Source organism: Caretta caretta, chromosome 2 (assembly GCF_965140235.1).
Source record: "Caretta caretta isolate rCarCar2 chromosome 2, rCarCar1.hap1, whole genome shotgun sequence".
In the NCBI taxonomy this organism is placed as follows: Eukaryota; Metazoa; Chordata; order Testudines; family Cheloniidae; genus Caretta; species Caretta caretta.
Window position 1 is genome coordinate 193,324,972 of NC_134207.1, and position 144,179 is coordinate 193,469,150.

General features: G+C 43.6%; 1 protein-coding gene, 1 long non-coding RNA gene and 1 pseudogene across 7 annotated transcripts; 1 reads left to right on the forward strand and 2 right to left on the reverse strand.

The window, feature by feature from the left end:
• Nucleotides 1–34,882: 34,882 nt before the first annotated feature.
• Nucleotides 34,883–41,937, reverse strand: LOC125631670 (uncharacterized). The gene is made up of 3 exons (XR_007355007.2): nt 37,871–41,937; nt 36,580–36,788; nt 34,883–35,523 (listed from the first exon to the last, which is right to left on the reverse strand). It is a non-coding gene; the product is annotated as an uncharacterized LOC125631670 (long non-coding RNA).
• Nucleotides 41,938–42,338: 401 nt separating this feature from the next.
• Nucleotides 42,339–84,012, reverse strand: POMGNT2 (protein O-linked mannose N-acetylglucosaminyltransferase 2 (beta 1,4-)). 6 transcript variants are annotated; one of them, XM_048838703.2, is made up of 4 exons: nt 83,706–84,012; nt 73,738–73,821; nt 48,303–48,574; nt 42,339–44,629 (listed from the first exon to the last, which is right to left on the reverse strand). In XM_048838703.2, the coding sequence occupies exon 4, from the start codon at nt 44,535–44,537 to the stop codon at nt 42,801–42,803; it is 1,737 nt and encodes a 578-aa protein (XP_048694660.2). In that variant the 5' UTR covers nt 44,538–44,629; nt 48,303–48,574; nt 73,738–73,821; nt 83,706–84,012; the 3' UTR covers nt 42,339–42,800. The 6 variants fall into 6 exon arrangements, with proteins under 6 accessions (XP_048694660.2, XP_048694661.2, XP_048694664.2 ...); XM_048838704.2 differs by lacking the exon at nt 73,738–73,821; XM_048838707.2 differs by lacking the exon at nt 48,303–48,574.
• On the forward strand, nt 78,293–78,465 carry LOC125633144 (U1 spliceosomal RNA; annotated as a pseudogene).
• Nucleotides 84,013–144,179: the final 60,167 nt, after the last annotated feature.

The following is a 144,179-nucleotide window of genomic DNA, read 5'->3' on the forward strand; positions in this document are numbered from 1 at the left end:
CTACAAAGAAAGGAAGCAATTATTATACAGACAGAAGAACCACAAAGCTAGACTGACACTTAGCAGCCATAATGGAAAATGAAATTTCACACACATGGCAGAAGGTGTTTAAAATGTGCTACAAAAATTATGCGGAGGTTCAGAAATTGAAGCTCCAAATCGGCTCACCGTCAGGTACAGATGCGAAGACATTAAGAAAGACACCAGACATGGCACATTGAAAACATATAGTATGCATCTGTCTTGAATATTTCATTGTGTGTCTTGTCTAGCAGAGTGCTCACCGAGAGATTAAAATCTTACCTCCCGTGCTCCACAGCCAGCTTTAACATGGCTCAGCCTTCTTCATCGCACCAGTATAGGATTAAATAGTTATCCTTGTGCGCCTGAAGGTAATCTCCCCCTGCTCAAAGAAAGCGAGTGGCTTCCATTGAGCGGCAAGAGCTTCTGACATTAAGCTGATATTTGGAAATCAAGAATATCTTTTCAAATGACTTGGGAACGTGCTTCTCAACCTATCAGTTCCCAGAGGTGTGGGACCCAAAATGATGAGAGAGAGAGAGGCAGAAGAGAGAGAGACATGGGGCGATTTCTCTGATATGTATCATGTTTTCTATAACCTCAGTTTTAAGATTTAGCATTTCAATATGTCAACAAATCACACAAGCAGTGAGAAGCGAGGCCACACTGGGTTTGTTTGGGTTGGAGGTAAATTTAGGTCTAAGGTGAGTAACATGTCTGCTGGCAAAGTACTGTTTAGAAGTTTATTTGGAATTCTTTAGGACAGGGCAAGGAAAGGGCTCAGGCATGAAGCAGCTCTGTTGTTAGGAGCCTGTCGTACCTTAAATACAAATGGGACAAAAGCCACAAGCATTCTGGAATTATCATCAGCCCGGCCTAATGTTGATGTGGTTCGATGCGGTCAGAAAGTGTTTAGTGCAGATAAGGACGGGGATGTAAGAAACTGACATATTACCATTAATGCATCGAAAGCCAGTTCTGAAGTCCCTTGAAGTCAAGTCCTAAAGGTCTATTGTATGGAAAGATACACCAGCTACAGAATGATTTCCTCACTATCAGAGCCGGCGCTAGGCATAAGCTTAGGGCCCTGAGCCCCCTCTTTGCTTTTTATGTGTTGGGGGGGCGGTTTCAAACAAATATTCCTGCTTAGGGCCCCCAATGGGCTAGCACCACCTCTGACGTTAAGCTGATATTTGGAAATCAACATACCAGTGTGTGATGGAACTGGGACCCTCACTGTTGAAACCGCAATGCAGTAACTCCACCTTTATACCAAGGAGTTGAAGTCTGTGAGTCAAAAGTTAAACAAACACCTGCACCAGTTTTTCTGCCAACAACTCTGCTATTCATTCCAAGGGGGAATGTCTTCAGTTAATTAAATACAATCCTATGTTGAATTGAATTGTGACTTTAAAAGGCAACAGGAGGTTAAAGATTTCAGCAGAATTAAGGTTCTCAGCTCTTTAGCTCACCCTGCTGACAGCAGCACATAGATAAAAGTACAGATTAATTTGTATGACATATAACACTAAGCTCTGAGCCTAAACCTCCTAATACACAGGTAAACCTGAGTGAGTTAAAGACAGGGAAGAGCTGATCCCGCAGTCCTTACTTAGGCAAGACTCCTGTTCAAGTGGACGGGAGTTTTGTTTGACTCAGCATGACATTCAGGCGAGGTCTACACCACTCATTTTTGCTGATGTAGCTATGTTGGTCAGGGGTGTGATGAGGTGTGATTTGTGACAGGTACAGCTGTGCTAGCAAACCCCTGGGGTAGATGCAGTTCTATCAGTAAATCTGCGCTGTCACCAGGACAGCTTGTTTCGCTCGGGTGGTGTAGGGTATGCAGAAAAGGTGTACTGGCAAAAACAGAGCTTTGCCAGTAGAAGCTGCATCCACACTAGCAGCGTTCTGCTGGTATTTACCAGGAAAGCCTGACCAGTATAGACCTGGCCTCAAAGGCTGAACTGCCATTTCACTCTAGATGACCCCCTTGGGATAAAACTGAGATACATCGGCAGGGCAGCATGAGAGAGCATGTACTTCCACTTCGTGTGCAGTATCTGTTCTAGGGATACACTCTGGAGACTCTGGGACTGACCAGCCACATCTCCTCCATGTAGGTTTTAAGCTTTTTGGGGCAGGGACCATCTTTTGTTATGTGTTTGTATCACGCCTAGCACAATGGGATCTCTAGGCGCTACTGTGACGCAACTAATAATTATTATTGCTTATTAGCTCTTAGTATCATAAAGAGTCACTGAAGCTGTTCTTTAGTAGGTTTCAACTCTCAAATTGGCATTGGCAGCCTCTATAAAAACGTTTGTAAGTCAGACAAGCATAACAGTTTATCGTCTGTGAAACATTTAAAAAAAAGAAATGAGCCCAGGCAGATTCTTTCAATGCATTTCCCCCTCCACCTCCCCACACTAGCAGTAGCATGACACTGAGACAGGACTTTTGAATACCATTTACAGTAGGTAGCACTAAAATTCTTATGAGCCAATAGACTTGAGAACAACCCCCAGCCCTCTGATCTGCCAGCATGGGAACCACAAGCTACAGAGAGAGCGAAACAAAGGCTCAAAGACTTCACGAAAAGTTTGCTCATTTACTGTTGCAAAATAATGAAAGCTGGAATGTAAAAGGTGCTGTTCAGGTGTAACCATAATGAGAGCTAGCATCTGAGGCCTTACATCTAGCATGCTACCTGGAGGTGACAGTGTCTTTTAAATTAAATTAGCAGAAAAACATACAGATTCACACTTCCAGAAGCTGTGACCCCACTCCTGCTCTGACGGAGGGCTCCGGAGATCCTCCTAAAATATACTCAGATTGAGTGAATCTGACGCAACTAGGAGACCTTTGCAACATGGACAATAACCCTGTATTAACAAAGCTCTCTTTCTCTCCCATGTATTTTATTGGGCCATTCCCCTCTTTGTGTAGCTGATCAGCCCTTTCTCAAGTTATGCTCTCCCACCAGCATAGAATGGCTACACAGGAAACCTTCCAGCAGGGCAGCTGTACCGCTGTGCCATGGTAAGGTCCATAGCCTACACATAACCTCACTTCTGCTCTGCTCTCTGCAGAGGGCTCTGACACCCACGTCCCCTTACTGCACTCACAAGTAGCCTCCTATCACACTTGCACTGGCGTGCAACGGCCTGGTACTCCCTGCTGTGCACCACCCACAGACTTGCAGGACAAGGTCCAAACCTGGAGCGAGCTGACCCGATTTAGACCAATGAAGCAGCACTGCGCCCTGTGAATGGCACAAACCCCCGCTTGGCATCAGCTAATGATTATTAATCACATAATTAATTATTAACATCCAACTCAGCAGCATCCGTGGAGAGCTGTGGTTTTCACCTTCCCTCCCACCCAGCTCGCCTGAGTGCTAAGTACCCACGTGCATGCATCGCACAGCTAAAAGTCCCCCCATAAACAAAGCTAAGCAGCAAGCTCTATATCTCTTTGTGCACGGTAATTGCCCAAGGCGCCTCAAAGCTGACAAGGCTCAGTGGGGCTTGCTCAGCCTGTGGGTTGCACTAACACATTGTCTCCTTCAGCCGGCCTGGGGTGTTAATAATGTGCTCTCTGACAGCACTGGTAGTCTCACAGCCTCACTGTGTCAGCATATGCACTGCAATGGACCTCCCAGAAGTCATTAGGCCTGTAGTTGCCCTGGGAGAAAGGGAAATGTAGCACCACGATGGCCTACTGCTAATATCACAGGGCAGGCTGACAGGTGACAGCTGGGAAGAAAGTGATCCTGCTGCCATTTCAGTAGGGGGGTTTATTACATCGGGGGCAAATCAGGACAAAGTGCTCAGGTCGGCCAGAGAGAACAGAGCCGGAATAAAGAAGAGGGAGGAGATACGGTATTTCTTAGTGCTCATCTCTTCTCCCCTTTTCTATATTCAATAGTGGAAGAGCGCTGCTCGTCACTGTGCACGATCTGTATTCCATGCATACCTCTTCCCGACGAGACAGCGAGCCTTAGCAGCCAAGCCATCAGAGTGTTATTAAGATGACGCTATTCACAGTGCAGGAGATGTTTATGAAGAATCATAATGCACACAGGAGTCTGGCAAGCCTTTTTAACAGAGCCATGTTGACCACAGATCCATCTCATCAGGCTATCCAACAAGGATAATATTTCCCTCTCTACTTTTTTTAGCCTGTGACCAAACAATCTCTCTCTCTCTCTCTCTGTGTGTAATGAATTCTGAACCTGCATGTTATTCATCACAGGGAACAATGTTTTATCCAACCTGGCTATGCCCAATATCTCCATTCTGAATTATTACCCTAATGCAATTATTACCCCCTATTAATTGGCACCGAGGCATTGTCCACTCCACCATCCAGAAAAATGGTTACAAGGGGGTATGTAGTTTTCGAAAGGTTAACCTTTCACTGTTTGCTGCATGCACTTTTCCCCCCACCTCTTATCCTGGCAAAATTCCAATTTAGATCATTACAATCTATTTAGCTAAAAAATCTCCTGCCGTTTCAGCTGAATAGTATTTTTCTTTACTTCCTGACCTTAACTCTTACACAGTGGCACTGCGAGCTGCTAAACTCCCACGCCAGAGATGGCTGCCTTTCAGTGTGAGAGGAAGCGATTCAGATGGACAGGAGCTGCGCCAGAATGAGGACTGCACATACATTGTAAAGTACTTTGGGATCCCTCTGGATGAAAGGGGCTGTCATCACTTGCCAATGACATAACATCCAGCATTCTGAGCAGTGCTTATTCTGCCTGCCTCTGCCTCTTCTCCCCCTCTTTTCTCTTATTGCTAATCTGCTCTCACAAAGAGAGTCCATTTTATTTTGGACACGCGGTTGCGTCAGTTTCATCTGCAACACCTTGTGCCTGATATCTGTGGACAGCCATACCTATAAAAGCTGTTTCCCCGGCGCACACACACACACTATACTGGGTGTACTTTAAACACACACGCTCTTCAAGATATGGGAAGAACCAGGAAGCTTGCAAAAAAAGATTTGCTCAGATCTGGAAACGTGAAACTCCCCGATACTAATGAATCTAAAGGACTGGATGTAACCTGCATGCCCTGTACTAAACAGGACACTATTCCCAACATACCTGGACACACTTTCTCTCCCTCCCTTCTTCCCCCCTAAGTAATGTCAGTACTTCCATGATCCTGGGGGGGGGGGGGGGGAATCTACCAGCTCCCCAAGTGAAGGTCTGCAAAAATGTGAAAATCCTATTTATTTTCTGTTTACACACAGGACTACTGGTCTTTTTATGACCATGGCTTGATCAGTTTTCCTCTGCCTGCATTTTTGTAAGCAGGCTAGTGCCTGAAACTTACAAGACATGTCCTCTGGAATGGTGCTCTAAGCACAAAGGGACATACCAATGTTTAGCGTATTTGGCACATAAATACCTTGCAATGCCAGCTACAACACTGCCAATCAAATGCCTGTTCTCTCCTTCAGGTGACATTGTAAATAAGAAGTGGGCAGCATTATCACCCATAAATGTAAACAAACTTGTTTGTCTTAGTGAGTGGCTGAACAAGAAGTAGGACTGAGTGGATTTGCAGGCTCTAAAGTTTTACATTGTTTTATTCTGGAGTGCAGTTATGTAAAAAAAAAGTCTATATTTGTAAGTTGCACTTTTAAGATAAAGAGATTGCATTACAGTATGTGTATGAGGTGAATTGAAAAACATTTATCTTTTTTACATTTTAAATATTTGTAATAAATAAAATGAGCACTGTACACTTTGCTGTAATTAAAATTAATATATTTTAAAATATAGAAAACATCCACAATATTTAAATAAATGGTATTCTATTATTAACTGCGATTAAAACTAAAAATATAATCACGATTAAAAAAATAATCGTTTGACATCCCTAATGAAAACGTATCCTGCAGGGAGATATTCAGAGAGTCAGGGCTCAGATTGTTAGTCCATTTGTTCAGGTCTTAATCCACAGTGATGGTGCCAGGGCCCGCTTGGTGAATTGAGCCTGCTGACCATTTGGATAACAGGAGGGTTGCTGCAGTTCCAAGCTTCCTTTTTCTTATTTTGCACAAACTACTTTTCTGGAAAAACATGTAACTATGTGTATTAGATCCTTTGATACAGTCTTTCTCATTTGAAACTTTCTTCAAAAGAATGTTGATGGCTGAATTATAAACTCAAAATGAAAACAGTAGAATTCCAAATTCCCATCCTGCTTTTTGGAGAAGTTCTTTTCTTTTAATATTTTTGGCCAAATTTTACTAGAGTGGGAGTTTTCATTGCATTGTTAGAGGATTAATATAATGGATGCAATGGCACAGCTTTTACTTAAAGTGTCACTATGTTTATGCAGGTGTTGAATTGCAATCGACAACTCTGGCTGAATCTCAAAGATCTCAGATTAAAAGGAATGGCCCAAGTCCTAGGGCATTTACGTACATAATCAGATCATGATTTTCTCTTCCTGACCTGCCATAAAACTAGTTACTGGCTCCTCTGTTTTAATTAACTATTAGTCAACCTAAGTATAAAAGCTGAAGGGGACATATTTCTGGCAGATAGCGACTCCATTAACCTGCTCTTCTCTACATGCATGTAACGCTCATTGATATTGATGGGATATTCACTCACATAGTGAAGACTCTTGCAGCTGGGATACTATATACAGATCTGATAAGAGAAACTTGGTTTAGAAATGGGGACAGTCCTCCATAATTCTGGCCAGCCACATAGACTCATGACAAAAAACAACTTCTCTTTGCACACACAGATCTGGAACTCTGATATTTTGCAACAGACAGGAACTGTAGGGTAGTGTCATCACAAACCAAGAATTCCAAATGTGTATTCTGTCCCCTCATTATCCATGGCTGGGGCATTATCCATGGGGCATACTAATTCTCCCCTGGTGCTGCTGAGACAAAAAAACACAAAAACTGACCTGGAGGAATGTCAGAATGCCAAGGAGGTTTGTTCATAGAACAAGCTCTAGAAAAGAACCTGGTGTTTTTGCTCTACTGACTCTAGGAATTGTAACCCCCAACTGGAAGTCTTTATGAACTAATTTGAACATCATATCCCAGCATGCTTTTCCCAGCTCATGGCTATGCCATAGCAGTGCTGGTATCAGAACTCTGGGCATGAAATGAAAAAGCTAACACTAGTTATTCAGGAAGTCTTAGCCTATAAGAATACCAGCAAGTGAACTAATCCTATCTGACTCTGAAATGATGGAGGAAAATAGGACAGATGCATGTACATAGTGTACTGCATAGTCCTTTGCAACCAGGAATCACTACGGAAAGAGAACCTCTAATCTAACATAAGTAAACTTCAACATGAGCTAAATGATGGATTTTTCTAAAAGAAATCTATTAGCACCAGTGGAGAGATGAGTTGCTATTTTTATTATAGTTACAGCTGCTATTGCTGGAGCCATTTGCAGGCAGGATGTTTGAGCCTTGTTTCTGTTGCAGTGCTCAGCCAGGAGCACACAGCACCACTCATACTGAGGGCTGCTTTTCTCTTCTGCCAACTCAAGAATGAGAATGGGTGAGCCACCACTTTTCTCAGCTTGACTTGCTGAAAAGGTACTAAAGGCACAATTCCACCTTGCTTGCATAGAAGCTTTGCCTTTGTTTTAATCCTTTGGAGACGGCTTTCCAAAAATCTTCTGTGGTGAATTATCAGCACTATCATTTGTGTCAAAATCTAATGAAATGTGAATGTTCCCAAGCAAACAAATTTACAGGCTTTAGGGAGTTCAGCTCGCAGCAGCTGAAAGAGACTATATATATTGTACTTTTTGGTCTTAAAGAGAAACATGAGTCATTACCTCCAGCTGGGCGTAAAAAATTGACTCTACAAATCCAACAGCTTCAGAATAAGAATTTGCAAATAAGTTGCCTTATATGATTGTAGCTCCAGGCTGTGGTACAGCAGAGATAGTTGGCAGAAGGCCACTGATGCCCCACTCTCACTCTGAAGCCAGCAGGTTTCCACCCTATGCACAGACCTCATGACTGGTCTTGCTTTCTCCGCTGCAGGAGGTGAGGAGAATCTTCTTCCCATTGGGCTGGTCTTCACTAGAAAATTAGGTCATGTTAGAACACGACCACAAGCGGTCATGTTAACCAACACAATGTTACATATGACTTTACAGACAGGCAGGGGCAAGTCGTATTTAACATCAGGTAATTAACCCTATAGTTCCAGTGGTGTTTGCCCATGACCACTTAAACCTGATGGCTGTGCTGCCTGCTAAATTGAGTTTAACATGGTGTTAGCTAATGAATCCTCAAGGTTGTGTATTAACATGTCCCAATTTTGTAGTTAAGACAGGCTACTGAATGAAATTCATCCCTGTGCAGAGGAGAGGTATAAGGCATGTACACCACTTACCTCCCATTTAAATTCCCAAAAGAGGTTGTCTTCCATTGTGAGTTTTATTTTTAATTGAACTGAACTTGATGCAAGTCTTTTGATATGATTAATGAGACAATATTTGTTCAATTTTCTGTTTCAGTAGAACACAGGATTAGAATATCAGAAAACTCTGCTGCTTTATGTTTGTTTGAAGGGACTATAAAAAAATGTGGAAGAACATAGTCCCAAAAGCAAGACACACTGTATGAATAGAAGTGTTAAAAAGAAAATACTGCAGTAACAGAGTGTAGCTGAGCACGGGTGATCATGTTTCCCTCTCATTGTCCTCAGAGAGGGAAAGGACCGGCTCTTGGCACCAGCAAAGCAAGCACGTGCTTGGGGTGGCATATTTCCAGGGGTGGCATTTTGGCCATCCTTTCTTTTCAGGGCAGTTGCACTCTCGGAGCTGCACCACTTAGATGGGGCAAGGGTGCCGCGCCCCCGGCCGCAGCAGGAAGGGGAAGCCCCAGCCCCGGGATGCTGAGCTGCCAGGGCCCAGCCGCTACCTGGGGAGGAGAGGGCGAGTCCTGCAGGGGAGCCAGGGCTGCAGCACCTCATCTGCGCACTGGCTGCTGTGCTGCCTTGTGCCACCCCTAATATGGGGGCTTCTCTGCACGGCCGGGCGGGGGAGGGGGTAAAGCCCCTGCAGGCGCTGGGAGAAGGTGACATTACTCCCTCCGCTTCCAGCACCGCCTGCGAGCCCCAGCCGCACCTGAGCGTGGGGCGGCAAAAACCTAGAGGAGGCTATGTTTTCACTGACTATAAAAGGTATGTTTTTATAATGAGAGAGCTAGATCAGTGTGAAATCCAAGCGGAGATAAGGGACTGTAGTTTTTACCTAGATGTAGATGGCCGTTACGACAGCCTCTAACAGCCAGTTTCTCATGGCTGAAGCCCAGCTTGAGCGATTAGACAACTGTTCCTCAGGGCCCAGTTCACCAAGACACTTAAGCACATGCCTCACTTTACACGTATGAATAAACCCCTGGGAATGTACTTGATTAAAGTCAGGCACATGCTTAAATACCTGGCTGAATTGGATCTTTGGTGCTGAAGGTTTCTGGCTTCATATATAGCCTTCAATATATATCTACAGGTAAGATAGGTATTGATTAACGCTGTAATGCAAGTAGAGAACCAACAGGCCCAAGGCCTAAAAGGTAGTTTGCTTAGCATAACTAATTAAGGCCTAGGTTTATCTTGACATGAGGAACTGACAGGAAGGTGACAGCAAATCACAAGATTAAGCCAGTCATAAGAAAATTAGCATTAGGAAGTATGAAACTACAAAGTAAAGGTTATTGATATTTTAGGATAAGTTTAAAGATTAAGTTTAACTGACCCTTGTACATGAACTCCAGGAATACCACAAAAATACCATACAACTAATTGACAAATAATAATGATAATGAAGTAAATAAACAACTAATTAACAGCGTGAACTCCCAAAGATATGGGGTGTACAAACTTAGATAAGGAAATGAGGGTGACACACATGAATTTGCATGAAATCAAGGAGTCGTCAGCATAACCTACTATAAAGGATAATTCTTAGTGACCAATGTGCTGATGACCACTCACTGTGTGTCGCATATGTTCACAGGCAATTGTATAAGTAACCCAAGCACTGGTTGTATGGCATTATCTTTCAATTCTCTTCTGTATTGTAGAAGGGTTTTATTAGTCAACCAAGCAAATACAAGTGTGATGTCCCTGTTTGTGCACCACAGGATCCACATTCTAGTAGACTACAATTGAGAAGTTATCTGGGGGCTGAATCTACCCGGACCACTATAGCATAGATCCTCACAACTTGGGGTGGGCAATCAATCCAGAGTAATTTAAAACTACAGATAAGGCTACAATTGCCATTGGATTACCATGTTGTCTGACTACAGCCTCATTTCATTACATTGCAGTGTGTCCCGCAACAGAGCCCACAAGGATTTTCATACAGATCTTTACCTTTTTAGTGGGTTTTGTGGAAATAAAGAGAGGGCAGCAGGGAAGAGATGGCTGATATATTTAGAAGGGATTAGAAGCTGAAAAATCAGTAAGGATAAAAGAATAGAACAGTGCTTAGAATTCATTAGGTGACAATATTCCATTAGAGTCGGCTGCATTGTGTTTTTGCTTAGAACTAAATAGGAAACCCAGTGTAACAAATAATGTGAACACAAGTTGTCTCGGCTTCAGCTGATCATAGACATTTTATGACGTATCACAGTTCAATGAACACAGGAAGATATGCACAGCCCAAAACCTTGTATTTTTCTGTCACAGTAGCTTAGTGACATCTAAGTGTCTGATTACACAGGAAAGAAAGCAGGAAAAGCAAAGCAGAATTTTTTTTTTTACCGTCTCAGCCTGAATTTTGTTGGGGGGTGGGGAGCTCAAGGGCCGGGCCGGGCAGGGCAGGACAGTCCCGCGGTCCGGATGTGGCCCGCAGACTGTAGTTGGCTAGACCAGAGGTGGGCAATTACTATGAATCTGAGGGTATGTCCACACGGCAAAGTGAGCCTGCACTCAAGCCTAACCCTCCTTGCATCTGCACAGCAATTGTGCTAACTTCGGGTCCCAGAACCCTACAGGGCTGGAGGACCTGAGCCCTATTGCTTTGCAGTACAGATGCAGCCCACTTGACTCAGGTCCCAGGTGTCTGCCAGAAGTATCCCACAATACCATGGGACAACTTCCTGTGTCCTCTCTATCCCAACAATCTGCAATCCACTGTATTGAAAACGGAAGCCACCCTGCTCCCCTCCCCCAAACAGCAGCAGCTCAGGTCAACGTTAACTCATTCTCTTCTGATCACTGATCTCCAAGCACAGTATCAGAGAGCCTCCTGGGTTTGCCATGGAGAGCGAACTGATCAAGGCTTTTGCAAAGCAAGCTGCCTCCTGGTCATAGGAGCACAGCCAGATTTTGATGACTCTCTGGTGCAAAGCAAGTAAAATGGTGGACTTCAGCAAAAGCGTCAGGAATGACCATGCGTACCAGCAGATAGTTAAAAAGCTGGCAGCTCTGCAGATTTTCTGGACAGGAGCCGTGCAGAGTGACTGTGAAGAGGGATACTGGAAGACAGGAACAAGAACCGCGCCTTGTGCAACTCTCCAACAACATGCCCATTTTATGATGACTTTGACTGGGTTCTGGGCACTGTGCCCAGCACAGAGCCAACTGTGCTTCACGACAACCTGGTCAGGAAGAATGGTGCCTGCTGGGCCCTGAATCCAGCACGTGGACTGATGGGAGCCAGCAGCAGGCTCCCAGCCAGAAGCATGAAGTGATTCCTTTAATGAAACCAGTCCCAGAGCAGCCCTGGATCAGGATCAACAGCAAATTCTCAATCCCACTTGGAAGAGTTGTTTGATTCCCCACATAGAATAGCCCGTTGTGGAGCTTGCAGAAAACCCAATGGAGACAGAAGCCGCCTCAGAGCTTGGTAAGTTGTATGACTCAAATTTCAGTTTATTATTACAATGATGGGAGGGATTCCTGCCATATGAAGCAATGCAAAAATGATAAGCCCTTACTCCCAGTGTATGGCCACTAACAGCGGATTGTATCACAGCACCTTGGGATCCCCCCCTCCTTCCCTCCACCATGTGGAGTTCAAAATGGCACCTTGGAATTTCAAACATTCATAAACAGCTGTGAATTTAACTGTTGTGTCACAAATGGTTGCCAGGGCCATTCATGTTTTCCTTTCAATAAATCACTCCTCCTGGGACTATGGAGCCACCTGTAAACATGAACTGGGTGTGTGTGTTTGGGAAACAGTATCCTATTGCCAAATCTAGTCCATGCTAGTTAGAGGTAATCCATGCCATCTGCAAGTCAACAAATAATTTCTCCAAATTATGGGAGGGTGTGAGTTTTCCCCCCAGAACTGTGCTGGGTGTGGGGTGGAGGAAAGCTGCAGATTTCAGAGTGTTTGCGTGCAACAGAAACAGGGTAGGCTATGTGTGAGCTAACACAGCATCATGTTAATTCCCTCATGGATTCTGACCCCATCCTGGCTGCTGATAGCTGTCAACTTTTCCTGAAGCGGGAAACTCCAGATAGTCAGTTGCACTGTAGGGAAGGGAGTATTTTCCAGGCCACACTGTATAGCTGACTAGTCCACTCCACTCACAGATGTGCTGTTTGGTCACTATACATTTGAATACTGCATACACTGCAGGTATCCCTCCAGCAGCTTGGAATAACATCCCCCTCTGCCTATAGGGCACCACAAGAACAGTGATAGGTTTCAGAGTAGCAGCTGGGAGTGGATGGGTCATTACACAAAGTAAAACTATTTCCCCATGTTTATTTCCCCCCTGCACCCCCGACTGTTCCTCAGACGTTCCTGTTAACTGCTGGAAATAGCCCCCCTTTATTTTCACTACTAAAGGTTTTCTCCCCCCCCCCACCCCCTGCTCGCCTGCTGGTAATAGCTCATCTTAAGTGATCATTCTCCTTACAGTGTGTATGATAACACCCATTTTTTCATGTTCTGTGTATATATAAATCTTCTCACTGTATTTTCCACTGAATGCATCCGATGAAGTGAGCCGTAGCTCACGAAAGCTTATGCTCAGATAAACTGGTTAGTCTCTAAGGTGCCACTAGTACTCCTTTTCTTTTTAAGGACAGTGATGTCTCCCAAAATTTGAAAGGCCTGAAATGCTGCAAAAGGGTTTTTTCTGTCAAGAGCACTTATACACACCTGCTGCACCCTCCATATGGCAATTAGTTATGACACTTATTAAACCAAAAGGTTACAATTTTAAAGTTAACATTATGTCTGCACTTCTGTAACCGCAATTAACAAGGCTGTGTCCAGAGACAGAGGAGGACTGAAGCATCCCAGTCCCAATATGTGTTGGCTCACTTCAGAAACATTACATTTTATGTCCTTGAGATTCGGCAATAATTAAGTTTGTGCCCCTCCGCTGAGCTAGTGTAGACAATAACCCTATTCTTGTCCTATTTCAGAACCCTTTACCTGTACTCTGGGCTGGATTTACACCTTATGTGCAGAGCATCTTCAGCGCCCCCCTCTTTCCCCTTGTGGCCCTGCCTGGAGTCCCCCTCCCGTGTCCCCAGGTGGCCTTGTGACCCCCCAAGCAGCCCTGTGTGGCCTACTCTGCCTCCTTACCTGGCTCCAAGAAGGCTGCTGTGACTTTTCACTTGAGAAAAAACATGCACCCGCCTGCTAGCTATTTGCCGCCTGGTGCCACAGTAGCCTCTGGTGGGCAAAAGGCAGAACTGCAGCACGTTTTCGGAAGGAAAAGAATTCTGCCTCCCTCGGACAAGAATTCCGTGCATGCTGCAAACATCACCTTGTCCTAAGATATGAGACAAGTGGTGTGTGGGACATCTGGGCAGGGCAGATTAAGAGGCGCCCTCCCTCCCAAGAACTCCCAAGCAGCCAGCGGCAGCAGGGCAGCAAAATAGCCCAAAATACTGCAACTCACCCCCTGGCAACTGACAGCTAAATATAGCCTAATTGGGCTAGAAAAATCACATACACTTGGTAACCTTTGCGCCCCTGGAACGCCAGCGCCACTATGCATGTGCCTACTGTGCCTCACTGGAACTCCAGCCCTGCCTATGCTGGGTGCTGTTTTCAGGAACTCAATCTTTGGCCCAACGTACCTTCATGGACCGCTCCAAAAGGAAGCATTTCCTTGATGAAGTTATAGTTAAGGCTGCAATTTGGTCACGGAGGTCACGAAATCCATGACTTCCAGCAGCCTCCGTGACTGTAACCTGCAGAGGTTGGAAGTTGTAGGCTCCCCCACTACTCACTGGTGCAGGAAGCTGTGGGGTACCCCCACCGCCTCTGGCGGCCCTCACAGCTCCCTGTTGCCGGGGGAACCCCCCAGCTCCTGGCAGGCGGTGGCGGGGAACCTCTAGCTCTCTGCCGCCAGGGGCAGCACTGCGAGGGAACCCCTGAGCTCCGGGCCGCTGGGAGTGGCAGGGAACTCCTGAACTCCCGGCCGCTGGGAGTGGTGGGCAGCTGCAGGCTGCTGCGAAGGAACCCAAGCTCCTGGCCCCCATGGGTGGTGGGGAACCCCCAAGCTTCCAGTTCCCAGGGGCAGCGGGGGACGCCTGGAGCTGTAGGCGGCAATGGTACCTCGCAGCCCCAGCTGCTACAGGGAGCTCCTAGTCCCTGCAGCTGCCTCGCTTGAAGTAGTGTGGGGACCCACTGATCCCCATTTTGTCAGGGTTATTTTTAGTAAAAGTTAGGGACGGATCACAGCTTCTGTGAATTTTTCTGTTTTGCCCATGACCTATCCGTGACTTATACTAAAAATACCTGTGACAAAAATCCTCACCTTAGTTATAGTTGATGTTCTTGAGAGGACAGACAAGGATGTCCAGTACCAGAAGAAGAGGGACGAAAGACTGGAACAGCAGCATGCTGACAGGCAGGAGGAAAGGCTGAGGCTGGCTACCCAGGTGAAGGCCAAGGTTTTACTGAGGCAGCAGGCACGTGCAAAGCTAGGGACTTACCAGTTGGAAGCGACAGAGGAGGAGAAAGACCCGGATGTATTGGTTGATCACAGACTATAGCTGACAATGAGATGCAGCTGTAAAAAGGACTAGTGCAATCCTAGGATTCATTAGGGAGGTATTTCCAGTAGAGATAGGGAAGCGTTATTAACATTGTACCAGGCGCTGGTCAGACCTCATCTGTGTGCAATTCTGGTCTCCCATGTTTAAGTCAGATGAATTCAAACTGGAACAGGTGCAGAGAAGGGCTACTAGAATGATCTGAGGAATGAAGAACCTACCTTACAAGAGAAGACTTAAGGAGCTGGGCTTGTTTAGACTAACAAAATGAAGGCTGAAGGGAGAGATGATTGCTCCCTATAAATATAACAGAGGGATAAATACCAGGGAGGGAGAGGTTACGTACCAACATTGGCACAAGAACAAATGGATATAAACCGGCCATCAACAAATTTAGGCCTGAAATTAGATGAAGGTTTCTAACCATCAGAGGAGTGAAGTTCTGTAACAGCCTTCCCAGGGGAGTAGTGGGGGCAAAAAACCCTAAATGGCTTCAAGACTGAGCTTGATAAGCTTATGGAGGGGATGGTGTAATGACATTGCCTATAATGACATGTAACTGATCTGCGACTGCTAGCAGCAAATCTCTCTAGTGGCCAGTGATGGGACACTAGATGGGGAGGGCTCTGAATTACTACAGAGAATTCTTTCCCAGGGGTCTGGCTGGTGGGGCTCACCCACATGCTCAGGGTCTAACTGATCACCATATTTGGGTTCGGAAAGGAATTTTCCCCCTGGCAGAGGGTTTCATCTTCCTCTGCAGTGTGGGGTACAAGTCTCTTGATGGTCTGAACTAGAGTAAATGGTAGATTCTCTGTAACTTGAAGTCTTTAAATCAAGATTTGAGGACTTCAGTAACTCCGCCACCAGTGTTGCTGGGAGGCTGAAAATCTGCCTATTTCTAAATAAGGGATCAATGATTACAATAAAATAATCTGTTGGTTGCTCACAGGCTGCTCACCTCTATTAAAACAATAGAATTAAATCATGTCATAATATTAAAAAGATTTTCCCCGAGAACAAGAGTGCATCATAGGTGACAAAGTTGATAGCTACATCTGCCCAAAGGCAAACTGCTACCTTAACTAAAGACTGGATGGGCTTTATCTTCAAAAGGGATTTCTAACTAGGCCTCGAAAACTGATTGCAATTTTGTGTGCCCAAGTTTTGATCTGCATAACATGCATTTGCAGGCAAAAGCAGATACAGGCTGGAAGCTTGAAAACAAAAAATCAGTTTCTTCCCCACAGCCTTTACCCTCCATCGTACAGTACATATGGCGATCTGTCACACAGAATTGCTCATGATAGCTGGGCTACAGCTGATTCTGATTTTTTACTGCGTTAGCAAAAAGCAATTTATTTTCTTATGTTAATTATCATAAAACAGTGCCTAAAGAGCTCTTAGCACAAACACATACAGGTCCCCAAATACATGCAGAGTCCTGACAGCTTATCACATTCCAGACTCCAGCCATAGAGAAAAACATGTTAGGGAATTTTCACCCCGGGGGGGGAGGGCGGGGGAGTGAATCACTGAAGGGTTTGAATTGTAAAACAATCCAATCCATTTCATTATTTTAAAAATATGGTGTCATTTTAAATTTCAAAAATTTTACTTTAAAAACAAAGACGTTCGCATCTTTTCACCTGTTGCAGGAGCAAACACGGTATCTACAATGTCTCCTCCTCTGTTTTAAAGAGAAAGAGAAAAAAAGTTGTCAATTTTGCATGAAATCTGTATTTCCACACCTCTGCAGTGCAGTAATGTTTGTAGCTGGGCCAGACTTTAATTAACTAGATGGGGTAGAGGGCACAAAGAGAATATGGTTTGTAACAGAGCTCACTGAATAGAGAATCACTTTTTAAAAACGTTTCCCTCCTCCTAAGGCTTGTTTCTACAACATACACCAGTGGAGGTCATGGAAGAGTTCCTCAAAATACATTTGTGGCGAGATCCCTGTCCAAGTCTGAAGATAGCCCAAAGGCTGATACAAGATGGGTGATGTGGAGCTTTTGAGCAAAAGTGTATCAAAAAGGTGTATTCAAAAATCAAATGTGTTAACAAGGAAGGACATACTATACAGCCAACAGGGGGAGCACAATATATTGCTTTTTCATGGGACCCACAAAAAGCGTGGTTTTAATAAATTTAAGCTCTCTGAGATGGTGTAGCAAATTTAAAACCAACAATTAGATCACTGAAAAAGATTTTTCTGCCTACCCCGTCAGAATGTGGCAAATTGTTTCCCCCAATCTCCTTGACAGTCCACCTGATCAGTAGACATGCATATTCACAAATTAAAACCTTAATATACCTTAAAGTTTTGTTTTTTTAAAAAAAAACATCTGTTTTGCCGGTTGCTGCGTCCTGAAGCAGGCCTGTCCAAGCAAGACTGTCTTGGTCAGGCTCTTGGGGACCAATGGCATTCGGCAGATCTGTGTTGGGTACCCAGTGATCCACGCCTCATGTTACTTGACCGGTACCGGGACATCAAACAGGACTGGGAGTTACTATGAGCCGGTTGCCGGGAGCATCTTCCTGAGTAGAGCGACCTTCCTTTTGGAGATGGGCAATGATGGCCCGGTGATCAGCAGCTTCTGGTGCCCAATCGATCTTGGGATCAGTACTGGGCCGTTGAAGATGGTCGGGGCTGGTCCCGGAGTTCTTTCCAGATGGAGCGTGTCTGAGAGGCTCTGTGCCAATCTACTGGCGAGGTACGCCTCGAGTCCCTCGATTGGTGCCCCAGGTGTGGGGACCGAAGAGGGCTCCGCTGAGCCTGCCTCTCCCGTCCTGAGGCGCGGCGGCTGCGGCGGGCAAACGCTGGTGGGATGTCCTCTCAGTGGGGAATGGTACTGCTGAGGTGGGGGACACATGCATAGGTCCAAACACGGGTTTTCCCCGAGACCAGGGTACTGCTGGAGCTACTGTGGGTGGCACCAGGAGCATCAGGATCTCCTGAGCTGCTTGAAGGGCTTTGACAGCACCTGAAGCTGGCTAGGGCCTGCACCGCTATCTGGAGTCACAGGCAAAGCATGGGATGGGCTGCACCGCTCAACTTGAGCTGGGGCCTGACTTCCCGAGTGAGATGTTGAGCTGCCAATGGCTTGCCCCCTGCCCTCTTCTTTCCCTTGTGGGAGGTAGGAGATCTTCCTTTCACAGTCTTTTTCGGCTTCTTGACTGGAGCCGTGAAGGGAGACGGGTGCCGGCTGATGGACAGCACCGGGGGAGCACTGTGCACGGAGGCCACGGTGCTCAGTGTGGAGTCAGACCGCTGCTCCAGTGCTGGAGTGAGTGCCGACTCTATTAGGAGCACTTTCAGACAGATATCATGCGCCTTCTTCGTCCTAGGTTTAAAGGACTTGCAGATATGGCACTTGTCACTTACGTGCCCCTCGCCTAAGCACCTTAGGCAGCTGGTATGTGGATCACTGATGGGCATAGGCCATTTGCAGCGATCGCAGGGCTTAAAGCCTGGGGACCAGGGCATGCCCCGACCAGGTCCCATTCGGGACTAATGAAGAGTTTGAGACTACTACTACTAAGGACAACTAAGAAATCTATTAACTATGTATAACTATTTTACAGGATTTCAAAGTTTGCAAGAACAGAGGAGGAATCAAAGCTAGCAGAAGTGGCAGATGTTCCAGCACTGACACTGATGGGAAGAAGGAACTGAGGGTGTGGGGAGCCGGTGTCACCCCTTATACTGCACCATGCATGCGCCACTCCAAAGGGCGCCATAGCTGGTCCCCTACAGATACTGCTAAAGGAAAAGCTTCTGGCACCAGTGCACGTGGCAAGTACACACACCTAATATGGAATGGACATGAGCAAGCCCTTGAACTACAAATTCAGGGAGACCACAGACTACTCTTGGACCCTATTTACATAACCATAACCCTGCTGCAACATGGTTAAAACCCCTGTTTGTCCAGTCTTCTTAGTTACAAGCACACAGTGAAGGTTCCTGGCTAAGCAATGGCTGTTAACTGTGTTTCAACCGGCTCCCCAACTTGGTTCTAGTTGAAGCATAGACATAGGCTTTAGACAGCAAAAAGATACAGAAGTTTGCACCCAGATGTGGAGATCAGAGATGGAGAGAGAAAAGAGCTGATATTAAGTGAACAAGGACTGGTCTACACTTACACTTTAGGTTGACATAGCTATGTCTGTCAAAAGGTGTGAAAAATCAACACCCCTGACTGATATAGCTATGCCAACCTAACCTCAAGTGTAGACACAGCTAGGTCAATGGAAGAATGCTTCTGTTGGCATATCTACCAATGTTCAGGGAGGTGGTTTTCTTACACAGAGGGAAAAACCCCTTCCATCAACATAGGTTGTGTCTATTTTATGGGGTTCTACTAGTATAGTCCCCCATAGTGTAGATATAACTTTAGATAATTGAGGAATTACTGAATATATGACTAAACATACTGATTTGATTCTAATACAGTTGACAACTCTCTAGGCATATCAATGCAATAATAATCCCAGAAATGTCACAGAAACAGTGACAATTAACCTCATCACAAAATCACCCCACAAAACAGCAACCTCCTTCCTACTCAACTCAGGTTCTCCAAAAAGGCCTAGCAAGTGAGCCCTGTCCCTTACTCTGAAGGTCAGAAAAATTGGACTTTCCTAGTGTCTGGCCGAGCCCAACAACCACATCATCCAGATTTAGTTACATGGAACAACAGAGCAAGAGTTATTAACATACTGGTGGCATTACAGCCCAAACCAACTCGCTTATCTCCCCTGGCAGATACCCATCATTCAACAAATGTATGTATGTGCGACAGAAGAGATACTTGTGGTACCCCACACAGGCAATCCTTGAGGCAGATGAACAATCACCCAATACCTCCCACTAAGTCCTATTAAAAAGGAAAAACAAAAGCACAAAGGCCAGCTATCCCTGCCAGGGACCACACACCAACATTAGTCAATGAATCAAAGGCTGCTGACAGATCTAATAGCACAGTCATGGGACTCCTAGCCTTTGTCCATTGTTAAAGGAACATTTACTGAAGAGACTAATGCAGTCTATACCCAGACCAAAAGCAGACTGATAAGAATCAGGGAAATGAGAGGATTCCAGACCAACTTTGTGACAATCTTCTCAATAGATTTCCCTAATGAAATGGAAAGATTTTATCAGCCAGGATGGATAAAGGTCCAATTCTCTGATCACCACCCACAGTTCCCTTAAACACACCTGGCACCTCAGTGAGCAACGCTGGCCAAAACTCATGCAGAGCAGACTGCACATTTATATACCTCAGACACTGAAAAAGCCAAGCCAGGCTAAATCAGATCCCTCTTTCCCACAAGGTAGCTGAAAAATCCACAGTGTGTGTCTGGGGTTACTGTGTGTGCTGATTTCAGGGGTAGTTTTGAAGAACTATGGCAGTTCGGTGATCCACCATCAGTGCCTCTCCCTCATACAACCAATGAAATTGTTGCATGCAAATTAGCTGTAGAGTAAGCTCAGTGATTGGATGTGTTACATCTGATATTACAATGATCATGGCAGGGCAGAGATACATGCCCTACTGTGGCTGTACACAGTGTAATTCATAGAGTCAAAATGGCGGAGAACTTAAAAATTGAATGGTAACAGACTGTGAATCCCAGTGATGGTTCAACCTGGTGACATTCTGAACAAAGAGCGATTGACCATGCCTGTAGCTGTTTCCATCACTTCATACGGACACTACAGACATTCTAAGTTTCAGAGTGGCTCACAAAATGCCAATTCTGGAATTTTATTATATACGATCAAACAGATCCATTACTGTGATGGGAACAAAGTGTGCCCTGCCCTGAAACTGCAAGAGATAGTTGTCAGGTCATGACCTCTCAATCTCCACTCCATAAGATGCAGAGCGTGCAATGAGCATTGAATTTATATGCCTGGAACTAGAGATCACCTGAAATCACTCCATGATTGCTATGAAACTGAGCCTGTGGCCACCAGAGTCTAATAATAACCCGTGCAAGACTAGTTGAAGTAGCGGTATGCTTTGTGCCAACAAACAGAGACAAGATGGGTGAGGTAATATCTTTCATTGGACCAACTTCTGTTGGTGAAAGAGACAAGCTTTTGAGCCCTTTCCGGCTCAAAAGCTTGTCTCTCACGCCAATAGAAATTGGGCCAGTAAAAGATATTACATAATCTACCTTGTCTCTCTAATATCCTGTGATCGACACGGGCTACAACTCCACAGCCAACAAACTTGTCATTTAAGGTTTAGAGAGGGCACAAGTATCAATATTCCCACTACAGGGCTTCCACTTCTTGGTTAAAGTTATGAGGTGACAAATTGTTTTTGAGGGGAGTCAGGGGTCTAAAGTTAGCTCTCAGTTTAAAGATTATGAGGACTCTCCTCCTTGAACTAGCTGGATTTGCTCTAACATAATTGGAGAGAGATTGTGCATTACAGCTATAATCCCAGTCTTTGTTTAAAAGCACACTTTGATTCTAGGAGAGGACAGAATGGGCCAAATTCATCCCTGGTGTAACTTCACTCAAGCCAACAGAGTTACACTAGGGATGAATTCGTTCGGCAGTATTTAAAAAAAACATTTAAGTTTTACATGTCTGTTTTTCCCTTCATTCTCCAGCAGCAAAGAATGAGAATTTAATAATTAAATATAGCTGACAAATAAAAATCATAGATCCCTGCAGACACATATTACATTTACTACCTAAGGTGAGACGTGCAGAAACAACACTTCTACACGTGAAGAGGGAGGTTTGACAGGTAGGAAAATATATTTCTGGGCTGCACATTCTGCCTCTAGTTGGGATTAATTGCCTGGTTGTGGATCTGTGTAGAAAATGTTTTTTCCCCTTATATCAAATCAAATTTAAAACTTAATCAACCAGAGAGAAAAATGTACGTTTTTAAAGGAATCCCTACCAGGTCTTTTCTTAGTTCTTAATTCTTTGCATCTCTGAAACCTCTCTTCTTTAAAACAGCTCTAACTTCCTCTCTCTTTCTGGTCTCTCTAAATATGAATATATTATGTATTTACATAGTGGATACAATTTATACACTGCTTTCAGCAGACACTTGTACTAATGAGCAGGGTGAAGTGTTTCCAAAAACAACTTATTTCTATCTGTGAATTATCCATGCAAAGGTCTTGATTTTTTTTACTAATTTGTTTGTTCAAAATTATTTACAAGGGGGGGGAAGGGATAGCTCAGTGGTTTGAGCATTGGCCTGCTAAACCCAGGGTTGTGAACTCAATCCTTGAGGAGGCCATTTACAGATTTGGGGCAAAAATTGGGGATTGATCCTGCTTTGAGCAGGGGGTTGGACTAGATGACCTCCTGAGGTCCCTTCCAATCCTGATATTCTATGATTCTATGACAAATAATTTATGTGAATGTATTTCAGCCAGTGAAGTATTCATATGGATGATGATGGTGGCCATGCAAACACATTTGGTATTTGAAAAAAAACAAACAAACCACATTTGCACAAGAATCCAAAACACATTCTAGGAACATTCTTACATACAAGATTTTTGCTACCTGAATTCAGGTTTTTTTGTCTGAACTAAACATTTGCAAACATTTTTTCAGTATTCAACTCTAGTGATGACTCTTAGCTTGTGATTAAAGCTTCACTGTAATCTTATATTGGGAAGTGATAATGAACACATTGCTAATACATCTTGTATTTTACTGAGAACAGTGAGTGTTTTTCAAAAGGTCTTCAGAGGTAAAAGAGCAACTAATAAAATACTCACATACTCCTCCCCACCACAAAACTTACAACAGTCTCATAGGGTAATTTAAATTCACACACTGACCCTTATTTTTAAATGTGAGAATCTTAAGACTATGTCCATTTTGATGTTCAAATTGGCAATTAAGTATGCAAATGTCCAATATTTTGTGGCAAATGTTGGATCTGCATATCCCGCTAAAGAGCTTACCATTGAAAATTGAGCTTATTATCTGTAGTAGTAAAGTAATAAACAGTTTTTAAGTCCAGCTGTTGCACATGTCTGGAAAAGCATCCTCTACATGCTAGACATGGATTTGTATTCCATAGTCATTTATACATTGCATATAAACAAAATGTGCACACATGGTAACCCTTTGGCAGATATCCTTTGCTACTTACTATAGGACCTTTTCAGACTAGGGGATGGGAGAAGTTTCCAAGCGTCTCTTCTTCGAACACATTTACATTGTATGTAAAATCAGAACATTTCTCAAGAGTCAGGAGAATTAATCCACCATGGCTCTTGTAGCAGATGGCTACTTACTTGCACTCAAAACTTTAACAGAATTTCCAAAACAGTAAGTGGAAGCTGCAAAATCCCACATCTGACTTTAGCCGAGATGTGGTGTAACATGTGTGACGTTGCACTCTATATGATTTTACGAAAGTATGCTGATGAGTGTGAATATAATGTAATTAAAATATGCTTCATGCAAAAGGTCTCTTGTAAGGTATCATTACAAAGCTTATAATCCACTGAGTGTGGTCATCCTATTTGTATAAATGTATCACTCTCATATCTAGAACTAGAAATATGAAATATAACTGAGGGCCTACTGTAATTATGCAAAGTGTGGGCCATTAATGGTGGTTTGGAATCTTGATGGCTCCCATCAACCAGGACAGTTAACTGAGGATGGCTCTGTTTACAGGCAGGCCTTCCTGTGAGTCAGGCTGGGAGGAATGAAGGCTTGGGGTCTCACAGGACATGTAATCATGTCACCTGAACTGGAATCCATCTTTAACCTGGTGTTTTTCCATGAGAAGGAGGGGTGGGAACCCAGAGGGACAAAGGATTCCCGCCCTATGCAAAAGATATCTAAGTGGAACAGAACAAAGGGGGCAGCCATCATGAGGAATCCCCCAGCTGCCACCTGAGCTGGAACAAGGGCTGTACCGGGGAAAGGATTGTGCCCAGACTAGGAAGATGTCCAGTCTGTGAAAGAAACTTATTGATGCATCACTAAGGGTGAGATTTTCTATATTCAGTTTTATTAATGTACTAGACTTAGACTTGCGTGTTTTATTTTATTTTGCTTGGTAATTCACTTTGTTCTGTCTGTTACTACCTGGAATCACTTAAATCCTACTTTCTGTACTTAATAAAAATCACTTTTTACTTATTAATTAACCCAGAGTATGTATTAATACCTGGGGAGGGGGGAAAACAGCTGTGCATACCTCTCTATCAGTATTACAGAGGGCAAACAATTTATGAGTTTACCCTGTATAAGCTTTATACAGGGTAAAACGGATCTATTTAGGGTTTGGACCCCATTGGGAGTTGGGCATCTGAGCGATGAAGACAGGAACACTTCTGTAAGCTGCTTTCAGTTAAGCCTACAGCTGTTAGGGGACGTGGTTCAGACCTGGGTCTGGGTTTGCAGCAGGCTAGCGGGTCTGGCTCAAACCAGGCAGGGCACTGAAGTCCTAAGCTGACAGGGCAGGAAAGCAGGAGCAGAAGTACTCTTGGCACATCAGGTGGCAGTCCCAAGGGGGTTTCTGTGATCCAACCAGTCAGAACATGCTCCTGTTTATAAGTCAGTTGGCAGAAGAAAAAAGACATTCAAATTTTTCAGCTATAGTAAAAATGTCCCATCCAAGTTGCAAAATGGGGTGGGGTGTGGGTAGCTTTCTAGACTCTTGCTCTGGGTGTCTCTTTCCCAAACACATTGGCCTTAATGACAGGTGCATCAGCTCTGCCAGGTACAGTGGGGAGCAGACTAAATGCTACTGTAATTGCAGAATTGTAGCTACTTGCCCTATTTCCCCTACATTTTACATCCATCAAGCAATGTGGCTTGTACATTTTGAATGCTGTACACGAGCCACAATATTTTGCCGTCTCTCTTCCCATTTTGATGTGTTAAATCTCTAGCTCAACCTTTCATCACAACTGCCACTGAACCTGTTCTCTCAAGTGCAAAGAGAAAGGAACTGTCAAAACACTGGTGGTGGACAAACTATGAAGCATTCTGCTCTCAGGGAAATGCACAGTTTCTATGCAATAGCATCAGTGGTGGCAAAATGCTACAGCTTCTCTTTTTGGGAGGAGAGCACAGTGCCAGGTCCTCAAATGCTAGGCTAACCTGATGGGGAGCGAGGGCTAAGAGAGAGAATGAATTACCCCCGACAGACACACTGGTTATTATTGCAGCTTTCTAAAGCTGTTCACTTTCCCAACCAACCATTTAGTGAAGGCCGTGAAGCCACCCTCACAAATATTTGTGTTTGCTGCACCACGCTCAGGCTGTGTCTACACTACAAGCGAGAGGTGTGATTCCTCCCCTCATGTATACATGCTGGCAGTAGGTCTCCTTGAGCTGGTGCAAGTATAAATAGCAATTTAACATGGGATAGTGGCAGAGGATGCATGGCTTAGCTGTGCGGAGTGAAAACCTGCCTGAAACCGGTGGGTAGATACAGCTTACCTGCTACTGTGGCTACACTGCTGTTTGTACTGCCTCTCATCACACTAGAGTGAATGTGAGTACAGGTATGTGAGCAGGGGACTCGCACCCCTATCTTATAGTTTATGCATAGCCTATGATTCTTAAACTCATGTCTACTACTGTCTTTGCAGTACACGTTGCACACTAGATAAGCTATATTCCCTGCGGCACGTCACCATATCCGAATCTAGTCTCAGCCATTCTAGTCAAGCTTTGGTCTTGTATCAAATAGGGTTCGTAATGTACAGTGTGTTTAATCACTGTTAAACAACTTGGACCTGAAATACAGTTGCAAGAAGGATGTGCATTTTGTTCAGTAGGAATAATGTGTCATTTTGCCCTGCAGTAGGGATGTTGTACATGTCATTCGGCATGTATGATGAATCTGATCTTCCTTTGGCCCAGTTTATCACATATTTGGAATTAAGTCCACTCCATCCTTGAACTATTCAGATAGAACGTTTTGTGCTCTGATGTGACTTTGGCTCATTATGCAACCAAAACATGAAGAAACCACATGGACCCAGCTGGGTCCAAAATGACCATGTTTACTAGCTATGCATTAACATGCAAGGCCCACTTACAAACATACTGCTGCTCTTGCTGGTTTCTGGTGGCTTCTAAATCAGAATGTAGTGAGTGCCACTAGAGGACTCACAATATTTTAAAGGGATACTACTTTGTACCTGCACTCTCCAAAATCCCTTTCTCCATCTAAACTGCCAAAGACAACTAGCCTTTATTCCTCCATTAACTCAGCCTTCCCTCAGCCCTTCCAATTTAGAAGGTAAGACTACTTGCTAGTTGGTACTGCTCCCATAGCCTGACAGTTCCAGTGAGCAAGATGATTAATGCTGGCAAAAGCCTAAACATGAGTCTGAAACGTAGACAGAAATGGGAAAGACATGGCATTAATTACTATGGCTTGGGACCAGCTGGAGCCGTCACATGGCTCTTATCTGCAGAGTTAACCATGTAGAAAATAGCTCATGCTTCAGGGATTAGGGAGCCTAAGGACTTGAACAGACAATGGAAAACATCTCACATAAGGAACACCCGATTAAAAAAAAATAACCAAACTCTAAACCATCTCTCATTTGCCCCCTTCCCAGGTCCAGCCTTCCAAATGATTTCAAGCTCTACACAGACTGCATCTAAAACAATGTCATTAGATAGAATGGATGCACGAAAGCCACTTTTGTCCTTCGTCCCAGCATCATACAGGGCAGCCCAAACTAGCAACATTCAAACTGCCCTGTAAAGTAGAATTTGAAGATTAATGATCCCAAATCATTCCTCCAAGTAACTACAGTCTGCTTGTCTCCTAGCTTTGACTGACTACAGCAAGATGCCAAAATTAGTACAGTCTCTTGATAATCCATCAGAATATATTAAGTATCTCCCCTTTTATTTTGTTATTCAAGGTGAATACATGAAGCAAGACTGGAAAAAAATATTTTATATGGAAACCTAGGTTTCAGATTTGATAGTAGTGCTCACATAGCTTTGAATAATAAAAAGCCACCAGGCAATCTACAACAAACTAGAATTTTAATAATTGAGAAGGAGCTTAAAAATAAAGCTAATCAGGTACAATTCCAGAGTTCACCAGAAAGATACAATAAGTTGAAATATGCCAGGTCTGAACACCCCTGGTTGACAGATACAGGCTTATCAGACAGTCTTAATGATTCTGGGTTAAGCCACAAGATCAGCTCTTGGCTCCCTCAAGATAAATCAGTGCACAACATAACCCATGTTATTCTAATTCCTTTCTTATCAGCATAGCTTCCTCTGCTCCTTTTACAGGCTCAGAGCAAAATCCTGGCTTCACTAAAGTCAACGGTAAAACTGCCATCAAGTTCATTGGAGCCAGGATTTTGCCCCCAGTCTGTATTTAGACTGTTACAGTTCTCCAATGCTATACATTTTTGAATCCTGTAGGTGTGAAGTCTGCCAGTTCCCACTTGCTGCTATTCTTCTCAGCCCCACATTCCAGTACTGCCAACTCCACCCATCAGGAGTCAGACCTGAAAAAAAAGTCATGAGGAATTTTCTTTTTTTTAAAAAATCTGATGATTTTTAAGACAAAATCAAACAAGTAAATTTTTGAACCTTTTTCTTTGCCTTCTGGTCTATGAGCCTTCGGGCTATTTTCAAGCTTATCTCTTCTACCAGGAGGACTAGACATTCCCCCAAACTCCCCTCCCCTTTTTTTAAGCCAAATGCTGAGACCCTCATGCAATCTCTTGATTCCAACAGCAGGGGCTTTAAAAAAAAAAATCAAGACTTGCAATAAAATCAAAAGAATTGACAACATGCTGCAGGAGACGTTTGGAGTGTTTAGTATTTGGGAGCCAGTCTGGAATTGTAGGGGAAGCACAGTAGCTGGATGCTTCTGCTAAAGTGACTAGTAATATAGTAGCTGCCATTTCAATTGTTCATCTTTAGGTTTAAGTGTTAACCTATTCAGATGTACAGGGCAGTTTATGCCTCTCAGATCTATTCTGCAGATGCAGGAAGACAGTGGTACATCGATTTACACTTGGTACACATTTGCAGACTTTTCTGCAACCACAAATTCTAGGTAAAAAACAATTAAGTGAAAGCCTAGTTTCTGTAGGAAGTGGGGGAGGGTGGATTCCACGGCAAATTCTACAGTTTTGGAGTCACAGAATACATGGGGCCCTGATTATAACCCCCCCCCCCCGCCCCAAAACGATTTGGGAGAGCCAGGGGAGAGAAAAGAAAACTGTTGAGATAGAAAAGCTCCATAAACTTCTGGCACTATTTCAATGACCCCAGTGAGTCTAGTTCTAAGCCTGATTATGGCACACAAATTACACTCCTTGCAGCTGGTGGTTTTTCTGATGATGGATGAAGTTCAAAGCTTGATTCTCTGTTACTCTGCACCTTATATAGTCATTTACAACAATGCACAGTGAGTGTAAAAGTGCTACTAGATCAGAACAGAAAATCAGACCCCAGTTGACCATGTTGAATCTTTTAGATCTATCAGCTGCTTCTGAAACTGTTGACCACATGATGTTGATATCCCTGTGGACCTTATCTGGCCCAAAGAATGTTAAATTAAAGCCCATTACTGCGTTTGCTGAAAACTGTATAATCACCCAGCATATCCCTCAGCCCGCGCTGCTTCCTGCAGCCCCCATTGGCCTGGAGCGGCAAACCGCGGCCAGTGGGAGCCACGATTGGCCGAACCTGTGGACGCGGCAGGTAAACAAACTGGCCCAGCCTGCCAGGGGGCTTACCTGGGCGGGCCGTGGGCCAAAGGTTGCCCATCCCTGGTCTACGGCTTTGTAAGCCCTACTGATGAACACAAACCAGCTGCCACATTTATCTACAGAATCTCTGCACATCCCCATTATTCATAGATTGTAAGGGCCAGAAGGGACCATTGCAGTAGTCTAGTCTGACTTCCAGAATAAACAATGCCATCGGACTTCCCGGATATTAATTCCTTTTTAAACTAGAGCATATCTACAGCAACTCAATATTTTGTAAAGCTGCAATGCACCTAGAGAATGAAAGAGGATATCAACAACCAAAACAAATTCTATTGGTCAATGTACCTTAAAATATCCAGCTGTAAATCTACAAGCATGGGTTACTAATGGAGCATCCTGGTGGTGACAAGCTTCAGTACTACATGGGAAATCCCCAGTGCTCGTCTCTGGCTGCCTAGACCTAGGGTTCTCAAAATTCATTGCACCGTGACACCCTTATGACAATAAAAATTTCCTCACAACCCCAGGAGGGGGACCGAAACCTGAGCCCCTCCATCCCAGACAGGGGTCCAAATCCCAAGGGCTTCAGCCCCAGGTAGGGGGCCTGTAACCTGAGCCCCACCACCCAGGACTGAAGCCCTGGGGCATCTGCTTTGGCCCCAGGCAGTGGGGTTCGGGCTTTGGCCCTGTGCCTCAACAAGTCTAAGTCAGCCCTGGTGACCCCATTAAAATGGAGTTGTGACCCACTTTGGGGTCCTGACACTTTGAGAACCGCTGTCCCAGACCAATGTGTGGGTGGGCGGGTGGGGGGAGGTGCTGTACTCTCCTTGGGAGAAAGGAGAGCCTTGCAATTTTCAGCAACAACCACACAAGAGGATTAAGGAGTTTTGTGATTGAGGTTTTCCCCAGTCCAGACACTAGAGGGTGGGCTGTAGGGAAAAGAAACTTTAGGAAATGTAAACTGCAATTGTAGGTAGGCTAGTAAAAAGAGACTCCATTTAAATTCTTTTCAACAAAAGAATTGGGATTTCGAGTAAAGGAAATGTTGTGCAAAACAGGTCACTGCTTTTTAGAAAAAATAATTTCTTGTGGGGGGAGGAAATGAATGTTTGAGAACTGAAATATGTTGGTTGAAAACCAACATGTTTAATTTCAGATATACTGCCGCAATGCTGCATGGGAGTTGTAGATTAGTTGTCTCAATGTCCTCTTTCTGCTTTATAGGCCAGGCTCCCCAGCCAGCCTACGGCTCCCATGATGCACCAGGGCCAGGGGCTCCCATGTTGCATTGCCTCTCCTCGTCAAGGTGTAGTCTAGCCAAGGAGGAGGAAGGGAGCAGGAGCATGAGGCATCTGAACTGCAACACCCATGAAGCGCTGCAGTGGCATTTCTGAATTGCTCCTTTGGTTTTGAGATGAAATATTTCACTTTTCCTCTTTTGTCTAAAGAATCTAACCTACCATGGGATAACATGCTTTTAAATTATACACAGCAGAGCATTCTGTTAGGATGAACCAATCTTGCATGGTTGGCAGACAAAGCGCCTTCCCCCTCCATCTCCTATCAAAACAAAAAAGAATTTAGGCCTCGGGGGGAGCGGGGGAGAGGGAATATTAAATCAATACTTATTTCAAGATCAAAAGAAAATAGATAGTAAAAGTTATCTGTAAAATATAGATGCATATGAGACACAGGTCTCCTTTCTCATATTAAGGCTATTTCCTCTTGCATCCCTAGTGTGGCATATGCACTCAGTCTCTCAGCACCATTCTTGCATAAGGACATACAAAGCAACACTTGAACTAGCAAGCAATGCTGTCAGAGGCTCCTTGATTTTAAATCAGAAATGAGTATGTTTTTCAGGGCATATTTCTCTCCTATGGAGTCCATCCAAAATTTCCTTCCTATAAAAGCGAAAAAGCAAGTGGATTCTTTAAAGGGGCCAATAAAAAGGTAAGTTCGTAGGTAGGATACATCCTTTAATACTGAAGAGAGGGCAGATCAGGAAGATTGCCTCTACAAATGGCAAATCTTAAAAATGCAAGCTTCCTGTGTGCCCGTTCAAATGGTGGGACTGAATTCACAATGTTGCATTGGTCTGTGATAAAAAAAAAGACAACAACACATCCCAGATGGCAACGTTCCATCTGCCCCCCCTTCTTTCCCATCCCCTTTTCAGTAAGAATCCCATAAAAACAGACATTTCATTAAGCTTTTGCAGGAAATCTGCCAATCCCCCTACCCTGCTAGGCAGTTTAAACAGCAGCCTCATCCACTATTTTCTAATCCAGATCTGTTACATATTGTCACTAACAAGACATGCACAGCACTAGGACATCTTGTAAAGTGCTTGCAGTGTAATTACAGACGGTCTTTCTTTGAGCCATAAATCTAAAATCTTGGCTAGGAAAATAAAATCTAATATTAAAAGCTTTATCAAGCAAGGAGCAGGGATGTCTCTAACCAGACGACGACTATGAAGGCGTCAAAGATACATTGCCAGTGCCAATCCAGTGCATGATTACTCGGCGCTTATATAATGCGCCATCATTTTGGGGGTTGCTCTGCACATGCTCCCTTTCAGGGATCAGAGTTCTTAATATTACTGCAGTGATGGGCACATTAGCAACAGGAAAATGTGAAGAGGATGTTCCACTGCAGTGCATGGAAAGTAGTGTGGTAATAAAATGTACATGTAACAAAATCAGAAAGAGGCAACTCTGATCAGTGATTGATTGTATTGTGGTGGTGTCTAGGGATCCCAGTCATAGACCAGGAGCCCATTGTGCCAGGCACTAGTACAAAACACAGACCACTTTACGTGAGGAAAGATTTCCTTTAGAGAAGGGCCTGAATCAAAACCCCAGCTCAAAACCACTCTGGGCCAGATGCTGCCACCCTTACCCCCATTGAGAAGCGCCTCACTTCATGAATAGTCCCATGGAAATCCAGGGGACTACTGGGATGTAAAGAACTATTGAGTAAGAGCAAAGGAGGCAGAATCTGACTGCACAAGTGGCAGGGTTGGGGGAATGTTGAAATCGAAATAAAAATTCTCTTTGGTTTTCATTCAACATTTTAAAAAGCACCTTGGTTTAAAATGTCCGTATCAACAACTGAATTAGACTTGAGCTGTTGTGTGAATAGCTACTCATAAAAATAAATGAGGAACTGACAGGTTTTATTATTACTTAAGGAGCAGTAGAAACTAATTCATCATGGAAGTGCTGTGAATATTCCTCCTATCAAGGCCCTCAGTTCTCTGCAGCAACATGTGTGTCAAATTCTAGTGCAATCTGTAGGAATAGAGGGAGAGGCACACTACCAATTACCCCCTCCCAGGATCTGCTGGAAGCGTCAGATAGGAGCAGGTCCCATCTATGCACGACTCCAACTCCTGCAGCTGAGCCCCAGATCCTGTGCTGGTTACAACAGCCACATAACTGCCTACAGTTAATCCAAGTCATCTGCAGACTGGCCGCTTTACATATTCTCTGCTAATTTCAAGTATCTGTTGCATCTTTCATCTGACTTGCTACCCCCTGCCTTATTTGCCTATTCCAGATTGGTGACTGAGCCAGGATATTACCAAAGAGAGTGCTTGGGAACAGGCAAATGTACTATTGAACCCAAGACATGGAGAAACCCTCCTGGGTACCCTTTGCAAATGACTTCTCACAGAAGCATTCATTTTCTAAGGTGATAGAGCTATCCTATCTTGTTACAGTGCTCTTGTGAGGCAGTGTAAGATATGGGGAACTCTTTCCACTTGACCAACTTCCAGGTGAGTGATGCTGTCACTCAGCAAAGCTTCCTTTTACAACACCTTCTGAGCCTGGAAATGCTCACACGTTCTATTAATCCAATATCCACTCTACGTGGGTATGTGGTAACACCTCAGATGAAAAAATACTGTGTACCAATGACCAGCAGCTGAAAGAAAGCAAAACCACAGTGCACACTAGGCCTAACTACATGACCACCCATGAAAAGCTATATTTTGAGAAAGCTACAGTTGGAGATGGTTGTTTGGGGCACAGGCAAGAGTTTATTCCAGATGACCATTGTACAATAGGGACAACCCAGCACAGATTCTGTAAGGAAAATCATGCCTTTCTAATCTACTGATATTCTTTGAACAGGATACCTATATAATAGACAAAAGGAGAAACACTGGATATAAGTTTATTTGGCTTTTCCAAAGGCCTTTGCCAAAGTTCTACACTAGCAGCTATTAAGGAAAGACAGAAAATAAATGGTCAAATTTTCAGCATGGCTAAAGGTTAATAAGGCTTGCCTCAATGTTTCCTGATAGGACCAGTTTTGTTTAAAATATTTATATTAAAACCAATATATTTACACACACACACACACACACACAGATATATATTTATACCCGTGTAGTTTTGTCAATACTACAGAAAGCTCTGAGGGACTTCAAACAAAATTCAATGGCATGTGCAAAGCAACACCCATGGCAAGCAATAAATTTGAATAATCTGAACCACTCAGACACTTTGCTAAATTAGCCATAAACTCAGGAAGACGACCATTGTGGAAAGCTCAGTGAAAGCCTCTGGCTCAATCTGAGGCAGCAATTGAAAAAAAGCAAACATAAGTTTGGGAGCATATGGGATAGGAAAGGAAACAACACTGACAATATCACATTGCCATTATATGAGTCAATGGAATGCCCTCATCTGGAGTACTGTTCTGGTCACCCTAGCTCAAAAATGATACAGAAGAAACTGGGGTTTAGAGATAGGTGACAAATGATCAGACGCATAGGAAGCCTTCATAGATACTAAGGTCAGAAGGGACCATTATGATCTAGTCTGACCTCCTGCACAACGCAGGCCACAGAATTTCAACCAACCAATCCTGCGAAAAAATCTCTCACCTATTTCTGAGCTATTTAAGTCCTCAAATCATGGTTTAAAGACTTCAAGGAGCAGAGAATCCTCCAGCAAGTGATCCGTGCCCCATGCTACAGAGGAAGGCGAAAAACCTCCAGGGCCTCTTCCAATCTGCCCTGGAGGAAAATTCCCTCCCAACCCCAAATATGGCAATCAGCTAAACCCTGAGCATATGGGCAAGATTCACCTGCCAGATACTACAGAAAATTCTTTCCTGGGTAACTCAGATCCCACCCCATCTAACATCCCATCACAGGCCATATGAAGAGACTGAAACAAGTGGGACTGTTCTTCAGAAAGGCGAAAAAGAGGAGGGGAGGAGATACAATAATGAATGTTAAAGAGAGGGGAAATCCAACACTTCTAGTTATCTATTCAGATAATGCAAGGACAAGGGGATATTCAATTATACTGAAAAGCAACAAATTTAAAAATGACAGAAAACAGACTACTCAATTTATCTGGCTTTTGAATGTGCAATAATTAATTTAGTAGTAAGCACTTCTGGTAGAGACAACTGGAGATGATAAAGACAAAGGGCCAGATGCTCAGCTGGTATAAATTTGCATAGATTAATTGACTTGAATGGAGCCACACTAATTTGCCCCTGCTGAGAATCTAGCCCAAACTCCATTACAAGACATTTTGGAGGAGGTGACTTATCTCACTGACATAAGGATGCCTGATACAGAGCTGGCAATGCTTTTCATACCACCCACAGCCCAGATGGATTATCAGTCATTACATTGAAAGTATTTCCAAGAGTGCTTCTATCCCAGATCCACCAGGGAAAAATTAAATGTTGTTTTATCCCATAAACTTATAAAATCTCACAATGCACAAACCCACCAGAAGCAAAAATATTTTAGAAATAAAACCTGCTATTTATATAGCTCAACAGCTGAGTGTTAACAGTAATTTAAAAAACCTTCAAAATCCTCATGTTTGTTATAAATTAAATAATTGTGTTTATATAGAGTCTCATTTGAAGACATCAAAAGGCTTTATAAAGCTGGGAATATGTCATTCTCCCCATTTCACAAGTGGGATAAATTCAAGCAGACAGGTTAAGCTCTCAGGCCCTGAACCTGCAGATCCCAACTGAATTCAATAGGACTGTGCACAGGTCCAGGGGGTCTACTCATAAAACACAGCAAGCAGGTTTGGGCATATATATTATATTATATTATATACATACACACACACACACACACACACTTTTTTAAAAAAAGTGTCCCCTATATTTGCTTGCCCAGCTCGAGACCCCAAAGCCCAATTTTCAAGGGTGTGGAGCACCAGCTGTTCCAGTTGACATCAGCTGGGGTTGGGGGTTTTGAGCATCTCCAAAAATCAGGCAGTAAGTGGCTCAAATTGGGTGTCAACAATAAAATTGGTGAAAACTTTTGAAAATGTATGCCTTTGTGGTGTGTTCAAGATGACAAAAGTCAGTGAGTGCGAGACTCAGGGGCAGAACCTGGCCTCTCGACTCAAAGGACCCAGTTGCAACCAGATATCATTGCCTCGAGAGTGACAGAGCTGGATTCTCCAGTCTGTTCTGGCCTTTTTGCATCATTCTGCTTGTGGAAGTGAGTTCCCTGCTAGCATAAAGCTGCAGGTGATGGAGCTGGCTCCTGTATTCAGCCGCTGCATTCCCACCTTGGTATAGGGAGCAGGCATGCTGTGGAGAGTGTGTGTACCTCAACTATGCCAATTAGCTACTGACATAAGGTCCCTTTCAATTCTTCTCATGTATTCAGTTGCTGCTTTGGAGATCCTTAAAACAGTTCCTCTTCATTAATTTTTGCAGTATTTGTGTAGTTCCTCTTCGACAGTCATTGTGTGTGTCTGGTAACACTGTAATAAGAGCATTTTAAAGTGTCAGAATATGCAAATGGAAGTATCAAAAATGTGAACTTGAATCTTTCCTACTGAAGTGAGATGTTCTGGCACAATTCACTAACATCATAGATACTTTAACCCAGTAACTGCTAGAGTCATGCTGATCAACCTGTACCTAATCTTGCAATAAGAATTTACCTTTTAACTTTTTTTAAAAAATCTAGGGGTTATCTCCATTAATTTCCTCCCACAAGAATACTTTGATGGATGTTCTCCAGGGTGCAGAAGGATCTTGCTATTTCAGCAGCTTTGTGCCATGACTGTGGAGCTCTGCTTTCTAATACCAGTACGGTCACCATGTTGTTAATTTGCATGACCGCTTATGCAAACTCCCCACACATCACATTTACAGCTCCCTGATTTTCAATGCCTGGGAGCAAGCAGCATGGCCCTTTCAGGAGAGAGATTCCCAGTCTGGAATTTGCTTTCCCCTTTGCTTTTCCCTTTGGTCCAATAAATAGAGCTAGTCAAAATTTTGACATAAAATTACACACACACCCCCCAATTTGGCTACCACCTGTGCGGCCAAAGCACCAGTTTAAGTTTTGTAAACACTGCAAATCCCATTTGGATAGTCAGGCTTTTGCTTGAAATTGCTTGGTGAGGAAAGGTACCTCTTAGGATGGCCCTGACTATTGGTTGGGGACATTGCCATTACTTTTGGTCTGGCTTGGGTTAAAAGGATGGAGTTTATGAACAAACACTTTGTTTTACAACTCTGACCAGACTAGCTGCTCCATAGTGCCAGGGGCATTTATTTCTCCAATTTGACTGTAAGGCACCCTCAAAAAGCTCTTGCTAGTGCATACGCCTATTCAGGGCCCCTCTCCAATCCATGCATAAGACAACTTCCAAAAAGTAGGCCTGAAATTCTGGCCTATGTGTCAGTTTATATGCAGATATATGGTATTTTGTAGGGACTAATGGCTACTGGAGTACAGGTCACCCCAATGTACATACTTCAAAAGGGAGTGACACACACACACACACCCCTTTCTAGTCGCATATTACCTGTGGAAATGTGGAGAATGAAGTGATTAAAAAACTCATTTGCAGAGCAGGTCAACATTTTTTGGATGAAAATTTTCATTTAAAATGGCTTTTGTTCAAAATGAAAAATTGTTCATTTTCAACATTTGTGGGTATGTTTCATATTTAGTGTTTGCTTCTTTTCCATTCTTCCCCTCTGCTCCCAGTCATTTTCAGAAATCCAAAAGTGACTGGAAAAAAATGAAAAAAAAAATCAAAATCAACTTTGAAAGAAAAATAGAGGTTTATTTTTAACCCTACAAAATGAAAACCTGGATATCACAATTATTTTTCCAGTGTTTTGACAAGTTCTAGTCATTTTGAAGACATAAAATTTGCCACAGATTGCTAGTCCATGAGTCTAGTTTTACCAAGGGGATGCTATCCATCATTTTGGGGGTGGGGGGAAGGGGAATATATGTGCGGTAGCTACATAGAGAAGCCAAAAGAATGAATAGGTTTGTAGGCCCAATTAAAGAAAAAAAAAAGAGCACAATAAATCTGCTACAAAATATAGCAACTCGTATTTGATGGTAGATGCAGGCCTGATCAGATTAGGTTTACCCTTCTATATTTTCAACTTGACAGCTAATGGTGCTGGGGTAAGCTACAATAGAGTTTTATTGGCAGTGCAATACAGCTAGTTGCTGGTACAACTAAATAGTAGCTGGCTACCAACTCACTCCCCCAGCACGGCATCTGTCCAAAGGGTTCAGCAGGCTTTCCTTCAGCGGAGAATAGGAGTTTCGGCCTCTCAGTGGAATCTGAATTTCATCAATATAAAAGTATCATTCACCCAAGACCAATATTACAGGTCTTGATTTATAGCCTGATGGTCTGCCTGCATCCCGTATGCCACTGTGGGAGCAATCTAAGTCACGTAACTATAAATCACCTAAACTCCAAATGGTAGCCTGTGTGTCTCTTACACAGAGCAAGGATATCAAAAGCCATTCAATGAACACAGCTAACCACGCAGTAGGATTAAGAACAGCTCAAATGATTTCATTTAATAAATATAATCAAATAATACAGAAATATTAAACTTTAAATGTTAATACTTTCCAATACACCAGGTCCCTGGAAAGCTGCTGTTAGTCAGTGTCATACCAATAAGAACTCTAGTAATTTCCTCAAACAGATTCCAGCCGCCAATCACCCCAAAAGCATTCAGTCAAGTTGCCCTGGGATTGGTCCCTCCCTTCATGAACAATTCTGGCTCGCCTTGAGAGAGCTCGTCTGACCCAATTTTTTTTTTTTTTCCATTCCTTACCTTGTGCAACTGCTTCAAATCCTTTCAGGTTCTTCAGAGATCTCTCCACTGCAGCGACTGTTTTCCCAATCACGTTGAGCAAAAGATGACTGCATTGCTCTTCTTTATGGAAAGGCCCCGCTAGACATGCTTCATTCACAGGTCTCCATCTCCAACCAGGTATAAATTCTGGTAACTAGTTTGGGTAACACATGCTTCCCAGGAAATTTGCTTCAGATCAGATTACAGAAAAAGCAGGACATTTCATTACAGGATGGAATTTTCAAAAGCATACAAAACTTGGGAACACAAGCTCCATTAAAAGAAGAAAAAAAAATCATCACTGGGACCTCATCTAAGTCACTTGTGTGTTTTTGAAAATCCCACCCATAAACAATAGTGCCACTTCAATCCCTTTTCACATGCAATCTGATAAATATTCCATTCCATTTTCCTCCACCCAATTCTTCCTGGGAGAGTGGAAGACAAGGAGGCCCTGTGCTCCTAGCATTTACATCAATTAAAATAAGAATATTTCTTTATCATATCCTAGACCAGCGGTTCTCAAACCTTGCGTCAGGACCCCAAAGTGGGTCGCAATCATTTTAATGAGATCACCAAGGCTGGCGTTACACTTGCTGGGGCTGAAGCCTGAGCCCCACCCCCCAGGGCCAAAGCCCAAAGGCTTCAGTCCCAGATGGTGGGGCTCTGGTTACAGGCCTCCCGCCTGGGGCAGACATTCTTGGGCTTCAGCTTTTGCCCCTCCCAGCCCAGGCAGCGAAGCTCGAGTGGGCTAAGGCTTTAGATCCTCCTGGGATCGTGTAGTAATTTTTGTTGTCAGAGGAGAGTTGTGGTGCAACGAAGTTTGAGAAACCTGTCCCAGACAATTAGGCATTGTAAATGTATTCAAGCTACCTAAAGGCCTTTTCTAAGATGGCTTGAGAATCTGCTTTTAGTGTTTTGTACTGTCAAGAGAGCATCTGGGATTTAAACTCCTTCCATTTCTCATGCTCCCGGACAGCAGTGTCTACACTTACCGGCAGAGTGCTCTTCCATCGACTGTGGTACTCCAGCTCTCCAAGAAGAGTCAGGTAAGTCAGCGGGACAGCATCTCGTGTAGACACCGTGGTAAGTTGACCTAAGTTACGTCGACTTCAGTTACGCTACTTTAGTTATGTGGATAATGTAACGTAGGTTGGCTTGATAGTGCCACAGAGGCACTACTGTTCGTCTGTGTGTGCGCATGAGGGAGCGATGTTGCCATGTAGTGGCAGCCTACTAGGGACTTACAGCTGCTCCTACTACTTTTTGAAAGGAGCTCCCTTTGGCTGAATTGGTAGACGCCTATGGTTTGGAACGAAAGCGCCTATGCATGTTAGGGATCCAGACAGTTACTGCTTATGTAGCATACAAATTCATTACAAGGCATTGCTATTAAATGCAAAGCAATCCTTTTGGCTTAATTAAGAAGCAGCATTGACAGAATCAAGCCCCGTCAAGTTCTCTTCAGCCTGAAACACGGAGGCTGTGTCATAAGCCATCAAGGACAATGGGAAGTAAAACAGATGAATTTTGGTCGACAGAAGAGAAAATGGAGTGGAACCTCAGAGCTTTGGTGGAAATGCCAAAAAAAAAACAAAAAAAAACCACACACCCACAAACCCAAAAAAACCCAACAAAAACAATCAACTACAGAGGCAAGGCTAAAACTCCATGCCAGATCTTCAGCTGGCATAAATCAGCATAGCACCATTGCAGTCAATGGATCTTTGCTGAATTGCAACAGCTATGGATCAGGGTCTGGGCCTTGACATTGAATGGATTCATTGCAACCTGGTAGACACAAGGTGACCTCAGGATGGGATAGTGAAGCCCTATTGCAGACATTCTTGTATTGGGGTGAGGGCTAGTAAGATCTCTACAGTTTCAATCAAGAGGTCTGTAGTTTAGCTTCCCTTCTTTTACACTTTAGTGGTGAGAGAAAAAAAAATGTTTACCCTTTGCGTTCATTACTATCTTATATAAATATGCACCACATCGGTTGGGGAACTAGCACTGAACATACACATGTTTGCAAAGCACAGAATCAAGTTCAAGGTCAGAAAGGACTGTCATCGAGTCTGACCCCCTGTATACTACAGGCCACTGCCACCTGGACCCACAAACTAAACCCAACATGTTTGATCTTCTGGGAAAAGGTGCTTGCACAATTTATCGCCTTACATTTGTATAAGTGTTAAGTCAATAGAATGTAATGGTTCAAAAAATTAGGTCCATATCTACTGTAAGCAGTCTTGGTTTTTTACAGACAATTATGTTTAGAGACATTAGGATGCCACTGTGGATATGTGAAGACAATAAGTTAATGTGATGTAACCAATCTGCAAACGTTAGGAAGTTAGCTACAATAGAAAACTAATTAAATTAAAAGGGTTTGTCCACATTTGGGTGAAGGGGTGGCAAAATGGCATTCTAAAAATGAATCTGTTACAAAAAGTGCAGCTAAGCAACACGCACACACGTAGATGTATGTGTCTCACAACAGCAGAGTTTATCAGAACACATAGAGCTTAACACCCAAAGAGATTTTTTTCTGAATACTTGTAAGAACAAATTCAAAGTTCAGCCCTTTGAAGGCCCATTTCAGATGGAGGCCTTGCAGATCTAGGGGCCAGAAACAGCCACCATTACGATGGGTAGTACCTGACTCATCAAGTAGTTCATCTAGTCCTAGGAACATACAAGATGATAGAAATATCAATAGTCCCCTTTAAACTATATCGTTCATCCAGGATGACAGAACTGTGAAGCAAATGTGACTTCATAATAAAACCCCCCCATGCTTGAAAACAAAACCAAACATAATGGAAATGCATTCACAGAATACGTGCCAGCCTCAACACCTACTTTTGTACATCATTTTATTTGTTTTCCAGCCCTCCTTTTATTCCACACATTTTTAGTATTTCAAAAGCCGTATCATAATCTTGCCTGAAGACTCATCTCTCAGGTGGTATCCCATTAACGGATTGAGATCTATTCCACTACACAGCTGCTCGTGCAGAACTGGAAAGAAGCACTTCCCAGTTTCTTTAACCTTAGTTATAAATTAAATTCTTCAAGTACCTTACCCAATAAGACATTAAGTACAGTATAGGCCAAATCCCCTTGATTTCTCTGCAGCAGGCTAATTTACACCCCCAGAGGTCTGACCCTACATGGTTTTACAAAAGCAACATAATTAAGGGCCCATTCCTAGAAATACTCATTTGAATAATTGCAGGATAGAGCCTTAGCTGACCCTTTTCAGAGCCCCAGAAATCCATCAAATTAAGAGGATAAAACCATAGCACCAGATCCTGGTTACACTGAGCCACAGTGTAAATCTTTAATAATTCCACTGACCACCAGAACCAGAAGTGGGTGGGGATGGGGGGCAAGGGGCCATGGCCTCCCCAAACTGCAAGCCTCGGGAAGGTACATAGCGGCGCTGGCAGGGACTATGCTTCGCAGCGGGGGAGTTGCTCACAGTGCTGCAGGGGCCAGACGGCGGCTGGTGGGAAGGGCAGAAGGAGGATGGGCTGTGCAGCTGGTTCCCAGCAAGCTAAGTGCAGCTGCTGGAGAGTAGGAGACAGACTGCACCAGGTGCCAGTGTGCAGGGGGCACTGCAAGAGAGCACAAGAGCTAGGGAAGAAGGGAGCACAGGATGGGAGAAGGGACACTGGAATCCACTTTGCCCTTGCCCCCCCCCACTTCTACAAAAGGTTCCGATGCCCTTGCCACTGAGTTCAGTGGAGTTCTTCTGGACTTCGGTGTAACCAAGATCAGAATCTGGCCCATAGCACACAATTTCTCTTCAGTATAATAGAGTGATACGTGTCCTAGTGATTACCTGCTAACTGTAGTCTTGTCTACTAACAGCCAGTAAAATCTCCGATCCCATAAGGGAGCTCACCTATTAATCAGAGTTAAGCAACCACCTGTTAAAGTGTCCATAGAATTATTAGTCCCTTGGTGGCTGTTATGAACAGGGTTATACTGTATTTCAGGAAACAAAAGGTTTATGTAAAGTATTTAGTTGATGTAAACTGTCCCCACCACCCTCCCTCCTCCATTCCCCACCCATCCTACAGAACCATATACAAGCCTACAGCTTCCAAAACGCAAACAGACCTTAAAACATAGTAATTACTGCTTGCACTACCCACCCACACTCAGCTGTTTTACCCATCGCATCCCTTTTCATCTTCCATCTGTTGCGCCTCCCTTTTAACAGCTTTATGTGTTGCTACTGGGGTAGAGTAAAACCAGATTTTAAACAGCATTGATGCTGCAGTCCTATTCTGCTCAGCCAAAATATGGCGGGGGTGGGGGAAGAACAGAGAGAAAGAGCGTGAGCGAGCTACCCACACATACATTTCACCATGATCTTGGATAATTCTTACAAAACAATTATTTTGACAGATACGAAGAGGAAAGTACTCTTGAAGAGGCTTACAATAATTTAATGAATACTCTTGTACCAAATCCTGTACCTGGGTTACACATACAGCTTTTAAAAAGTTACAATGGCGAAAGATGATGACAATTGTCCATATAGCCATATAATTAATTGTAGTTTAATGCTGCACTTAAATATTCACTGCACAATAGAAAGAGTCAAATCACTACCAAATTACACGCGATTCACTTCCATTCTGCTTTTCAATTATAGGTATTCAGCTTGCAATTTCATTTCTGGAGGTTACTTTCAGGAACAGACAGCTCTTACACCAAATGGAAATAAATGCCACCTAGAGTACACACACAGTAAATGCATAAAATGGGCACTTAGGAATTGGCATGGTCTGGTCCTCTTCAGCCCTCTAAAAAAAACTACAGGACAACAGGTTTTTAAAACCACTGATGTGGTGGGGTGCATGGTAGGACTCGACACATGAGAGAGAGTGGGTTACGTACTACACAAGAGTACATCTGCGAAAGGTCCAAGGAGATTTTTGTTGAAGATGCAGCGGATCCACACCAGATATATTGTGAATGGCTTAATGTTTTCTGAAAAGGTGTGATTCTGGTGTGACAAAATATAAGGCATGTAAGTGTTTTCACCTTGCTCCTGTATCCACACTTCATATTTCACCTCTCTGACCTTCAGATACTTAAGGTTCCAGGGGATCTGCCAAGACACAGAGAGCTTCGCTTCACTAGTACCTTGGACAGAGGCTTGACACTTAGCATCCCTGACCTTGCCAGGATACAGACCACTAGTCCACTTCTGCTTCTTGGGTCCAGGCTTTGATTTCACAGTTTGCCTGATCACTTGGATAAGGGAAGGGATGTCGACTTTTGTATCCTGGTAGACACGGAAAAGCCATTCCGGGTTCCGACAACAGAGGTGCCGTGGAACCTCCTTGCTTTTTATGATGCGTTCCTGCTCTGCCTTGTCCAAGTGAGCAATTCCTCCCTGGTCCCATGGCCTGTCAGGAAAGGTTACAGTGTTTTCCCTATCAGTGTTCTGCCAGGTAATGTACTGGAGATCCATGCCAGGGAGCGTTGACAGTGTTTTGTACGGGGTGTAGTGTTCGGGGTTGATTGCATAAGGAAAGAGCTCCACGACTGTGGCCCCTCTTGGCAGGAAGAGAGACATCACTAATTGGGCTCCATGCATGCTGACCAGCATGGATGCATTGCTGATCAGACGTACAATGTGAGAAAATGAATGGTCCTCTATGGAGACTGTAATGGTTTTCATCTGAAACTCCTGGGCAAGTGCCAAAATTAGTTCTGCCTCATTTAGGATAAGTCTGTTGATTGTTCGACTGAATACTACAATATACTCCTCACTGGCACTTTCTTCCAGGCTGACATTCAGCTTCTCCATCATGAACTTGGTGAAATGCCTGATCTCATTACCAGAAACCAAGATGTTTGCCTTTGGTCCTTGTGGCTGAACAAATCCATATTGGTACCATGTGGTGATTTTGGACAGCCCTACATAAGATTTGGTAAAACAAAGGAGCCTGCCCAGGGTTTTAAGCTGCTCTCTGAGGAGTGGCTGTTTATTACTTAGTAACTTGTAGAGATCGAAGTGCAGGCCTTCACTCCACCCCTCCATGAAGAAGAGTCGTGACTCCAGATCCAAGTCTGGGAACTGCTGCATGGTGTAGAAGATCGGGAGGAGGTCATCGTGGAAGACGTGCATCAAGTTGTCCGGGTTGAATCGGTTGGTGATGAGTGCCACATCAGGCACAAAGACTGGCTTTGGCATGAATTTCAACGCAGCAGCTGGCAGTTCCACAAAGTTGAAGTACTGGGTGTTGTGGTCCTCCACCGAGGAGAGATCAAGCAAGGCAGGTTGGAATCTCCTGGAACCAAGGTTGGGAAGCATAACTGACGCGTTGCTGTGAAAGAAGACAAACTCCTCTGCCTCAGTGGAGTAACAGAGGGACTCAAAGCGGCAGATGCGATCGGTGTGCATCCTGCCTGTGCACACCATCCTGGTACCGTCCTCCACCAGGGCCTGAAGAGCCGCATGGTAGTCAATCTGGACCTGAGAGAGTTCCTGGGACTGGCGAGTGAGGACCAGCTCTTCTTCAAGCACGAAGACGTGCTCTCGCAGCTTGATGTATTTCCAAAGCACAGCTGCAAGGGCAGACACTAGCAGGGTATTAAACACTGCTGCTATGTTCATTCTGCAGCTAGATCCTACCAAGACGACAGGTGGGGAACACAATGGAAAGAGCCAACATCATTAATCCTCTTTGACATGGTGACAGCAAAGTCCTGCGGAAAACAAAACAAAAGAAAGAAGCCATTGGAATCTTTTTTTTTTTAAATTTCTCAGCATTCCACACCCCCCCCCCAGGAAATGGGAGAGAGGTGCAGGTAAGAAACTGTCCAAAACTGAACTCAAAGGCGGGGGGGGGGGGATTTTGAGAAGCTATGAAAAGCAGCTTCCCCTCTTCTTTTAGTTTCTACCATTTAAGTAAAATAAATGGCAAGATGAATTTTGTGCATATGCATTAGGCAATCTAAGCAATTATTTTCATTAGGAATATGCTTCAAACCTAACTTTCTCAAGCTATTTACAATAGGGTAGTTCAGTAGAGAGGACAAATGGCCCAGTGTTTAGAGCACTAGCCTGGAGCTTGAGAGACTTGGGTTCAGTTCTCTGCTTTGCCATGGCCTTCCCCTGTGGTCTTGGGCACGTCACTTGGGACCTTTTCAAAAGGCTTTTAGGTGGAGGGAGCTGATTCCACAGCAGACTCTACAAGCCCACGAGAAGTGACTCCAGCAGGGCTTCTCATCGCTTGAACTCCACAGGTCTGGGGTCGGGGGGGGAGGTGGGAGGAAATGAAGCTGGTTCCTCTCTCCAAAGTATGATCCCATGAGGTCATCTGGCCAGACATTAATGTTGCCTCACACATCATCTGTTACCCCTCCTACACGATGGCTACTGCATGGCCATGAACGGCGTGGGAAGGAAGGCGCAACAACAGCGGCTGATGCAAGAATTATGCCGATATTGGAGAGAGGGGTTAGCAGGGTGGATGTGTAGATGCAAAGAACCTCTGGAGAGTCACACAGCTCTTGGATCCATTGGTAAACAACAGAGCGGGCCAACTTCATCCAAACAAATAAAAGGAAAGAGTGAATGAAAACAATGGTCTGGATCCTCAGCTATGCTGTGCCCACATTGTGCCAGGCCACCAATACAGAGCAGTCAAACAGTAGCATACCCAATCACAAGTCAATTGCCAGGGGATCCCCCAGCAACACAGAGGAGTTGCTCCTACTCCATTCCCCTCCCAGCTTCTGGCATAGGAAGAGTGCCCAGGGCTTGGGGTTACTGACAGCCAGAGTAATTTAGTGCATCCTTGAGGCTGCTCTACCTCATGGCAACATAACACTGGCCCAGAGCACAGCCAGCCCAGGAGGATGGATGGGGCTTCACACTTCCAAATTACACTGTGTTTCTTGGCTGAAGCCTAGGATCGATGGGTCTGAGTTGTCTAGTCCTAAATATCTGCACAGGAGAAAGTTTGGCTCTTTGTTTGAGGGGTCACAGCTGTTTTAAAATGAACACACCCTTGTCCAGCAAGGGCGCAGCTGACTCACACCAGTACAGCTAACCTTTGACATATCTAAAAGAAACATTCCAGGCATTCCTCCCCCACCCCTCCCCAAAAGTGTGACATTTTCAAAGGCATTCAACATTAGCCTAGCTCTGTTCCCATTGAAATTGGCACACTTGAAAATCTGACCCTAAACTCATCTCTATGTGCTTGCTGGTGCAGGGACTCAGTGTTCCCTTTTTCCAATGGCAGAGGTCTTGGCAATTTCCATTTGAGAGGACACCAGCCTCCTTTCATTTAGGTTTGTTATTGGTTTATGTTTGAGCATCAATTACATTATATTCTTTAGGACTTCAATTTATGCACCAATTCATTTGCAGCATTTCTGAGCTCCAATTTTCAGTATGCGTCATATTCACTGTTAATCAGATTGCAAATAAATTGTAACCAAGACCCAGGGGGAATTATTGGAAGGACAATATCTGATTGGTCTCATGTCTGACCAAACCATTTCTAATTTTATTTGTAGGGAGTAGTTTAAACTGATTTTGCTGTAAGTTTAAACTCACAAATGCTTAGGTAAGTCCAATGAATTAGTATTGATCCCTTTGCATTCTAAGCCAGACGTACATTGGTTTTGTTATTTCTATATTGTTGAACTGTGGAAAGAATTGCACGGTAGGTTGATAGCAAACTCAGAATAATATAATAGGCAGACTTAGTATATATGTATGTCTACACATATATACATAGACATACATACACACACGTACACAGACATGCATGCCCACGCACAGGCACACCTTCCCCCCTCCCCCCAAGGGGAATTTGGAAGTTATAGGTAGTCTAAGCTCATTGTTAAGGACGCAGATTGTAGAGGTGATCTTTGGAGATCAAAACAGCAGTTTCAGTTTGGGATCAGCCTTTGCTGGGACCAGAGATGAAGTCCATCTCCTCTGGCAGGTAGACTGAATGAGTATCTAGCTCAGTAAGTGCCAGACAGCAAAAAGCAAAGAAAGATACATTTGATTTTATGAGTCACCAATGGTGGCACCGTTGAAACTTTGACCAAGGCCTTGTTTATGCTCAGAACAGCCCAGGCTCCACCATTAATAGCCATCAATTGGTGTAGCTGCACTGATGCTGACCTGTAAGTGTAGAAAAGGCCACTGAGTTTTGAGGGGAGGGAATAATCCAAGAGCTAGGATCTTACACTTGCAGGTCGATCTACATTTATTTTGTTGATCTACAGTTCTACTTCAGTGCTGGGTATATTGTTTCCAAAGCATGTTTCCCTTTTCTTTTTTCTACTTTGATATTCTGGTAAATAATCTAGCAATAGTATTAGACTATGTAAACAGCCCATCTTTTTAGCTACACGTACACAATGGAAATTGCTTTAATTAGCAATATCAATCCAGCAAAGAAGAAGATAGAGTCCAAGTGACCTCCTTCAAAGCATGCTACTCAGTATATAAAAGGCAGATCTGGAAGAAAGCCTTTAGCTCTGAAGAATTTAAAATGCTAAAAATAAGGGTCAATCTGAGGGCAGCACAAACCTTAACATTGGTTTTTCAGAAGCACTAAGTGTTCAAAACTCCTCCTGAAGTCAACGGGAACTGCTAGTGCTCAGCACCTCTGACAAATAAATCAGGCCTTTAACTTATTTTACTCTAACATGAAAAAAAAAAGGTCAAAGAGTCACCTGAGGTATCAATCTTCAAACACTCCTATACTCATCTAGATCTCAACTGGAAACCCCAAGGTGGAAGGTTGTGTCTCTCACTAAAAACCCGGGAGCCATGCCATCCTCCTTAGAGGAAAAGTCTATTCTAATATTTCTTTATCCTATCAGTCCCCAAGGGACAGCATAAGAACTAGTTTAAGATTGGTTTCTAACTCCATGTCTGAAAAGTGGCCTGGACGGATCTCTTTTACAAATACACAGGTTAAAAATCTGTCATTTTACACATTGTTGCATTAGTGCCTGTACAACTATTGTAGTAAATAACTCTGCTTTTTAACATCCTTTTTACCGGATTTCCTTCCTCCCCTCCCTACAGCAAATCTTTCACTCCTCTGCACTTAGCGGAGGCAAGTGTGTTTTCTTTAGCCATGCAACTTTCAGGGATGGCTGTTAAAAGCCAGCATTGCTGAAGGACTCCATCATCATACTTGTTCCCAGCTGCCTAGAGAGATGCATAAATCCTGGTTCATGCTGTTTGGCGGAAGGCTGCTTTTGCTGGAGGTGAACAAAGAAAAACTGGCCAGAAGCAGGATTTAGGGAGGAAAGAGAAAAAAGTCAGTGGCACAACTGAATTGTGGATTCTGCAATTTTAGGACTTTTCTGGAATGTTTGCTCATTTTCTGCAGGACTGTACCTTTCATTTTCTTCTCTCTTACACGTTCAGTGAACACAGCGCTAGGGGAGATGCTGGATGGATAGCCCTAAGGGCTGAAGTCTTTTGCTCATTCACAGAAAGGTACAGCATAAATAGTGGTAGTGTAAGGTGTCCCATACTGTTTCACGTATGGGCCTCTACCCAGTCAGGATGAGCCACATCCAGGGGAAAGAGGACCAGCCAGCAAGCCTCCAAATCCACTGGCTCCTCAGCCTCTCTCAGTTGTCAGGAGGGTCTTCTGATGTGGATACCTGCCATGAGGAAGTAGATAATTTTGAAATTAACACTTCCCTGTAAGAGAGACAGCCTTCACCATGGAAATAACTTTAGTTACTTAACCTCTCCAAATCCCTTCCTGCGACATGAGAGTTATTTTGCATCTCTCCATCATTGGTGTGTTGGGAGGAAAGTTTAATATCTGCAAGCACTTTGAGCATGAAAAGTGCTATAGACAGGCCAGATGGATTGTTTAATGCCACTCATCCTCAGTTCTTCAAACAGCTCTTCAACCTCGGGGGGAAAATGGGAGCGTAATGGTTCAGAACTGCTTTCCTGCCCCAGCCCTCCCAATCCACCCACCCACCATGGCATCTTTCAGTGCCATGCCCTCAATCTACAGCAGTGGTTCTTACACTTTTTGTATTGGCGACCCCTTTCACACCAAGCCTTTAAGTGTGAACACTCCCCCTTATAAATTAGAAACAGAGAGCAGGGTAATTTTAATTTAACAAGGGCTCGGGGCTGATAGTCCCCACACATGGCCGGGCTCACAACCCCTATGTAACCACCTCACAACCCCCTGAGGGGTCATGACCTGCAGTTTGAGAACCTCTGCTCTACAGAAACATGCATCTCAGTCTCCAAGGATGCTGCAAGGATTGACCAACGTTTGTACAGTGCTTTGAAATGTTCAAGAACTCTCATTCGGCAGCACCGGAAGAAATGACAGCACACAGATTAGAGCCTCGCCAGAAGGAACACTTGTAAAAGCACAGGGAGCCTTCTTGCTGCCAAGCTCAAAGGGCTATGATGCCCCAAAGGAGGCTCCCTGGACGATTCCTGACACAGACAGGTTATTGGAGAGGAGTGGAAGAGAGAGAATCACAACCAGCAGACTGCCCTGGCAGGAAGCTTGATGATGGCTGGGAGCAGCTGATGCCTGGGAGTGTGATGGCTGAGATGGGAAGGTCTGGGTGCAAAGAAAGTGGGATAAGAGAGATTTGCAGAAAAAAAGCTGAGGCGTGGAGCCAAGACACACAGCACACTCAGCACCAGGAGGATTAGAAAGTTGGAGGGGCCTCTCTAGTTTCTGGTAGGAAAGATGAGTGGACAGAGACTGGAAGAAGAGCAGAGACTTGAGGAAGCGCCAACTTGTCTTTGGTTGCTTTAATTTTAGTTAAAATGGCCAATGAGGAGTCACCTACGGGAAGGTGAGCTGCCAGCAGCCTCCCCTTCCCATCCTTTAGCAAGTGGGCTAACTAGTGTTCATGGCTCCCTATCGTCAGAAAACCTCAGTTCAACTATCACTTTTTAGTTAATATTTATTACTGATAAGCAAGTAAACCCTTCAGCAGCTCACGTCTGCTCAGAAAGCGCACATTTCATAGACTTAGAGGCTCTGTCTACACTGCAATTAAACACCTGCGTCTGGCCAGTATCAGATGACTTGGGAATGCAGGGCTCAGGCTACGAGGCTGTTTAATTATGGTGTGGGAATTTGGGCTCAAGCTGGAGCCTAGGCTCTGGGCCCCTCCCCCATCGCAGGGTCCCGGAGCTCAGCTTCCAGCCTGAGCTGGAACATCTACGCCACAGCCCCATAGCCCAAGCTCCAACAGCCTGGGTTAGTTGGCACAGGCCAGAAGCAGATGCTTGGGTATGTCTACGCTGCAATTAGACTATCTTGCAGGATTTTCGTTACCATTATGTAAGATTTGATACAGTAACTAAGTCTCTCTCCATTAATGGGTGCTTATTTCAGAACACCATATATTCATGCTTGAAGCCAGCCTGCTTACAGTAGGTGCTGCCTTGTTCAGCAACACTTTGATGTCTGCTTCAATAAGAGAGGTAGCTGAAACTAGTTATTAAAGGGGCACACTCTTGTCAAAATTAATATATTTTTAAAAAGATCTTATTCATAACATCCATAGATTATTGCAACTGAAAGAATTTTAAAGAGCAGTCTCTCTGCCATGTTTTTATGATTATTTCTTGCCTTTCACTCAGCTTGGACAATAAAAAAAAGTCGACTCAACTCCTGCCGACAAACAGCAGCTACACTGTGCATCTTTTAACAGCATGGCTATAGCGGCACAGCTGTGTCGCTAAAAGGTGCATAGTGTAGACATAGCCTAAATACTTTCCAGGTACATTCAATCTGCATAACAAAGTCTCTAGTAGACTTCACAAGCCTTCTCGTCTCTTCTCTTTCTCCAGTAGAAGAGCTTCTACACACACACAAAGTTGTGAATTCCTGCTTCTTTTATGGTCACAAGGGAAATATCTGGAAGGGCTGGTGAGAAAACAGGACAGAGTCAATAGTTCTTGGTTTTATTCCTAGCCTTGCCACTGACTTCCTGTGTGACCATGCACAAGTCACAAACTCTCTGTGCCTCAGTTTCGTCATCTTATGTACTGTACATAATTACTTATTTAAATCACATGATCAATGTTCATAAACCATTGAGTTATCCAATGAAAGTGTTGTATATTAAGAAATTGATATATTTTGTGAGTAAATTTCTTACTAAAAAGCAGGAAACTACAGATGTGCTGATTTTTTAAAGAAAAAAGCAGCTTTGTAGAACAACTACAAAATCAAGAAGGGACTAAGCCATGTAGTTGAAGTAGCAAATACCATTAATCAAGTCTGCCTTAGAAGAGAAATGTATAAAGCAGAACACCTGAAATTTCAATTCTCAAATGGGATTTTAAAAATAGGGCTATATCAGAAAAGTAATCATCAGAAATGTTTAAAATATTATTTTATAGACACCTCAGTATCACTGACATTCATAAACAAAACAGGTTTATTTTAATTTTAATGCTTCATCTAAATCAAAAACCTTGCTCTATAGGAGATTGCAAACAAGAAGGCAGGTTCTCCATATAACATTTCCTTTTGTTAAATGTTCTCCATTTCAAATATATCTTCACTATGAAAAGGAAAATAAAGTACGCTACAAGGGGGAAAGATTTTTTTCAAAGGCACATATAGCAGTTAGATGCCTAATGCCCATTGGCCCATGCACCTAACTACCAGTTTGCCTTTGGGAAAAAAAATTCCCTCATGTAATCGATTTCTTTCATAGTCATTCAGAGCTGGATAGTAACTTTCAAGTGACTGTATTCTATTGAAATAATATTTATTCATACTGTTCTCTTCTATCAAAATGCCTGGCCTCTAAAAGGGTCAGAAATGCAGTATTGCCAACCCCAAATATTGAAAGTCAGGGTCTAACAAACAAAACAAAAACAAAACATCAGGAGACAGAGTTAAAAATTAAGAAATTTTTAAATAAATTGAGTCTTATTTGTGTTCTGGTTTACAAGCTTTTAGGGGTCCCGTTTTAAAGCTTTTCTCCACAATCAGGAAGGCTGGAAACTTCCACTAACAACAAAAAGCTGAGATTGTCATGTAACCACATGACTTCAGCAGCTGGGGGTTTAAGTAAAACTACTGGCAGGAGAGCTAACAATGCCTCTCTGGGTACATGCCTGGGAGCCTTGGCACTTGAAGACTCACCAACCCAAAAGACTCTTTTAGTTGATGAAGGATAGGTGGAGGAAACTGTTAACAAGAGTTCACACCTGTTAACCTTTACTCACATAAGTAATCCCACTGAAATCAATGGTTCCTCTCACATGAATCAAGCTATATTGGAGCCAATGATGCTAATCAGAAAAAAAGCTGCAGGATCTTTCCCCTGTTTTTTTGTAAGCAACAAGTCTTCATTATCAATAAAAATGCATGTCAGGAAAACCACTAATAAGAAATTTGATAGACAATTATCCATAAATTAAAAAATAACTCCAAGGAAAAAAAGAATTTACTAATCCTGCAAAACTAATATGAATATCCAGAAAGTGTTGATACCAAAATGCACTCAAATATGAATCTCAGTGACTCTGGGTTTTGGTAGCCATTTGTTTCTATAGTCTTCCTCCTCCTCATAAAAGAAACAGCTTGGGTACTGTCTGGATAGAAATTTAAAAGGATAGTACAAAATTGTCTTTATAACAATTAGTATGAGCAGTTCAGGTTTCCCATTTAGCATGGTGTCTGGAACAGTTTCTATGTGCTAGAAATTCTAAACAGGAGCCTAAAATGTTAGCAACCCAGCACAGCCAATAAGAACATTAAAAGCCTTGTAGGTTGACAGGCTATACAGTGACATGTTCTGTAGAGACAGTAAAACTGTCAAGTTGAGAAATTTTTCTTAAGAAGCCCAGAATTCAGTCTATATCAGAAACAGGATTTCCTCCCCACAAATCATTTGTTCCAAAATACTCAAAACAAAAAAAATGCATGAAGGCGGGGATTATAAATTAAATACTGATCACACACACAACCACAGAGGAAAAATTCAGACAAATTAATTCGAACAATGATCTGATACACACATTAAAAAACCCAAGAAGTGCACTATAAAAAGGTGGGCAAACAGAGCAACCTGCAAAACTGAAGTCAGATCCGTATGTGAGCTCAACAGCTAACAGAGAATGATTACAATTAACACTCACCAAAGCAGTACATTAATTCAGAGCATCTGCAACCTCCTTAATCCTTGGAAAAGCGCTATCCCTAACGGATTAGGATTTCAGCACATGCATGCATACCTGATCTGCTATATAAAAGGAAACATTATCCAATGCCTCTCTCTTTCACAAGAAAAAGAAAAATCTTAAATCTATTTCTTGCAGGGGAACCCTCTCTCCAATCTCCCCCCCACCCCTCCCAACAAAAAAAAAATATCTACCAGAGCAGTAACCAGTGCACCAACTGCAGACTGAGCTACCTTTCTCCCCTAGCTGACTCTGAGCATGCTCTGTCTATCAGCAGTGTCCTATCCCTCCAGCTGGCTCACCTCAATTTGTTAGCCTCCCAGAGGTCAGCCTTGCATGCAGGATGATTTGCTGCAGTATTCCTGCAAATTCCCCAAAGGGCAGCCACACTGAAACAAATACAACGGTGCTGTTTTACAAAGCTGAGTATGTTTAGGACACAGACAAAGCTGGGTGGTTTTCCCCTCCCCCCCTTCAGAGCTTGCTTTTAGGTAAATAAATAAATAAAAATAAATAAATAAATAAAGGCTCCACACAAAGAAACAAACAGGGGGGGGGGCGGGGGGGGGGGCAGAAAGAATGCCAATCACCAGAAAAGGAGAAAGCTACTGTAAATGCCTTCTGGCAACTCCCTCAGCAACCTGTAAGAGCTTTCCTAGCTACGAGGGTCAGCGAATGGCTCCGTATAGAACGTGTGACAAGCATACACCTTCAGAGTATAGGGGATCATGTTTTTAAATAAACTCTCTCACAGTGAAAACAGTTTTTGTGGCTACGAAAGTCACAAAATTAAACTGTATTTAATATGAAAACACTGAACAGGGTTCAAGTTAGATAGGAGCAATTGCTGCTCAGTGCACTGGGTGGGGGCAAGCTCAGAGTGATTTTCCTAGCATCTGTCTGCAACTCCACACTTGATGCAGTCCATCAGACTAGTTTAGAAGACTTGTGCCCAGTTTTGATTTGTCAAGTCCCTGATCCTGAATTCAGGTCCAGACCCAAGAGGCCAATTCTGCAAACACCACCGAACAAAATGCTTATGGCTTGGAGTAGTCTCACAGCAACCAATGGAATGACTGAGACTACTCCCAATAGCAAAGCCCCAACCTTACCATGACACGTGCATGCGCGCACATACACACAAGATAAAAATCGTTGCCCTCAGACGAGATGCAGGGTTTCTCTTGCTCCTCGTAAGAATTATTCTAGCTGCTCAAAGGAGAAAGCACAAAGCCCCATCCACATACACAAAATGTGAATAATTAAGGTAAGGGGCATTCTGTTAGAAAAACTCCCAGCTATGAATGGTAGCTGTATGCTACCTGGAGCCCTTTTTTAAATGTGTAGGAAGGGCAGCCCAGGGCAGTCAAGCTAGCATCTCTACAGTTCTTTTTTGACTCATACTATAAATCATTAGGGAGAAGGCTAAATGGATTTATGCTACCTATACACTGGATCATACTGTAATTTCAGACTTTGGATTTATACCAATTGGAACTATTAACTAATTGGCCAATACTAGCATAATGGTCTCCAGGAGCACCGCATGCCCTGATTTGGATCGGATCCTGTAAACCCTCATGTACGTACATAATACTACTGCACAGTCCAATTGAACTTAAAGAGACTACTCGTATTTGTAATGTTACATGTGAAAGTATTTGCAGGATTAAGACCTGAGTTTGCTTCTGATCTAGGGGGGTTGAGTGTGATTTTTTGGAATATTAAAAGACAAATAAAAACCAAATAAGCAAGGGGGAGGGAACCACACCAACCAACCTAAATATTCTATAAAACTGACACAGGATCTTAACAAAGCAAGACCTTCAAAGTAAGTCTGATGACAAGATGACCAGAATCTAATGGAAATACCATTCCTGAGGCACAGATTAAAACATATGGTTTCTGATGCGCTGCTTTTCTGTCTTAGCATTCCCATACAGAACAAGCAAAAACGATCTTGCAAACAGAGTGAGACTGCCCAGAGTCACCTTTCTGTCTTTAACTCACCTCACTGTACATTGGCAATGCAAGGGCCAGAGGTAGTAGGACAGTGTGTTGTGGGTCAGGATAGGAGCTTATAGTCAGCCCATACGGAGCTTCAAAGTTTTAACTACACATGGAAACAGCTATATCTATCTCAGGCCTGCCTCTACTGGAGTCAACATGACCCACAATTCTACAGTCCTTGCACACGCAAGACTTTCAAGGCCCAATCTAAAGCCCACTGAAGTCAATTGGAGTCTTTTCACTGATTTTACAGGTCTTCAGATCAGCCCCTTAATTATTTCAATGGGAACTTTGGTTTCCGAAGACAGCACCTCCTTTGTCAGCTTTTTTGAAGAAGTCTCCTACTACAGGACAGGCCCAGCAAAGAAAATAACAGAACGCCACTAGCCATCACTTTCATCCCCCAACTAAAACCGCTCCAACGCATCATCAAGGATCTACAACCTATCCTGAAGGATGACCCATCACTCTCATAGATCTTGGGAGACAGGCCAGTCCTTGCTTACAGACAGCCCCCCAACCTGAAGCAAATACTCACCAGCAACCACAGACCACACAACAGAATCACTAACCCAGGAACCTATCCTTGCAATGAAGCCCATTGCCAACAGTGTCCACTGTCTATTCAGGGGACACCATCAAGGGGCCTAATCACATCAGCCACACTATCAGAGGCTCGTTCACCTGCACATCTACCAATGTGATATATGCCATCATGTGCCAGCAATATCCCTCTGCCATGTACATTGGTCAACCTGGACAGTCTCTACGTAAAAGAATAAATGGACACAAATCAGATGTCAAGAATTATAACATTAAAAAACCAGTTGGAGAACACTTCAATCTCTTTGGTCACTCAATTACAGACTAAAAGTTGCAATTCTTCAACAAAAAAACTTCAAAAACAGACTCCAACGAGAGACTGCTGAATTGGAATTAAATTTGGAAACTGGATACAATTAACTTAGGCTTGAATAGAGACTGGGAGTGGATGGGTCATTACACAAAGTAAAACTACTTCCCCTTGTTTATTCCCCCCCCCCCCCACTGTTCCTCGGACGTTCTTGTCAACTGCTGGAAATGGACCACCTTGATTATCACTACAAAAGGTTCTCCCTCCCCCCCCCCACCTGCCGGTAATAGCTCATCTTAAGTGATCACACTCGTTACAGTGTGTATGGTAACACCGATTGTTTCGTGTTCTCTGTGTATATAAATCTCCCCACTGTATTTTCCACTGAATGCATCAGATGAAGTGAGCTGTAGCTCACAAAAGGTTATGCTCAAATAAATTGGTTAGTCTAAGGTGCCACAAGTACTCCTTAGATTTTCAATGTCCTCCCAACACAGGGAACCTCCCCAATCCCCCATAATTTAATGGAATTTTGGCATTTGTCAAACTCAATGTCACTTTAAGATATAACCCCAAGGTTAAAGGTTTACAACGAGAACCCTGATCCATTAAAGCACTTCAGCACAAGCTTAATTATAAGCACACAGTCCCACAGAAGCCAACTCTTATGCTTAAAATGGAGCACAAGCTAAAGGACTTCACTGAATTGGAGCCAGAAACAGTATGACAGTGTGATTCTCACCGTGCCATGAGCTGCGTGTAGACAGATCTTTGTGTGTAGGGCATGTCTACACTGCAGCAGCGAGGTGATATTCCCAGCTGAGGTAAACAGACTCATGCTAGCTCAGCTCAGGCTAGTGTGCTAAAAACAGCAGTGTAAATACTGCAGCACTGGCAGCAGCTCAAGCAAGCCACCATAGCTTGGACCGAGGGTTGGGCAGACTTAGACTAGGGCTGCCAACCCTCCAGGACAATCCTGGAGACTCCAGGAATTAAAGATGAATTTCCAATGAAAGATTACGTCAGAGTGAAACCTCCAGGAATATGTCCAACCAGAACTGGCAACCCTAACTCGGGCTTGAGCAGCTACCCCAAGCCGTTCCTTGTGCTGCAGCGTCCACTCTGCTCTTTTTAGTGCACTAGCTTGAGTTGTGCAAGTCTGTCTACCTGCACTAGGACTCACACCTCCCAGCAGCTATGTAAACATAACAAGAAAGTCCCACTGAAGTGAACGGGGCTCTGCATGGACACGGGGGGGGGGGTCCACCCAGGATCAGGGCCTTGTTAACTGAATTAAACCTAATTTGATTTTAAAGCCCCTGTAATAGTAACTATTTGTCTGTCACTAGTGTGATATAAAACAAACTGTTGCAGCCCCAGACTGCAGTTAAATAAGCTGCCCACTGCACACCAGCCCTGAGCCAGGCGAATGCTAGTCAAACCTCATTGAGAGATCAATAAATATTTAATTCACATTGTAAAGTTTCAACCTTTAAACACAGCACCACGTAAAGAAAACAATTAACCTTTTGGAATCCCCCAAAAACACATAAACAGACTGGCAGAGAGGTTTGAATAGCTTTCTTTAGGCCAAGGGAGGGCAAGCAGCAAGGAAAAAAGTGTTGTTTATGGAATCTTTGCCTTGTACATAGATATTGCAGGAGAACCTGCGTCACTCCCAATTACAACATTTATTATTTATGGACCTAGAAGCACACTCCAGAAGAAAATTGTTCTTCCTGCAGTGTTTTAAAATGAAAAGCACTTTTCCATTTAAAAAGGGAACACACAAACAAACATGTCAAACTACTAGAAGCTTCATTGTATCCAGTGTTGTTGTAGCCATGTCGGTCCCTGGATATTAGAGAGACAAGGCGGGTGAGGTAATATCTTTTATTAGACCAAGAGCTCTGCGTAAGCTCCAAAGCTGGTCTCTCACCCCAACAGAAGTTGGTCCAATAAAAGATATTACCTCACCCACCATCTCTCTCTAGACACTTCCTTGTCTTGTTGACAAATGTCAGGTTTCAGACAGGGCGACAGTGGTACTTGGTGTACTGAAACCAGGGCTCCAGACAACCTAGTTTCACAGAAGTTAACAGCAAAACTCCCATTGACTTCAACAGGGCCAGGCTTTCAACCACAAACTGAAGATTCCAAAGGGGAAAGTATTTTGATGGGGGAATAGTATTTTCTCCCAAGAGACTTCAAATGAAAAATTCCACTTTGATCACCTTCTCCAAATGGACCTCAAATGTGTGCATGGTAAGGGAGTGCGCTGGCCAAAACAGCTAAAATATAAATGAATACTTACACTGTACGTATTTATTTTATACTGATATATGTTTATTCTCAAAAAAACACACACACACACACACACGTAGTCACCTACATACACGCACCAATGTAAATATGCACATGCTTTGTGTTATCTATCCATATTACATAACACATCTGCTGAGGAGAAGTATACTAGCTATCTGAATTTTCCACATTTTAAATCTCTTCACACCCTGCTCGGAGTTGCATTGACTGTACTGAAGTGTGACACTGGCTCTGGTCCTACCATTAGCTGCATGCAGGAGGACTGCTGCACCGACGAAGAGTCCCACAGATTTCAGTGGGGCTCCATATAGATGCAGCAACCCACCTGCCTATAATATATTGCAAGATTGGGGCCATGGTGAGAAGAGTGATACAGAGGGGTTCATATTTATTCTCTCAGTAGCTTCCAAATCATGTTTGCTCATTTTACAAATTGAGAGATGGTTTTTGCATCCATGCTTCTAACTGAACCTGAGATCAGGAAGTCAGGCGGTGTTCACTTTTGTCCACATTTCATCACCGGTAGTAACAATTCTGCGGCAAGTATTTAACAGATTTTTTGGCTGGCGCACAAGACAGGACAGGATCCAGCTCGCTCTTCCATAGCTGCATAGGCCATACACTGCTAACCGTAATAAAAACTGGCATGGCAATAAAGGAAGTAGACATAACTGAGCCACATGGGGTTAGAAAAAGATTCACTTGGTCAATTCTCAGACCTCAGTTCCAATATTAGGCCTTCATCTGTGTGACATCACAAGAGGAACATGTTCCCATTTTGCAGATGAGGAAACTGAAGCACAGAGAAGTGAAATAAACCTGCTCAGGCCACACCAATGTAGGACCAGAACCCGCATCTCCTGAATTGAAGTCCGGTGCCTTATCCGCCAAGCGACACTCACAAAGGAATTCTCCCAGGTAACTCTCACCAAGTCACTGCATACACCAAGACTGAATCTGGCCCCATGGACCAACCAAGATGCTGGAGCCAGTAGAGAGAGAGTACATCTTAAATGTGCCAAAGACTGAAGTGACAGGGAGGATTAATCGATTGTTACAACCTGGAAGATGCTGAGAAAAGAAACTCCCCCAGCACATGCCCCAAAACACTCTGCAACTGGAGTGGTGGAATGAGAGCCCTACAGCATCATCAAGGTAGTAGCTCAGAAGAAGCCTGCACTAGCTGTGGAGGTTTTGAAAAAGGTAAAGCCTCATCAAGAGTCATTCTCAGGATATTAAAATACATATATATCCCTAATGACACTATATGGAAAGAATAATCGCAGAAAGTGCAAAGATGAAATCTAGCATAGGATCATGAAAACGAGGCAGTTCAAGCACAAAAAAAAAAATGAAGACTCTCCTATAAATGTGAATATCTGAGGTGGAATGGGGGGCATTCTACTGTCTTCACTGGCTTATGCATTCTCTTATAAGTGGACCATAATAGTCTTAGTACAAATTATAACATGCCTCTGTTTCCCAGCAAGATTATAATGGGATTGTTTTTAGCATCTGGCTTCTCATTAAGCTTCTGTTTTCCATTATGTTCAGAGGCTACATGCTTTCCCACTCCCCCTAAACAAAACAAAACCCACGAAACAAAGTCCTAGTACTTCAAACATTTTGAAAAGTGTGGAAATAGCTTTCAGGAGGAGGCAGTGGTGGCAGCTGCAACGTATGGAAAGCCCAATCAAAAAATAGTATTTCCAGGCAAACCAGGAGTATACATCTGTTAAGTCGCTCTACAAAAAATACTTGCAGGTGACTAGCACAGCATCACAATGGACACCATCATTTCAGGCCATGTAAAAGCAAAGACTGACTATACTGTATCAGAGGTGTGTTTCACTTCCTTTATGAACTGGAAAGGGGCTGCTGGCCGTATATGACTAACTGCTCTCTCTGCTAGAGAATCTCTTATAGAGACGCAGTCACCATAAACTGCCATCCATATGGTATTAGTACAACATTTAAAAAAAAATCTGGGTCTTACAACCTTGCCCCTTGTGTGGCCGTTGACACTTGTGTAGCATGAGTGTAATACACTAGTATTCTGGTTTGGTGGCATTATGCTCATTTTGCACAGGTCTATTATGCAAGGTGGAAAGCAGAGAATTTGAGCCCTTATGTTTGGCCACAAAATATCTACAGTTAAAAAGAATTAACTCAGGCCTTGGGTCAAAGGACCAAATAGGCTAAGGAAATGTCTGAAACGGTTCCTATAAAGTATTCTGTACAGCACATAACTGCTGTGGTCTGATGTACCACGTGGAAAAGAACAATGCCTACCTTGGCTCTTATCTGATTACAGAAGCATCAGAGGGCCCAGCAGAGCAACACCACCACATGGCTGCAGGCCACGCATTTTCTGTTTCAAATATTGCTCTGAGGGCTCCTGCTGCCATTGACAGGGGAAAAGAAGGAAACAATATGAATCATATTTCTCAACTTCAATGTGACCTGCTCCACACAATGGTGAGAAGCGTGATGAATACACTGAATTATTTGTACGCCATTCTGAATGCATTAGGTGTCATATGCAAGAATTACAGTTCAATAGCCAGCAAGAAACCTTTCACACCCTTGACAGCCAGAAAATTGTAAGGAATGGTGATTAGACCTATACGTATTCATCAAGGCAGAGCAACAAAGGAAACCATTTTTAAAGGTTTCTTCTTTTATTTATTCAATTTGTAATTAGAGCCTGTGGATCAGAGCACAAAAGAAATTCACAAAGCCTTAGGCAAATATTACCTTAAGCAAGATTAAACTGAGGTCAGATCATCAATAATATTATTGTAGGTGTCAGTGTACCTCGCAACTCCTCCAGAGTTGATTTGCCAATGCACAGGACACAGTCCTACGAGAATGACCATGTTACTAAATGCAGAGGCAAGTTAGCCCTAAAGTATATTTCATTTAATACAATGGCTTCATGTGTCAGATGGCTGACCCATTATTAACGTCTTGCAGAATAGTCAGAGCGTTCCACCTGGAGTGGGATGCAGAAGAGTTGGCTCCTGTCCCACACACACACACACAATTTCTAGACTGGGCAAAGTTACATAAACGCACCAAATTAAAAAAGGAAACTCTTTAAGGACAGAAATAGATTCTTGTGATCTTAGAGAAAAGACAGCATTTAAAAAAATAAATAAATAAGTGTATGGCCCAGACTGTCCCAGCATGCAGTAAGAGTTGTGGGAGGGGACCTTTTTAAAAGGAAACTCCATGAGGAAATTCCCCTGGAACATCCTTGCAGGAGGGAGATGGAGTTGTTCCCTGTGGAAAATCCATACTCAAACTTGGCAGATGCCAGGGATTCACAGGAGGCCAAGCCCATCTGTGCTCAGACCCTGTACCTCCACCCCTGTACCTCTGGCTCCCAGTGCCACCACCCCTAACTCCTCTTGTCCAGTGGAGGTCCACTAGCAGGGACCCCTCTGACCTTACCTTACCCTGGGTGCCCCTGAGGCACAGATACCAGCTGGACAACTTCCACGGGGTCAATGAAGGAAACAATAGGTGTCTTCCCTAGCCAGCTCCATCCTGCCCTGGCCCACCCAAACTTTACCGTTTCCTTGGCAGGCCCTGAGCATCACAGTGTGCCCTCTGAAGGGTTCTGGAGGGTGGGATTGTGGTGGCAGTCAACACTCTTTCCACGCAGGGGATTTGGGTGTCACAAGTGGAGGACTTCTCCATGTACCTCTCTCAGTGTGCACAATCTGGCCCTATATTAACAGGGAACATATCTACAAAGAATAAACCCCACAAGTTATAGGTCCGGCACAGAACAAAGCAAATGTAATTTTACAAAGCGATACAGGATATACTATGCCCATTATCATTGTACCTGGGTGCCCATATGAGAAATACACTAAAATAAAAACCCTCATCACTATGGCCCTGATTCAGAAAAGCACTTAAGCACATGCTTAAGTCCCCCTGATGTCACTGGCACTTAGGCACATGTCCAAAGTTAAGTAGGTGTTCAAGCGCTTTCCTGAATAGGGGCTCAACTTTGTTAACCCTCATGCCAAATTTTGCAATTAAGAAAGGAAAAGATGGCTCTTACGTTTTGTGCACCGAGAGATGATTAATTGGTGCCTTTTATAAAAGTCTAAAGAAATAAAATAAACAACTTGCCAGAGGTGACATGGGGAGGTGGGGGAGCATGCGGGGTCAAATACTCTCTCCCCCCTGCCCCCCCCCCCCGGATTTGCTGTTGGGCTTGAGCATGCTCAGTAACACTGCTGAAGCTGGCTGCCCTCACTCTGCCCCCCCCCCCCCATAATATTGGCAGCACAAGTCTTCACTACAACTTGCTCTCCAGATTTACTTGTAGACATCATGGCACAGAACTATATTTGTATATAGAGGACTGTTACTATCCTGGGATCCCAGGTGTGATGTAGCCTCATATATGCGCTGTACCAGATAGAGAATGGGGAGAACAGTTGCATTTTCTATTAACTCTCAGCTCTCTGCATGAACGTGAGTAATAGCTTAAGAAGCAAAGAACAAAATAGTCAGATGCAAGGAGTAGGGACAAGAACAAACCATTGAAAAGTGACCAGCATCATCAGGACTGGGGAAAAAAAAAAACCAAACCACCCCACACTCACTCTTCTGCAATACGAAGGCTTTCACACAATAGTATTTAGTGCTGAATAAAGGACTGCCTAACCACTCAGGAACGACAGCCGGTATCTCTCTGTAACAAAGGGCAGTTATGTGGAGGTGCGTTGAAGGCATGTGGTGTAGGTTCAGATCTTTTCCCCAGGTGTTCCTTTCCAAAGTCTCAGCAGAGCACAAAAGGAAATTATGAGGAAAATTGATCCTAATGCGGCTTTTATTTTATTTAGGTTTTGGTTCTCCCTCCCTCCCACTGTGAAAGATGCAGGAGAAAATGATACCAATCATAACAGCAAGATTTCTGGGCCAAATCTGATTTATCTCAAACAAACAAATAAATATAATTTTTCAAAGTGGACATCTCCCTGCATTGGCAATGCTACAGAATGCAATCAGTGACACAGACTGTTGTGTGGAAGACCCAGCTCCACAGACTCTTCTGTGGAAAAGACCCAGGACTGACGGTCATGTGCCTGGTATGGTGACCCTTGGGTAAGTGCTGGAGAAATCTAAAATAGCCTTTGTAGTTTTGTGCCCAGTTTTTTTAAGCCATGACATTCCTGCTCTTTTTTCATTCTGCACAGACTTTGAACTCCTACTTGTTGCCACTACAGTTGACAACCAGTTTGCAGTCAGTTTTTAATTGGCGATGATGGCAAGTATCAATATACTTACCCAGAGACAGGGTGCATCAGGCAGGAGGGCTATTCCACCACCTGCCTTTAGGCAGCCTTCTTACTATCATCTGGGACATCACGCGTATCACACAGACATTGCAGGGGTGGGCTTAAGGATGAGTGTCAAAGCAAAGATCTGGCAGGAGCAACCAGCAAACACACAGATGGAGTGAAAACTGATTCACAGCCGACACATTTTCCTGAGCATGGAAAGCCTCAGCTGTGACTGTTCTGTAGAATGGTTTGCAGTTAAAATGGAACTGAGATTGGAATCCCGAGGATGAGACCTTTAGGAAATGCTGCAAGCCCTCCTTTTGGATAAAACTTTTCCACCATAACCAGAAAGTCATTCATAGCATCAACCTTTCCCTCACAAAGACAAAGAACCCCCTTCCTCCAAAACCAAGCAGAGCTTTCTAGAGCCCCAAAAGGGAGAAGAGACAGAGACTCCAAGAAGTCCACGAGACACTCTGCAATTGCCGTTCTATACAGAAGGTGCTCCACTGTTACAAGAGATAGGCAGCAGTACAAAACCCAGAGGAAGATCGATAGCTTAAAATAAAGCATGGGTTAAAGGGCTTAAATCAAATAGGGCCTAAGTGCCCAATTCTGCAACCCTTATGCGAAGTAGGAGTAACCCTCAAAACATCCCCTTTGAATAGGGTGTCCATATATCCCGTTTTGGCCGGGACAGTCCCTTTTTCAAGCCCTGTCCCAACTTTTTTGGCAAAAGGGGGCACTGGTCCCATTTGCTCTTGCCAACTTGATCAGCTGGCAAGAGGAAACAGAACAAATGTCCACTATTGTCAAAAAAAAGGGGAGGGGGGGAGTGCGGTGCAGAGGAATTTGTGGGAAGGGGCGAGTGGAGATGCCAGCCCCTTGTGAGGGAGAGGAAGGGGGGGGGCTGGCAAGTAGGGTTGCAGCAAACAGCAACAGCCCCTTGTGGGGGGGCAGGTGAGGTTCCTGCAATCCCAGCCTCTTGTGGGGTGGGACAGGGTGCCAGCAACCTGAGCTTTATGCATGCTGAACTCATGCAAAGAACCAAGAAACCCTTGTTTATCATCAAAATGCCCCCCAGGCCCTTTCACTCTTAAAAGGCATCGAACAACTAAAGAGGCAGCACTCAGCTGAACTCCTCCTCACAGTCAACACTGTCACTGACTATCTATATCTCTTTTTAAATTTCACATGACACAGCCAAGGGCTGGGGGAGAGGAAGACACTTCCACGTGTGTTTTGAAAGGATGAGCCAAAATATTGTATGACAGAACCAAGATCATCAACTGATTACAAAATCAAGCTTATACATAGTTTCATGGCTGTACAAGCAAATAAGGTTCTGAATGTGTGAGAGAGAGTCAAATAATATTCAAAGCCATAACCGGGCAAAAAATAAAGTTAGCAAGAACATTTCAGCATTTCAACATTCAGGGAGAATCTTTAAAAAGGAAGAGTAAAAATTGCAGAACACTTGACTTTTCCTCTTGTAAACTGTTTTTTTTTTTTTTTTTTTTTTTTTTTTTTAAAAAGGGAGACCTTGTGGTTGAGACAGATTGTTAAACTTCATTTTCTACTCTGAGGGCCAGTGGGGATTTCGGGCATAAAAAAGGGAGATGAGACTGAAATAAAGCGGTCGAGAAAGAAAAGCACAGGAAAAGAGGAGAAAGCAAGAGAGAAGTACAACCCACACCCAAACACCCAGTGTATGGAGGAAAGGTGAACATGTAATATCCAAAAACAGAAAGTCAGAGAAAAGAAGCAAATTGATACAGGAGCTGAAAAATATATAAAGGGCTCCATTGCAGATAAGATTCTCCTGTCACCTCAGTTTTACAAAAATGTAACCACATTCATTTCAATTGAACTACTTCTGATTTACACCACAAGATCACAATCTCCCTTCCACAATCTGAAAGAGTCTCTCTCTTCATGCACTGACATTCTTCTCTAAATTAGGATGTAAGTCTACATCAAACAGAAACAAGTACAACTTCACACCAGCCTGATTACAGTGAAAGGTAACTAGTCACTGAGTATCAGCATCAGAAAGCAAAGAATACACTGTCTCAGACAAAAAAAAAAAAAAAAAAGCAAATACTGGGCAACTGGAATCTGAATGCCATTGGACTGACCCGTTCCAGAATATGAAATGGACAGAGATATTGGTGGTCTAACTTAGCTGAAGGGGACGCTGACCTAAGATTCTGAGTGGACAGCCAAACCTCATTTCCTATGACAAGGTTGGGGGTGACCTGGTGGAACGGTCACCAGGGTGCTCATAAGCCTCCTTAGCAGATGTCAGCTGTACCAGACACTTCACAGGGATGTCAGAGTGAAACTGAGAATGAAACCTGTAGTTGGCAAAGAAGGGGCTTTGTAGGGTGGAGATGTGTGCGGTATTATTATACACAAGTTCTGCACAGGGAAGCGGGGAATACCCAGTTTTCTTGGTCCTCACTGCTTTTTGAACTGAAGAACTGCTCAAGGATCTGGCTGACCTGTTCCATTTGCCCATTGGTGTGCAGATGATATGAAGACGAGATGAGGGATTCTATGTCCAAAACCTTAGAAACTCCTGCCAGAAACTGGTACATATCAGAGCATAGCTTCAGGATTGGAAGCCTAATCTGTCCCTCCAGGATATAAATACAGCCTTTATGGTAGAGGACGTTATCCTGTAATCTGAACTTGGTGACAGGTTGGACACTGACACCATCCAAAGCCTGGAGGATCTGAGAAGCAACCAGGTCACCAGGCAACAAGAAACGCATGGAAGACATCAGGTTGCCATCTATTGCCCCGTTAACAAAATTGGCTGTATTAACCCTAATATTGGACCATAAATCACCCAACTATTTCCATATTGGGGTCTTGGAGACACCGCTCACATATTTCAAAACTAGAAGATACCCCACATGGGATGCATTTAAAACAGATTTTATTGTAACCAGTGAATATAAAAAGGCAAACACAGTAAAGTGGCAGTATAATGGCCTACTACTTTGAACAAATGGAGCAAACAGATGATATATTCTGAACATACAAAGTGTTCATGCTTTGTGCTGTTTTGGTGTGTTTTTCTGTCCTCTTCTCGGGTACAGATGAAATATATTCCCCATTTGTTAATACCAAAGCACACAAGACGCTGCTTCCCCAGAAGCCAAAGCAAGACTGCAATGTTCCTTTCTTGAACAAGTGGTTTCACCATTTCTGTATCCAGATCCCTAAGAAACATCTTTCCCTTACTCTGTTATGCCATGTGTGATTCAACAAAATCCAAATAATATATGCATTCAAACAGGCAATCTGCATGTGCAATGCAACAGCGAGTCTTTGCCCCAGCAACATCTGTCAAGCATGGGCCTTGCCAGAAAATGTATCTGACAATTGTGGTTTCCCCAGAAATTCTTCCTAGCACATGTAGGCTTCCAGGAAAATCCATTTGACAGTGTTATCTTCAAAGAAACTCAATTTTCTGGACAATTGTGATGATACATGAGACAAACATTATCTGGGGTCTCACATCTTTTAAAAAAGAAAAGCCACTGAAACTATGATGATAAAAACAATGCTGAAAGAGTCATACAATCATACCATAACTGCTGCCTCAAAATAAAGACATGCCTGATACTGAAATACCTGCATAATTAATTTGGGACCTAACTGACCTCAATACCTTTTGAGTGATGTTTTTCGCTACCCTAAAACCACAACAGGTATGCGGAGAAACACAATGCTAGCAGGCTGTCCTCCTCATCATTTGAGGATACTTAAAGAACGAAGAGGTAGTGGTTTGCCTATCATGTTTTATTTAAATTGTTATATGTGTTTGGGTCTAAGAGACCCCCCCAAAGACTTTGAAAGTGGAGTACTCTCATTTTTTCCCATTGAACAACATTGAGGGGGGGGTCTAACTAACCCCATTATCTTTTCAGTAACTTTTTTTGCAACACAAACACCACAACAGGTAGGATGAGAGAACCAATGAAGAAAGATTGACTTCATCATAATATGAGAATACTTAATGTATGAAGCACAGGTTTGACATGAACATTTTTATTTACGTTTTTGTGCGTGTTCAGGTCAGATAACCCTCCTAATATTTTGGAGTCTAAAAACTGTGGAAGAAGTTCCCCTGCCAGAGCCATGGTACTCAACCTTATGGGACAGGACATCAGCCTTTCCGTTTCTTATCCCTGGGCGATAGATAACTACAAAATTGCCTCGGCAAAGAAAAGGGACCAGCAGATCTGACGTTGGTTAATATGCCTGGCTGCATATAAAGGACCTGGACTGGAATGTCTGGCCTCATCTACGACAGTGGTTTTCAAACTGTGGGTCGCGACCCAGTACTGGGTCACGGAATGTAAGGCACTGGGTCGCAGCGGCTCTGGTCAGCACCATCGACTGGACCATTAAAAGTCCCATCAGCTGTGCTGCCCAGCTACGGCAGGCTAGTTCCTACCTGTTCTGACACTGTGCTGCACCCCTGAAGCGGCCAGCAGCAGGTCCGGCTCCTAGGAAAAGGGGCCACAGGGTTCCCAGCCAATGGGAGCTGGGGTGGGGGTGGCAGTGCCCGCAGGCGAGGGCTGCGCGGAGCTGCTTGTGCGCCTCTGCCTAGGAGTCAGACCCGCTGCTGGCCGCTCCCAGGGCGCAGCGTGGTGTCAGAACAGGTAGGAACTAGCCTGCCTTAGCATCCCCACTGCACCACTGACCAGGAGCCGCCCAAGGTAAGCCTGCACCCCAATTCCCTGCCCCAGCCCTGAGCCCCCCGAACCCAGAGCCCCTTCCTGCATACCAAACCCCTACCCCAGCCCAGAGCCCCCCCACACCCTGAACCCCTCATTTCCAGCCTCACCCTGCAGCCCGCATCCCAACCCTCTGCTCCAGCCCTGAGCTCCTCCCACACCCCAAACTTCTCATCCCCAGCTCCAATGGGTTGCGGGCATCAATAATTTTCTTCAACTGGGTCGCCAGAAAAAAAGTTTGAAAACCACTGATCTAAGAGATGGTGCAATTCCTCAAAGGCTGCCTCTATGGCTAACAGGTCCTTGTCTCATATCATAGTTCCTCTCTGCCTGGACTAGCTTACATAAGTAGAAGGCACAAGGGTGCAGTTAGCCATGGGGCCCTAGTGACTGGGACAACACTATGCCCATAGGAAAAGTTTGATGCATCTGTCTCTACTATACATGGTTTTGTGGGGTCTGGATGGGTGTCATGGTGACTCTCTCTGAGTTACCTGAAGGTGGACTGGGCTTTTGGGGACCAGGTGAATGCAGAAGAGTGGTTATAGGGACAACTAAGCTAGAAAAACCCTTGATAAATTGCTTATAAAAATTGGCAAAGCCCATGATTTGCTGTACCCCATGGACGCCTTTCGGGGTATCCTCGTTAGATACGACCGCCACGTTGCACAGATCCATGGTTAGCCCTTTCGGAGACATACATACCCACGGAATTCAATTGTACCTCAGTCAAACTCGCACTTCTCAAACTTATACAGATGGTTCTGATAGAGTCTCTCTAGGATGCTGTGTACAGGACGATCATGAAGATCCTGGTCTTCCGAAAAGATGAGGATACCATCAAGGTAGAGGACTACAAAATGGTCTAGCATGTCCCTGAAGATATTGATAAAGTGCTGGAAGGTCACCAGACCATCTCTCAGGCCAATCAACATAACTAGATATTGTCATGTAAAGCCTCTGCTCAATCCAGCGGAATGTGATTGTAACGTTTGTAACTTTTCAGTCATTGCGAGTATGATCATTAAGTACTGTAACCTTTTGCAAACTTTGTAACTTTAGTTATTGTTCCTTTTAAGCTTTGTAACCTTTTCAGTTACCACTTGTATAAACCTCCAAGCTTTGCCAAACCCCATCACGCAATCAGAGAGAGTGTGGTGGTGGGGGGGACGGGGGGGGGACTGGGCGGAGAGGAACTGCAAGGAGAATAGAGACAGGTGAGTCTGATGTAATCTGCCCTGAGAAGGCAAACATGGGGTGCTGTAAAGAAAAGAACCTCCTGGTACGCATGAAAGAAACGAGGCCTGGGAATGCTTCTCTGTGACAGACACAGAAGGGAAACTCAGTGCATGTCACAGGAACCGCCCATTTCCAAAAAACGGAAAAAGACATGCACACAAGCCTCCTGCTTCTTGATCTGCTTGCCAGTCCGGATCTGTGACTGCAGGCAGACACACCAGATCTACTATGCTTCGGCTTCCTCTGCTGTCTCCAGTAACTCTCCACCTGTGTGAGTGTGGGTGCATGAGGGTATGAATGCGATGAATGAGTGCGTGCATGAATAAGCCCCATCCCTTTTCTGTTTGATCCAACAGAGGCATTTAATAAAAACAATATAAGTGTAACCCTGGGTTGGTTTCTAGGGAAACTGAGGTAACAGATATTAGAAATGTCCATATTGGGTACAGAAGGCAGTCTTCCACTTTCCTAATCTACACCAGATTATAAACTTTAGGGAGGTCTAACTTCATGAAGAGGTTGGCAGAGTGAAGTAGTTCAAACAGTTTGCTGATAAGGGGTAGGCAATACTGGTTCTGGATGGTAACCTTGTTTAACACCCTGTAATCCACACAGAGCCACAGAGATCTGATGGATGAAATGCTTCTGAAGGTTCTCTTGAAGGTAGTTCTAGAGCGCCTATACTCAGAGAGGGAGTAGATGCCACCAAAATGGATCTTGGCTCCCGGCTGAAGGTCATCTGCATTCTTCTTATTGAGCATATCCACAAATCCTTGGTATTTAGCAGGTATCACAGAAGTAGTAGGAGGTGACACAGGGGATTCTGAGATTCCCTGCGACCTAACAGCCTCAGACTCGCATTCTCTGAGGAGGCAGACTAAACTGCAGCGGACTTTTGGCCCATGGCTGGGCTTTGGGAGACGAGATTGCCCACAGTGCAGGGAGTTGAAGTGTACTGTGTGTGCCTGCCAACGGACATGCAAACTGCGACTAGCAAGCCAGCTAGCCTACACTGAGGATAACCAGAGAGGATTGGGCTTGGATGAGCCCAAACCGGAGGGTGTTTTGATGACCCTGGAGGACGGTGACCTCCAAGGGGGGCAGTCTGGTGGGGCCCAACAAGAGAAGTGACCCATCAACAATGTCCACCAAGTCTAGAGAGCTTTTTCGCTGGATGGCAATCATGTGCACTTGCACAAACTCCAAGTCCATGAAATTAGTGGAGGCACCCAAAACCACCAGCGCTTCCAGGTGGACCTGAGACATGTGGGGTGTCGAAGGGAAAGTCAGAGATGTGTTAGGTTCTGGGTAACCATCGCCAGAGTACCAGCAAACACATCTCACAATTGGATCCTGCTGTTAGAAGGATACCAACCCAGCCCGGTCCCCTCTAATGGGCCTGGGACTTGATGTTTTCCCAGCCGAGACACAGGTCAAGCCATTGCAAGACAGCTTGATGCAAAGTGTCCAGGTTCTCCACAGTACAGGCATAAATCTGCCCTTCGGCATCAATTTTTCTCAGCATCAGAAAGCCAGGGCTGATTTACATGGGCTCCGTCTAGGGGGCAAAGCCAGCAGTTGGTGAGCTGGGATCTAAGAAACCAGCAAGGCACAGGAGGCTAAGTTTCGCTCTCAGCGGAACACTTCAATCTCCCTGGTCACTCAACAACAGACCTGAAAGTGGCAATTCTTCAACAACAACAACAACAACAAATCCTCAAAAACAGACTCCAATGTGAAACTGCAGAACTGGAATTAATTTGCAAACTGGACACCAACAGATTAGGCCTGAATAAAGACTGGGAATGGTTGGGTCATTATAAAACCTAAACCTAATTTCCCCCTACTGTTACCCACACCTTTTTGTCAACTGTCTGAAATGGGCCACTCTCATTACCACTTCAAAAATTATTTTTCCTCCCTTGGTATCCTGCTGTCAATTGAATTGTCTCGTTAGACTGACCTCACACTTGGTAAGGCAATTCACATCTTTTCATGTATTTATACCTACTCCTGTATTTTCCACTCCAGGCATCTGATGAAGTGGGTTCTAGCCCACGAAAGCTTATGCCCAAATAAATTCATTAGTCTCTAAGGTGCCACAAGGACTTCTTGTTGTTTCCGTCAGACAGTTATTGATCAGTTCAATTAGATCATCCAGGCCAGGCTGAGACACCCCCTGCACCAGCTAGTCTTTGATTGCTTCATTGAGTCCGAGCCAGAAGTCATAATGCTGCGCAGCCTCCTTCCACCCAGTGTCTGCTACCAGATGTAGAAACTCTGCAGTGAATTTGGCAATGGATAGGAGTGCCCCTGCCATGATGCTTCAAGCACAGCCTCTGTTATGTATGTGCAGTCCAGGTCAAAGATTATCACCAGAGTTGCACAAAGTTTTCAAACAGGCTCAGGAGCAGGTTAGATTTCTCCAGCAGGGAGCCTTGACCAGGGCCTTCCCAGTCAGCAAGATGATGGTAAGTCCTTCCTAGTTGGGTTTGGTTGGAGGGGAATGCTTGTGGTTGCAAGAGAAACAGAAGCCGACCCTGATGCAGGACTCCACAAAATTTGCCATGGTCACCGTTGAACTTATCTGGCAGTGGACTCTTTGGTTCGGCGTTGGAGCTTCAGGGCAGCAACGTGACCCTGCAAGTTCTGTACAGCACACACTATCTGACAGAGAGGTTTGTTTTGGTGGAACCTGGGATGGCAGAGAACAGGACTCCTTTTCTCCTGATGGATTTTTGTTGGCAGGTTGCGTAAACTGTTAGGGATAGGGACATGGGTGTTCAGGCCTACCGGTCAGAGCCGGAGTCAGTAGCCAGGTGCCAGAACCAAGAGTCACACCCGGAGTCAGAGCTCAGGGTCAGAACCAGAGAGTCAGACACCAGATCCTGGAGCCAAAGTCAGGAATCAGAGCGGAGGTCACCTGGAGTGAGGCAAGGCTGGAGTGGGACTGGGACCAGGACCAAGACAGGAGCACAGCTGGGCTGGGAACAAGCAGGGGCGGGAACTATCATAGATGTAGGCAAATACTTTGAGCAGCCAGTACTGTGCTGCTGATCTTAAGAGCAGGTCTGCTACTCCTCTCAGCCAATCAGGTAGTTCAAATGGAGCCCAGCTGTGCTTGTTAGACTGCCTGCGGGTTAAGCTAGCAGGTAAGCACACTAGCTGCCGGTCCTTACTCCCAACACACCCTCACTCTGCAGATGCTATTCTAGCCTGTTGCTAAAGTATTGGTTTGCATGCCTCTCCTCTTCCCTTTGACCACTCAGGCCCTGATCCAGCAAAGCACTTACACATGTGCTTAATTTTACATATGTGAGTTGTCCCATTCAATGTCAATGGGGCTACACTTGTGTTTAAAATTAAGTACAAAATTAAATGCTTTTCTGGATCAGTGCTTTAAACCATAAATTCTTCAGGACATGAATGTGTGTTTTTACATGTCTGTAAACTGTCTAGGACACAATTTTTCATCCTTAATGTGATGAAGTACAGCACTGCCATACTAGCCCCCTTTGCTGCTACACTGTGGAGAAATCAAGAAGTAGGTTTCACAGCATCATGACTGAAGGAATCAGCATCTACCTTTTTATTTATTTATTTTTGACAGTCTAATTGCAGAACACCATCATCAATTCTGGGGAACAGAAATGGGAAGATGCACATAACAAAAAGACACACAACTTAGAAATACCGTACTAATGCAGAAGAAAAATCCAAGCTATAGATACTCTGTGAAATGAGTGGTCATTATTAAATGTGATATAGAAAGAACAGACCAGATTAAATCCATGTGATTCTATAAATTTGATCCAGTATGTCTACAGAACACATGGTGTCCAGAGTTAAATCCTACATTAACTTTATACCTGTCTGTCTTAGTAAATCTGTACTAGACATGCTAGCTATATAGTAAATACACTATAAATAGGACACACATTATAAACTTCATGTAGGTATCAACGTGCCAAGATTTTATGCCAACAGAGGTGATTGCTAGTGGCCAATAAAATACAACAGTACCCTATTTCACAAATTTCTAAAAAATATATATGCTGTGTATCCATTCAGCTAAATGAACGCTAATAAATCATGTTCTGCCTCCAACCAGACATCTCAAGTAACCTCCACCCACTCACCTCCTCTCCTGTCATGAAGAAAATCAAGAGGAAGCACCACAGAATGTCAATCACACTGCAGATCCCTCCAGCACATGCCACTACCTATAATAAAGAAGGTAACGTGTCAAGGTAGTGATCACCCTCTACCACTAGATGTTTAAAATCATCTCAGCTGCAACAGATACTGTGGCCTGTTAAGTGGAGTCTGCATATGGAGAGCTCATGCCAGAACCTGCCCTTCCCAGATAGCGTTACAGTGGACTGCATCTTTATCCCGCCTCATTCCTTTGCTGGCCTTGTTCCTATGGGATTCTATGCCTCCCAAATAGCATTGCCTCCCGTGCCTGGATAGGCAATATGCGATCTTGCCCTAGCTTCCTAGCTCTGGCAAGATTTAATTTATTGATCTATTTATGAACTGAAAGCCAACTTGACCTTCCTCCAGGGAAAATACACAAGTAGCAGACAGGAAACATGGCAAGGTCACATTCATAGAACTTCCTTCAAATCATTTGCTGAAGGTGCTAGTTTTTGCACCCAACCAAAACAGGAAAAGGGGCCATGCTCTCAGTCCAGCACAAGCCAACACCATCTACCAAGAGACCTTATGCCTTTATGATGGTTCTTGTCTTCCTCAGCCCCAAAGGTAGTGTGGTCCTGGAGCCCAGGCCTATACCTGAATGGACTCCAGCCCTCCCTCACCATTATTTTACACCCATAATCCCTATGGATTTCTAGAGGGGCAGTCCCCAAAACAGTGGCTGCCTCTGGATATCTTCATTTGCATCCACAAAGCCTCAACAGAACGTTTCCCCAGTTTTTGGGACCAGCAAGGACCTTGCAGCTGTGCCATCCCTGCTGACATGAGTTTAGGGGCAGAGGGAAGTATGTGACTCTGTATTTTCCTTAGAACAATGATCCATCAAGTCTAATATCTTGACTCTGATGGTAGCCAATACCCAAGGAACCACAGAGAAGCTCTCTTCATTCACCTAAGAAAGGACCAGTTTGCTTCCAAAATATGCAGGCAGCTCACAATCATTCATAAAGTACATTTGTATCATCTGAAATCACCAGAATATAAACAATAGCTTCTTTAATATGAATAAAGAGCACCTATAACTTGAATTTTTCTTTTGCACGATACATTCTAGAGTGGTAGTAGTGAGTTCATAATTAAGGTTGTTCCCAGCTTTGCATTACAAGTCAGACTTTGGCCCTCCTGCCTCCAATATCATAAAAACGGTTTAAGATCGAACAAGCGATAGGCCCAGACTTGATCTGCACAACCAAATGTTAGAGGTTCAGGCATGAAAGAGTTTAAAATCTGGACTTGAGCCTGGATCTGAATTTGCAACTCAGGCCCATCTCAATTTGTGCCCCCATCCGCCACCTCAACACATAAGCTTATTATACTCTCTACCAAGAGTTATATAAAGCAAAAAGCATTAAAGTTTAAACATAATTACTTCCTTGTTGACCTCATCAATAAAAGACAAAGAACAGTAATAGGTTTTGGAATTTATCTAGTTATTGTGGCATAATTGCTACATAAAACTTCAGTTTATGGCGCAGAAAACATCCAACGAAAAAAAATTAACTTGTCTGCAGCATGTTTAGCTTCTTCAGGTTTACAAAGCACAGCCTTAGCTTTGTGAATGCATTAAGACTTATACTATATATTTCTGCATAGCTACAAAACTTGCTTTAATTATTTGGTTATTAAGCTAGCAAGAAGAATATCTAAGGGGCCAATCACTTTTGTACATATAATCCTGTTTTATGAATTGGTATTACAACTATTCTTTAGAATCTGTATTATAGTAGCACCTTGAGGCTCCCTTTCTGCAAGGTCTTTTTCCCCCCTCTCTTTTTTTGCCAGCTTTACAATCTAAATAGACAAAGGGAGTATTATTGTAACCATTTTTGAAATGGAGAACTAAGGCACAGAAATATTAAGTGACTTGCCCAAGATCAAAAAAGTAAGTTTGTGACAGAGCCAGGAATTGAACCCAGGTCTTCTAAGCACCACTCCAGTTCCTTAACCATAAGAGCATCCTTATTCTTAAATTTTAGCAATTCTACCTGCTGCATACAAGAACAACACACCTGCTCACCATCTTAAAACAAGAAAAAGGCTACTTTGAGCACCCAATTTCAAGCACCACCAATAAAATCCTGTAAATAAAAGTATGTTTTTAAGGCCGACTGCCCCGATATCAGATCGGGATCAGTTCAGAGTTGTCAAAAGCGGTTACAAATGAAAAAAATTACTTGAACATACAATACAGCCTGACAGACAATAAATCAAAGAGTGAAAGTGACATCTGCAAATTCTGCCAGAGGGCACTGGGTGGTGTCCATCCCATTTTCAAAATTTTTGCAGAGGAAAAAAAATTAAATCAGAATCACTTTGTTTTCCTCTTTACCTGATCCATGATAGAATAAGAGAGACTCATGCTAACTTCTGCTCCTCCCCCACCAACACAATCTGTACCTCTTAATGACTAGGTGCATTTCCTCCTGCTATCCCAAGAAAAGGAAGTTACATAAAGAAAATCGCCACACTACTTAAGAGACGCTAGCAACAACGGGATGTTAGCTTTATCCCACCTAGCCACAGGTTTCTTACTGCTCTTGACCACAGCTCTACAGCCAGCTCTGAGCAGCCAGACTCCTGCACCCACATGGAGTGCCATCAGGGCCTATCATTAGGGATCCATGCATGTGCTGGGGCCAACCACACAGAACTCATTGCAGTGTGCAGGCCTGAGGTGTCAGGTCCAGAGGTAGCTCTGCGGTTCTGGATATGTTCGTACACATGCATTGTATTAAAGCTGCCACTATTTTCCATACGAATATCGCCAGCAGGCTCCAACAGCAATTCAGAAGGACTGCAACACATTGCTGTGTCAACAGCAACGCAGGCTTCTGTAACAGGTTAATGCTACATTGGCCATGACTCAGGCTACAATTTTGGCACAGATGTCACAGTGTTCATGGTAATCATGTACTCGTATTTGAATAAAGTCCATGATAAATCCACCCTGTGCTCAACCCGCAGTAGCGGCTCTTCTCCCGTGAGGTTGGTCCCGGCACCCTGCTCCAGGCACTGTGACTTGGCATATGTGGTTCCAAGGCCACTTAGGTCTGCCCTATCCACCCTTCATAGATGAAGCTGGGGGGCAGACTCGCCAAACCTCAGTGGCACTGCGACCATGTGTGCACTAAATGTAATGCCAAGAGTGGGGAGCTGGTACCAGCCCTGCACAAACTGGAGCTGCTGCTGTGGAGTGATCTCACGGTGAACCTTCCCCCCTGCCCCACCCACAAAAAAAAACTGCTCCTGAGTTTTTTTTTCCCCCTGAACCTCTGCTGTGAAATTTACTTAAAAAAAAAAAAGTGCACTAAAATCATAGCCTGAGCAGTGCCAAAATCTCACATCAACAGCAAGATTAATGTAACCCTGTTGCCTTCCATGGCTGCACCCAGATAAAACTGACTGGAGCTTCGCTAACAATTCTGTTGATGGTGCGAAAGGAGGAACAGAATCCAGCTACCACCCTCAGTTGTGTTGGCTCTGCAAGGCTAATAGGAGTAAAGAGTATTTTATTCACGAAAGCAAACAGATATCGTCGACTACACACAGCGAGCAGAACCGATGAATAAGGTGGTACCATTTTAGCAATCACTTTTCAGAACAGAACTGCACTTTAAAGTTCTAAGAAGGCTTTTGAAAGCAACACTGACTATGAAATAAATACAGTTTTGAGGTGGGGGGAGGTTTATTACCTACATACAAATTGTGACAAAGTTCCTCCTCTGCCTTGGTGGGTCCTGCCCTTATTGGCAGATTTGCTTGCCTCAGAGATTCACAGCAGCCCTCAATTTGGACACTTTTGCTAGTGGCTCAAACCTGCCGTTCACTCAGCTAACCTCATCACTGGCCAGCATTGGAAAAAGGAAGAACAACAATCCCCGCAACCTCTGCTGATCCACCATGTGGGTCAGGGAACAGCCCAGAGACCTTCCCCTCTGGTGGAACCCACAGTCCAGGTCAACTCCTCCTGTGTCTGACCAGGAGTTGGGAGGTTTGGGGGGAACCCGGGCCCACCCTCTACTCCAGGTTTCAGCCCAGGGCCCTGTGGACTGCAGTTGTCTGGAGTACCTCCTGGAACATCTGTGCGACAGCAACTCCCTGGGCTACTTCCCCATGGCCTCCTCCAACACCTTCTTTATCCTCACCACAGGATCTTCCTCCTGGTACCTGATAATGCTTGTACTACTCAGTTCTCCAGCAGTATGCCTTCTCATTCTCAACTCATAGTGCTTCTTGCTCCAAGCTCCTCACATGCATGCCACAAACTGAAATGAGGTCCTTTTTAAACTCAGGTGCCCTGATTAGCCAGCCTCCCCTAATTGATTCTAGCAGCTTCTTAATTGGCTCCAGATGTCCTAATTAGCCTGCCTGCATTTGTTCCAGCAAGTTCCTTCTTGTTCTGGAACTGCCCCGTTACCTTACCCAGGGAAAATGGACCTGCTTAATCTGGGACTAATATATCTGCCTTCTAACACTCTTACCTGGCAGGGGAGACACCATGATCATGAAGGTGGTTTTCCCAGGGTGAGGCTCAACCATTGCACTGCAGGTGTGTTGACCCCTGCGATTTCCCCAAATGCGGGAAACTTGACTGTATAATTTGTGGTAGTGGGGGACTGCATTCATGCTCAAAAAACACTCTCCTGTAGCCATCTGGCCTGACCCTGTCACAAAATGTACAAATTTCACTCCAAAACTTAGAACCTGAACCATGCAAGTCAACAGCAAATCTCCCACGGAATTTTCAGCATCTGGCTTGAGCATGTCTATGCATTATAAATAGATAGCTATTTTCTTCTTTTTCTAAAGTGTTCCTTCAGTTGTAAAGGCTGCTACTGCTGTTAAGTAAAGTGCACCCATTTCACAAGTAAAGAGGGAGATAAAAAGGTCTCTCCTGTGAAGTACTGCATTGCATTCATGTGAGAGAACAGGCTTCTTTAAGAGGAGAGAGAGAATGGATGGGATGACTCCCGAGATTAGTAATTCAAAGAGTCTTTTAGTATGTGAAATGAGCTGACTGTCAAGGTCCAATCCCCAGAGTGCCCTATCACAATTGGCACCCTTAGCAGCAGGCTCAGAGGCGGAAGACTGAATGGTCCCAAGTTCTGTGTTCCATGTGGCCCATTTATGCCACTCTGGCAACATAAAGGGCCTGTAAACGCAGCACAAACAGGTTATGGGAACTAGCCTTAATTTTAAAGAAAGTCCTCAGATAGCCCTGTGCCCTCCCTCTGCTCCCCCGCCTTACTCTCTCTGGTGTAGATAGTGGGGTGTGGCTAGAACCATCTCTGGCTATTCTCAGATGTGGAATGGACTGTCGGGGGATGCTGCAGCAAAGCACAGATTAGAGCAGCTCTGAGACTGCTCTAATTTACACCTGGGAAATGAGAAAGTAAAAAGATCAAAGGTGGCTTAAAGATGCATTTGCTGCCAAACTCTTCCTGCATCTAGTATAGATCAAGGAGAATCTGGCCAGAGGCTAAAATACTCAGTGGTCCCTCCAGATCACGGAAGATACATATTAAAGGAATACTGTCAATTTAAAAATCATGTATTATAAACAGATAGAATTCTGTACTGTTGTAACAACCTTTGGTGATTGAAAGTGAAAGAATTTTAAAATCCAATTTGCTTATTAGTTTTTTTCTCTCTTCATTGCATCCATTTCCTTTGTAGAACAAATCAATGAAGTCCGTTTCACTTTGGGATGCTTCATGTTGCATTTATAGGGTTTCAAACAATGCAGATAAATGTTAACATGTTTAAAATCAACTGTTTCCACTGGAATTTTAACAATAATTGTGGCAACATTAATCTAGAGCTTTCAGGTTAGAAAAATCTTGGTTTGGCCCAAAAATTAAATCCTTGGTCAAATTTAAAACTAAGTCTCATTAATGAAGTGAAATGGGAAACTTTCCACTGCTCTTTTTCCCTGTAGAAAGAACATATAAATACAAGACATTCTTCAAATAAATTAAGAGTTTGACCTAAAACTGTTAAAAGCTATTGAATTTAATAACTAGGACAAAAATGTATCATTAGCCTACCTGTTGTCTGTAAGTGATATCAAAGCTTTTCTTATGTAACAGTACCTATAAATGAGATTCCTACAATATGCAGATGCAAGGACAGAGTTATACCTTCCACCTTTCATTTCACAACATCCCTGTTAATGCCCTAATCCTGTAAAAACACACACATGCTTAATGCATGTGAGTATTGCCACTGGACTCAACAGAATTACTCATGCTAAAAGCTAAGCATGTGTATGTGTCTTTGTGGGATCGGGGCTTAGACAAGATTCTGATAGTTATTTTGTGACTTCTCTGTTACATGATTTCTGCCCAATATATCTTTAGTGTAGTCAAAAAAAAAAGGGACAAGATTCTGAGCTAGAGAAGCACCAGCAGGTATCACTATGAAAGTAGAATGGTTCATTTAAACAGGGCTGATGGAGAAACTATTGAAGAAATCCTCCAAAAACATCACAGAATAGACCCTGATGTCTGTGGCAGTGACTATTCAGTACTACTCAGAGAGTAATTATGAAAGTGAAGCCAGTCTGACACAGGATTGTGCACTGTCTAATAACTCGCTTTGAAAACTCCAGGTGTAAGCTCACCCACGCTGATTTCAAGGCTCTGGTGTTTATCCACTCTCAGTGGTATCCACTCTGTCTGATGAGCAATTTTTATGTTTTCTATGAAGTTCAGCTCACCTGTAGCATCTGATTTTGAAACAGATTTAGGCTCCAAAAACACTCACATGCCTCATGTTAGGAAACCATTTTAGATACAACCATTGAAGTCAATGGAGCTACGACATTTTACAGCAGCTGAGGATCTGCCCCATGGGTTTTAAAAGCAGTTTCTGCAAACACTTAGGTTGGTTGGTGTGGCTAGGGCATAACTTTGTTATAAATATTTGTGAAAATGCTGAGTCTAGTTTGCTGCCACTGAGAACAAATGTATGCCCTGGCTACATCAACCAGCATAACTGTTTCAGAAAGCTTAAAAAAAAACCCAATAGTTTCATATTGGTGGGGGTTGCAAATGGGGGGGTGGAGGGCGTAGGGGGCGCAGCCTGCTACAATCTAATTCGCAGCTGGGCCAATAGAATCACAAGAAACTCAAGGTCAAAAGTGAGTTGACAGGTCAGACAATTTAATTGGAAAAAACACTTCGATTTCGTTACCCAACTCATTTAGTACTGTTATTTAACAGCGAATGACTGTAGATAATTAGTCCCGAAACATTAAACAGGAAACTAGATTGTATGTCCATGGCATACTTTACAAGTATTGGAGGTTGAACTCTGGCCCCAATGATGGCTAATTAAAGCAAGCACTGGGGTATCCAAGTAGAACTGCCACCCTGAAGGTATAAACCCATCAGATTTGCTTTTGCAGCAATAAATAATGAGGCTGGTTTCCGACATACAAAAAATATTGCTACTGTATGCCAATGAAAATGATGGCGAGGATACTAAGAAATCTTGCAAACAATATGTTTAACTTGAAGCATAAGAGTAGCCCCATTGACATCAACGACACTACTCACACCAGCCTAGGCATGTACATAAGTGTTTACAGTTTGGAGCTAATCTTGTGTAACTCACTGGTGAGTGCATGTTACAGGTCCCCACAATGCTTGATCCACAGAGAAACTGAGCTATTTCAGCCCCTGCTAGAGAGCCCTGACTCTACAGTGCAACTGTAGCAGCTCACGCTTTTAGCTCTGCAGTCTCCCAGGTCAATTGCTAGTGTGTTGGTTGGGGGGTATTGCACTTTTGCACCACTGAAGTCAATGGGAGCTTTACCAGTGACTTCAATGGGCACAGGTTGAAACCCTGATTTCCAAACATACCAAGATCGGGTAGAAATGTAAAATAGCATCCTGCAATCTTAAAATTAGAGCACATATCTAAATGTTCTCTCCCATCACTTTACTAATAGATAAATGCCAACTACTGTACATTATGTTGTCAATAGTAATCTCACTGTGGTATTTAATATTCTAACATTATCCCTTGCTATTATCAGATGCTCAGATACTGCAGTTACGGGCAGCAGTGTACGAAACTAGATAACAAATGTGTATTTTGTCTTTTGGCAATTGCTGCCTTTTTAATGGCAGCCATTATATATTAATAGAACAATGTAAATACGAGTGGAGTAGTGTGTGTTAACTGAAGTGGGGGGAGAAGGTAGTGAATTTAGTGTTCATGTAAGGTACCAGACAGATAACCCTGGATTTGATTCTCCAGGATTATCAAACAAACAGGTACACAAGAGGCAGCAGCAATACGAACTTTGCCATAATGTTTAGTCATCATACATCACCTGTGATACAGAAAGCCACCCCACTAAAGTGATGGGATAATTCAGCCTCCATAACCATGAAGGGCCTGATTTACAAAGATATTTAGACACCTAAAGACACAGATAGGCATCTAATGGAATTTTCTAAAGCACCTAGGTACTTAACTCCAATTCCGATAGAGCAGAGACTTTAACCTGGGTCTCTGAAATCCCAGGCAACTTCCCTAATCACCAGTCTGCAGAGTCAGTCTCTTTCTACCTCAGTGCCTATATAGTTACTTATATAAAGAGAGTGTGACTGATGGTTAGGGCACTTGCTGAGGATGTGGGACTTGAACTTGGGACCTGAACTTGGAGCCTTCCACATCCCCTATGAGTGCTGTAACCCTAATGCTGTTGGCTAATCAGGTCTCTTACCCACACCCTAGGAATTCCATCCAAGACCTGAAAACTTTCCCAACAAACACTTCATTGAGTGACCTATTTTAATGGGGGAGAGGGGGACATTTCACTGAAATATTCCCAACCAGCTTTACAAACAACCCTCAATGTCATTTTTGTTTAATACCAACCTTTCATCCAGGGAGTCAAAGGAGAAAGGTTTAAGGAGGCACTAGTGGTTCAAGGACTGGGCCTTGCTCTGTTCAGTGCTGGCTTTCTTCCACTACCCCCCAAAGTTTAAAAAAAATCTCAAAATTAATGGCCCTATGAACAGACACAGAGAGCTGTCCATGTGGATCGGCTTAAAGGCGTGGCACCATTGCGGGGCAAGGGACTTAAATTTTTAGGACATAAACATTGCAATAGGGAACTAAGCAATGGTTTGGTATCATAATGTAATCAACTTCTCCTGCCTCATGACCAGCTCAGGAGCAGTGCTTGAATTCTGAAAATTTGTCCCAGTTTTAAAGTGCTTTCAAGAGGGAAAGCACTAAGTTGTGACAGACATATGTGACAGTGATAAGAAAGGGAATAACAGCAATACCTAACTCTTAGATAGCACTTAGCTTCTCTGTAAAGCACTTTGAAATTTAAAAGATGACTAGTATCATTATTCCCAATGTACAGATGGGGACAAATCACCCATACCTAATCTCCATATCCCGGGAAGTTTCCAGTCCCCCCCCCCCCTTTCGAATTTCTTTCCATTTTTCCTCTCAAATTATATAGGTTTCAGAGTAGCAGCCGTGTTAGTCTGTATTCGCAAAAAGAAAAGGAGGACTTGTGGCACCTTAGAGACTAACCCATTTATTTGAGCACAAGGTGCCACAAGTCCTCCTTTTCTTTTTGCGAATTATATACGCTGCCTATACTTCGGAAGCTCCTTGCAGTTGCAAGAAACAGCAACCGAAGCCCGACACTGCCCCCCAAACCTGGCCGATATTTGAGATCCTGGTTTCCCAGTCCCAGCCTAGCACACAGAGCATGCCTCCGTGTCCACACAGCAGAGAACGGCGGGGCCGCTGCGCTCCCTCGAAAACAAGCCCAGGTCTGAAACAAGCGCCGCCCGCTGGTCTGTGCCCCGCCGCACACCGCGCTGGCCGGGTCTCACGCCCAACGCCTCACCTGCCGCCCGTCGCCGCGGCTGGTCCTAGGACTCCGCAGCAGCCGCAGCTCCCTGCCTGGGCTCCTCCCCCTCGTGCCGCCGCTTCGCAGGGTCTCCGCGTTCTGTCTCCGCCCACCCGTGGAACCTCACAACTTCACCCCTCCCCAGGCGCGCGCCGCAGCGAGCACGAGCTCCTCCGGCCCGGCCAGCTGCTCTCGCAAAGTGGGTTTAAAAGGGCAGCAGCAAGCGCGCCCAGCCCTGCGCTTGCTCTCTTGTTTATGTCCAGTCCCGGAGCGCCCAGCGCCGCTCTCAGACAAGCGCTTGCTCATGCTCAGTGCCTGCATGGTCACTTTCTGTCTGGCAGCCCCTGAACTGCCTAAATGCATTGTGGGGATTGTAGTGTTGTAATATAGTCCTACTTTACTTTGGGTTTTCCTGGAAGTGTCTCTGTGTGTAGGGGAGTAGGGAGAAGAGGAGGGGGAATAATCTTCTGTTTCTTATCAGAGGGGTAGGCGTGTTAGTCTGGCTCTGTAAAAGCCGCAAAGAGGCCTGTGGCACCTTACAGACTAACAGAAAGCTTATGCTCCAATACGCCTGTTAGTCTATAAGGTGCCACAGGACTCTTTGCCCTCTGTTTCTTGTTATTTTAAACATTAAATGCGGTGTAGTTATTTTATTCAGTGTTGGGCCCAGGTTGTTAGAAAGACAAGGTGGATGAGGTAATATCTTTTATTGGACCAACTTCTGTGGGTAAGAGAGAGAAGCTTTGGCGCTTATCCAGAGCTCTTCCTCAGGGTCTCGAGAAGATCTGGCCCAGACCCTGAAGAAGAGCTCTCTATGAGCTCAAAAGCTTGTCTCTTTCACACACAGAAGTTAGTCCAATAAAAGATATTACCTTACTCACCTTGTCTTTCTAATAATTATTTTGTTAGTCGTGCCATATTGGCTTCCACATAGTCATTCCACTAGGGAATATTCTTCTTTCTAAATGGATGAACCATAATTTCTTACGACTCACTCAACAGATATAAGTGTGTGTGCATATGCAAACAACAGAAGTGAGATTGGTCCTGTAAACTTACTTTGGACTTACCGGCTTATTGTCTGGATGTAGAATCATAGAAGATTGGGGTTGGAAGAGATCTCAGGAGGTCATCTAGTCCAATCCCCTGCTCAAAGTAGGACCAACCCCAACTAAATCATCCTAGCCAGGATTTTGCCAAGCCAGACCTTAAAAACCTCTAAGGATGGAGATTCCACCACCTCCCTAGGTAACCCATTTCAGTGCTTCACCACCCTCCTAGTGAAATAGTTTTTCCTAATAGCCAGCCTAGACCTCCCCCACTGCAACTTGAGACCTTGTTCTGTCTTCTACCACCACTCAGAACAGCCTAGCTCCATCCCCTTTGGAACCCCCGTTCAGGTAGTTGAGGCTGCTATCAAACCCCCCCACACACACACGCACACACACTCTTCTCTTCTGCAGACTGAATAAGCCCAGTTCCCTCAGCCCCTCCTCATAAGTCATGTGCCTCAGCCCCGTAATCATTTTCGTTGCCCTCTGCTGGACTCTCTCCAGTTTGGCCACATCCTTTCTGTAGTGGGGGGCCCAAAACTGGATGCAGTACTCCGGATGTGGCCTCACCAGTGCTGAATAGAGGGGAATAATCACTTCCATCCATTTGCTGGCAATGCTCCTAGTAATGCAGCCCAGTGTGTCGTTAGCCCTCTTGGCAACAAGGGCACATTGTGACACATATCCAGCTTCTCATCCACTATAACTCCTAGGTCCTTTTCTGCAGAACTGCAGCTTAGCCAGTCGGTCCCCAGCCTGTAGCAGTGCATGGGATTCTTCTGTCCTAAGTGCAGGACTCTGCACTTGTCCTTGTTGAACCTCATCAGAATTCTTTTGGACCAATCCTCCAATTTGTTTAGGTCACTCTGGACCTACCCCTACCCTCCAGCATATCTATCTCTCCCCCAATTTAGCATCATCCACGAACTTGCTGAGGGTGCAATGCATCCCACCCTCCAGATTATTAATGAAGATGTTGAACAAAACCGGCCCCAGGACCGACCCCTGGGACACTCCGCTTGATACTGGCTGCCAGCTAGATATTGAGCCATTGATCACTACCCATTAAGCCCAACGATCTAGCCAGCTTTCCATCCACCGTATAGTCCATTTATCCAATCCATTCTTCTTTAACTTGCTGGCAAGAATACTGTGGGAGACCGTATCAAAAGCTTTGCTAAAGTCAAGGTATATCACATCCACCGCTTTCCCCATATTCACAGAGCCAGTTATCTCATCATAGAAGGCAATCAGGTTGATCAGGCATGACTTGCCCTTGGTGAATCCATGTTCACTGTTCCTGATCACCTTCCTCTCCTTCAAGTGCTTCAAAATGCAGGGCTACCCTTCAGGACATTGGATAGAAGCACTTAGATGCCAGGGTGAGGGGTGACCTTATAAAATCTTACACAGATAGATTAGATGGAAGCAACATGCAGCAGGGATGAATGTGCTTTGGGTTCACTGCCTTCCTACCAACCAAAAATTAGCATTCACTTCTGTTTCCTTAAATATGAAACCACTATTAGTTGTAACTGTCACTGCTTAAGGGCCAATTACATTTTTAAAGTAGATGGAAGTAAAAAGAGAGGATCTGGAGTGAAAGGGCATAGAAGTGGAAAGTGCCAGCTCTCATTTTCCATTAACCCTGCAAAAGCCATTAAGCTGAGAGCTGTGCAGATGGGCCCTAGCTTCTGCAGATTTCCTAAAGCCAAGCACAAGGCTCGGGAAATACACGAATTTCAAGAACCCATCAGTGTAACATAAAGAAGATCAGAGGCTGCATTTTAAATATAAACAAACAAAAGCACTATCACATCTTTCAGTTTCCCTAGGCACCAGTACACCTTGCTATTTTAAAAAGAAGTCACTGGAAGCTGTGGATGCTTCTCATGCCAATGTTGCCAACTCTCAGGATTTCTTGGGGAGTTACATGAGTGTGGTTGGTACTGGAGGCTAAGGCTAGTCCCCCCGTGAAGCCAGAAGCTCCTGATCTCTCCTGAATTTCATCCCTGCCTGTGGAAATCCCCTTTGCTTTGTTGTATTCCCCACCTTCCCGCCTCCTCAGAAAAGCCACCAATCAGTGATACTACAGGAAGCAGGCAGATTCCCCCTCCCCTCAGGGACATTGGGGCAGGGGGAGAGGGAATAGCCAACAGCTTTCTCACAGGAGGGGAGCAGAAAGAGTTCTGCAAAGCCCTACTCCTCCATCCCCTCAAGTGAATAGTGGGTCAGTCAGCTCTCGGCTTCTCCTGTTGATCCCAGCAACACTAGCCCAGGGAAAGGGTGAAGAACTCCTGGAGCTTGTCTCCCACCCGAGCCCGGGATGCAGAAGAAGTGACCCTGCTGCACCTGTCTCCCCTACTTGCCTGGGTTGTATGTTTGTGAAGAACCACAGGAGCATGGGTGAAGATGGAGGAACAGGCCGATTTGGGGGTTACGTAATTAATTGGGGGGGGCACATAATTCAATCAATCAATTACAGGCAACACTAATTGTCTCACACACACTGGGGACGGGCAGGAGGAATTCAGATTTTTTTTCTTTAATTGTGATTTTTGGAGTCTGGCTCAATTTTTGAACTTTTGGAGTTAGCACGATGGTCACCTCTCATGAGGTTTGTTTGTTTTTAAATAGAGTTTTTGGCCAGTCTCCTGATTTTTGAACCTGGGGGTGGGGGCGGTGAGATCATTTAAGGTTGAAAAATGAAGGCCTCACCCCAAGTGTTTTCAGGGGCACTCCAATTACTCTTTCTGCACCGCTAGGTGGGTGGATTTGCCATTCTATCCTTTCTACCACTACCACCTCCCTGCTCTGCCCTATCTTTTCCCCATCATTATAGTCACTTCCCTTCAAAGCTTTTTTCCCATAACTCCTTTCCCTGCCATCTCATTCTCATCCCCCTCCCAGGCATTCAATTCATATGCCCCTAACATCCTCTCTGTTCCTTCCAGTCTTTTGCTCACCTACATTCTTCAACTTCCCATGGTCTCCATCTCTTCCCCCCATTCTCCCTTCCTTTCCTCTTCAGTTTCTTGTCTTCCCTCCCCAATCTCTCTATCCTGACATTCCCTTGGTCCTCAGTCTGTCTGCCCCCACAGTCCCTACCTGTTGGCCACATTTCACTGTCCCTTCACTGTCTCCTGCCTGGACTATACTCGGTAAATGGGGGCAGTAACTTCCATTAAAGAAAGCCTGGCTTCAGTCCCTTTGGAGACAATGGAAGATAGTAGCCATCTTTTCTAGAGCCAGGCTCATTTCCAGCACCAAAGGATCTAAGGAAGTGATGGCCATTGGGGTGAGGGTACCCATGGGGGCATGTGGTGATTTTAAACAGAGAGAACTCACAAGACAGTCCAAGCTTATCCTGAGATCATCATCATCTTTTAAAACAATACACTAAAATCATGAGGATAACAGAGAGAGATGGCACCTCTGTATGTTTTATGATTAAACCAGCCCTCAGTGATACAATCTTACAACCAGCCATACAATCTTACAAAGTCTGTGCCTGATTCTGCTTCTACTGAAGTCAATAGATGGTTTGCCATTGACTTCATTCAGGCCCTCTGTCATGGGAACTTCCTATTTCCACACCCGTGTAGTGCTCAGCAGTTAATGATACGGTAGTAATTCTCATGTTTGTATGTATAATTAAATAATCCCAGAGCGACAAAATTGTTAAACATGCTTTCCATAAATTAATGTAATGCTTTAACTGTTGAAACATTTGCCCCTGCTAAACTTGATTTCCCCCAAATGACTATCAATTTAATAGCTTAACACTCCCTCCCCCCAATCTGTGTTTTGTTCCAAATTATGTAACTAGTGATCCAAAGAGCTATCTTTTGTAAAAAGAGATATACACCAAGGGTGGGATTTTTCAAGAATACTCAATGTGGGTCTAAATCTACTTCCATTGAAGTTCACATGAATTTTACCATTGACTTCCCTGGGAACAGTTAGGCCAACGCTGAGCACTTCTGAAAAATCTCATCCTAGATTTGCACAAAAGCTATAAGAATGACTAAAATAACTATAAACTTAATGAAATATTGGCTTGTGAATTGACCAACTGAAAGAGGTCTCATCTACCAAATTTCTAATCATCTCTGTGAGTTATAGTTCAGTCTTAAAAAGATCTTTAAAAAGTGCAAGGTCTATGTAGCAAGGTCTCAGTTGGTCCACCAAGCCACTAGGGGGTGGCGAGGAGCTACTGCCTTGCCAAACGGCCCTGGTCACACCTCTCTGTCGACGGGGAATTAGCGGAGGGAGGTGTGAGGTCGCAGTTGGCGTGACACGGGAGTACCGGCCAGAGACCGCGGCGCACCCCTCAGGCAGGGGAGCGCCGGCAAGAGTCTATGATGCTTTATCGGGGTTCTGCCACCCCGAGGCGGGGTGGCAGGGGAACACAGGCCCACCCACCACTGGGTCAGCGGGGATCTGTCTGCAACACGCTGACCAAACACCAACTCACCACACTGTCCAGTTCCGCCCCGGGCTACTTCCTGCCCGGTCTCTCAAGTGGGTCCCTCTGGTTCCTCTCACTTGTTGGGGTATTCAGCCGCCGGTAGCTCCAGCTCGCCCTCAGCATTGGGTTCATTTGGGCTCGGGTTGCTGGCCAGCTCCTCCAGTTCCTCGGGGTACTCTGCGGCCAGCAGTCCTGGTAACCTGAGTCCCTCCTCTGGGTCAGGTTTGCCCTGGTCCAGGGCATGCCAAGGTTCAGCAGCAGGGCCAACGTGGAGCAGCCAGGGGGACTTCCTGTTCCACCCCTCCCCTTCTGGGGGGAGGAGTAAGGTTGGCCTGGCTCCGCCCACACAGGCTGAGAGAGTGGCTCCTCACCATCTGGTTTGGAGGGAGACCACATCTGCTCCCTACGCTGTCATCCCTGTAACTGGAACAACACAATAAAATATTAATCAGCATTTTAATGAATAAAACACACATTTATTTTGATGATCCTGTCAGCACTTTGTCAATTTCCCACAAATATTCACAAGTGAAATTTTTGTCCCCAAGAACGTTTGCTGAAAACTGAAGTTTTATGAATACTTGTTTGAATATTCACAACAGCAATGTTCTTAAAGCCATTCCTCCTTTTCAGTGATCCAACCAAGAAGCAGAAAATATATATGTGAATTAGGTGGCCAATTGCACACCACAAATAATGAATAGCCAAGGACAGAAATAATAGTTTATGAAGGTTGAAATGTGTTTGTGCAAAGTGTTCATAGATCCATTATGATTAACAGTCAATGTCTGTGAGGGTAACTTGCAAATAGAAAATAAAAGGACAAAATTTGTCAACATTTTCACTCCAGAACAGTTCATCCATCTCCAGTCATCACCCAAAAAAGGAATTTCATGATTGTAACAAAATTTTAGGGCATTGACAGTATAGGTATATTTCTATTAAGGGGCAGGTAAGTGTTTTCCTTAATACTAGATAACATAGTGGTTACCTAGATGAGATGGTACGAGTTTGCTGGTAGGTGACCACTGTGGGTATGTCTACATAACCAGTAGGTTCTTACAGCAACAAGCCTCAGAGCCTGATTCTACAGACTCAGGCTCCAAGGGCTGGCACTCTGGTGCTAAAAATAGCTGTACAGCTGTTTAGGTTCAGGCTGAAGATCAGGGTCTGAAGCCCACCTCCTTCCGTAAGCTTCAGAGTCCGAGCTCCAGCTTCTGAAGATACTGGCTGGATGGGTCCACAGCACCGATGCAGAAAGAGAACTGGCAAGCCATGGGATTTGTTTCCAATCTTAAATGAATACAAAAACCGTTTCTAGTTCACATGTCCCTATCCCTTACATGTGTGCATGCATCCTGTCCCGAAGAGAGCAGAAAAATAGGGCTTGGTCCTGCAAGGTGGCCCCAATCCAGCAAAGTATATAAATAAATGGGGTTATTCATGTGCTTATAGTTAAAATATGCTTAATTGCTCTGCTGGATAGGGGCCAGAGTGCTTAGCACCTTACAGAATTAAGCCCATGATTCAGAAGTGGTTCTTGTTGACTCTGCAAACCCTGTTTGTGAGGCACAAAGCACAGCTTTGATTCCACACTGCTGCCCACCTTAAAGATTCCTTAAAGCTGTCTCTTTGGCCCGAGTCTAAAATCCTGGGAGGTACCCTTGAATACAGTAGCTTTTTGTGACTGGGAAACAATTTTCATTTGTCTCCAACTGTGAGTTAGTCAATTCGGAAGTGTGGCATCTGAAGAACAGCAGAACCATATATCAAAACAGCATACTTAAAGTCAAACCATTCTGAAAAAAAACCCAGGCATTATTTAGATATGGATCCCTTCCAAAAGGATACCACTGAACAATATTTTGAAGATCTGCACCAACAAAGGAACTATGTATGAGCAGAAGTTCCAGAGGCAAAACAGCTCTCTACTCCCTCTGTTGGTGAAAAGGGAAAAATGCTGCCATAGAGAGCTTCATTTGGTTGGACTACCTACCCACAATTCCTGCAGTGACACTTGGGGAGCCGCCATACCTAGACATGAACTTGGATTTGGGGGAATAGTGGGCTCCCAGAAAGGCTCAAAGAAGGGGAAGAGGCTCCATTTTGTGGCAAAGGACTGAGTTCTAGACAGCCAGGAGTCTAATCAAGGGTCCAAGTGCTCTTGGATCCCTTTTTGTGGGTATTCCATGTCAAGAGAAATACAGAGGGCAACAGCAGAGCTGAATGGACTCTGATGAGCCTCTGCTTCTGCAGCACCTTAGTAAGACTGAAGCACTAAGTTGAGGTACAGGGCGGTGCTTCCAGGCAAGCAGCTCCCTTGGGGCTGGACAAAGACCCGCAAAGAGATTACTGCTACCCACTGACCCATCAGTCAGTGGATTTTGTTGGAGGAATGAGGTGATGCAGCCAAGGGACTATTTATTACCCCCAGTGGGTGACAAGGGAGTTAGATGAACGACTGCCAAAGTTACTGGGGGGGACGGTATTCTCCTCTTTATTTGCAAGTACAGTTGCCGCGTTTCCTCAAGTTCATGACTGTTCCCTTTAATAAAGATTTTCTTGTTTGTACACAGTCTCAGGATGCTTGTGAGTGGGAAAGATCTGCCTTTTAAGGGCATCCAGGGAGGGGGAGTTTAATTTCCCCAGTTTTCTGGGAAGTGGCTTGAGCCAGTTATATTATTTTTCAAGAAGGATCCTAGCTATAGTGAACCTGGCCCTTTTTCCTACCATTGACCACCTGGCAGAAAGGTTACACTCCCAACAGCAGCAAGTACAGGAAACATTCCAGTTTGATGTTAGTGCTCTAGTAGGAACAAAAAGTCAGTATCCATTCACAAATCTCTCTCACTGTACATACCTATCCAGCCATTCCAACTCATTTCCTATACTGTAGCCTTGTATGAGATTTTATACAATCACAGTTAGGTTTAGCTATGCAGTAAGTGACCCATAGTGCTCTCAGTTTTCATCATTTTTGTGTCTGTTGCATGACTAACCGTTCTATGGGCATTTATGTTAAGTATTCTTTTAACCTCTGTATACAAGGAGCAAATCTATCATTTGAAGCAGATCATAGCTACAAATATGTCTCAGAGACTGAACCAAAGGCAATTTAATCTATCAATCTTCTACATTTTGTTGGCTGGGGAAAAAAAATCAAGGTATGTGATAAACTGTACACTACACCCATACTGTTAGAGGTTTGAAGCCAACCAATCAGTACTTATAAACTGTAAACATTCTGGACAAGCACCAGAGTGAGTCAAATCTTGTGAAAGGCAATAAACAAAAGTCCCGGGACTCTGCTATTCTTTGATCAGACTACCAAAACCACAAATTCAGACAAATACATAATGTACTCATTTGTAAATAAAGACAAAGCCTTAGAATGAGGGTCTTTATAAATGTGCTGTGCATAGATTTAGATTCACTCTGCCAGATGCTGATGAACTGGTCCCATTGGGCAGATATTGGATACATGCATTCTTAGAAACAGCAGAATTCTCCAAACTTTTGGTTGCCAAGGTAATGGGTACAGTGCCCTGCAATAGAAGGCCAGCATCAACTATACCCAATGCTGCGACATCCAATCATAGTTGTGTCATCCAGAAAACCTGCACCAGAGTTTATGGATTATAGAATACTTACCTGTTCTAATTTCTGCAGAAGGTGATGCCAGATGCATGTGAGATTAAATCTACATTTGCTGCTCAGCAACACCACCACTCAGGGTATGTCAACACAGCAGGAGCTATGCATGAGCTAGCCAACCTGAGCTAGCCTGAATCCAGCTATCTGTGTAGACATACTTTAAGGGATTCCCAACTTGAGGAGACAAACTGTGCTGACACTCACTGAGACAGTGTAGCATGGTCAGCAGCTAGGGCTAACTGCCCAACTATGTACCCATGAGGCCAGGCAGGTTTGTGCTCAGGGAAGCTAGCCCCTCCCACTGCTTGCTGCTGCCCATGCCACCAGGGCTACACTACTATTTTTAGCATGTTAGCCTGATGAGAGCTCGTGCAAATATGTCTCCTCAAGCTGGGAATCACACCCCCAGCTCCAAGTGTAGACTTACCCTAAGGGTCAGATTGCAGTTGGCCCTGTGTACACATGCCGGGAAGGGGAGTGTACAGAAGGTGCTATATGCACCAATGCAGGGGACAACCATGATCCCAGTATTTCCACTCCCTGAGCACAAGGACTTAGGAAGTGTTAGTGCAGCCAAGGAGTATGAGTACAGCCCTGTCCACCTCCCTACTGGCTGGTGAAAACCAGTACTGAGATAGAGAGCGTAAGTGAATTAGTAAAGGTCACATAGCAAGATATGAAGGTGAAGGTGACAGAAGAAATCCTCTTAGCCCCACATTCAATCCACTAAACCATGTTGCCTATGTATGACAATCTGTTCTGGTTCAACAGGCTATAGAAGTCAATTTCACATGGAAATAAATGTAAGAGATACATCAAAGATACTTCTTCAACTGCCATCAAGAGAGAGTGAAACCTATGGTTCAGATTCCTCTAATGCAGCAGAGATATAGAACAGTTATCTCTATATGGTGTTTAAAATGGCATTAAAAATGCACAAAACAAAATACAGTAGAACCTCAGAGTTATGAACTGACCCGTCAATCACACACCTCATTTGGAATGGGAAATATGCAATCAGGCAGCAGAGACAAAAAAAAAAAAAAAAGCAAATACAGTACAGCACAGTACTGTGTTAAACGTAAACTACTAAAAAAAAATAAAGGGAATGTTTATTAAAAAAGATCTGACAAGGTAAGAAAACTCTTTCTGTGCTTGTTTCATTTAAATTAAGATGGTTAAAAGCAGCATTTTTCTTCTGCATAGTAAAGTTTCAGAGATATAATAAGTCAATGTTCAGTTGTAAACTTTTGAAAGAACCACCATAACGTTTTGTTCAGAGTTAGGAACATTTCCTTCCTGAGGTGTTTGTAACTCTGAGGTTCTACTGTAAGTGCATTAAACTGTATTGTATATGCAATCAATAAAGAGACATAAGAAAAAAGAATCCCCTGCCACAGAACCGTTCAGAGATTTACATGATGAACCCTGAGCAGATGTTCCTTTTGGATACAGAAAGAGGCTTATATCGATCTAATACCATGACTAAGTAAAACTTTCCACAACCTAAAAGAATGAATAGGTGGATGGTAATGACAATAAGCTAAAAAGACAGCAAAACTGAGGGACTCAGTGATAGTCTGCATCAACAGATGTTCAGTAACCCTGTGATAGACAGTATTAAAAGAAGCTTCACTGTGTGATGAAGTGACTGTCTTATGATATATTAGCAATTAGTAAGAAGGAAAGTATGAAAGTCTTGTTGCTACATAAATTATCTGAGACATTAATGTCAATTATAGACTTGCTGTAAGGAGCAGACACTGGTGATCATGACAATAACTATGTTTTAGTGTCATTGAATATTCTCAGGCAATCACACAAATCAATCCTTTCTTGTCTACTCTTAGCACATCACCTCATCCGGTGACTTAGTTGATGTTTCTTTGCTATTTTTTGTGTTCATTTAAAAGGATGACACAATGATAGATTTAGTAACAGAGGAGGGAAACAGTCCAGCAGAATTTATGGTACCACAAAAATAGGGATATGTTGACCCAGGACGCAGTGGATTCCATGAAATATAGCCTCTCAGGGCAGCCTGTCCTATGCTGTGCTGAGCACCCTCAACTCCCAAGGTCAGTTCTCATAGTTCTGGACGTGCTCCGCTTCACACACCACATTGGAAATTATATGAGCTGCATTCTCCATCTGCCTTGTCATACCAAAGCATGCTAGGGTTAAACAAGTCCCCCAGCACTGTGAACAGCCCTTAGTGAGACATGGGTGAATGGGATATTCATGGGTGCAGGTGTTCTTTCTTTCCAAGTTCCAGCTCCATTGTCCTCTCCCGTGGTGTTCCTGCCTCCCACCATCTATCTCACTGGGGGGTTCTTCAGCCCTTCTGTGCCCTGTCCCATCTCCCTACTCCTGAATCAAGGTCTCTCAATTTCCTGGTTTCCCTGGCAGGAGCTGCCTCTCCATCCCTCAGCCATTTGCACCTGTTGTGCCCCATGAAGACTTCCTCCTGCTCCCCATTTTCAAACCTGCTACTGTCCCAGCCTGTCTGACCTATTCTCTCTCTGTCTGACTAAGCCTGTCTGCCTCTATCCACCATTATTCTCCCCCACATCCAAGTCTGCCTGTGCCTGAATCCCCTATTCTCTGAGCCTTTCCTCACACATAGGCTGTTTTAATAATAACACCCCTCCCCCCCTTGTCAAGTGGGGGAATGATTATATGAGAAACCAACTTACTGGTCTGCAGGGGGCCCTGGATGATATTGAATTGGCACCGCTGAGCCCTTTGCAGGATCCAGCACCAGTCTTTCACTCAGGATTGCTGGGGGGCAGTGGAGCTTGTTAACATATATAATTATTGTATATATTCACTTGACTCTTGCAGCCCAAAATCTAGTTGCTTGAACCTGGAAGTGATGCACTCCTCCCAGCTGCACTGGGATGCACTGAAAAGATCCTGACTCTCCTTTAACAATGAATAAATTCTCCTTAAGCCCCCAGGATAAATTGCAGGACTTTACTGCCACCTGTACTCTGCGTCATGACTCATGAGTATATTAACAATAACAACTTATGGATGCAGGTACAGGCAAGGAATCGCCTACTGTCCTTTTCTATAATACATCCCTTCCATTCTATCCATCGTGTACTGCAAGTTGTTTAGTTATCTTTATGTCCAGGAAAAAAAGTCAGTCAACCAGTATGTGCCGTCCATCTTGTGCACTGAATGAGACAGGAGTCCTGGGAGGAAAAAATAGTACATGAACATGTAATTAGACACTGAATATGTACAAGGGGATGAATTAAGGTTGCACAGCAAACATAAATATAGCATTCACTTTCAAGTGCTTGACTTTGCAACCTAAATAATCTGCTTTAACAATTTTTGTGAATAATTTCCTAGATTTTTTTTTAAAGGATGAGGGTAAAAAGAACATCTATTGTTCGTAACTGTAAAAATCCCCTTCTTGTCACCAGGAGCCTTTGAACCCTGATCACTGCCTCAGAGGCTGCTACTACTTGAGCAACAGGATTAACAACATCAGTGGGTGACAGTCAAGAAACCTGAAATGATGCTTGTTTGGGGTTTGGGTTTTTTTAAAAATAAAATAGTTTGAGATCTTCAAGGAGAAGAAAAAACTAATTTATCTTTCCTAAAAGTGGCTGCTTCTAACAGAAGAAAAGGGGTGGTAGATCTTCTGCATAGTGATAACAAGTGAAGAAGATCTGGTGCAATCCTGCTTTCATGCACTCCACCTTTTGTCTCCTTTGTCAGAATTTCTTTAGTTTATTCATGAGATCCCTGAGCACAGGATTTTAGCACAGATTTTCTGCCGACTTGTGGTGGAAAAATATTTTTCTTCCAAAATTCTCATGATTGTGTTGTAGCTTCTAACTACCCAGCTGAATTCTTTAGTAAAATTCTGTATAGCTTGGGGGCAAAACTGTATATATGGAAACCTAATTTTAACAGGTGATATTGACTTTGATTTTTGAGCTTCTGTGGGAATTCTAACAAGACTAGCTTAGAACTGTCTGGGGCTGACTGCCGTTGCATGAGGTAAAATATTTGCAGCACATCAAGACACAAGAAGCTCTTTAAAGTATACTATACTACTAAATATAGATAATTTAGTCCTAGCAAGACAGTTTGGGGCATATAAGATGTAGAGATCTCAGTGGTGTTACAGAATAAATATTTTGTTTATTTTGGCTATATTTTACTTTAAAAAATATAATATTCTGCCTGTATTTTAAATGCAAACTAATAGTAAAGTAACCACATGCAGGTTTACCATTTACCACATGCATTTACCATTTCACTTTTAGCTAAACACTTCAGTACAGATGGAAGAAATACTGATGACATTGTTTCAAGCCATCACTTTAAGATCACCCACTTGTAATTCTGAGTGAACACTGAAAATGATAGAGCCAAAACATTAGAGAGAATTTCATTTTTATTCTATTAAAAGTATTTCTCCGGCAGCACATTCTAACTCTCTGAATTCCCCCTGCAATTCCAGCTGACTATGATATCCTTCAATCATGCATGGTTTTGTTGTGCATTGTTAAACCACTGCTTCATTCTAGCCAGACAGCCCTATCTTTTGGTAGCAGTAGAAATTACAGTTACATATAGTACTATTGTATACATAGGTGCTGGAACTAGGAGTGCTGGAGGTGCCGCTGACTTGAAGTAGTTTCCATTATATACAGGGTTTACAGTTTGGTTCAATGGCTCTCAGCTCCCCCACTGTACAAATTGTTCCACACCCCAGACTGTATACACTTATGAAGCATTTGGCGGTTCCCCAGTGTTAAAGTAGTGATGTAAATGTAACATCCCTACTAGCCCAAATTATTCCCATAGATGGAAAAAAATGAGGGGACTGAAAACTCTTCAAATTTCAATTTCAAGACCTCTCAGTTAATTGTTCCAGTGAGTGAGTGATGTACATGAAGAGGCATGGCGTCAGGAAGCCACTGTGGAGATAAGGGAAGCACTCCACCTGCTCCAGGCCACCTTTACAAACCCCAGGGGACATGCACACTCCCAGTTCCCCTAACAGCAGTGCTGTCATGGGAACCCAGCCTACAGCTTCTTCCACAGACATGCTCATAAAGGGGGTGGTGTGCCAGTGTGCAGAGCAGCCATATTCTTGTCCTCTCCCGCTTCTGACAGCCACTCGTTCCAGAAAAAGTGATAGAAGCAGCTACCGCCTGTCTGACCTGTTTCCTTCTTGGCTTGTGAAAGAGAATGGGGAACATCTAGGACAGAGGTGAGCAAACTAGGGCTCGCAGGCCACATCCGGCCCACGGGACCGTCCTGCCTGGCCCTTGAGCTCGTGGCCCAGGAGGCTAGCCCCTGGCCCCCCAACCCCCCCTGTTCCTCCTCCCCCACTGCCACAGCGCTGCATGGGCAGCGCGGCTGGCTCCGTCCGGGCAGCGGGGCTGCAAGCTCCTGCTGCTCTGAGCGGCATGGTAAGGGGGCAGCGGGGGGGGGGAGGGGGGAAGGGAGGGTGTTGGAGGATAAGGGGCAGGGGGTCCCGGGGGGCAGTTAGAGGACAGGGAGCAGGGGGCGGGTGGATGGGGTGGAGGTTCTGGGAGGCAGGGGACAGGGAATGTGGGGGTTGGATAGGTCGTGGGAGTCCCGGGAGGCCTGTCAGGGGGCAGGGGTGTGGATAGGGGTCGGGGCAGTCCAGGGACAGGGAGCGGGGGGGTTGGATAGGGGGTGGGGTCCCGGGGGGCGGTTTGGGGCAGGGGTTCCCAGTAGGGGCATTCAGGGGACAAGGAGCGAGGGGGGGTTGGATGGGTTGGAGGTTCTGAGGGGGGCAGTCAGGGAGTGGGAAGTGGGAGGGAGCGGATATGGGGTGGGGGGCCAGGCTGTTTGGGGAGACACAGCCTTCCCTACCCGGGCCTCCATAAAGTTTTGCACCCCAATATGGCCCTCAGGCCAAAAAGTTTGCCCACCCTGATCTAGGACCAATGCTAACAGATATTGTCAATATTGCCTTTTAAGATGGAATTCATTCAATGACCTTCTAGTTCTAGAGAAGCCCTCACTTGATGTCAGCAGCCTTGCAAACTACTCTCTTGTTACCAGCCTTCCATTTCTAAGCCAGCTAATGGAGAAGCATTCTCTTCAATGCTGCCTCTCTGCTGCCAACATCCTGGATCTCTCCCAATCCAGTTTCCAGGCCTGGCCACAGGACCTAGACGCTGCACTGATTGCACTGGTGGATGTCCTCCTCCTGTCCGTTGATGAGGGAAGTATCAGTGTGTCCATACTAATCCTGATGGCCCTCCCTTTGGCATTTGACACTACTTCTCTTCCCACCCCAAGAGGTGGTGGGGTGGATAGAACCACTCTACAATGGCACAGGTCTTTCTTCTCAGACTGAACTAGAAGAGACATAATGGGAAACTACTCCTTTGATTCCAGATCCCTCCCATGCAGGGTCGTTTTATTTCTCCCATCCTTTTTAATGTCTCCATGAAGACATTGGCACAGCTAGTGAGATAGCAGAGACTGAAGTGTCAATTGTAAGCAAAAGACAAATGAACACAACGCTATCTCCAAGCTTTGGCTGCTTTTCTGAGTCCAACCCCTGAAATGAAGAGGACGTGGCTAAAACTGAACCTTGACAAGGTTGAGGTGGTGCTTGTGGGAAAGGGGAGGCATCTTGATGAGCTCTTTTTTTTCATAACAATCCCATCCATTGAAGGCATCTGACCCCAGACTGTCAAATCTGTTTATAGGTTTGGGAATGGGCAGGATCCTGGAGCAAACATCCCTGATCTTGAGGAAAGTGCCACTGTATCTTTAATTGCTTCAAGTGGTCAAGACCATGGTTTATGTCTCACTGAAAAGAGATCACCTCCAGCAGCAAGTTCCCACTGGGGATTTGGCTCAGTACTTATTCAGAGAGAAGAGTGCTAGCTGCCAAACCACCACCACCACCACCTCCTGCAGCGCTACAGGTTTTCTATATCCAACAGCCGGCGTAGCCTGGGGGATCTGATGGGCTCACAGAACAAGGTGGCATTACTGCAGACTTTGCTTTTGTCGCTGCACCTTAAATGCTGTACCTGTCATTCCAAAATAGATACTTGCTTTCCACTTCTGCCTCATGTTTTAAACACATTAAACAATAATAATGATTCAGATAACTGGTGGTGTTCTAATTATTCAAGTGATATTAACTTGTCTCAGGCTTTCTGTGAGGATGTCCAGGGTTAAAGATCAAGTAATTCTAGTATCGCGTTGATTTTACATGAGTGTGTTTAAAATATGTGAACTTGCATAGGAGCTTACAAGAATCACTTGAACTTTGACATCAGCTTCATTTATTCTAAGGCAAAAATGAAATCATGGATAATCCATGACTGGAAAAAACAAAAGGAACATGGCTTCCCTCTACTCAGAAAACAGAACCCTGAAGCTGAAGCCTGAATTCAGCATTTGGACACTCATGAAAGAATTTACACACTGAAATGAGAGCTTTCCGCCTCAGCTGTTTTCTGGGCAAAGACTTTGGCTTCCTGTAGCCAAAACCAGTAACATTTTTGTCAGATGCTGTCTTTCGGGTACAGCATTTGTCTCCTTGCAGCCAGCCCACTGAAGGCAGAGCAGCCTTCAGACAGCATCAGCTTCTCTTCTCTCATCTGTTACCTATTAGGTGAACACCCTCCAAACTCTGCCTATCAATGCTCCCATCCAAGAGGAAAATCATCCCCAGCTGAACCTCCCCCCATTTCTTTCCAGGTATGTCCCACTACATACAGGAGCGAGGGCACACAAAAGTGATCCTTCGTCCCCTACTCAGGGTCTATGCATCCTATCTCATTCATATTACTACAATGGTTTCCATGGGATCACTTATTTTAACACAGTCCTTCTGCATCACTCCTGAAATATTGCAAGCAATTTAGTTCTCTTTCATTGTGACACTTGGATATTCCTTTGTTTTCAACAGACAGCCCCACTGCAGCAGCAACTCCTGTGACTGCATTATATATATATATATTTTTAAATTACAGGCACGTCTATGCAGACGATCTTCTGATGAGTGATAATAAACATCCAGTACTTCCGGCCCCCACTGGGCCTTTTTCCATTTTCTTCACAGACAACCTAAACAACCTGCTGTGCAGAGTGCAAAAAAGCCTATATCAGAAGAACGTCTGCAGATTAGTGTAGCAATTAGCATACACAGGAGCACCCAGTGGGGAAGCAACTTTAATCTTTCCATATGCAAAAGCGATGCATCACATAAAGGATCCTTACACTGAAACTAGGGAGCCACACTTGACAGTTGCTTTGGCATTGAAGCGTTTAATCAATCCTTCATTGCAGATGAGTTTTTGCAAAATGTGTAATGAATGTTTAAGCATTGGATTTATTTTAAAATTGTTACTCCAGTTATTTTACTTCCCAAGTTACAATGCTGTCAGAAACGGCTGTTTACCACTCTGGGGCACAAACAATATAATAACTACATGAACAGTTATTTTACAAGAATTCCTTTGATGTGATTGTGTTTTAAATATATGAATTTACTGCGTCTCAGTAAAATTACTTGATTACTTCCACAATGGCCTTCCTTTCAGCAAGGCTGAACCAAGTCAATGTCAATTTGAACATCCACAGTTACATTAAACAAGATTTTTTTTAAAACAAGTTGAAAAGCTGTATAATCCCTCAGACATCGGGGCATAAGCCAACCACTAACACACAAGGGTTATTTATAAACTTCCTTAGAGGCAGGTTGTTCTATAATAATTAGGGCTGTCAAGCTATTAAAAAATTTAATCGTGATTAATTGTGTGATTAATCACACTGTTAATAATAGAACACCGTTTATTTAAATATTTTTTGATGTTTTGTACATTTTCAAATACATTGATTACAATTACAACACAGGATACAAAGTGTACAGTGCTCACTTTATATTTATTTTTATTACAAGTACTTGCACTGTAAAAAACCAAAAGAAATAGTATTTTTCAATTCACCTAATACAAGTACTGTAGTGCAATCTCTTTATCATGAAAGTTGAATTTACAAATGTAGAATTATGTACAAAAAATAACTCCATTCAAAAATAAAATAATGTAAAGCTTTAGAGCCTGCAAGTCCATTCAGTCCTACTTCTTGTTCAGCCAATTGCTCAGACAAACAAGTTTGTTTACATTTGCAGGAGATAATGCTGCCTGCTTCTTGTTTGCAATGTCACCTGAAAATGAGAACAGGAGTTCTCATGGCACCATTGTAGCATCTCATGGCATCGCAAGATATTTACATGTCAGATGCGCTAAAGATTCATATGTCCCTTCATGCTTCAACTACCGTTCCAGGGGACATGTGTCCATGCTGATGACGTGTTCTGCTCGACCACAATCCAAAGCATTTTGGACTGACACATGTTCATTTTCATTATCTGAGTCAGATGCCACCAGCAGAAGGTTGATTTCCTTTTCTGGTGGTTCGGGTTCTGAACTTTCCTCATCGGAGTGTTGCTCTTTTAAGACTTTTGAAAGCATGCTCCACACCTCGTCCTGCTCAGATTTTGGAAGGCACTTCAGATTCTTAAACCTTGGGTCAAGTGCTGTAGCTATCTTTTGAAATCTCACATTGGTACCTTCTTTGCGTTTTGTCAGATCTCCAGTGAAAGTGTTCTTAAAATGAACAAGATGTGCTGGGTCATCATCTGAGACTGCTATAACATGAAATATATGGCAGAATGCGGGTAAAACAGAGCAGGGGACATACAATTCTCCCCCAAGGAGTTCAGTCACAAATGTAATTAACACATTTTTTAATGAGCATCATCAGCATGGAAGCGTGTCCTCTGGAATGGTGGCCAAAGCATACGAATGTTTACCATACCTGGCACATAAATACCTTACAATGCCGGCTACAAAAGTGCCATGCAAATGCCTGTTCTCACTTTCTGGTGACATTGTAAATCAGAAGAGGGCAGCATTATCTCCTGCAAATGTAAACAAACTTGTTTGTCTTAGCAATTGGCTGAACAAGAAGTAGGACTGAGTGGACTTGCAGGCGCTAAAGTTGCACTTTCACCACACAGGGATTGCACTACAGTATTTGTATGAGATGAGATGAAAAATACTATTTCTTTTGTTTATCTTTTACAGTGCAAATATTTGTAATATTTGTAATCGAGAATAATATACACTTTGATTTCAATTATAACACAGAATACAATATATATGAAAATGTAGAAAAGCATCCAAAATATTTGATAAATTTTAATTGGTATTCTATTGTGTAACAGTGCGATTAAAACTGTGATTAATAGCAATTAATTTTTTAATCACGTGAGTTAACTGCGATTAATCAACAGCCCTAATAATAATCCATTTCAGGATTTTTTGAACCATCCTCAAGTGGCCACTGTCACAGACAGGACACTGGTATGAGATGGACCACTGATCTATTCCGGTATGGCAATTCCTATGTTACCATATATGAGCCTAGTATTTCCAACTCTACCTTCCAGCTTAAAGGACAGAATTGCCCCCTCTGAATCCCACTATATGTTGTGTACATCTGATATTCCTCCCCCACACTACAAGCAGAACTGTAGCTGTGCTCCAGAGAGTAGAACAGAAGAGGGGGCAAATTAACTTATTCTCTTCCCCGAACAGGGAGGATCAGAGAAGAAATTGTGACTGAGAGTCACAGTTCCTTTGCTGGATCTTTTCCTAGGGCAGTACAGTTATGCGCTGCCCCCTACCCAAGATTGAGTCTAATAAAAGACAAGACTAGCCCTTTCTGAGTAGTCTGTGGTAAAATATACTATTATATAATAAAACACTAGAGTTTGGTCTGATCTTTCCTGCAGCACATTCATCTAACTGAAACAAACAGAAAATACTGGGGAAACTATGTGGTCTCAGACCCCTAGAAAGAAGGTGCAAGGTATTAGATCAGGCTTTTTGCCCTCATGGCTGACTGCCTTGGTAGCAGAAATCTTAGTTCGGGAATTAAGCCTAACTCAAAGAATTCAGGTGTCACCTCAAAGGGTTAAAATCATGGGGTGAAATTCACCCCTGTTCAAAGAGCCCTCACCAGGCCTATTCACCACTGAAGTCCTATTTGGGGGGCTTATGCGGTGCCTAGTCCTTGTGCTAGGCCCTCTGTACAAGAATGAATTTCACTCATAGTGCAGGATGTCATTACAATACCACTATGGGCCAGATTTTCAACGTTGCTCGATACCCACAACTGGGGCCACATTTTCAGAACTCTACTTCTATTTAGACACCAAAATAAAGTGATTTTAAAAAAAATCTGTCCAGAAGTGTCCCAATGGGAACTGCTGAGTACTGAGCACTTTTGAAAATCTGGCCCTTATCTAGGCCTAAATGGGAGCTGAGCTCTTATACAACCAGATTTATAAGTTACAAAAATAATATTACAAGATGCCTTTCATCTGTTTAGAGGCCCTGATATGCAGTGTAGTTGGGACATGGTCCCATCAGTCTTGCCACAAATCTAGCCTTGCACTGCACCATGGGGCATTTTTGTTTGACTGTTGCATAAATACTTCATATAATGAGCAGTGCACTCAGGACTCATTTGCTAATAAAATTGATCCATAAATAAATTCTGATGACTGGAATCTTACAGATGATATATTTACTTTATACATATCACTCCCCATCCCCCACAAATAGACAGTAGACATGATGGACACAGTCTCTTGACCCATAGTTCTGTAGCAGTCCCATGGAATCCAGTTGCGATTACTCATATGGGTAGGAGATAAGCCACACACAGAGGGTAATGCTACACAAGCATCTGACTGACACTTCTTTTCTTAGAGTAGAACAAAATAGCTCAAACAGCATCCTCGACAAAAAGAAAAGGAGTACTTGAGGCACCTTAGAGACTATCCTCGACAAGGCAGCCATAGACAATAATGCCCTCTACTGATATTCAAACAATTGTCTCAAATAGACTGTAGAGGAAAGGAGGCCAACATCAGCACTAAGGAAACACTTACAAGGAAAATGCTGTAGAAAGCTTAATATTGCAGAGTGGGACACACAATTAAATCACGTGGTAACTGAGAGAAAAATCATGTCTCCGGTACAAGATGATTTTGAGACATGCCATGTTATGTGATCTTAATTCCTAGGACTGCATGGTTAAGCATGACTAGTAATTGAAGAGTATATAATCCTTTGCGCTTGTAGCGCCTGATTCAACTCCCATTCAAGTCAACGGGAGCCTCTGCGCTGATTAAATTGGAAGTTGGATCAGGGCCATGCAGCAAGAGCTTACATCAAAGTCCCAAACTAGAATCTAATCCTCATACCACCATTTTATGGTAGATATTAGCACTCTTACTTTATATATAGGGAAACTGAGGCAAGAGGTTATGTGACATGCCTACAGTTTAGTCATGTATAGGTAAACAGACAGATATACTCTCTAGTTTTTGTTGTATATTATCTAAAACCTACTGCCAGCACTGTGACTAATCATTTACAGCCAAATCCTGCTCATGGATAATCTGGTGCAATCCATTGATTTTCAATAGATTTGCACTGCAGTAACTAAGAAGGGCCTTTGGCTCCTAGGTATTATTTGTTATGATTTATTAGGGTGCAATAGGTGTTTGTAGTGCTTCCCAGAAAAAAAATAAATGTACATATATAATCTTTTATGCTGTTCTTTCACACTATACAATTTTTTAAAACCCATTAATTATCAAAGGAAAGTCAGATTGCCTGGGTCATTAAAAAACCCTCAGCCTATCATCCATTTCTGATGGATCCATTGAAGACCTCTCCTCACCTTGGAGAATAATCCTGGCAGACAACAGGACATGGTGTACAGATAACCAGGTAATGTAATGCAAGTTGGTACCCAAATCTCTTCAGTGGCAGCTATGTGCATATGCACTTCAGGGTGCACCAACATCTTCACTAGAGGCTACATCCATACAAGGGAGCTGTTTTGTTAGGTATGTAATTTACCATGGAGCCGTGCCCCTGTGTGGATGTACTAGAGGAGGGAAAGGCTGCTTTCCCCCTGCTGGCCTACCCATACAGGAGGCATCCATCATTTAGTTGCTAGCTCTCCAAGCCTCACTAACTGTGGGAGCATCAAGGTGGAGTGGGAGTCTAGCCCAGCCCAGCCCTCTTTGACATGTGGCCTAAGGCTGTAGCAAGGGAAGGGGAGAACACAGGCAACACCTAAAGAATTAGATTGAAGTGAGGCTGCTCCCAAGCTGAAAGTTAGGCACTTGCTCAAGAATCTTGCTGAACTGAGCCCTTAATGTCTCCAGGGGCCCCCATACAAGAAGTGTTGCTTCTGTCCCTTCTCGAGTAAGGGTCCAAACCATCACACTACCCTATAAGTTTACAGTAGTAGTAATCAATGGGTTAATTCAAGGAAAGTCCCTTCAACGTCAAGGCTGAGATGAGGTCAACACATGGAAAGCCATCAGGATGTCCTTAGAGATACAAAGAGAGAGGTTTCATTTTATTACACTCCATCCTGAAGGTGTGCCTATTTATCAGTGCCTTGGAAATGGTGTTTAGAAGGTGGCATTTGTAAATGACTGATCCTCTCTCTCATAACATGTGCTTTAAACATCAGGATGTTAAGAGTTTCAATAATTTCTTACAACTTGATCATTGGGTTTTATGTCAGTGAAATGGCATAGATATGTAAATTATTATTTCTGTATTTATTATTTGTATGACCATAGCACCTAGAAGACCCAGCGATGTCCCAGGACCTCACTGTGCTAGGTCCTGGAGAAAAGCGCAGAAAAGGGAAAAGATGTTAGCTCCTGCCCCAAAGAGCTTACAATCTAAGTATAAAACAAGAGACAACTTATAGATACAGTTGGCAGAATACCAGGAAACAATGAGATGCTATTGGTCAACATGACGGGCTGTAGTCTCAGCGCAATAATGACCTAATCATTGTCAAGGTGTTTGTAGGCATCAGGGCAAAGGACACAAATCAGATGTCAAGAATTATAACATTCATAAACCAGTCGGAGAACACTTCAATCTCTCTGGTCACGCAATCACAGACATGAAGGTCACGATCTTAAAACAAAAAAACTTCAAATCCAGACTCCAGCGAGAAACTGCTGAATTGGAATTCATTTGCAAATTGGATACTATTAATTAAGGCTTAAATAGAGACTGGGAGTGGCTAAGTCATTATGCAAGGTAGCCTATTTCCCCTTGTTTTTTCCTACCCCCCGCCCCAGATGTTCTGGTTTAACTTGGATTTAAACTTGGAGAGTGGTCAGTTTGGATGAGCTATTACCAGCAGGAGAGTGAGTTTGTGTGTGTATGGCGGTTGGGGGGGGGGGGGTGAGAAAACCTGGATTTGTGCTGGAAATGGCCCACCTTGATTATCATGCACATTGTAGGGAGAGTGGTCACTTTGGATGAGCTATTACCAGCAGGATAGTGACTTTGTGTGTGTGGGTTTTTGGGAGGGGGTGAGAGAACCTGGATTTGTGCAGGAAATGGCCCAACTTGATTATCATGCACATTGTGTAAAGAGTTGTCACTTTGGATGGGCTATCACCAGCAGGAGAGTGAATTTGTGTGGGGGGGTGGAGGGTGAGAAAACCTGGATTTGTGCTGGAAATGGCCCAACCTGATGCTCACTTTAGATAAGCTATTACCAGCAGGACAGTGGGGTGGGAGGAGGTATTGTTTCATATTCTCTGTGTGTATATAAAGTCTGCTGCAGTTTCCACGGTATGCATCTGATGAAGTGAGCTGTAGCTCACGAAAGCTTATGCTCAAATAAATTGGTTAGTCTCTAACGTGCCACAAGTACTCCTTTTTCTTTTTGCAAATACAGACTAACATGGCTGTTACTCTGAAACAGGGCAAAGGAGATTTTTTAAGAGGAATTTGATGGTGGATAACGAGGGTAGAGATGCAGATGTTCACAGGGAGCACCTCCCAGGTGTGAGGGACAGCATCGAGACAGCACAAAGGTGCTTGTTTGAAAGTTTAACAAGTGGGTGATTGAGGCTAGCTTTATGGGCTGATTAGAAATGAGTGTCAACAGCTTGACAGTGAATGAAAGATGATAGGTAGGGTGGGGATAGGCTGTAAAGAGCCTTGAAAGTGAATTTTTGCAGCTACATCTGAATGGATATGAATGTGACAAGCCTGCAGTTGTCAAGGCCAGCAAGAAGGCTGTTGCAGTAATCAAGAGGTGAGAGCTTGGGCAAGAGTTTTAGTTGTGTGGATGGATCAGAAAAACCATATCTTAGAGCTGTTACATATTACGAATCTGCAAGATTTATACATAGTCTGGATGTGAGGAATTAGAGAGAGGTCTGAGTAGAAGATCTGAGTCAAAGATAACACCGAGCTTATGGGCCAGAATGACAAGCAGGAGGATGGTAGTGTCCTCAGTGATCGAGGAAGAAGGTAGCAGGCAGGACTTGAGCAGGAAGATTAAAAGCTCTGTTTTAGCCATGTTGAGCTTGAGCTGATGGCTAGACATCCATGTGGAGATGTCAGAGATGCAGTCCAAGATTTTAGTTTGGGCAGAAGATAGAGACACGTCTGGAGCAAAGTGGTAGGTCTGTGAGTTGCCAGCATTGAGATGGTAGTTGAATCTGTGTTTTTAAATGAGATTAAAAGATTAAAATGATCATTATGTTTTCTTCATTTCCTGTCCAAAAATTCTGCATAGATTTGTATCTATCACCCATGGCAGAGATGTCTGCATTTCAGTGAAGAGTAAAATACTGCTAATTATTAGTAATTAGTATATAGTGTATTTAGTATATATAAATACTCAGTACCTCTATATATACACACACACATACATTAGTAATATTTCCCTCTTCACTAAACACAGGATCTGTGGAGGAGAAGGTGATATATGCAAATCTATGCAGACTTTTTGGACAAGAGATGAAGACTACATAATGAGCACTTTAATTTACAAATCCATACTAGAATGTACATCACACACATGTGTGTATATATTATAAGGTTCTCCTTTGTGTGTGTATATCCCTTAAAATATTAACATATTTTTGTACTTTCATTTTAAAATTCCTTTTCTTCTTAATCCAAAGTCAGCTAAACAGTTGTGCTTATAAGACACACAGTAAGGTCACAGCTCTCCATTCTGTGCATCTGTAACCATGGCAACTTTGTGGATGCAGTTTGCCTGAGACTTAATTTAACCTGGGATGGGTAAAATAAAAACTAGCACCAAGCGCACTTCACTGTCTGGTGGGGATGTCGCATATGGGATCTCTTAGGATACGTTTTAATTACCATGTTCACTTAATTACTGTTTTTGATTTCCCCGGTGAGATGTTTTTCTGTAGCTTGAGTGGCTCATTATGAAACCAAGTCAAATCAGTTGCTTCTTTAGGCTTTTAGTCTCTTTCACTGGAATTTGTCCCAGCAAAAGGTCTAAGCATCCCTCCCCCCACGCCACTTCTGAAAAATGTTAACAAAAGCTTCATATTTCTTGTCCCTCAATGACTCAAGATCAAACATGCTTGCTTTACAAGTAACATTTTTCTTTTATCTGAATGCCAGCTGTGCACACTCATCCAAGAGTCTTTTCTCCTCAAGCATTGCCCCCCATCCCAAATCCTCAATCCAAATTCTGCCCTCATTGAGCATGGTCTTCTAATCGACCACTGTCTTCCAGTTATGCCCGCTGAAACACTTGTGCAATCCTATAGCCTTTAATGGGTTTGTACAGGTGTGACTGATTCAGATTTAGTAAAGAATTCTATGGATGATGCACAAGGACTAGAATCCAGCTTACACTTTCAGATGTCTTGTTTCCACAGGATTAGCCCAGAATCAAAGGCAGTAAAAACTTATTTGTGTAATTAAAATGATCAGATATGACTCTGAATTCTCTCAAGGCATGATTGTCACTTATTCTGCCAGACTGGGCAGGTTAATATGGGGGTGTAAACCAGGGAGCATAAAGCAGGCTACCCATATTACTGGTCTAAGCATGAGGGCAAAGCAGGCTCTGCAGAGCTGCTCTTCCCCTTTTCCCTCAGAGCTGGCCATGGAGCAGGTAAAGAGATAGAGAGAGGTAGGGAATGAGTCAAGTCTTGACCCCTCCTGTCTCAATTGACCAGCAGAGCTGAGCCCGAGAGAGTTATCTTCTACTGCTCTAAGCCAGTGGCAGATTACTCCCCCTTGGAGCACCATGAGAGCCAGGGAGGGAACTGTGAGGATTCCTTCCCCAATCAGTTTCTGTGGCGCTCTCCCTTACCCTAGAAGCAGTGTCTCGGGCTAGCCCCCAGTGGGCAGATCTGTTGAGCCAGGGAGTGCCATTATACACAGTCATTTTTCAAAGTAGCTCTTCACTTTAAACCTCACATTAAGGAGGAAGCTATCATGAAGGACCTTGTGCAGCCCCTCTGTCTGCGCAGGGGAGAATCTCTTCCTCTCTCAGAGTCTTGCCTCAGTGACTTGTGCATAGTCATCAAGAAAGAAGTGGGGTTTTCCCCAGATATTTCACCTGCAGTCATGCTGTGGAAGGGAAACATTCATATACATTTCAAAGCCTCTCAGAACACATTGGGCAACTTCCCCTTCCCCCCTGCCCCAGGCTGCATGACAGGAATCCTGCTCTTTGGGCAGGATTCCACAAGACAGGCTAAGAGGAGCACTTTTCACTGCTCCTCTGAGCATGAGCTCAATGTTCACCCAGTTAGTGCTTGCCGTAGGCAGTGATATGCAAGTTGAACTGAGCAGGGCCTGGACAACCCCTAAGCTACAAAGCATGCCTCTCTGGCTATGTGTCCTGGGGACTGGTGAATTAGCCAGCCACTGCTCCCACAGGAACCGTCTCTTTTGATCGCTGTAGGAAATTACCGCCTGCTGTTCTGCACTGGCATAGCAGAGACCAGGGTTTAGCCCTTTACTTCACAGATACAGGGCGAAGAGCCATCCTTAATTTCCCCAAAAGAAAATAACTTTTCCTGTTGCGTTAAGTTCTCCTCTGTGCAGAGGGTCAGACAGCACAAGACCTATGCTTCACTTACCAGCAAGAGTCAGTCAAGTGGGACTTCAGCAGTGCACAGGCCTTGCCCCAGCTCTCTGCCCAGATATCAGCATGTAACATTAACATCATAGCTATGCGGGTTTTGCCTCTTTCCCACATACTGAGGAGGGCCAGCCTGAATTTAGCCCCCGTGAGATAAGAGTGCAGTTATCCTAAATGTCCGAATTTCGATAAAGAAAATTAAATTGCCAGTTATTTCATTAAGAACAGGAGCTAATGTGTGTGCTCATTCATTCTTCCCAATTCATTTGAAAGGAATACAAGCATAATTGCATCACACAGTTTTCCTAGGTAGTGATACTTTCTTAGACTATATAAACCTTCTGTAACTTAGAAGCCCACTGTAAATGGCTGTGCAACTAAAGCACTTTATTAACCACAGACAGATCCATTATACCGTCAACACAAGCAAATGAGAAAGTTGGAAGCATCCAAACAATACTCCAATAGCCAGGGCTTAAATTCAGCTGGAGCTGTTTGGAGCAGCTCCCCTGAAGTTTTTATAGTGGGGTTCCGGGGGCGGGGGAGGGGAGGAGGGTGGTGCTGCAGGAAATGCTCTGTAAGAATTTAAAGCCTGTCCATAGCTTTTATGTGCTTGAATATATGTGATGAGGAGTGCTCAGCAGTTAAAAAAATAATGCAGTAATTGGATACATTATTGTAAAGAGAATACAAATAGTTTATATATTAGAAAAAATGACTTAAGAGCAGTACTGCTAGCTTTATGACAGAGGGCAGTATTTAGTCTTTTATCACAGCATAAAGTATTTCTGAGCTTAATGATTATGCATTTCAGGATGAAATAGAAACAGGGATTTTAATCATGATGGAAGCAACATTTATATTGCTATCATTATTTGTTGCCAACAGTGCCCATAAAGCAAGGCTGCCACCATAGTTAGGGTGGGGGAGCGGTATTTCCATGCTAAATTCTGTTCAACCGAGATTAGTTACTCAGCTGTGAAAATGTGCTTTGTGTTCCCAGTAAAATTAGTGACAGTTTTGTCTTGGTCTTCAATAGGCACAGAATCAGATCCAAGGTCTTTAAAGTGTAATTCAGGTCAAAAAAGCGATATTGGTAGGACAGCACTTTATTAACACGTGTATCAGTGCCCAGCCTGTGCTCCAGGTAACAGCTTCTTAGTTAACAGAATAAACAAAGGGTTATTCTGTTGCTGGTTTACTACTATTAGCTTTGCAGAGCTAATATGAGGTTTGATTCTGCAAGGTACTGAGCATCTGCTGTGAGGTGCAGAGTGCTCTTAATTACTGTTGACTCCCAGGGAAGTATGAGAGCACCACACAGAGGACCAGATCTGAAGCCTACTGAAGTCAATGGGAGACTTTCCATGGACTTCAGTGAGTCCTGGATCAGCCCAGAAAGCACTCTGGACCTTACAGGATGGGCCCATATTTATATACGTGTGAGCTCCATTCAATTGTAAATCACACATCAACATCCAGTGAGATGATGTTTTATTTTGAAACTCGTTAAACTGATCACCAAGTCAATTTAAAGCTATCCGCTCTGCTCCCTACCTTAGACTGGAGAGTTGCTTGGAGGTCGGATGCAAGCGAGTGGCCTCCCTGCACCTACAGCAGGTGTGAGGGTTGTGCACCCCAGGCCAGCCATGTGTGATCGGGGCAGAGAAGGGTATATGTGCCAGCCATCACAGCAGTTGCAGTGTGGCTTCCACAGTCAGCTCAGCACACACACACAGGCAGAGCTGTGTCACGGTGCTGCCGTGGTAATAGATGAAGCATAAAACGTTTCATCACTCATTTTAGATGCAAAATTTACTCCAACCCACACAAGCCTGGCATTAGTTCACTGTGCATTACTGTAAATTATTGACATCAGAAATGTTGGCTCTTGAAAGTGAAATTATAGGAAACTTTGCGCATGTTGGCAAAATTAATCCTACTGCATGTCAACCTTCTGGGTTCAATTGTCAGTTCCTCTGCATGGCTTCCCTACCACCCACTGTGCAATAAATCTTCTGCTTGGCAGGACGACTTATACTAAGAAGCTGCTCTTCAGTCCATAACCACACTAAGCACAGCTACGGATAGATTTCTAGGATTTGTTCTGTTTCTTGTTTTGGATACAATAGAAAGAGTTCAATACTTTTACAGTAGATGCAATGAAAATAAAATGGCTTGGATAAGGAACTGATAACTGGCTGACAAGAACATTGGTGCATCCCCACCCCCACCCCACACACAGACCAGCTTCCTCCTATCCCCTCCTCTGAATCCAGACCTTCTACTGCACCCATCACCTAGACAGCTCTCTTCCATGAACCCTCACTGCTTCCAGATCCCTCCAGCCACTCTCCACCTGGACAGCTCTCTTCCTTATTCCATGGGTTCCAGACCTTTTTCTTCCTACTTCTGAGTCCTTCCCACTACCTGGGTAGGTAGCTAGCTCATTTCCATCTGCTAGCCAGTTCCTTCTCACATTCCTCTTCACCCACATCCAAGTTCTACCCCCCACCCCCCGCTTGCTGTCTCTTACCCACTATTTGCATTTGTATTCAAAATACATGATAAATAATGCCTAGCGCAATGGGGCCCTGGCCACTACCATAATAAGTGCATGGTATTCACATACTAATGTTTACTGTTCAGCCCCCAGTATCCCCTACACTGGGCATAGTATCTCACCACTTCAGATCTCATTTCAAGCAGTATTTTTAATAAGCCATTCATGCAGCCATGTAAATTGACATTGTACAGACATGGGACCTATCCTGGGAGCTGTTGAGCTCCTCCGGTGTGGTGCTGAGCAGAGTTAAGGGTGCTCAGTACTTAATAGAAAATCTTCAGCCAGTTCTCCCTCTAGCTAAACTTTTTCCAAACAAAATGACCTTCCCCCCCCGACCACAATGCAAGTTTTCACAGCAAAAGTTTACCTCATCAGACATTTTTCAATGAAAAACTAAAAGTTTTTCAAAAACCAAAATTTTAACCAAAACCTGAAAAGTTCAGATTTTCATTTAAAAAAAAAAATTCTGTGGAATTTTTTTAAATTAAATGTTTTGCTTTCTTTTCTACAGAAAATACCATTTTCTGGTCCTCTCTACACAGAAGACATTCAGCAGCTCCTTCACTCAGGCCAAGAGATAAGTGCACCTAGAGGTAGATGCTACCACCTGACCCACTCTGAATGACTACCTAAGTAGAATCTGAATTTGACACTCAGACTTACTCCTTTGTTCCCCAGCTGTCAGAGGCCATGGGGAGCAGGGGGTTATAGGGGCCAGTCAGAGCACTCTGTGTCATTCTGTAAGTGATGCTCCCTCTGGCCATTTCAAGAACGTCACCAATGGGCTCTAGAGGTTACTGTATCCAGCATTACACAATCAGAGCAGTGGAAAAATTGATGCAGCATAATGACTTAGAGGGAGAAGCAGGGGACTATAAGCCAAAGTGGGGGTGGGGACATCCTGCTGGACCAAGAGCCTCTCAAAAGAACTGTGCTGGAGTTCTGGGGGCTGGCATAGTTCAGCAAGAATAGCAGCCTTTCTCCAGATAGTCCCTGGGCTAGAATAAAAGAGCTGTGCCAGGTCAGGACTGGCCCTCATGTGGCTAAGCTTGCCTTGTGCAAAGCCCCCCGCCCCCCCATTTACACCAGGGCTTTGAGTTGCTATCTTTCAAGACCATTGAATTCCCTCAGGGGTTTTATTAAAGGTAATAAAACAAAAATGTTCTCAATCCATTTTTAGGAGTCTGCCTCACGCTTTGTGTACTAAAATCCATTGCTCAGTGCTGGGGCTCTTCCCCAGGCTGCCTTTGTGTATCTGTTTGTTTACTGGCAGAGAGAGGGAGGGAAGGAGACTTGAGAGGTATTTGGGCACAGTGAACATTGATAACATAAAAGGAAGGTTTTAAAAAGAGATCACAAGGTAGTATAACAATGGTGGGGCTTGGCTTGCTCACAGTTAATAAAAGCAGTGAATTCTGTAGGAAGATTATAACTGGACTGGGTTCTTTATTAGAGATTAGACAGTCTATCTTCCTTAAGTTCCCCGGTCTCTTTTCTAGAAACACAGGGAATCATTTCTTTTAATAACTGAATGGCATGCTTTGCAGTTAGAGGTCGTTCTGAAGTACAAAATTCAGATCAGTGTCTGGATCTCAATTTTCCTAAAGTTTTGGGGTGTTTCAATACAGGGGTCCTCTACTTGCAACAGAAGTGGTGGATTGCAGTGACCTGGCAAAACAATGTAGAAACACAGAGCTTACTGTTTTTCAGTGGAACAAGTATATTTAAAATATTAATTTAAACAAATGCTCCCAAATGAAGTGGGCGTCAGTATATTCGAGTAATCTCCAAAAGGCATACATGCATGTATGTTAATTGCAATGGATCTCAGCTCCCAGTGAGTATTTTCATCAGTAAATTTCAAAAGGAATTGCTTCTTACTTCATTATTGCATTGTCTCATTTAAATGCATTCATTCTCTAATGCTCTTAATGCTGCGCCCTGCACAAGAATGAATTAAAAAGCAGACAACGCAATAACAGAGGAAAGAGATCATTCTTTAATCTTTTCTTGGTGATGAGCACATAGTAAGTGAGGTAGCTAGCTGGAAATATTCAAATATCCGGAAGCGTGTCTGTAAATTCTGACACCTTATTTCTCTTCAGGGGACTGAAGAGGGTATCAAAACCACCAAAAACAGCAAGCTGATTAAAGAAACAAACACACACAGTTTTCAGAGAAGATAACAGTCCTAGACTGATCAGTGGCACCTTTAAAAGTCATTGAGTGTTATTTTATTTGTCTAAAACAATGGCCGACTGTGCTGAAATATTTATATTCCTCACATTGCCTAAAAATAATATTATAAAGGCCTTTAGTCACATACAGTAAACTTTTCAAAAGGAGCCTAAGTCCCATTTTCAGCAGTAGCATAGATGCCTAAATCCCATTGACTTTCAATGAGATCTATGCTCCTAAATCACACAAGTTGCTTTTGAAAATATTACCCTAACCCTAAGCAATGAATTCAGAAGATTGCAACCATCTGATCTGCATGGATATACCCACCATGTCTCATAAACATTGTAAAACTCAAGGACAACAGGCCATTCAGCCAGCCAACGAGATATGAGGATATTCCTATCAACATGCTTCATTCTTCATGAGGGATGCCAATGTATTTGAAATTTTATTTACAAGTCAGTTTGAAGGGTCACATCATCCGTGCGCCCATCTTCTATTAACATTGGCGGGAACTGCATTCAGTTTTGACTGGAGTTTTTCTGCCCTGTGCTGACTGGCTGTTTGCTCCAGTGCTCTTCCTCTCCTTCCCTCCACCTCAATTTCATTCCACACCTGCCCATTACCTTCTCCTCCCCTGCCCTTCTTGCCTCTTTCCTTTTCTTTCCTGATCCTTTCCCAGTGAGAACTATCTCTTTTCCCCCGCCACAAGAAAGGAACTACCATGCCATTTGCTGCCATCACATTTTTCTCCCTGTCTTCTACACCTTCCCCCGAACCTGTGCCAGTCTGGTCTATTGAGACTAGAAGCTCTTTGGGGCAGAGACTGTCTACTACCCTGGGTTTGCACAGTGCCTAGCACAGTGGGAGCCCACTCTTGGCTGGTACTTTCACACTACTGTAATAAGCAGGATTAATACATAAATGGCCTGATTCATCCCTGTGCTGCTGGTGCCTCCCCTGTCCTCAGGTGGCCAAAAGCCAATTTGGCTCTCCAGTGGAAGTTAGGGCAGCACTTGTGCTCTGGCTGTGATGGACCTTGCAACAGCCAGGGAATAGCTGGGGTGCATGGAGCACACCTTGGATACCCTCCCTCCCACTCCCAGAACACATGCTGCCATGGGACCTGGACTGGGGCTCTTGTGGTCGGGGGGGGGGGGGAGCATATCAGGCTCTGCACCTTTTGGGGAGGCTCTCAGAGCTGGGTGTACTCCCTGGGGGAAACTTACCGCTGCTTTGCAGCCACTCTACACCAGTATGGTTGGTATGAAGCGGCCGCAGGGTACTTGTGAATCGTGCCCTAATGGTACAAGTTGGTCCCTCCCACAACAACAACTGAATATGACACACATCTTCAAGATGTTTCCCTTCCCTCCATTCTTTGTACATGGACGGACATGATACTATAACATAGACAAGGGGTCCCAGCACTTGCAGGTTAAGATAGCTCCAGACTTTGCTGGCTAGTCACATTTCTCGTGCTATTTAAGCCAGCTTGGAATTTGTTTTATAAATTTCTCTTTCATGCTCTTAAGAGCAACTTAAGAGTAAAGACACAGGAGAGTAACCTTTCCTTTTTCTACTCTAGCTGAGGTGTGGTATAGATATCCCTTGAAGGCTTCCTAAAATTTTCTTCTGTGAACATTGCATTTAGGAGAGGGAGGGAGACTCATTAGTACAAGGGACACTGAATGAAACATTTTAGCCCCACTTATTAAAGCTCAGGCCCTGGTCAACCCTTATAATGCACAGACATCTGCAGGACAGAAATACATGACTAGAACTGCATGGAAAATACAATATGCAACACAGACTTGATTGTTTCCCCCTCACACACACACACCAAATTTACCCCCCACACAAAGCCTGCCAAGGGAGGGGTAAACTGGTGCCCAGTCTATCAATAGGAGAACATGGTGTAGTTTGTTGATGTTCTTCAAAAACGGACATTTAACGTGGTCAGGAAGAACAAACAGGCAAAGCAAAAGAAGGCATCCATGGTTACCAGGGCCTGACAGACAGGTCCAGCAAAGCACCATCCCCGCTTATAGGCAGCATTTAACCTGAATGTGACCACACACTAGCGACAAATTGGCCTGGAGCAGTCACACAGGAGATGTAGCATGGCAATGGTTTGGTGAGACGTGTGGGTGGTGTGGCAGATTTGCAGATCACACAGGTACCGGGTACGTGAGGCAAGAACAACAGCAGAGTGACGCTGTGGGCACAACACAACATTGCTTATTGATGACACATTCTGGGAAACATATTTGATCTGTAGTTGGGCAAGGAAGCAGCAAAGAAAATGACATTAGCCAGAATAGGAAAAGGCTGGCAGAAGGCAATGTGAGGAACAGGCACACAAATGTCACAGGAACAGTGTTCATTGAAAGGCACGTACATAAACCACAGGATGGCCCAGTGAGTTATGGGCATTAGTCATGGATTATCCTGCTAGCTCCTCTGTTTCATTCCTCTCTTCTAGCATCCCCCTACATCCACTACAAATTCCTACTTACTGTGTTCTATCTGTTAACCTTGTGTTCTGCTACTCACTCCATTCTCTGCTGGGCCCTGCTGCCTACCTCATTGCCACATAATTGTGCACTGGGCCTCTGCATTAGCTAAAGCATCCAGACCCTGCTTGACTTTACCCACTGATTGTGCATTTGGTAAACACGCTGGGCAGAGGATATAACATCAGGTTTCTCGCAGGGCCATGCCTCCTTTTCAATGGGTCACCCCCACCTTGATGGTCTATGCAACCCCTCCAGTGCCTGGCATCCAGTGTGTAATTGAGGCATATAGCATTGCAGGACTTTTGATGTAACTGCTAACGGCTTGCATGTTTTGGACCAGATCCTCAGCTGGGTTAAATCAGCATAGCTACACTGACTTCCATCAATCTGGTCTTTACATTTATTACAGGGATTTATATGGTGTCCGGCATTCCACGCATTTTATATGGCATAAAGTAATGTCTATTCATGTTTCCCAAGAAGAGGAGCAGATAGGTCACTTCGACCTTTCTCCCACCCTTTGTGCACTGTGCATGAAGGGGCAACCAGACCCACAAAGTGGTGATCAGACAGGGCATGAAACTATTTTAATGGTAACACTATGCTGTCATGTGACACACAAGGACAGAATGTGCTTTACTAACTGAGATCAGAAGAAAGTGATTCCATCTATTCTCTGGGAAAGTCCTGGGTGTTGCGGTATCATAAATCTTACATTTGGCACATAAAGAATCCATTTAAAGTTAGCAAATATTCTGATACTTTGTTGCTAACATCCTCTTTTGACCTATAACATTCTATCGTTAGAGCTATCAAATTCCAGGTTACTAATCTTTAATAACTGACTCAAATGAGCTGTGGATAAGACAGATAGCAACAGGACAGTGTCACAGTGCAAATAAAGCATTAAAACAATGGGGCTGTTCAGCCTGAAACATGTGTCACATTCAGAGAGGTTGTTATAGATTAACGATCCACTGACCACAAGTCCATGGTGCCATTCAAAAAAATGCACCTTACTTCAAGATGACTCCGGCATGTTCAGTCCTGGAATTATTGAGTAACAATAATATATTGTGTGGTGCGGACTATCTAGACAAGCCAGACGCTGTATCAGCTCTGATCCCAACAGAGGCAGGTAAGACAATACAGTAGAGCAGGGATTCTCAAATGTCATTGCATCGTGACCTCCTTCTGACAACAAAAATTACTTCAAGACCTCAGGAGGGGGACTGAAGCCTGAGCCCGCCTGAACCCCACCGCCCAGGGCTGAAACCCAAGCGTTTTGGCTTCGGCCCCGGGCAATGGGGCTTGGGCTTGGGCTTTGGCCCTGGGTTCCAGCAAGTCTAAGCCAGCTTTGGTGACCTTATTAAAACAGAGTCACAACTCACTTTGGGGTCCTGACCCACAGTTTGAGGACTGCTGCAGCAGAGCAAAGGATGCAGTGTGAAAAAAAAATCTACCTTGCATTAGCTTAGTATCATTATCAGTTATTAGCTGGGCTGGATCGTCTAATAAGAGAATATATGCTTAATTTTAATGACACTACTTTGCAGTTCTGTAGCACTCTATAGCTAAGGATCCCAAAGCATCTGGCAAACTGGAATGAATCCACCTGTGAAGTGTGAAAGGTAACTTATTCTCCCCGCTTTTACAGACAGAGACAAGAGCACAGAGCACTTGAATGGCTTGTGTCTCATGATGACTGAGACAGAACCCAGATCCCACTCCAGTGCATTACATCACTTTCATGTAGAAGGAGGTGACTGACCCTGTTACACCCTGTCATTTATTGCAGGTACCCCATACATGATGAAGTGTGCACACCATATAGAAACATGGGATTTGCCACACTGAATTGGATCATCAAGTCCCCTGTACTGCCTCTGGCAGCAGCCAGTGTGTGATGCTTCAGAGAAAGGTTGGGGGGAAAATCCTTTCTGCATCTGGCTAATTGTGCAGTCCTGTGCATAGATATGACTATAAAACATAAGGGAACATACATTCCTCTGTAGCTGAAAGATACACGGAAACAATATGGATATAGGCAATATAATCTGTGTGTACTGAAATACCGATCTTCCCTACTATAAACTACAAGTGGAAGCTTTTAATAAGTAAGATGCCAAACCTGGCACAGGCAACAGAATTAATTGACTTGGTAACCATTAAAAGAGTCCCAGTAGCTGGTGAGGATTCCCATGTAGTGAGTTTCTAATTGCACAGAGAGAAATAAACTCTTCATGTATTTATTATTATTATAGGCTGTCAGTTATGAAGATTTATTAAGCCCTGCTGAGCTGCCTCCAAATGCTGCTTTATCATTTGCTGCTACCAAAATGGTTACAAATGTGAAAATATTGAGCTCAGGCATGTTTTTCAGTCCATGAAACATTTGTCTTTTGAGATAAGTGAAGTTATGACAGTTCCCATCCATATACAAGATAATGCTGCATAATTATGCTGACTGGAGAATTAGGAGGTGCATTTTGAGGCTCTGATTCAGCAAAGCATTCAAGCACATGCTTAATTTCATGCACATGCTTCAGTCCATTGCCTTCAAATTAAACATATGCTTGAGTGATCTTCTGAATAGTGGTGAATCAGCACCTGAAATTGGATGATGGGAACTCAGGTCTATAAAAGCCTTGGGTAGAGTAAAGCCATGCTTCCTGATGAAGCATAGATGAAGTGACAGTTCAAGCGTGGCATGTGTATGTTTTGTTACCATTACATGGTCCAGCTTGGAGTGGCACACGCTGTCAGCCCAAGCACTAGGCCGGAGGGTTATGTCATGGGATTTTCAGGATTGTGGCTGTACCAGACAATAATGCTTCTAGAATAGGCCCCCTAACAGAGGCAGGACATTCTAGTTATTTGCATTCCTAGCAAACTTCAGATTCTTTTCCCCACAATTAACATTGTTTGTGAAAGGTGGCACACTGACATTCCTCCATCTGCTTTTACAGTTCCATCACCATAGGGTCAGCACCTCACCACCATTAGAGAACATCACCCCTGCCATTTAGGGAAGTGTCATCTTCATTTCATACATGGGGAACTCAAGCACAGAGGTTAGTATGGCCCAATTTTCAGAGATACGGACCAGCTCCAATTCGTGTTGAAATCAGTGAAAGCTGCTTTGAAAAAACATATGTATTTAAAATACAAATATGTTGGATTTATATATAGCTTCCTATGTATATTAGGCCCACAAAGCATATCTCAAGCTATACTTTCTGCACACACTATGTTGTATTATAAATATAAGTTTTTCCTTCCATGGCCTTGGCTGGATGCTACATGCTGCAACTCTCTGCATTTTTAATCAGAGATTAAAGAGTGTATGTGTTGGAGAACAAGAAATAAGTCATCACAACTAGGGCCCAGTGTTTTGAAACATCCAGGCTGTAAAAAGAGAAGGAGTACTTGTGGCACCTTAGAGACTAACCAATTTATTTGAGCATAAGCTTTCGTGAGCTACAGCTCACTTCATCGGATGCATACTGTGGAGAGTGTAGAAGATCTTTTTATACACACAAAGCATGAAAAAATACCTCCCCCCACCCCACTCTCCTGCTGGTAATAGCTTATCTAAAGTGATCACTCTCCTTACAATGTGTATGATAATCAAGTTGGGCCATTTCCAGCACAAATCCAGGGTTTAACAAGAACGTCTTGGTGGGAGGGGAGGGGGTAGGAAAAAGCAAGGGGAAATAGGTTACCTTGCATAATGACTTAGCCACTCCCAGTCTCTATTCAAGCCTAAGTTAATTGTATCCAATTTGCAAACGAATTCCAATTCAGCAGTCTCTCGCTGGAGTCTGGATTTGAAGTTTTTTTGTTGTAATATCGTAACTTTCATGTCTGTAATCGCGTGACCAGAGAGATTGAAGTGTTCTCCGACAGGTTTATGAATGTTATAATTCTTGACATCTGATTTGTGTCCATTTATTCTTTTACGTAGAGACTGTCCAGTTTGACCAATGTACATGGCAGAGGGGCATTGCTGGCACATGGTGGCATATATCACATTGGTGGATGTGCAGGTGAACGAGCCTCTGATAGTGTGGCTGATGTTATTAGGCCCTGTGATGGTGTCCCCTGAATAGATATGTGGGCACAGTTGGCAACGGGCTTCGTTGCAAGGATAGGTTCCTGGGTTAGTGGTTCTGTTGTGTGGTATGTGGTTGCTGGTGAGTATTTGCTTCAGGTTGGGGGGCTGTCTGTAGGCAAGGACTGGCCTGTCTCCCAAGATTTGTTAGAGTGTTGGGTCATCCTTCAGGATAGGTTGTAGATCCTTAATAATGCGTTGGAGAGGTTTTAGTTGGGGGCTGAAGGTGACGGCTAGTGGCGTTCTGTTATTTTCTTTGTTAGGCCTGTCCTGTAGTAGGTGACTTCTGGGAACTCTTCTGGCTCTATCAATCTGTTTCTTCACTTCCGCAGGTGGGTATTGTAGTTGTAAGAATGCTTGATAGAGATCTTGTAGGTGTTTGTCTCTGTCTGAGGGGTTGGAGCAAATGCGGTTGTATCGTAGAGCTTGGCTGTAGACAATGGATCGTGTGGTGTGGTCAGGGTGAAAGCTGCAGGCATGTAGGTAGGAATAGCGGTCAGTAGGTTTCTGGTATAGGGTGGTGTTTATGTGACCATCGTTTATTAGCACTGTAGTGTCCAGGAAGTGGATCTCTTGTGTGGACTGGACCAGGCTGAGGTTGATGGTGGGATGGAAATTGTTGAAATCATGGTGGAATTCCTCAAGGGCTTCTTTTCCATGGGTCCAGATGATGAAGATGTCATCAATATAGTGCAAGTGGAGTAGGGGCGTTAGGGGATGAGAGCTGAGGAAGCGTTGTTCTAAGTCAGCCATAAAAATGTTGGCATACTGTGGGGCCATGCGGGTACCCATAGGAGTGCCGCTGATTTGAAGGTATACATTGTCCCCAAATGTAAAATAGTTATGGGTAAGGACAAAGTCACAAAGTTCAGCCACCAGGTTAGCCATGACATTATCGGGGATAGTGTTCTTGACGGCTTGTAGTCCATCTTTGTGTGGAATGTTGGTGTAGAGGGCTTCTACATCCATAGTGGCCAGGATGGTGTTATCAGGAAGATCACCAATGGATTGTAGTTTCCTCAGGAAGTCAGTGGTGTCTCGAAGGTAGCTGGGAGTGCTGGTAGCGTAGGCCCTGAGGAGGGAGTCTACATAGCCAGACAATCCTGCTGTCAGGGTGCCAATGCCTGAGATGATAGGGCGCCCAGGATTTCCAGGTTTAGGGATCTTGGGTAGTAGATAGAATATCCCAGGTCGGGGTTCCAGGGGTGTGTCTGTGCGGATTTGATCTTGTGCTTTTTCAGGGAGTTTCTTGAGCAAATGCTGTAGTTTCTTTTGGTAACTCTCAGTGGTATCAGAGGGTAATGGCTTGTAGAAAGTGGTGCTGGAGAGCTGCCGAGCAGCCTTTTGTTCATATTCCGACCTATTCATGATGACAACAGCACCTCCTTTGTCAGCCTTTTTGATTATGATGTCAGAGTTGTTTCTGAGGCTGTGGATAAGACCATCCTGGCCACTATGGATATAGAAGCCCTCTACACCAAACACTTATCTTACTCCTTTTCTTTTTGCAAATACAGACTAACATGGCTGTTACTCTGAATCCAGGCTGTATTTATTCTTATTTGCCCACTCCACATTCATGGGTCACTGCATATTTATTTTCATGTGCATAGATCAGAGATCCCCAAATTCAGTCAGGGTGATAACACAAAATATTTTAGTTCAACCTCTACACTGGCCCTCAGCAGGTCCTTGGCCTCAGTTGTATTTTCTTCTCAGCCTCAATTCCAGAAGGGAGACCATATCCTTCCCTCTCCCGCCTGACCCCAATCCCTGCTTCCTGTGCAGATTTGCAGAGAGGGATTCACTGGTTCCAGAAGAGAGAGTGGAGAACAGTGCCATGGATGCAGATGAACTTTCCCCGTGGAGATTGGTATGTGGAGAATTCCCTTCTTGTGTGGCTCTTTGAGTGGATGATCCCACACAGTGTCTGGTGCACTTTCTCCATAAAGAGGTGGAGGGAAGAAGAGCAGAGAAACAACACTGGGCATTATGACGTATTGTAGAGGAGAAAAAGAAAAGGTCCTCTTACTGATTTAAAGTGTTGGCTTTTCCTAATATGATTGTTATCTTTTTAAGCATTCTCGGTGACTGGGGGGGGGGGGGGGGGGGAGGGCACCTCAAAGTGGATATGCTGGATTTAGCTGTGCCTTCTTTTTTAGGTTGCAAATAAAGCTGGCCCTGAGGTACACATTTCAGACCTGAATTCCAAACATTCCAAAGGCTGGAGGTGTTGGTTCTGGGGGGTTGGTTTGTTCTCACAGAAGGACAGGGGACAGCTTTGGGAAAATCAGATCTAGATCGAGATGCAGAATCCAAAACTCCTCCACCAAATTTTCAGAAGATATTTAGATTCAAGAGTATCAATTTGAGTCCATTGCTAGTTGCAAACAGAGGCCCCAGTCCTGATGAAAGGTAGCAAACACATAAGTGAATTCCCCTGTGGAAATTTAAATCTAAAACTGATTCTATATTGCTATATTGCTTTCTTCATTAACTCAAAGGTGTAAACATATAGATATAGAACAGGCTTCAGGGTAACATTTCAAGAGCACCTAAGTGACAAGAGGAGAGTTAAGCTCCCCAGTCTCTTTTGAAAGTGGGACTTAGGATAGATCTGCAGCCCAAAAAAACACCTGCAGCAGCGAGTCTCAGACTCTGGGTAAACTGGCTTGGGTTTGAAGGGCTCACGCTATGAGGCTAAAAATAGCAGTGTAGATGTTTGGACTCAGGCTGGAGCCTGGGCTCTGAGAGCCCTGGCCAGATTTCAAATTCCAGGCTTCAGCCCAAACCCAGACATCTACGTTGCTATTTTTAGCCTCATAGTGTGAGCCCAAGTCAGTTGGCCCAGGCTCAGAGACTTGCTACTGTAAGGTTTTTTGTTTTTTGTTTTTTTGTTTTTTTGGGGGGGGGGGGAGGGCATGCAGTGTAGACCTACTTTTAGGCATTTTTGAAAGTTTTGCTTGTAAACTATATTCTCGGCCTAATGAAAAGAAAGGCAGTGTCGCACGGCTGAACTGCCCTACCACACCTTTGGCACTATATAAATGGCACAATTCGTATTCACACAACAACAGATACACTTTGATCTTCTCTAAGTTCAGTACTGCAATCCTCAAGTTCTGGATTTTGGAACTAGTTACTGTAAATCAGGGAACAGGGTCACAGTCAGATACACTATTCACAGTCTTGACTAACCTAACTAATTTTGGACTCTGTGCAAGTTTGCCACCTCATCGCTCACCTCCTTTTCCAGATTGTTAATAATAGACACATTGACCACCACCTGCCCGACCACTGGTTCTTGGGTCATTCCCATGGTTAGCCTTTTATCATGATGAAAAAGATTCCTACTCTTCATTTTCTGTCTTAGTTTCTCATCCAGAGCACTTTGGATTACATCACATGACATGATGATACTTTGTCTTTCATGATTAGACATGACATGATAGCAGTCAAGACTTCTCACTTCCTATGAGAGTCAGGACCTTCGTTTCCTTACTAGACTCCTGTGAGACTTTAGCAAAATCCCTCCTCAGCCCAAGGTGGTTGACTTTCAGGTTATGTCCTGTTTGTCCAGGTTAACATGGCAGGGCATGTTTTGGGGACTGATCTGAAGAAATAGAAGCATTATTAGTTCCTCTGGGCTGGGTGGATAACACTTAGGGCATATTTTACCTTTTGTACTGGTCTAATTTGGAACTGTTCATTCAAGTTTGTACATATGCCTAGACCAAGGGATAGGCAGATTTTATAATCAAAACAAACAATTAAAAATATCACACATGCCAGCTAGTTCTATTTACATAAATGTTCCTCCCTCATTATGATACCAATCTGCACTGGGCAAGCAAAAGTAAGTGGTGGTACTATAAGAAGGGAAATTATAAATAAAGTTGTAAGTACAGTAGCTGGTAGCCAGCAGTATTGTTTTAGAGCAGTGGTTCCCAAACTGGGGTTCATGAACCCCTGGGGGTTCACAAAATGTTACAGGGGGTTCTTGGGGAAAAATTCCCTAATGGCGGACAGAGCTATCCATAGGGACCCCGGGCAGCACGGGGCCAGCAGCCCGGAGCCTTGGGGACTTCCAAGAGCTAAGCAGATCAAAGCAAGCATATCTATCACACTGAGGAGATTTAAACTTCAAGACTCCTTATGTGAAATAGAAAAGGAGGTGGATTTTTTTTGCTGTTTTTAAAATTAAATAGGCTGCTAGTGTTGTTTTTAAATTATTATGAAGAACAAGTTTAAGCTTTGTTGTAACGTGCATTGTTTGCCTGGACTGCTCAAGACCTGAATGTTTGTGTAGGAGGAAATCTTTGAGTTGGCTTCTTAAATACCTTCATGCTGTTTCATATCTGATATTCCTTGATGAAACATAGGAGCCAGAGGTACGAGTATGGGGGCTGGGGGGCCAGCGATGAGGGTCACATGCTGGCCCTGCGTCGGTGCCCCCCACCACGGGTCCCTCCCCTTTTTTCCGGTGCCCCCCCCGGCCCTGGGGTGCATGGGGGCTTTGACCCCACACCCCTTTTTTCTACTGGCACTTCTGATAGGAGCCTTGTCTTATAACAGGCTTAATCAAAAGTGATACAAGCTACAAAAGTGAGATCTTGGATGTGTGTTGCTGTTTTCATAATGTAATAAAAATACTGTAATGATAAATAAAAATTAATAAATAGTGTGTAATAAGCATGTCATAAAAACAAATTTTATATGTCCAAGATCACTGCTTTTATAATTTATGCTGAGGTAAGGGAGAAAATCCCTGGAAATATTCATTTTTAGGAGGGGGTTCATGAGACTTGACATTTTATTGGAAGGGGTTCGCAGGCTGTTAAAGTTTGAGAACCTCTGTTTTAGAGGTAGTGTCGTCTCATGACACTATCTCCAAATTACTCTTTTTTTGTGCTGTGGGCAGCATGAGTGGCCTAAGAGTAACACAGCAAGTGTGACTGCTGTAGCTTTATGCATATGTATACCCAGTATGAAAATTAGTCATGACATGAAACTCTCGTAAGTAATACCATTAATTGCCACAGCTACAGTACATTAAGCAGCATTATAATACTACCACCTAATTTTACGCTTCATATCTGCTGCATAGGAATTGCGAGAGTAGATCAGACTCAAGGTCCACCTAAGCTAGTATCCTGCCTGACAGAGGCCAGGAAGGTGCAAGAAACGCTTCACAAGGCAGTTATGAGATCAATCATCCCCAGGGATAGTTTCCTATTAACCATCATTAGTCTGAGCATGGCTTATGTTCTGAAGCATGAAGAGTTATAGCCTTGCCGAAACTTTCGGATTTTTAAGAAATCCTTACCACCGTGACTCTGGATGTTCTCATCCATAGAAGAACTCACAAAAGGGACTGGACAATTATAAGCTTTTGGTTCCATTGATATCTTGAGGCAATGAGTTCAACTGGTTAATTGTGAAATGTGCTTAGCACCTTTTTCTTTTATCAGTTTTAAATGTGCTGCCTTTCAGTTTCATTGACTGTCTTCTTGTCCTTGCAAATTGGTACTGTAAAGAGGGAGGGGTGTTTTTGTAAACACAAAACACTTAGTTATTGTTGGGCTAGTGTGTGATAATAAATCTACTTGTGCATCAATGAAACTTGTATCATTTACTTCAAATTCCTTCTTGACATTTAAGTTCCTAGTTTTACCCTGGTACTAAGAATGAATCTCTTATGAAACTTCTTGATGTGCTCCAGGTCTATGGGGATCCCTCACCTACCAATGTCAATGGTAAATCTGCCACTGACTTAATTGTGGCAGGATAAGGCACTTGCTGAGGTCAATGCCAAAAGACTGAATTAAACAATATTCTAGATAAGGCCTCAAAAAAAAAAAAAATAATGAGCAAATCTCCGGCATATTTGCAGACACTGCAGTTTTCTGCCTCAGCAGGGCCATTGTTTATTTGGGCTGGTGCGACCTAGCCATTCCTCCTACCTAAAGCTGAGACGGCAGTTTGAAAAACTCCACCGAACCCAGACTAGGGCTTCCAAATGTACAATGGGACAAAACTTTGAGGAGTCAGCGCAGCCCATTGCCAGTTTCAGAAGTACTGCTATCACGGCGCTCCCTTCAACCAAACCTTTTAAGGTCAGGAATAAAACCAATTGATTTATTTGTTTTAATTTTTGCCTTAAAATACAGTTTATTCTGAGACTAAATTTACTGCTTCCTCAGCCCTGCCTCACTTCTTGCAAACAGGGGACAGAGAGCCCTTATTGATATCCCCGCCAGCATGACAAAATGGGCAACCACATTGTCCCACCTTAATAGCTGGGACACTGAGACAAACAAGTTAAAATCCCTCCCTATCCACTTAGGAGCTGGCATATGGGATACTTGGAGGACAAAAGGGTGGTTACCAGAGTCCCCATAGCTAAATTGAGAGCTGGAGAACTCAGAACAAGGAAGGACAGAGCAGCAAACTAGCCTGTTGTCTATGCATAGTGCTGAGGCATGTGGGCTGCAAGAAGGACACGTTATCACTGCTATTTATGTCAGGGAGCTGTGAAAAGGGAGAATGAAGACAGTGTCGTATGTATTTATAAACTGAAAGTCAATACCACCTAATGAGTTTGAATTAAAGGGTGGATTCTCTGTAATTTACGGGCTTTAAATCAAGGACTTCAGTAACTCAGCCAGAGGTTATGGGCCTATTACAGGAATGGGTGGGTGAGGTTCTGTGGCCTGTGATATGCAGGAGGTCAGACTAAATGATCATGATGGTCCCTCTATGAAGTGCAAGAATGATCAAATAAGGGCCAGATCCTCAGTTGCAGTAAGTCAGCGTGATTCCATTCAAGCTGACATATTTGCACCTATCTACAGCAGCTGAGGATTTGGCCTGAGGGGGCAGAAGGGAAGAGCCAAAAATGCTTTTTCCTCCCTTGTTCCATATCACTTATCTTATAATTTCATAAAACACTGTGACTAACTTTCCCTTGTGTATTAAATAGGAATCAAAATGTATTAAATAGGAGACAAAAAAGCCTTTTGTGATCTCCATCCGAGAGCAACAAGGACCATTTTCTTTTTCTAGAGGGTGATCACATACCACTGCACAAAGGAGCAGCAGTAACACCTGCTCGTTTGTAGGTCCTGCACACCAAATTTTCTTTGGATGCACTTAATGGAAAGTATTATCCCCACACACAAAACAAGCGTTATGAGGATAGGATCCAGCTCCATAAGCGTGCCAAGAACTGTTGATAGAGAAGTATGCTCATCATGGGATATAACTACACAAGCTGTGGATTGAATGGCTGAAGAAAACCAGGTGAGCAGCATCCATGCCTGAGCTGAGAATACACTGAGTCATATGGGCTGCAAGACTCAGGGCTGGGGTGACTGGCTGGTGCCCCTCTCTGTATAATTCACGGGTGGCTTAGAGAGCCTTCCTGCAATTTAGCTGGATGCAGGGCTCCACATGCTGATGGCTGAGTGATAACAGGGCCTGCAGGGGTTTGCTGTTTGTCACAGGAATAGCTTTGTGGGAGATGGCCCAGGCTGGAGAGTTAAGGGGGCACAGCAGTCCCACAGTTCCAGATTGTACCACAGGGACCCCATCACAAGCACTACAGAGAAAACATATTAAAAACAATAGAAGAACCTACACCCATGCTAACAAGCTTACCAAGTATTACCTCACCCTTGGGGTTTCTTTCTGGTTATAAGTTCATTATAGCTCCAGCTCACAGCAAGCACCCAGTCTTATGGGGCCTCAGTAGACCCATACCCTTTCAACCCTTCCCAAAGCATTGGGGCCCTCCGTGGACCAGAGGTCCTGTCCGTTTGCTGGATCAGGAAGAAAGCCCTGAGTCAGGTTAAACTGCAGGCTTTTATGCAAAAGCATTTTCTTTGTCTCTGGAGAATCCAGGCTGAACTAGTGTATGCATTTATCCCAAGGGGATGGTTTCAAAGGCTTACATTAGCATCCCTTCCTACCGGAGACGGCACATACAATGCCACATATACAGTTGCATTTTTAATGCAATGTACCCCAAAGATATTAATCCTAATTCAATAGGCTTTAACTTAAATAAATAAAGTTTATCTGAATTTCGCAAGGTTTGTTCAGGATATTACAGGATACTATCAGTCTGTCAGAGCAGGGACTACAGCAAAATTTGCACACACATTTTCTGGAATTATCCTTATTTCCTGATAAGTCAAATGTAAAATGTGTCTGATGTTTCTAGAAAAATGTCACTTCCTCCCTCACCCCTCACCCCGGAAAAAAACCCCCAAAACAGCCTGAAAGCTTTAGGTGCATTATATTTCTACATTGACTCCATTAGGTTCATGAATAACAAAATAGATTCCATAGCAAATGTGAAGCACGTAATCAAGGAACACATTAAGGCATTTTCAACAATGTCCCCCTCTTTCGATTATTTTAAATAATCCGAATATGCATTTTGTGTGCAATACTACTAAATCTTCCCCTTCTTTGTGTGACTTTAGCCCAGTTGTACTCAGATCTCAGTGGCTCAGTGACCAAATTAGCAATCCACATTACTCAAAAGAGCCCCAGTAGTATGACTGACAGGGGCAATATTTAGTTTTTATAGATATAATGCTCACAGCAAATAAGTTAACTTAGTGAAAGTTGATAACTTAATTGGTTAATAACATAGTAAAAGCATCCTGATTGGTTAATAACTTAGATTGGTTAATAATTAAATCACACAACGTTTAAATATCATGTGCTGAAAAGAGCAGCAGGAAACACATGAAGAGCCAGTTGTGGCTCACAAGCCAGAGTCTGAATATGACTGCGTTAGCCCATTCTGGTTCTGTGCTACCAGTTGATCTGATTACATTCCAGCCTAAAGGCAGCTCACTGCCTTGCGGTATTGTAGTACTAAAACAAAACATAAAAAGTTCTTCTCACATAATTGACAAGGTCTTCCTCTTCCAGATCTTTAAAATAATATAAATGCATGTTGATCTAAATTTTGTGTCTGCAATTTTCAGTTACAATAATATTGAACACTCAGTCCTGAATATTGAGTCAGGAAAGTAGTTGAGCATGTCCTTAACATTAAACTTCTGCTTAAGTTCCATGTACATTAGTGGCTTCAGAGGCATTTAAGCATATGCTTAAAGTTAAGCACATGCTGAAGGGCTACCCTGAATAGGGATGTTTTCCTGAAAAGTTTATTGAGATCCTCACATGAAAGGAGCAGAGCTATGATTCAGGAAAACACCCCTATTCAGGGTAGCCCTTCAGCATGTGCTTAACTTTAAGCATGTGCTTAAATGCCACTGAATTTATATATATATAAAGAGGTCAGATCCTCTGGTCCTTCTCAGACCTCACTCAGGTAAAACTCCCACTGAAGTCAATGGGATTATTGCCCAAGAAAGGACTGTAAAGGCCTCAGACCCTAAAAAATTAACTCTCACTATAGCCTTTGGTGTAGGTGTTATAGTTCCTTCCTCCAGATTACACAGCAAGCTGTAGACAAAAACCAAGAACAGAACCCACGAACCACATTAATCCCTGCACTGGAGCTGTGTTTTACACCACCTTTACCCCTTCCCTATCCAGGGCTGGCTGGGGGACACCTTCAGCTGCCAATGCAGGTTAGAGTCCTCAAGGTCACTCCATGCCCCTAATAGTGCCCCTGCATGCTCCCTGTGACAGGCTCATCTGCATAGGGTATCTTAGAGCCAAGGATGCAGCCAGGAAGCCTCCTGGACAGGAAAATTCCCTGATGACTGGATCCACAGGACTATAGCCCCTTTACAGCAACATTGTCAGTGTATAGAGGCCAGAGTGCAGGGCTTTATTGGGCCCTATAAATCTTCCCACCCAGTGCTCTGCTCTGAAGAAAAATATCATGTAGGAAATTGTTCTACATTTTTTTCAGTGTGTGTGTGTGTGTGTGCATGGGTGGATGGGTATAGGGGGAGGATTGCTATTATTTATTATCTCCTATATTGCATGGCAAAATTATAAAATAGCATCCCAGACTTAGTGTGCTATGCGAACATCATAGGCAGATAATTTAGTTAGTGTCACAACAGCAATAATGGAAGACAATGAAAACAACCCCAACAAATCTATTGGCTTTACATTTCACATTATACACCCAATTTGCTCCTGATGGCACAAAGAAAATAGCTGTCATGAATACTTTGTACTGGAGCCAATGTAATATGCAGACCTGCAGAAGTAGCCGGCTGATGCAGCCTGTTTTATTACCCAGATTAGGGATGGCAGACAATTTATTTGCTAAAGGACAACAGAAAATAATTTTCTCCCCGTGAAGCAAATTTGACCAGCATGAGGTGTGGCAGTGAAGCAATTAACTATATTATTATTAAAGCAGAGGGAGAGATTGTAATTGCTTATATATCTTGAAAAGCAAACATGTTTTCAGTCACCTTTGGAACTAATATTCAGGTCTGAAATGTAATAATGTTAGAAATTAATTGCTTATCTTCCTTTGTTAATGTATAATCTTTTTCTTTAATCTTCTGCATTACTTATTCCATTGCAATGAATTTTACATTGATGAAAAGCAGGAAACTTAATTTTGTTCTGGTTCATGGATTTTCAGACTTATTCGGATAGTGTGTGGAGATGTTGTGACTGTTTGCTTCCCTGGTTTGCCAGATGTTGTCCTAATAGCCTTCTGATCTCCTGATCCGGGCTAATCTCTACTGGCTGCCAGTTACTTAGTAGGAGGGACTCCTGCATGTGGTTACAATGGGAAATTCCATATTAGATATTGTCTGTTGTCAAGGAGATAAATTGTTCAGAATATCAGACTAAGGGATAATTTGATAAACCATCAATAAAATCAGTGCATCTCTTAAGAAAAAGGAATCAGAAATCTTTCACAACATACATTGCTTTTCTTCTTATCTGGAGGTCATAATAGTCATTATAAGGACAGTAGACTTTGCATTCTGCTGCAAAATACACACCCAGACAGAGAGATGTGCTACAAATGCCCCTAAAAAGTAAGTATTAAAATAGAATATTTTGCTCTGCTATAGAAGCTGTAGCAGCAATAGGAGCACAAAGGCCCCAAATAAAATGGAAAATACACTACATTCAAGGCATGTGATTCTGAAAGGTGTTGAGCAACAACTACTCCTGTTAAGATCATTGGAAATTGTGGGTGCTCAGCATCTCTCCGGACAAGTCCCTAAAAGACAGTGGAGTATTATGTTCTGCAATATTAATTTCAGTTTTCTCAAAATAAAGAGGCATAACTTTACAGGAAAGCTGAATGCAAAACTGTCTAGAGGAACAGGTGGTTAGAGTTCCACTAATCAAATGCAATGCCTCTGATATTGAATCCTCTGTTCACGTGTGCAGTGGTTGGGGTTAATTTAGCATTCGGAACAAAGCAAATTTAGAAATCCCGAAATTTTCCACTAAATGGAAATTCCAGTTTCTGCACAGTTCTATCAATAAACAGACACCACTCTGGTATTATCTATTTGTGTATGGAATTGGAGAATAAGGTTAAGATTCAAAGTAATAAACAGAGAGAGATACTACTCAGTTCTCTTTTAGACTGGGGCCGGTCACGTGATCACATGAACAGTAACAGATTCGACATTTGTTTTTTCGAATTAGTGGGGACAGAAACTGAGGAGAATCTCTGTGACTTTGTCTACATTACAGAAAGCACTGTGCTAGGAAACAGTTTTGGAAGCTATTGTGTCTTTTGCTCTTTACATAATATACATAATATGAAGGAACCTCACGGAAACAGTGGAATCCAAATAACCTTGTTTACTAAGCATGTTTAACATACAACATGCAAGGCCCACCTATCTATATATGCACTGGAGCTCTGCCAAGGTTCGGGTGGCTTCTGAAAACAGTGAGGGCCACTAGAAGGCTCACAAACTATTTAAAAAGATATTACCCAATTCCTGTACTCTATAGGATAATTTAAAAATTGGGCTATGTTGCCTCCCCACCCAGTGCCACTCACATTTTGTGCAGGGATGATTACCCCCATCTCCCACCACCCTATAGAAGGAAGATTGCAATCATTTTCCAATTCAGTATTTCCCCCCCTGCAGACTTTCTGGTGCTCATGTTCTCTGCTGGTCTATTCAGACTCTGGCTTGCCTAGGTTCAAAGAGCATGCTCCTATAGTCTTTGCACACCCAAGTCGCCCACTGAACTCAAGAAGTTGGGGTGGGTAAAGAACACTTGTTCAGGAACAAAATATGCTACCTTCACATATTGTAAAATAAATAATTATAGTTTTATAGCTGCATACTCATGTGCCATCTTTTATGTCTTTTTGAATGTTATATGCCTCATAAAAATGCAGTAGGTCATTAAGGTGAAAGAGAGTAATCATGCCCTATTTTTAATGCTAGCTCCAAACAAATGATGATGCTCAAATATCATCCATTACTCCTTAAAATGATGTTTATTACGACTAACACTTCAGCTAAAACCTCAGGTCCTAGAGATTCAGGAAAGTATTCTATTAAGCACAAATCCACCCCACAGCACAGAGCCTGAAAATAATGGTAGCTCCATTGTGCAGGTGACAGGTTCGCGCAATCTTCTCTCAACCCATTTGTAAAGCTACTCCACAGCAATTACTACAGCCCTGAGGCAACCATAACCCTTCTGGCTGTTATGTGCTCCTTCCACATGGAGAATGGTGAGCAGGAGGATCCACATAGCAATGGATTATTTGCCAAGCCCCATCCATCTCCAAGGAAGCCTCTGAGCCCACAATACATGGACAGAATATATCCCCAAGGTAATATTAGGGTGAGTGAGTCCCTGACCAATATTACAGAGATACTACAGGAACACCCTTTAATTGGCTTGCTTACAGGAGGAGCAGAAAGTGTCTTTTTAGAGTCAGTATTGCTGTTATTATTGTTATTTATTATTATTATAGGCAGGTCTGGTAACAATGCCTGTTATTAAGGCTGCACAACAGATCCCACTATCAACCCCTGATTTCTGGCCCTCTACTGCCCCAGCTCCTGGGGACAGGGACTGAGTGAGCCAGAAACATGCCAGGGGGAGAGGAGGCTCCGGCTCACTTGGCCTCTGTCCCCAGCATCTGGGGTGGCAGCGGGCTGCCCCCCACCTGGGCTCTGTTGCAGAGACAGGAGCCAAACGAGCCAGAGCGCCCCCCACCCTCAGCATGCTTGGCCCCTGTCCCTGGCAGCCGAGCCCAGGCAAGGAGTGGGCTGCCTCTGTCTCCCAGCTGGGCTCTCTACTCTGTACTGCTGCTCCCCGCAGAGCCAGGGGAGGCACTGGGAGAGAAGGTCAGAGCCTCTCTCCCTCCCCGCCCTAAGCAAGCCAATCTGGGAGGACACTTGGCCCCTCATGCCCCCTCTACAAGTCACCTCTGCTTACTGCTAGCAGTTACTCCATTAGCTCCAGTGATAAAGGTCTGTGTGGTGGACCTAAAGGTTTAAATGCTGCTGATGAATCATGCGACTGTCAATATGATACCACATGACAGAATTTCTGTTTTTTCAGTTTGTTTATTTGATTGTTTGTTTGTTTTTTAAACATTGGACACCTGCCTCATTCAGTACCCAGGATGGACATGCTCTGGGGATGTATCACGGTTGTGTAGAGAAGGTGACTGTTGACTGTAGACTCCTGCTTCATTTGCTGCAGAGTTGGAAGGTTTGTAGTGAATGAGGCAGGGACTGTAGAAAGAGTAAGGATGGTCTCATGATTAAGACAGTTGAATGCTGCCTGTGGAATTGAATTCTATCCCTGCTTCTGCACAGAGTCCCCATATGATGCCAGGCAAGTTAAACTAAACTTTTCACAGGTGGTCACTAATTGTGTGTTCCTCATTTTCAGGATGCCTGACTTAAGATCCTGAGGTCTGATTTGCAGAAGGCCTCAGTGCTGATAGCTGCAACTGAAGTCAACAGGAGCTCTGTCTTGAACATATAAAGTGCTGCATAATGCTACATACTTTGAAAAATCAGGTCCTAAATATTTCAAATTCAGCACTCAAAATTACTGGACACTGTTACTGATTACTGGACTTTAATCTTTCTATGTCTCAGCTCTGTATCTGTAAAATGAGGATAACACTTTCTCATCTCACAGGGGTGATATGTGCTGTAGCTGTGTTGGTCCCAGGATAAGGTGGGTGAGGTAATTTTTTTTTTAACCAACTTGTGCTGATTTGAGAAACAAGCTTTCAAGCTTACGCTGAGCTCTTCTTCAGAGCTGGGAAATGTACTCTGAGTGCTACAGCTAAATGTAAGGTGGAACAGATCGTTTAGCATAAGTAGTTAACACATTTCAAGGGACCATTCCAGATGAAGTCATCCATTAACACCGCTCCAATCATAGTGGAGAAAGGGAAAAAAAAGCTGGGTGGGGAGTTAAGTGGGTTCAGATTGTTGTAATAAGCCATAAATCCAGTGTCTCTGTTCAATCCATGATTTTTAGTATGGACTAAAAAGTTATGAATTTAAGTTCCCAGGCTCATCTTCTGAAGGTGTTGAGCAGGTTTCCTTTGAGAATGAGGACTAAGAGGTCAGATATGGAGTGATCATTTTATAAAAAGTGTTCACCCACAGGTGATTGGGTGGTTTTGTCTTTTACCATTTTTCTGTGAGTTCATACAAGAGTGTAGCGATTGTCTCATTTCACACACATAGTTGTTATTGGGGCATTTATTGCACTGGATGAAGTACACCACATGTTGTGACAGGCATTTGTAGGTTCCCTGGATCTTGAAAGGTGTGTTGTGGGGGGCGTTGATCATCATAGCAGTGGAGTTATGTCGGTAAATTTTGCATCTGTTGTTCTGGCAGGGTCTGGTGCCACAGACCATAGTCTGAAAACCACTGCTTTACTGAGATATAATTTATAGTTGATGGGCAATACATGCTTTAAAGTGTGCCTATTTTTGAAAGAAGGAAAAAAAGACTGTTTAGTAGCTTAGGCCACAAATCCTCCAGTCTTCACTCCGGCAAAACTCAGTTGCAGTCACTGGGAATTTTCCCTGAGTAAGAAGTGAGTAAAGACTGCAGCACTTGACTCATTATGTTCAGCTTCAGGAATGAAAAAATAGTGCAGACTGCTGAAGATTAGTAGTGCGTGTCTCATATCCATTGATCATCAACAGTCTACAGACAGATTTTCCCCAGACTTTTCTCAGTCAAATTGCCTTTACAGTCTTGTTTTACTGAAAGAATATTAAAAGTTGCCAAAGGAGAGTCTTGCTAATACTTTGTTAATCTCAATACTGTAGGACTGTCATGCTCTGAGGAAATGTTATGAAGCATACGTGCCTGATTTACAAGGAAGTTTAGCTTACAAGCGGACATGTTGTGACTTTTGGCCATTCTGTACCTTGGTCCCAGAAATCAGCTGACAGCAGTGATATGATTAAGGTGAATGACAGAACAAGGGAAACACTTCGAAGCAATTCTAAACCTGGTATAATAATACAGCTACTAGAGTCACACTTTTGATTGGTTGAATCCACTAGAGAAGAGCTCAAGGCAGCATTTTCATTTGCCCAAACGGAAGTAAACCCAATCCTAGGGAGGGTCATAACCGGATTTATTCCAAATGACCAATATTTTGTTTTGGTTTTGTTTTTTGGGAGGGGAGGATTCTGATAAAAAGATGAGAGGGAAATTTAGCCTCATGCCACAGCCACATGGCCCCCAGATGAATTTCCCTGTCCTAGCAGTGGCCCTCACCAGGCACAGAACTGATTCCGACAGCTGTGCCATCTCTGCAGGCACCCTGCACAGGGGCCATTCTGGAGCAGCTGTAACACCAACAGACCCCGGTCGTCAGCAGGTGGGATCGAACTTGGGAACCTCTGGAGTTAAATGCATGAGCCTCTATTGCATGAGTGAAAAGCCATGTGGTCTCTCTAAGTGGTCTCAGTGCCACTAGATGGGACAGAGCACCACACCCAGGAAGTGTGGGTTACACAGGGACAGGCCAGAAAAGGGGGAAAGCCGATTTCCTGTGCCCCATTGACTTTAATCCCCGGAGTGTCCCAGAGGGTTCATTGCAAAAGGGGCGCAGAATCACTGGGAGTCAAATCAGCCCCTGGCAGCCTCAAGACTGGGGAGGCACAAGTCACCTCCCTTTAATTTCTGCACTGGCACAGGGATGAATTGGGATCAATGGTCCTAATCAAAGCCAATGTAAGTTTTGCTACTGACTTCAATGGGAGTAGATCACACCTTATCCCAGTACAGTGTCCACTGGGTGTAGGCGGTCAGGTGCCCCTGAACAAGTGCTGTGCTTGCCAACTATTCTTCTGCCATATAACACTGTACAAAAGCAGACTAATATTTTAACAGATTTAGACAGTTTCCTTTTCCAATCTCCCTTTACAGGAAGAGTTCACTGTAAGGTTAATAGGCTGCTGAGAAGAGAGACTGCTTAGAATTAAATTATTCAAAATTAAATTAGGTAAAGTCAAGCAATCCAGTTGGTTCATAAGAACTCACAGCAGTGACCTTAAAAATAGGCTGAGATTAGAAAATGAAGAACCCGATCCCGCAAACACGCACGTGCCCAGTCCCACTGAATTCAATGGGACTACCTAGGTGTGCAAAATTACTCACATGAGTGTCTGTAGGATCAGGCCTTAAATTGTAAACTCTTCAAGGTAGAGACGTGGCTTCTGTATATCTTCTGTGAAGTACCTAACACAGTTATGAGTGCTTTAAAATAATATGTAACAATAATTAATATGGATACATTGATACCAACTGCTATTACAACTGTTTTACAAAAGTGGAAAGGCTCCCCTCGGATACAAGTAAATTATTCTTTCCTCTGGCATACAGATTTGAAAGGATTTATGCTTCAAAATAGAAATATAACAGGGAAAAGTCTTTACTCAAGAGGTCACAGAATATTTGATATTTTAAATACAGCAAAGCTACAGATGCTGTACAGTAGGGGCACATGTATACTTATGCAATACACTCAAAGTACCAATTCCTCTTTGTCTCTTCATATAAAGTATCCTCATATTTTTTATATTCTTTTCTCTTTTTTCTGTTTTAAAAAACAAGCTCTTTAAACTGAATAAAGAACATAATCTCCTTAAAATTTATTAACCTCATCACTAAACTGAGGTGTATATATATGTATACATAATAACTGAAATAAGACACTAATGCATATATTTTGGTACACTAATCTATGCCTAGTTGTGTTGACACAGATGGAATAAATTATTGGACCAAAAATCACATCTGTTAAGTTTTATTGTTTAATTAAGCCATCTGTAACTGAAAGAAAATAGCTTCTTAAAAGTACTTTTAATCTAACTCTACCTGTCTATGGTACTGATATGGTCCCCATCAATACAGTATCTGAGAGCTTCACATTCTTTAAAGTATTTATCCTTACAACCCTGCTGCAATTAGAAAATTGTTATTATCCCCATTTACAGGTGGGAAACTGAGGCAGAGAGAGACACATAGAACAATACAGGGACACAGCTGTGCTGCTGTAGCGCTTCAGCATAGACACCTACTGTGCCAATGGGAGGGACTGTCCCATTGGCGTAGATAATCCACTTCTCCAAAAGGTGGTAACTAGGTTGACAGAAGAATTCCTCCATTGACCTAGCGCTGTCGACACAGGGATTTAGGTCAGTGTAACTACACAGCTCAGGGATGTGGATTTTTCACGCTTCTGACTGACATGGTTAAACTAACCTAATTTTCTAGAGTAGACCAGGCCTTAGTGACTTGTATAAAGTCAAGCAGGGAATTGAACCAGGTCTCCTAAGACCCAGGCTAGCACTCTACCCAGGGGAATCCAGTAGGGCAAAATTTAAAATGGGCTTCAACGACAGCTCCATCTGTAGATGTGTAACTTGGAAAGCATAAATTACTTCCTGGTGCAATTTTTTCATGCTATCTCTTGTACACACAGACAATGGGTTTTGTGTGTGTAAATTACATGGTTTGTGTGCACAAATCATTATGCATGCACACAAATGGAATTCTCAGTCTGCAAATTTAACCATGTAGGTTTCCTTGTACGAAATCAACCTGCTCATTCTCTCTCCACTCCTGTACTACCTCCACCCCATCCCACCAGCTACACTTACACTGACTTCATTGGAACAGATCATCCAGAAACTAAAATCAATATCTGAAAGACATGCAGTTCCTGAAGTCCTCATATCTGATAATGGGCATCAATTTACCTCTGAAACATTCCTAGCATTTGCACAGGACTTTGGTTTTGAACATCGTACTAGCAGTCCACGTTATCCCAGAGCAATAGGGAGGTGGAGTGAGCAGAGCAGACTTTTGAAAGACTTCTGTAAATATCAGTGGACCCATATAAAGCACTCCTGGCATATTGGTCAACACTGCTTGCACCTGGACTATCTCCAGCAGAACTTCTGATGGAAAGACAATTATGGACGCATTTATCTGTGGCCCTGATACAGATTAATCCTAAGTGGCCAACCCTGAAGCAATTTTAGAAACAGGATGTTGAAATAAAAATTCAGCAGCAACAAAACTTCACTGCTCATCACAGAACAAAAGCACTATGCAAACTGAGACCTGGGAACAAGGTTTGGCTGAAAAGCTCAGAGAGATTTGTAACTGTTAGGAACTTGGCAGAAGTTCCCAGATCCTACCTACTGAAGACTCCAGAAGGATTTCTCTAGAGGAACCAGGTTCATCTTCCGTATCTCTACAAAGAGAGAACCTGGAACCTCTAGGTACTCTGTCAGGAAGCGAGCCCTCTTCACAGAGAACTCCTCACACATACTCAATGGAAGAGAACATGGTCCGGAAGACTGATCAGACCCTCTCCAAGACTTGATCTTTGTGCTACGGCTCAGGATTATTTAAATGCAATTGGTGAGGGGACATAGTAGTATAAATAGTTCTAAGGAATTTGAAGTTTTATTTTGAACTGTTGTGTGCATATACATTGGTTTATAATTTAAGTTTTCATCTTTTATTATAAAGAAAGGGAGATGTGGAGTGGTTATAGAGTTCCTGGTCTCCACAATTACCTGAGAGGACCAGAATGTGTTGCAGTGGGGAGCTGAGTAAGTGTAGGAACTTCCTGGTTTGCAAGTCATCTAGTTGCTGCTTAATGCATGTGTTTATGTCCTCAGACTATCAAGAAATTTCTACCCCTTTTACACTATTGTTTTGTTTTGTTCTCCACAGAGTAGTAAAATCATAGACAGTACCATTATATTGTAGCAGCAGTTTAATTTTTGCTGTTCATTATACAATGACAAATACCTGAGTGACACACTGCAAATTAAAGTAGGACGGATTTTATTTTTTTTTAATTAAAACCAAAAATAATTTTAATTCTAAGTTGTGAAGAAGATATCTATCAGGGCTGGATTCTGCTTTCGCTTACACCAGTGTAAATCAGGAGCAGCTCCACTGAAGTCAACAGAGCTACGCCAGTCAAAAAAAACAACCATGAAAATGAGAGCAGAATCAGACTCCTATATCTTAATTCATATGTACGGTAGGAACATGTTTTTATCACAAGGATCTTACAGCACTGTTGAAATTATGTTACTGCCCATTACAGCAGAGCCAAAATTGATCAGGATTTAGCCATAATACATCTCATAGTGGGAGACCACTTTTAGTGGAAGGCCTTAGTAATTCTAGAAGCAATCACTGCAAAGATTGGTCTGGTGATGTGCTGTCATGTTGGGCCTGGCTTTGCTTCCTCATCTCATCCCCATGCTGAAAAAGGGTTAAAGCTTTGCACAAGCTGTGTTCTCCGGGCATTGCTCTGTAGTGAGCCCCTTTGGATGACAAAAAGAAGAGCACTGACAGACTCCAGATGATTCAGCTCTCCTCATCTGGAGCCATTGACTTCAATGGGAATAGGATCAAGCCCCTAAAGAGAGGGTTGTTGTCATAAATATAAAGGGAAGGGTAAACCCCTTTGAAATCCCTCCTGGCCAGGGGAAAGCTCCTCTCACCTGTAAAGGGTTAAGAAGCTAAAGGCAACCTCGCTGGCACCTGACCAAAATGACCAATGAGGAGACAAGATTTTTCAAAAGCTGGGAGGAGGGAGAGAAACAAAGGGTCTGTGTCTGTCTGTATGCTGGGTCTTTGCCTGGGATAGACCAGGAATGGAATCTTAGAACTTTTAGTAAGTAATCTAGCTAGGTATGTGTTAGATTATGATTTCTTTAAATGGCTGAGAAAAGAATTGTGCTGAATAGAATAACTATTTCTGTCTGTGTATCTTTTTTGTAACTTAAGGTTTTGCCTAGAGGGGTTCTCTATGTTTTTTAATCTAATTACCCTGTAAGATATCTACCATCCTGATTTTACAGGGGGGATTTCTTTATTTCTATTTACTTCTATTTTTTATTAAAAGTCTTCTTGTAAAAAACTGAATGCTTTTTCATTGTTCTCAGATCCAAGGGTTCGGGTCTGTGGTCACCTATGCAAATTGGTGAGGCTTTTTATCCAACATTTCCCAGGAAAGGGGGGGTGCAAGTGTTGGGAGGATTGTTCATTGTTCTTAAGATCCAAGGGTCTGGGTCTGTAGTCACCTAGGCAAATTGGTGAGGCTTTTTACCAAACCTTGTCCAGGAAGTGGGGTGCAAGGTTTTGGGAAGTATTTTGGGGGGAAGGACGCGTCCAAACAGCTCTTCCCCAGTAACCAGTATTAGTTTGGTGGTGGTAGCGGCCAGTCCAAGGACAACGGGTGGAATATTTTGTACCTTGGAGAAGTTTTGACCTAAGCTGGTAAAGATAAGCTTAGGAGGTTTTTCATGCAGGTCCCCACATCTGTACCCTAGAGTTCAGAGTGGGGGAGGAACCTTGACAGTTGTCATGTTATGGGATGTGTGTGGGCTGGCAGAGTAAATGGTGGGAAAAAGGAGATCACCTAGAGGATATCTCACAGAAAGGAGCCTCAGTATCTGTCATAATGAAAATACAGACTAAGGGTATGTCTACACTACGAAATTAGGTCGATCTTATAGAAGTCGATTTTTAGAAATTGATTTTATACAGTCCATTGTGTATGTCCACACTAAGCTCATTAAGTCGGCAGAGTGCGTCCACAGTACCATGGCTAGCATTGACTTTTGGAGCGTTGCACTGTGGGTAGCTATCCCACAGTTCCTGCAGTCTCCGCTGGAATTCTGGGTTGAGCTCCCAATACCTGATGGAGCAAAAACATTGTCGTGGGTGGTTTTGGGTACATGTCATCAGTCGCCCCTCCCTCCATGAAAGCAACGGCAGACAATCATTTTCTGTGCAGACCCTCCGTACTGCTGTCAGCAGATGGTGCAGTAGGACTGCTAACTGTCGTCATCATCCACTGCTTCCACTGCAACTCTGCTCTGCTGCTCTTGTCTCAATGGCGAATTTCTCCATGTTGTCTGTCATGTGCTCCCGGGTACTTGTGTTCTTCCTCAGAAAATGTGCGCGGTGCTAACCGTCGTCCTCCACCACTTCCGCTGCAACTCTGCTCTCCTGCAGATGCCATACCATGGCAAGCATGGAGCCCACTCAGCTCACCTCTGCTGTTGTGAGCATTGCAAACACCTCACACATTATCTTGCAGTATGCAGGCGAGGAGGCGACGACAGCACGATCATAATAGTGATGAGGACATGGACACACACTTCTCTCAAAGCACAGGCCCTGGCAATTTCAACATCATGGTGGTAATGGGGCAGGTTCATGTCGTGGAATGCTGATTCTGGGCCCGGGAAACAAGCACAGACTGGGATGATTCCCAGTGGCTGCAAATCTTTCGCATGCGTAAGGGCACTTTCATGGAACTTCATGACTTGCTTTCCCCTGCCCTGAAGCACAAGAATATCAAGATGAGAGCAGCCCTCACAGTTCACAAGAGAGTGG

What these genes read in the sequence shown, in the direction of transcription:
- POMGNT2 (XM_048838702.2), bottom strand. Translation starts at nt 44,537, where the DNA reads ATGAACATAGCAGCAGTGTTTAATACCCTGCTAGTGTCTGCCCTTGCA.